Genomic DNA, 144179 nt, shown 5'->3' on the forward strand with positions numbered 1-144179 from the left:
CACACACACACACACACACACACACACATACCAATTTTTAAAGTGATAAGCTGATTGTGATGAAAATTGGGAAGTTTGCATGGAAATACACAATGACCTAATGAATTGTTTGGAACCGAGCCAACTGAGAATACAATATAGTTAGTTAATTTAGTTGCCTGTGCCATATTTTCTGTCATCATTGTGTACTGCATGCAGCAAGCTTCAGAAGATTCTCTTTTTGTGTTCCTTTTAAATAAGAATAACACAATCGAAATTAAAAAAATAAAATCTTTATTACAGTTGTTCAGTAAAGGAACAAGTTTTGGATAAGTAGTGTTTTGGATTTGGCAAATTATATCCTGAAGAATGGTGCTGTCTGAAACAGAGTGAAAATCAACTGCATCTTCTAAGCAACTGATTTTGCAGAGGCTACACCAGGCAGGATGAGGGTCATTTTATTGGGTCACATAAGGAATGGAATATTTGTGTGCAAACAATGTTAAAAGTTGTAAGTTTACAGAGGAAGAAGATAAGCTTGCTATGGCAAAATAAAGAAAATATTATAATACAGAATTGCCTAAATGCACCCCTGATTTACATTACTGTTTGTCTCTCTCTCTCTCGCTATCTCAAGTTGTAGTCAACCTCTAGATTAACCTCACAGCTACTGCTGTCAGCAGCGCTTAGGAGATATAGGGAGAAACAGAAATAGGTTGCCAGGTCTTTCTTTCATTCACACAAACCTATAGAGAATTTTGACTTCCCATTCCATCTTGTCTTCCAAATGTGGGAGGAAATCTGAATACCTGAGGAAATCCATGCAAACACAAGGAAGACATGTACTCTGCACAACAGGTACCCTGGCTGAGAACTGAACTGGAGAACTTCTTGATGCAAAAGGCAATGGGACCCATTGCACCCCTGCACTGAGTGCATACACCCATACTAGTATTAGAGAAACAATCTGGAAGATTAAACTGGAATTCTTGAACATTTTAAGCATGCCATTTCATGGAGCACTAAAGAACTCTATAGAAAAAAAATCTGGAAAGAACATGGAGTCATGCAAATAACTCAGTGGATTATACTGTACTAAGGAAAGAGAAGAGAAAGAGACAAATAAATAAATAAAAGAGTGAAGTTGCTCAGGAAGAAAACTTAATACATTATGCATTCTGAGTTTCTGACCACAGCATCTCTCCCCAGTTGTCTTTGTGGTGCGTATTAAAATCAAACAGAAGTAAAAAGTGTTTCAGCTTGACAGAACTGTATAAGTTTCTATGCTGGAGTGGATGGACCAAAAAATATGATGTTTGAAATTAAATACTCCAGTTACTGTCATAAAATTCATAATTATTTTATTTTTATTTTTATTTATTTTACATTTGTTGACCGGCATAGTCCGAATGGATACATGTCCATTTTCAGCGGAGGCCCAGAGAGAAGAGCTCCAAACACAACATAGAGAAAAAATAATACAGGAAAAATCATAATATCAATACATGTTGCAAACAGTTTACAGACTCTGTTCATTCAAGCAAGTTATACATTCAATCATTATTAAACTTCTATAAGTATCTAAACTAACAATTATGTCACAAATTGCATGTAGTATAAAATACTGTTTGACACAGAATTATAGAAAGGTGCTAGTCAGGATTAGAACAAGGACATAACCAGCGTGTCTTAAAATGTTGTCTCAGACTTTTTTTGAATTGAGTTAGTGAGGATACTAGAGCAAGGTCGGCAGAAAGGGAGTTCCAAGTTTTGCCGACAGAGTTGGCAAACAGGGAGTCCCCAGCTGATCTGATGGGTAGAAGGGAGGATAGTTTTCCCTGCCATAAGATGGCCTGCTGTCTACCACAGAGGTAGGATTGAAACCATTGTTGAGTGTGGTTATCTAAGGAGAAGGACTTCCAAGTATGGATGAGTGTTTGGTGGTTAACCATATCGAAGGCCTTGGAGAGATGAGCAAGAAAGAGGGCTGAGGTTAGTTTGTTATTAAACAGTGTACATCAGGTGTGCAGTACTTTCCTTTTATTCATATTTTTTAGTCTTCTAATTCAATTGTATTTTAAAGAAAGGGACCTGGACTGCCAGTTATACTTTGGAGTTAAGAAAGGACTTTGCCTAACCTCATTAAATGAATTTGTGATCTAGCAAAAACAATAGTGAATGTACATGTACATTTCTTCTTGAGCACTGATGCTCCTCAATACATAAAACACCCAAAACATTTCTGTCCACTTGTAAACATGTGGATATTTCTAATGAAAATGAGCAGCAAGGTTATCCTCTGGTATTGTATACCTTACCTCTTATATGCTACATATTCATTCTGTAAACAGCAAAGATAGTGCAGTCTTGGACAGTCAATGGCTTAAGTGATGATATGAAATAAATAATTACATGTGATATCATCTATTCCAAGATTTATACTATGTATGGAAGCAGCAACATTCTTTAGTCCATTAATGCTGCAGTTTAGATATGCTTCTCCCCCTCTTGTTCCCCCACGTAATGCCCCTTGTGCGAATGACTTTTATTATTTTCTTCACCTTGCCTCTCCTCTTCCAGAACTAACCAACCCCAAAGAGGTCTTCTCACCATCCATGGAAAGTGTTTAAGCAATAGATAGAGCCACATCTTTTTGTAGTGCCCAGTATTAAGAAGAGGACTGTTCCATTTTTCCAACCACATAAGTCCTGATTCATTTCCAGTACTGCATGTGGAGAAGACCTTTCATTAAGTTCAACCAGAATTTTAGAACCAACAACAAAAACAAGCAGGATGCAGACACTGTCATTCTTTATCTTTCCTCATAAAGAGCTCTGTTTAAAGACCGAGCATTCGTAGTATGGAGTTTTGGATTGGAACATACTCCAGTCCTGTAAGAGGCTATAAAGTCTCCCTCATAATTGCTCAAGGATATGGTTCTACTCTTGCATCCTTCTGGCCCTTACCGTGATGGGCTGTTTTAATCCTTTTTTGGACATTAACAACTTTAACTAACATGTGCATTATGTGTAGTTCCAGATGGTCATTCTCTGGGAGGTCAGACCTATGCCAGAAATGCAGGTTGGGATAGTATCTTTTATCATAATGTCAGTATTCTTATCTGATTAACAACTTAATCAAAATATCTTTTGTAATGACTAAAGTATATATTAAGGAGCTGGCAATGGTAGCTGCTGCCCCTTAAGGAAAACCCTCATTTTTTTTTTTTTTTTTTTTTAGTGTGTGTGTGTGTGTTTGTCTTTTTTTAACCTAGACAGCTGCCTCCTGCTAGTCTTGTCATGTATTCCCTCGAAGCTTCCATACAGTCGGCACTCCCATGTATGTATGTCATGGGGGTGTCTGTAAACTGTTAAACATCCTCTATGCCTGATTCACAGATGGCAGCATTCATAAGCATGGATCAGAAACTTTGTTGTGTAAGTTATTCATGTTCTTGGAGAAACAGCTTAAGAGGTTATGGCACTGGCTTCCTGGGAGAAGAACAAGTTCCAGGATCAGATCCTGCAGCATTTTTGGTTTTAATGGCAGTGACAATCATCATTGCATAGAGCAATTTTCTTGCTTATATACACTTATATTTCAATGAACATTAGGAGGGCAATACTGGCAGATTCACTATGAACTTTCAGATTTCTCTGAGTGTGTTCCTTGTTATGAAGCCATGAACCAGTCAATACAGTATTTCCACAAACCTTTTTGTGTTAGTTTATTTCCTGTTGTAAAACATATTATACATTCTGATAACAGATGCTTTATTAGTAGAATGAGGACTCACTTCAGCTCCCACATAGATCAAAAGTTTGGTTTTCCTCTGTATAAAGGCATCAATCCACTGCAGTCATTAGGAGTGATGGTCTTTCATTTTTATCCTAAAGCCCTTGAAGGCAAAGCTGCTTTTAGAAGAAAACCTCATTTGTTCTGGCAAGCAGTTACTCATAAATGCATAAGCAAGCAGTAAGATATGTTTTCATATTCTGTATACCTGGAGGTAATTATCATCTGGCAATGGGCCATAGATAATAACTTTTCTCTCTCTCTCTCTCATTCTCTGCATTTCACATGACTGAAAGGAGTTAACAAGCTGATGAATGTTTTGATCTGCTCCAGCAGTCCATTTCAGAATCTGTGGTTTCAGTAGACATTTGTGGTCTGTGCCCTATAGATACTGGGCACACTGAGGGCAACCTGTTTGTTATATGATGCATTCCTTCCATATTATTTTCAGTCCAGCAGTGCAAAAAAGGGGTGGAGGTAGACATGATTTCCATTCCATTACATCAATACAAAGGATGAAAGACCAAAACTCCTTTTCAACTCATCTCTGTGAATAAAAAGGGAATTGTTTCAGATAATGCTGTCCTTTAAGATAAAAAAAAGATTGCAGATGATAGCAAAAGATGTCTGCCATAGTTAAGACAATTATCTCCATCTCTTGCAATGGCGCCTGTTGTAGACCCATTATTCCCTCCAAAAATGTTGCCTGTCCTTCCCAAGGTAATGATAGGAACCCTACTCCTTATTATACCAGGGTTCTCTACTCTAGTCCATCAGCTTGTAGGTGATCCTGAAAGATGCCATACGCACTTTTTGATTTATCTTCAGTTAGTCCATGGTCAAGATGTTTGAGTAAGTTATCACTGCCATCAAGATCTTGCAGACAAGCATGGTGTCTAGCAGTGGTTTGTATAAAATTTTCCTGTATGGATCTCTCTATTGTCCTTTGTGATATGTAATGCCCACCTAGCATTTGAATTTGCTGCACTGAAATTTGTTTATTGGAAAAACTCTCTTCCTGGTGGTTATGTCCTCAACTCAATGAATTTTGGAGCTTCAAACCCTTTAACCAGATCTTGTCTTTCTCAAATTGTGGATGCCACTGTCTAAAGATGGGTAAGTCATATCTGATTTTCCATTTCATACTAGCCTCTACTTAACTCATTTTAATCCACTTCAGACACATTAATGTCAAGTTTCAGATGGTGTTTTCAATGTGTAATATAAGTTTTTCTCTGACTTCATGTAGAGTTGTTAAAAGTCATTGCAATAAGTGATTCTTTATACTACAAAGTAGGAAACACTTTGGTAATCCATCACTGTAAAGTGTTGCATTGGATATATATATATATATATATATATAAATATATATATATATATATATATATATATATATATATATATATATATATATATATATATATATATATATATACATATATATTTCTGTAAAGCTTCCAAAGCAGTATTGTTTTTTACATATCATGCATATTAAAACAGAGGTATGAATCTCTTTTGAGATGGATTTTTCAGCTTTGTACAACTTATTCTTATTGTCTCTGTTTCTCCTAACTCTCACAAGAGTGTAAGCCCAATCATATTGACAATTGTCACTTTTCTCTTTCCATTCCATGACAACCCAGTCTAATAGCATATCATTCACAAAACTTGCATATTCGCTTTTATATCACGTTATCGAAAGATGAAAATAGAGAACGCTATTTCATTGAACCTAAAATATCTAAACCACATAATATCGAACATTCAGAACAGCTATTCCAAAACACATAGACACAACACAAGCACACCTAAAAAACATCAATACACACACATACACTTATAATCCTACAACTAACCCTACACTAAACTATACATATACTACTATCTATCCATTTACCTTAACCCAAACCCTAACCCTAAGGTCCGTCACTATCGCACACTCACCTAACCCGCGCCCTAACCCTAACTCACTTAACCCACCCTTAAACCTAATTCACCTAACCCGTGCTCTAACCCTAACTCACCTAACCCAAGCCCTAATCCTAACAACCATACAATCGCACACTTACCTGAACCCGACCCATAAATCTCCATCACAGAGCTGAAAATAGTGAAGCCACAGAACCGGCCAACCGAATTCTTTCCCTAGGAAAGAATTCGGTGTTCTGCAGCTTCGCTATTTTTAGTATTTGATTAAAATGGGTCGATATTAGAACATTCGAATTTTTAAAACTTCGATGTTCTGATATAGACCCGCATATTCAGATGCCGTCCAATGTTTAAAACTTGAATACTTCTAAAGTGAACATATTTCCATGGATGTCTACAATTTTGGCTTAAAATGTTGCTCTTTCCATCCTAAACTTGAAGATTTTTAGAGAAATATTTGTGCATTAAAGTAAACAAATACTGATAATTATTTTAATTACAGACTTATTTTACTTCATAAAATGTATAATTCATTATTTTTTATTCTGACATCTTTCTATGTCAATGGCACCAAAATCTGAAAAGTGCGCTACTTTTGGGCCTTTGTCTTTAATTATCATTGCCTTTATTCCTCTTTCTGGAACTAAGACGTTAAAAGCTATGCTGACCTGTATGTTTTCTGCATTAATTCCTAGCTGTCATCAATGTGATATCGTTGTTATCTTTATAAGATAATGTTAATGTTTCCCCTCTATTTATTTTTGATTAACAAGTGATCATAATAGAAAGCAGACAAAACCTCATTCCTATACTACACCATCAGCAGGAACCAGATATCCAGCAATCTACTGATACTAAGAAGTAACCAAGTAGTATCACATGATATGCTAAAATCTTAAGAACTTTGCATTGTATTTACAAAAAACAAAGCCTTGTATGCTCCACAAGATTAGATTTGAAATTGAATTATGATATTTCTAAGCAGTCTTATATAAGGTGGAATTTTGTTACAGAACTCCCGTGCTGAAAATTAGGTTATTTTTCCTTTTCCTACTCATTACAATATGTAATTATAATGACATGCATACTAACATGTCATTTTCTCACATCAGCATCAGCAAGATAAAATATCAGTGATAATTTGTTAATTAGAAAACCTCAATACTTCTACAAGATGTTCGACTTGTCTTGTTTAGTACCATATTTATTTTAATTGAAAACATGAGAAAATATAAAACTCATATTTTGTGCTTTATATTTCTTCATAACATTAAATAAAATTATTAGTAATCTCCTCATAAACTAGTCCTATATTTCATTTATTAGCATTACTAAATGTAACTGCTTTACAGATGAAAAATAAAATGTGTACACTAAATTGACAAGTAAACACTTAAATCTTCATTTAAACTTGTTTGTGAAGACTTTCATTTCATGCTATTCAGATTTACTTTTGCTAAGTAGGTAAACATAATAGAACTGATTATTTCTGATAATTTGAAATTGTGTTAGTAAGGAGATCACCAAATATAAATGATCCTCATTTAAAGACTGTGATGCATGAATATGACTCAAAACAATAAGTACAGATATGCAGACTTCAATTGAGTGATTTTAAAGATGCAGACAAATGCAATCTGTGCTGAAGTATCAAAACAAACAGATCTGTCATGTCACCGTCATCTGATACATTTTAATAGTACATTACTTAGTATCTCCCTTTATATTCAAGTGCAGAATTTCTCCAGATTTGTTTAAAATATATTGCCGCTAGCAATCACAAGGTAGCAAAGAAGATAACAGCTCAGTGCAGTACTGAAAAAATTGCACAGAGCAAAAAGATACAACCAATAAAAATATAATATTAATGACAATAATAATCATAAGAATCATACTAATAATAATGCCCATTTATTAATCTGGCAGGCCCAATGGACAGGCCATCCCTTTTCAGGGACAACCTGGTTGCAATGACTGATTAAGTGACTTGCTCAAGGTTACATAGCAGGCAAATGAGGGCTGAGAGAATCAAACCCTGCACCACAGCTTACAGCCTTAATCCTCTCTACCAACTGCCAGGCTAACCTATGCAGGTAAAGTACAGTTTCTGAAAAGAAAGAGCAATTTAAAAAGTCTAACATGACATGGCATGCTGGAAATTATATATTCATTCATATTACTAATAAATGCTTTATTTTCCTGTATTGTGCTTACTTTATACTTTATACTACTATACAAATAGTCTAATGTGTTCTGGTTGCATTGTGATGCTGTAAAAGTATTCTATCCAAATGTATCTGTATTTGTCGTTGGACGTATTTGTCTCTTTTTGTGGAGCTTTTCTCCTCAGGTCTCTGCTGAAAAAGGAACATTGACATCCCTGGTCAACAAATGTAAAATAAATAAATACATTATATTTAGGTACAAAGTTTCAAAACAGGCAGTCAAAAGGGGGTATTCATAAAGATTCACATGGCCACATTCCATTCCTTGTTCTATTGGAAGAATCAGCTTATCCCACTTGATCCTTGCTGTCTTCCCTTCCCAGATAAAATCCTTCAACTCTTTTTTAATTGTTATCCACAGCTTCTTCTCTGGTGATGTATAATGTTTGCAACTAAAGTGGTATCATTTTGTTTATTTTTTCATTTATATAAATGTAAGATTGCCTATGTCATATGTGATAATTTAATAAAAATGTTTATTAAAAATAAAAAGAAAGAAAATCTAAGGGTATTACTGCTCAGTGCTAGGAGTCTAAACAAAAAACTCCACTCCTAGATGGTCTCTTCACCTTAGAGAATGCTGACATTCATGCGGTCACTGAGACATAGTTTAAAGCTGCGGAGAGCACACCAGTAGGGCAAGGTTATAATGCTTTCCACACATTTAAACCAGCTACTTCACAGGCAGGGACTATACCCAGCTACTTCACAGGCAGGGACTATAGCTGGAGGTATCACTATTTACATAAAAAATAAATATACTTCAAGGCTAGTCAAAAAGCACAATGCACTTGAGCTGTTTTGTGTTGAAATGACCATAGGCAAAATCCAGTATCACTTCCTTCCAAGTTATTGGTACCTCTCAATGTCCCAGGAACCGATACCATGTATTTATACTTATTAGAAACACTAACCATCCAAATCAATACCATATTCATGAGTGACTTTAATTACCCCACCATTATCTGGGAATCCTATATGACACTAAACATACAGGCACAAAATTCCTGGATTTTGTAGAAACAAACTCCCTGGACCAGAGAGTCAATACACCAAGCAGGGGTGCAAACTTAGTGGATACACTAATATGGGAGACTGCTGCACACCCCATACTGTAATGTCTTCCCTGGTAAGTTCAGACCACAAAATGGTCTCCTTTGAAGTAAAAATAAAACCTGGACCCCCAGCTAAACCTGGAATATACTATAACTACTCTATGGCTAATCTCCTGCTATTAAGTGATAACCTGGCAAACTTTCCAGCCCCCACAGACTATGAGAACACTATTGTCAATGCAGAACTATTCACAGAAGCCCTGTACAAGCATGTTAATAGCTGCATAGAAGCAGTTCTAGCCTTCAGGAAGAAATACAGAATTAACTTAAAAAACAAGCCACCCTGGTGGAATCACAACATCAATAGGCTGCATAACAGAAGGAAGAAAATCATTGCAAACATCAGGAGATACAGCACCCAGCAGAATTAAAGCACTCTCATCAAACTAAACAAACAACTCAGAGGACAAATAAAATCTACCACAGCCAAATTTGAGGTTAACTTTGGCCTCCCAGGACAAGGCTAACATTAAAGCATTTTTAGCTATGTCCACAACCTCAAAGGCCATACACAATTGTGTGCAGACCTCATTGTAAATGGAGCCACCTATATTAAGCCAGAAAATATAGCAAACCTCCTGGTTGATAAGTTCACCTCCAACTTTACCCCTGTCTCCCCCTCAACCTTCTGTCAGGAACCCTCAACCTTCCATCAGGAAATACCATCAAATATAACTACCCCTAATATCACTAGGGAATAGGTCCTTAATGCTCTCTCTAAGACCAAGAACACTGCATCAATGGGCCCAGACAATATCCCAGGATGTCTTCTAAATAGTATGAAACATGACCTATAAGAGCCTCTGGAATTGCTATTTAAATGTAGCTCGCAAACAGGCTTCATGCCTCATGAATGGAGAACAGCAACAGTCATCCCTCTGCACAAAGGTGGGCCATCTACAGACCATCTACTGACCCTGGAAACTACAGACTTATAAGTCTCACTAGTTTTATATGTAAAGCCATGGAAAGAATTATCATGGAAATGATCAGTTGAGATACAGTAAACCTCCAGACACTGCACCCAACCCAGTTTGGGAAGATCATGCGTACTCAACCTGGTGAACTTCTTTGAGAAGGTAACCCTAGCATTTGATGAGGGGAAAATGGTTCTCACTGCCCACCTGGACCTGGCCAAGGCATTTGACACAATACCACACTTGGGCATTGTTGACAAACTCAAGAGGTTAGGTACAAACTCATGTGTCACCCTGTGGATAGCCAAATGGCTCACAGACAGGACCCAGGAAGTTAGAACTGGGGAGTCCACCTCTACAAAGAGGCCAGTCACAAGTGAAGTCCCCTCAAACATCAGAACTTGGACTGCTCCTTTTTGGCATTTACGTCTCTGAAGTCAAGACCAATGTCAGATGATTGCAAATAAGGAGCTGTTGTTGAATTCCACACTGACACAAATGTTCTACAGGAGGGGCTGACACAGACAAACAACTGGTGTCAGAGCCATGGACTAAAACTAAATGCCCAGAAATATATAATAGTATCCTTTTTGAAGTCATCCATCCCTGGTAACTATCATATTGACAACACATCCCTTACAGATGACTCAGTAGTCAGGGACTTATGGACACACATAGATAATAATCTAGCCTTTGACCAACATGTGTCTATAGTAGTGAGGAAACATATAAACAAAGGTATGGCATCTAAGGCCAAGGAAGTCATTGTTCCACAGTATTTGGCATTCAGCAGACCTGTCATTGATTACAATTCCCCCTTTGGTATATACCTAACCAGGTATATCCAACATTTGGATCATCCACAGAGGTTCTTCAGTAAAAGAATACAGGGCATCAGTAAAATGTCCTATGCAGACTGCCTCACGGCCCTATCCCTGTATTCTGTCTCCTACAGACTTTTGAGGAGAGATCTATGCCAGGCATAGAGGGCATTGTCAGACCCCAATCTGATGGACCTCATGCATAACCACAAAATAAACAGTATTAGAATCACCCATTCTTAAGACTTAAACCTTGCCTGTGATATAAATAGGACCTGCTAGAGATACAGATATGTATCTCAGAGACTATCCCATCTATGGAAGAGGCTCCCCATCCATGTGAAGCAGAGTTCCTCCCTAACCCAATTCAAGTGTAACTTGGACAATTGGATGGGAAACATGAAATTCATTCCTGGTTTGGCATTTATGTCTCTAATGGACACAGGCAACCTGTGAATGGTTCATCTCCCACTCCCCCGCTTGTAAATGTTTCATCTCCTAAATCCCTGCATATACCAATCAAGGGAATCATAACTAGTCAGAGATTTGGGATGCATGGCTAGGCTTAAAAAGGCCCTTGTGATCATTAGCCTAGTAAACTCCTATGAACCTATGAACTTCTGCATAGAGCTTAACCACTCAGGGGTGTCCACCAGTGGGATTCTCCATTCACTATTTCCACATGAGCCATCAACTGACCTAGCCATGGAACTTTGTTTATTAGTGTTTCTGGTTTCTCGCAGATTCTTGTTTTGGGTTACTCATTTATTTTACTAAAAGCCAGGAGGGTGATAGTCCATACAGATGGAGTTAATTTCCACTTGGACTTGAAAGTGATTTAGTAAGGTGTCAATGAGCTTGCATTGGCAAAAACTGCCAGCCACTGTCAATGAATTACTCTTTATTCTTGGGCAACCTCAATTGTTATTGTCGTGGAGTCCCCAGTGGCATGTTTTTGTTATTATCTTCAAAAATTTTACGTTGGTTCAGCAACATTTGCTGAATACCAACATGGTGTCTTTCACTAATATTCCATGACTCCTGTGGCATGGATTAGTTCCTCCTGCAGCAGATGAATCAACCCAAAATGTTAGCACTCAAAAGAGTAGCTAGGCCTGCCCCTTACCTGGGAGTTTTTTGTGTTTGAAGACTTGTGCTTTGGTGACAAGGACCCCATTTTGTTTTGCTACTATGGAGTCCACCTCTCCACTGTTAGTTTGGACTTTTTTAATTTGAATTTGTAATTGGGATTCATGTATCTATTGAGTATACAATATCAATTTATTTTTTTGATATTGGTAATACAACATTGTTATCTAGGTTACATCTACTTTTGCAATGCAGTGCAAATGGTAAGTCCATGGCCAAGAAAGGCTGGAATAGGCTGTGGACAGCTGGGTCAGCAGGTATGGGATGGACTGCCCCCCTTTGCATCCTTGTATTTTTCTAGGCCACGAGATCAATATTCTTGTTGGTGGGAGAGAGTGGTTTTCATGCTGCTCTTTGGTAATGCAGTGGTACTTAAGGACATTTTTGGGCATACTAGAACACTAGGGGTACTTGTCATATCACTTGGCCATAGAAGTCTTCTATCTGGTAGTTAAACGTTTTCATGTTTTATCAGTTCATTTTACTGCAAATTTTACTGATGTAACAGTAATTTGACTAAAGGCTGTGTGTGGTGTGTGTGTGTGTGTGTGTGTGTGTGTGTGTGTGTGTGTGTGTGTGTGTGTGTGTGTGTGTGTGTGTGTGTGTGTGTGTCTTTGTTTTATGGGTTGCAGACCATAGGGACAAATGTATTTTGCTAAACGCAGCATTTTGTCTCTGTGCCCAAGGGGAAAGCAGGGGACATGGCACCTATTGCTCCTCAGTATTTAGTCTGGGGCTCAATGTTCATTGACTGTCATTTTGGCAGTACACTGATGATCCCTGTCCCACCTTGTCTCATACTAGGTGCCAGGGGATGACTATCTTGTGACTGCCCCTCATACTATGTGTAAATGGGAAGTCATGAAATAGACTTTGCCCACTTTGCATTCCCTCTGCTTTCCTGAGCCACTAGACCAGCATCCCTTTTTGTTGCAGTGAGTGTTTGTTTCCCTGCTCCTTGTTAATGTCATGGTACTGAGGGACAGTACAGTGTACACTAGCTCACTAGATGGGGGTTGGCATGCCATCAGACCATGGCAGTGAATTACCTAGTAGTGCATTTTTGTGTATTAGGCCCACAGCTCTCCCCCTTTTGGACCTCAAACATGAGTATAGAATTTCATATACCTGTCAAGACTATCTAGAACAGTCTCTGGATGGATTTACACACCTGTATCCCAGTGAATATAGAAGGCATGCTGTTCCTTTCCCAAGAATGATCCTGCAGTAAAACTTTCTTAATGCTGTCACCTTGGAATGGGTGAGCTGGCATTAGCAACTCCCTCCAATCCCTCACTACCAAGATCCTGTAGTGTTTTTACCACAAATCAAGCCCAACTCACTGAACCAGAGGTAGAGCTTTATTCTTCAGTATTGTAGCCCTGACTTATAAATTGCTGGTATTGGCATCATATATATAAATTATAAACATGTTGAAGCACAGATGGGGCTCTTAGAGGAAGGTTACCTTGATTAGATGTTCTGGCAATATTGACACAACAGTGCATGGAAAAGAAGATGTAATTTACTCTTAAAGCTTTTGAATTGCAAAATCCTTTGGTTTAAACCAGGAAGACTGAAAAGGCAACACATCTAACTAAAATAACTTCTCTGAAGTTTGCAATTTTAGTATTGATGACGGTGCTGCAGTGTGTGCAGCACCTTTTTTGGGAGCTCTTCATGCTACTTGCAGCTTATTCTGCTAAAGGGAAATAAGCACTATTAGAGTATCATTGCTATTAAAAATGTTGCTTTTTTATACATACAATATTTTGATCTTGAAGGAACAGGCTTTGAAAGAAAAGCAGCAATGGAGTATAATATATCCAATGGTTGGTACGAGTGTGCATGTGAGTGTGTTGTGCAAATGAAATGCCACACCAGGGCTAGCTAAATGGCAGTATAAACCTTGGCTCTAGATGATTGTCACTGCTGAAATGCCACCCCAACCTCATGTGCAAAATGGGATAAAGGGGTTGTGGATGGATGGATGGATGGATGGATGGATGGATGGATGAATGGATGAATGGGGGGACGGTGTCAAACAAGTGCACATTGCCATTTCAGTGCAGCGAAAGCTGTCAGTGTTGTTTATTGCACTAAACAGCTATGTTATACTACACCAAACCAGTTTTCTTTACTGTAGGCTATAATGGTGAGATACTGAATGCCATCATGGCATATTATATCTTTCAAGCAGATATGTTGTGGTTCTGCAATAATATCTGTCTGTACAGCAATGATTTCAGAGCACTGCAATCTTCCAAATGGATTAGCTCAATTGTAATGGAAATCTATTATCCCCTTCATTACTAGCATTAGTCTTGGCATGAATAGATAAATGGCAGTTCTTTACACTGTCCAGAAGTAGCACAGCCATTACAGAAATTACAATGCATTAAGATATTGCTAGTGCACTGTGCATAGTCACCAGACACTATCACTGGTATTAATGTAAATTTGAATGATAGCAGTCTGCTGAATGATACCATCAAGCAGTAGCAATGTTGTCAGATACATTGTCTCCTTTCTATTTCAGAGGTTTCCCTGTACTTGTCAAGAACAGGAGGACACTTCTGTGAATCTTCAGAGGACAGTACATCTATCATACATTATACTTGCACTTTGTCATCACTGAAAGACACTTTTGCATCATTGAAGTTTAACCTTAATGATTGGATGGAAATTCAGAAATTCATTTGGGCCTAACCTGGTTTGCTCTTTTAGAAGTGGGAGGTAAATCATGAGGTTGGATATCAGCAAAAGTGCAAATAGTTTCACACCTTACTTTCCATGTCATGATCCTATGATCATTGGCATTGGGCATATTGACAGTTATGCCTGAATAATACACAAAACCTCTGCAACTACAGCCACCTGTTCTACAATGAGATGTACTAGTTTAAGTCGGAATGGATGCAGAATATTAAAATCTATCATAGTGAAACTGAAGAGATCCTAGACATACACAACTCCACAATTCAGTACTAAGTCATCTTATCTCTCATTTGAGCCCAAAATATGAAACAAGTTTCCAAATGACAGTTCTTCGCAAGAAGCAAAATTCTGAACTATATAGTGTGCACACCACAATAATCTAATAGATACACCTTACTTACTGTCACACATGGGTGCACACACGCACACAGAAGCACACACACACACACACACACACACACACACACACACACACACACACACACACACACACACACACACACACACACAAAGTATACATACACAAAAGCCTGATATGCACACAATCACATGCTACACACACACACGCATAATGCGCTCACAGACAAATCTTGTATAATAGTTACCAACCACTAATGCAACAGATAATTATTTTTAAAATGTTCTTTATTGCATCGTACTTCCCTACTTTGTTCTTCATAATTCTTTTCCCACTGTTGCTGCTTTCCAGCTTTAGTGTGACTTATTATTTGATTTTGGCAAATGTTTGCTTTAAATTTGACTTCTTGTTTTAAGAGTGCAGGACCTCAGCCTTAAGCATGAATTCACAAGTAATTATAATTATTCTAGTATTTTAGTGACCACTATATCTTACAGAGGATTTCAAGGCATTTAAGATGCTATTTCTGTTAATAAAGTTTTTGTAAGCTCCTTCTCTTCTGAAGGAAAATGATATTTCCCTTAAATTGTCTTGTGCATAGTGCACATTTGGTAAATGACAGCTCATTTATGAATACCATTTATGTTTCTTTGAGCTGATGGGTACTTTAATGGAACGGAATAGGGCACCATCTCTCTTTATCACAAATGTACACCTTCACCCAGACTTAATGACATGCATAATAAAAAAAAATAACCAGGTACACTAATGATTATAATGTTCATTTAAGGGCTTTTATGTCTTGCTTGATTAAAGACTCTCTCTGTTATAGAACAATGCTTGTATGTCCTTTTTAGCTGTAAATGTCATCTATTTTGATGTGTTTTATAATTCTCACAGAACCCTGCATAAGTGGCGACAGTTTATCTTGGCTATGTACATTAATGATGTCAGAATAATTTTCCCCTGACCTGATCTCAGCCTCTTATAATAACAGTACTGTGTCTTTTATTTCTTTGCCTGAAGTGGCCCTTTTGAAAGGGAAGCACTAATTGATGTACTTACAGCTCAAAGAATGTGATTTTTCATATTAAAATGAGAACATAATTATATAGCCAGATAACAGACATTGACTTATGCTACCCTTGCCAAAATAAATGCTCAGTCATCACTGACAGCGGGATAATAATTTATCCCACAAATTATGACTTTCTTGTCCACTAAAACTATGAGAAGCTGACTCAGCTTAAGATAATTAGAAATGAAATGAAACCTGTCCTATACAGGGACTGGTGTACATTAATCTAAGATGCAATTTTTGTAAATATTGTCTCAGTTATCTCCACAGAAATGCATTAATAACAGAAAGTCTGAAGGCTGCAAGTCTCTCCTTTCTTCCTATGCAACTATATGTCTGATTTATAACTAAGTGGTCTGGAGAATCAAGTAGCCTCATAAAACTTGATAATTGATGATAATTCAATTATTAATAGAACAAACAGCTGGCAACTTGTCCAAGTCTGTGGAAGGGTGGATTGTCTTTAGACCTGTTAGCATATTTAAGAATTTTGAATTTTCTGGGAATGCTAATAAGATTAAGTAAAGTCTAACAAATCACCCATCTAAGACTATTTTTGTTAAGTATATCATGGGAACACTGAGAGATGGGAAACATGCTATAATATTCAGTGACACCATGAAGCACCTCTGATACCTGGATTCTGGATACTGCCAGCAATAAATACAAACATCCATGATTGCATTTGGCTATGCATTGTACAAACAATAGCATCTTGTCCCTTTGTCTTCTACTTTTGTGCAAACAAAAGAGTGTACTTATCTTTATTGGCATGTAGTGCAACATCAGAGAAGTTTGTATGTGGTATACTTGTCTGAAATGCTTAATGATTACTTCTCAAGATGTAGTGTTAGGATTACTCTAGTAGATGCAAAGATTCTTGGCACATTACATTTTTAATGTGCATTGCAGGATATGTGGCATGGTGGAAAATGTAATACAATCTTTACTGATAGGAAAATGACATTAACTCAAGATTACAGCCTTCTGTGATAAGAAATGATATGCATTCAAAAATCAAGTATAAACTCAGGAGAACTTCTTAATGCAAACTTTATACTGTTCTCTTTCATTTGTGTAACAAGTGTCAAAGAAAAACATGTTTAACTTATGATGGTGAGATTTTTATCCATTAGAGATCACTGCATTAACGTTATCATATTTTTATCTTTAACATTGTCATTTATAATGGACAAGTAATATAGTTCAGGTTCATTTTCCTCCTGTACTTTAAGCCATTCATAATATAGCTAGTGACTCATTCCATGAGCTATCACTATCAGACATTGAGTTTATAAACTGATTCGATGCATATCTAGGGACATAAGATACAATTGAGAGCACCATAGTTTGAAAGAGTCATTATATAAACATAAAAAGGCAGTGTATGAAACAGAACATACAATTTAAGTTACAGCTGTCTTCTCCGCCTCATTTTATTATTCAGGAAAATTTGGTTGTATGCTAGAAATATAGTCAGTAACAACAATAACAATAATAATAATAGCAGTAGTAGAAGTAGTAGTAATAATAATAATAAAGATCTTAGTGCCACACACAGAAATAGAATCATAGGTAAGGCTATGAGCTGCAGTTTCCATGACACAGGGTTTGATTTCCTCAACTCTCATATGCTTACTGAGTGACATTGAGCAGGCCTACTTAACCAGACAGTGCTTGACAACTGGGAATTTGGACTAGGCTCCTCAGTGGTCTAATGAACTGCACGACTAGAAATAAACTATGAAGTCAGCAGAAAAAGTCAAAAAATTAGATCAAGAATCAAATGTTTCCCAGAGCAGGTCCCCAAGAAAGGTATGTGTGCTATAGAAGCTGTTGGTTAAAAAGGACATTAGCTAGTGGAGCTAGTGACAATTTAATGAGACAACAAACAATAAGCTGAGATCTCAAAGGTGGCTGTTCAGCTAATGGTAGAAAGCAGACTGAAAGGAAAGGGTAATTCAAGGCCTTCCATGTATCAGTGTATAAGACATCTCTCTCAGTGATTACAATTCTACTCCCAGGAATGGGATAGTTTGCAGTAATCCTATATAGAGAAGCTTCAGTGCTGCCTGATACAAAGAAGGAATAGAAGTAGTGAAAGAAGAAACACGATTGCGGTTAGAAATCTTCTCTGATGATTCAAAGGATCTTGACAAACACTTCTTTTCACAAGAAAATCTGATGCACCAAGACAAATTCTTAGCTGAGACATGAAGAGACAAGGAAGTGATGAGAAATCAGCATTAATGAAACAAGGTCTTAAACTCGTGCATGCCTGTGCTTCTAAAGCTGGGTAAGACTGCCTTTTCTTACTTCTTTAATTAAGTTTAAATAGTTAAAATGCAGCAGAGACTGTATAGCAGACTTCATTCTTCCAAGGTAGAGTCTCGCAGTGGTTTGGCTGTCAATTTTTCTCACTCTCCACTTGTGAGGCATAAAGACAAGTCCACCTTCCTTCTCCTATTGAACAATAGCTGCAAAATAGGAGGCAAGGGATACATTGTTATCTCATGTATGAATATATGTGCCAGTAGTTTTATTAAACCATAAGGCAGTGAGTCTCTGTCTGGTAAACAGAAGTGAAGAATAAAATGCAGAGATGAGATTTGTATTTTATCATACATAAGCGGTAGCAGATGTGTCTACAAGGAAATAAAAAGATGCAAGAATACAGAGAGCTGCAAATGAAGCAGGTGAAATCCTAATTTGGTGTTGTGCATGATTCCATTTTGAATGATCAAAGAAATATACACCAAATGTAAACTGCCCAATCTAGAAGAATTAAAAGTATACCTCCACAACTCTAAACCAAAAGCACTTTTCCCCCTCCCTCAAAGGAGTCTTCAATTCCCATATACCTCTCCTAAATATACTAAACCCATGGTCACATTGCCACTGGAAAAGGGAAAAACCCTAATGAGATAAACAGTGTTCTGCTATAGACTACAATCACATTGTTCAATATATTGACACAAAACCAACTGAAAAAAACAAAAACTCAGGAAATTAGAGTGTGGAGATAACATGCAACAAAAAGAAGTCAATCAGTTGCAGGGAAATTGTTATGCATATGTATAAAAGACTTTCAAAAAATAAAAGTTTTTGAGAATTGTAGAGACAGCCCAAGCCTCTGACTTAAGGTATTTTAATCATGTTCACATTTTACTGGACATATTGTACCCTCGCATATTATTGTTTTAATATAAATGTTCTCCCATGGCACTTGCAACTAATACTATCCCCTCTAGATTGTGTAGCTAGATAGGGAGGATGTTTGATGCTCAGTGTGGGAAAACTGTGTGTGACAGTGTGTATAATGCTTGGAGCTGTGTCCACTTTCCCTGAGAGAAAACATTTAACTTTACTCACAGCTCTTTTACGCACTTTTGGGCGGTTTGGCATACTGGTTAAGCTATTTACCTCACAGACACAAGAGTTTGATTTTGATCTCGGGTTACTGGCTAATCTTAAAATGCCCTCCAGGGCACACAGCATAGTATTCACCTATGAACATATAAAAATGAGTAATTAAGACAGGTGGGACAGAGAGACGATCCATAAAGGTCTTGTTCAGGCTTCAAAGAGGAAGGATCAGTTGAATGCAAAGCAAGCATTTTTAGGATATAACAAGATCATTTAGATAAGATATCTGAAGGTGAAAAATGCATTCTCTGGTAAATAATTAATATTAGTGCAGGATAAACTGAATTTCTGAGTATTTTAAATAAGGTTCAATCAAATTATATACAGATATAGATATGAATATAGATAGAGATAGAGATACAGATATAGATATAGATATAGATATAGATATAGATATAGATATAGATATAGATGTACATGTGCATGTATGCTTCCCATGCACAAGGTACAATGTTCAATCCTGACTTCTGTCCAATTCCTGCATGGAGTTTTCATGTCTTCGCTGAGTATCTGTAGGGTTCCTTTTACCTCCCCAAAACATTCTGTTTCCACCTCAAACTCAGCCAGGCATGGAGCTATGGGCAGCACAGACTCTAGATGGTGCCCTATAGGGGAAGAGTTGTATAGGCCAACCACTTTGGGCATCAACTGTGGTGAGCAGTATTTCAAGACAGAAGAACATGGATCACAGACACTGTGCCATGTCAGGGCTAGCTGTTCAGTGGAGTAAAAAAATGGCTTTAGGTGATACATTCTAATGCTGCCAAATGGGCATCAGTATTTAATGGTGAGCAACTGACCTATATGGTCTCCAACATGGATCTAGGCTAATGGTTGGAGTGTATGTGTCCCCATTGGCTGGTGTGTGCCTGCCATAAAGTCCAGCAGCCTTGGGTCAATAAGCTGCTGACTAGCCAGTATCTAGTAACACAACTTGAGTCACCTGGACAGCATAGAAGGATCTAATGACTGAGGTATCATAGAAAGGTTGCCAGTGTGAGTGGATGCATCAGTGTTCACCTCTGAGCCCATGGGTGATGAACTACATCAGCAAACATTTTGGACAGAATAGATTAACAAAGTTGCAAGTTGGGTGTGTGATGGATGAGAAAGAAAAATTTTGGAGTGAGTTGGATGAAGTGGAGATGACTGTACCCAAGGGTGAGAGAGTGGTGATCAGAGCAGATCTCAATGGGCATGTTGTTGAAGGGAACAGAGGAGATGAGGAAGTGATGGGTAGGTATGGTGTTAAGGAAAGGAATGCAGAAGGTCAGATGGTAGTGCATTTTGCAAAAAGGATGGACATGGCTGTGGTGAATACATATTTTAACAAGAGGGAGGAGCATAGGGTGACATACAAGAGTGGAGTGAGATGCACACAGGTAGATTATATCCTATGCAGAAAGGCCAGTTTGAAGGAGTTTGGAGACTGTAAAGTGGTGACAGGGGAAAGTGTAGTTAGGCAGTATAGAATGGTGGTCTGTAGAATGACATTGGTGATCAAGAAGAGTAGGAGGAGGAGTGTGAGGGCAGCACCAAGGATCAAATGGTGGACATTGAAAAAGGGTAATTGTGAGGTGGAGTTCAGAAAAGAGTTAAGACAGGCACTGGGTGGCAGTGAAGAGTTACTGAACAGCTGGGTAACTACAGCAGAGCTAGAAAGTTGCTTGGTGTGACATCTGGACAGAGGAAGGAGGACAAGGAGAACTGGTGGTGGAATGAGGAAGTACAGGAGAGTATACAGAGAAAGAGGCTGGCAAAGAAGAAGTGGGATTGTCAGAGAGATGAATAAAGTAGACAGGAGTATAAGGAGATGAGGTGCATGGCAAAGAGAGAGGTGGCAATGGCTAAGGATAAGGTGCATGGAGAGTTACATGAGAGGATAGACACTAAGGAGGGAGAAAAGGACTTGTACCGATTGGCTAGACAGAGGGACCAAGCTAGGAAAGTTGTGCAGCAGGTAAGGGTGATAAAGGATAATGAGGGAACCGTACTCACAAGCGAGGAGAGTCTGTAGAACAGATGGAAAGAATACTTTGAGGGGCTGATGAATGAAGAGAATGAGAGAGAGAGAAGGTTGGATGATGTGGGGATAGTGAATCAAGAAGTGCAATGGATTAGCAAGGAGGAAGTAAGGATAGCTATGAAGTGAATGAAGAATGGCAAGGCTGTTCATCCAGATGACATATCTGTGGAAGCTTGGAGGTGTTTAGGGGAAATGGCAGTCGAATTTTTAACCAGATTGGTTAATGAAATCTTAGAAAGTGAGAGGATGCCTAAGGAGTGGAGAAAAAGTGCCTTGGTACCAACTTTTAAGAATAAGGGTGATGTGCAGAGCTGTAGTAATTACAGAGGGATAAAACTAATTAGTCACAGCATGGAATTATGGGAAAGAGTAGTAGAAGCTAGGTTAAGAAGGGAGGTGATGATTAGTGATCAGCAGTATAGCTTCATATCAGGAAAGAGCACTATAGATGCAATGTTTGCTCTAAGAGTGTTGATGGAGAAGTACAGAGAAGGTCAGAAGGAGTTGCATTGTGTCTTTGCGGACTTAGAGAAAGCATATGACAAGGTGCCTAGAGAGGAGTTGTGGTATTGTATGAGGAAGTCAGAAGTGGCAGAGAGGTATGTAAGAGTGGTACAGGACATGTACAAGGGTAGTGTGACAGCGATGAGATCTGGAGTGGGAGTGACAGATGCATTTAAGGTGGAGGTGGGATTACATCAAGGATCAGCTCTGAACCCTTTCTTATTTGCAGTGGTGATAGACAGGTTGACAGAAGAGATTAGACAAGAGTCCCCGTGATGCTTGCAGATGACATTCTGATATGTAGTGAGAGTAGGAAACAGGTTGAGGAGACCCTGCAGAGGTGGAGATATTCTCTAGAGAGGAGAGGAATGAAGGTCAGCAGGACTAAGACAGAATATATGGGTGTGAATGAGAGGGAGGATAGAAGAATGGTGAGGATGCAGGGAGTAGAGTTGGCGAAGGTGGATGAGTTTAAATACTTGGGATCAACAGTTCAGAGTAATGATGAGTATGGAAGAGAGGTGAAGAAGAGAGTACAGGCAGGGAGGAGTGGGTGGAGAAGAGTGCCAGGAGTGATTTGTGACAGACGAGTACCAGTAAGAGTGAAAGGGAAGGTCTTCAAGAGAGTAGTGAGACTAGCTATGTTATATGGGTTGGAGACAGTGGCATTGACAAAAAGGCAGGAGTCAGAGCTTGATGTGGCAGAGTTAAAGATGTTAAGATTTGCACTGGGTGTGATGAGGGTAGACAGGATTAGGAATAGGTATATTAGAGGGTCAGCCCAATTTGGACAGTTTGGAGCCAAAGTCAGAGAGGCAAGATTGCATTGGTTTGGACATGTGCTGAGGAGGGATGCTGGATATATTGGGAAAAGTATGTTAAGGATGAAGCTGCCAGGTAAGAGGAAAAGAGGAAGGCCTAAGATAAGATTTATGGATGTGGTGAGAGAGGACATGCAGGTGGTTGGTGTGACAGAGCAAGATACAGAGGACAGGAAGAAATGGAAACAGTTGATCCACTGTGGCAACCCCTAATGGGAACAGCCGAAAGAAAAAGAAGATTAACAAAGTTGCTGTATACAGATGATGTGACATTACAGGCAGATTCTGAGCAAGAACTTCAGCAAAGAAATCAGAAAATGGAATGTAAAACTCTATGCAAATGGGATTAAACTGAACACAGATAAGACATTTGCAATGGGAGCAACTGGGGAAATCAGAATAAGCTGAAAATTGAGATAGAAGGAAAAATAGTGGCATAGGTTAACAGCTTCAAGTTTCTGAGAAGGATAGTTGAGGAAAAGTGAAGTCTGAATAAGGATGTCAGTGTTAGAATCAGAGGGAGTGCAGCCAACTGGCACAGAGTAGCAGAGGTATTGTATGACAGAAAAATGCCAAAGAAGCTGAAAAGTAAAGTTTACAAAACAGTGGTGTGATTAGTACCACTGTATGGTACAGAAATCTGGGCAGTAAAGTCAGAGCAGTTGAGGAGGCCAGAGGTGATGGAGATGAAGTGCTTGAAATGTGTGGTAGGATGGGCATTGTGGGACAGGTGAAGATAAGAAATGGGGACATCTGAGAATAAGCCAAAGTAGCTGCAATTGCAGTGAAGGTCTGGGTACATGCACAATAAAGCAAAAGACAATCTGGAGATCACAATTTGGGATAGACAGGAAGAAGACAATCAGGAGCTAGAGCATCCAGCAAAGAGATGGATGGATTGTGTAAGAGAAAACCTGTCAGGCATGACTGTCAAAGCAAGAGTGATACTGAATTGAGAAATATGGAGACAGCTGACATGACACACCAACCCTATGTAGAAAATGGGAAAAAAGGGGATTGATGCTGATGATATATATATAAATATATATATATATATATATATATATATATATATATATATATATATATATATATATATACAGAGAGAGAGAGAGAGAGAGAGTGGTCTGTAGTACCACATAATAATAGAGATAGGATACCTTTAATTTTCATGTAAGAAGCGGTACTGAAGAAATGGGTCTACTTTATATAACCAAAATACCACTTACCCAACTTTCATAATGCTAAGACGTCTTCACAGTCAACCTCATTTTAATGACCATCCCAAACACCAACTGGAAACTCCAGGTAAGTAACCACTTGGTCACACTATGAAATAAATTAAAACCAAAGCAAATTGAACCCAAGCATGTGGGGGGGTATCTCCCTAACTAAATATACCAACTCTTGAGATCGCACTACAACAGAGGTAGGGGGCAAAGTTCAACATGTTAATATAAGCAAGAAGACAAAAAACAAAAAGTAGAACTTGTACTACAGAAAGTATGTGTAGATTCAGGTCAAAGTTAGTGGTATATACACACTGATATGAATGAAAATGTTAGAAAAAATAAGAGTGCAAAAGAGATAAACTGAATGGTAGTCAAACTAATGAAGATGTGGATATTTCAAAAAGACACCAAGAGTTCTGTAAAAAGTTTTATGATGGAATAGGACACTTACAAATGATTACGGTATATGGATGCATACATTCCCATATAGAAGAAAATGGAAGACCATGACAGGCATAGAATAACTGATAAGGTTACCAGTATGGTAAAGGGGATGAAAGCTGGCAGAGTTGGGGATGGATGACTTTACAACTGAATTTTATAGGCTGTGAGGTCAGGACCTAAAAAGACCCTTTGATTGCAGACTGTTTCAGCAAAGGAGGAACTTACATCTTGTGCTTATTTATTAATAGGAAAGTGATATTTATTAGTAGAAAAAGTGATCTTGCCAAAATTAGGGAGTAGAAGCCTATAATGCAAGCAGTTATAATCTAGTCTCATTTATAAACTCTAATGTTCATATTTTAGCTATCATCTTGACAACTACACTGGACCCACTGGACCCATAAACAACAAGTGCAAATAAAACTTAGTAAGGAATACTTTTGAAGACTTAAATTAATCCTGAAAACAGCATTGACATCTAGGAACAAAATCCAAACTATAAACAAATTTGCTCTCTCTCTCTCTCCCTGTCCTAACTTACCGTTTTGGAGTGATTGACTGTTCCCAAAATGTGTTGGTTGTATTATATAGGAAAACAAGAAGGATGCTTCATGTTCACCAAATGATCTATAAAAATCAGTGCATACCAAGATTATATATTTCCCATTCTGAAGGAGGGATGGGCTTCCTTGAAACTGATTATGTGTATAGATCTGCAATCATGGGACTCCACACATATCTGCTGACCTCACAAGACCCAAGCATAGTGAACGTTTTGAAGTATGAGCAGACTAAATCTAAGATGACTTCCCTGCTTACTCTAGCAGAAGCATATTGGTGTCAAGCAGGAACAGAAATCAAACCAGAAGGAGATAAAAATAAGGCAGCAACTGAATGTGCCAAAAAATAAAAGAAAAAAATAAGGTAATAAGGTAAAGGACCAGATGAGAAGGCAAGAAATGTGGAAAATTCATAATTATAGTTGCAAGTACAGAAAACTTCTGGAAGAACCTCTTGCTGATCAGGAACAAATGCAGAAATGGTTAAGGAGAGGAGAATTCAAAATAAGACATGAAAGGTTACTATTGGCGGCCCAATATAGTGAGCTATGTACAAAGTCCATTGAATATGTGGGAAAAACAGACAAAAGTAGGTTTTGTAAAACTGAATGGGGAACAGTTGCTCACCTCATTCTTGGTTGTGACATACTAATAGCAGTTTGAGTGTATGCTGAAAGGCATAATAATGTAGCAGGAATGTTGCATTGGGGATTGTAAAAAACATTATGGCATTGAAGTGGCTGAAAAACACTGGAAACATGAGCCAAAAACTATCATAGAAAATGATGAAGTTTACATCTCATGGGATCACTCATTACCAACAGTTCAAAAGATATTTGTTAGAAAACTGGATATAGTGGTTCATGAAAAGAAGACAAAAGTAGCATTGATTACTGAAATCAACACACCAAGTGACTGCAGTGTCTTATGTACAGAGAGACACAAAGTCATAAAATATCAGGATCTGCAGGCAGAAACAAGAGCAATGTGGAAGAAAGATACCCAGACAGTCCCAATAGTAGTAGGAGCAATGGGTCTTAAAGAATCTATAATCCATTTCATCTTTTTAACATGTGATTTGTGTTGTGTTTATAGCTTTATCCACTAATTGGTTATTAAGTGTTAGCCTATTACTATTTAAACAGGGTTTTTCACATTCTGTGTATTTTCTGATGAAGTCTGGGAGGTACCTGGATGAAAATACATGTTTTGTGGAGCGTTAAGTTGTTTGTACTAGCCAATAAAGAGTGGAGTTTTTCTGTCTTCAAAATCCAGTCTGTTTTGTTTATTAGTTATTTTCTTGACTGGTTCCTCGCTTTTTTTTTTTTTGTTAAAGAATCTACAGTCATATTTAGATATGTTACCAATACATGTAACCCCATACAAATTCCAGAAAGAGTCATTGCTGGGCACATTGCAGGTGATGCAAAGAGCACTTCTGGCTGACATCAAAGACTGAAACAATACTAATTTCATGAACATTAATTGTACTTTGACTTAGAAATGAGGCCCATTCCAATTACAGTATTATTAACACAAAAGATTTGAAGAAATTAAAAAGGGAGAGAACCAAATGGATAGATGATAAAATCAGCAAGCAAATGAGAATAGTATTGCTGGAATTCAATTTAAACTTAAGTCTTGGGGAGTACATTCATGAGATGGACCCTGTTTTTCACAAAATCTCACAAAGGTGACACTGATATATAGACTGTATTTTATATAGCATATATCATGGACAGAAGTAGGTTAAAAATAAAAAAATAACATAGCTGGGTACAGAAGACCCAGAATAAAAAAATGCCCCAGTCCTAGTAGGTGGACAGGTGCCAGGACAATAAAAATTACAGTGTAGAATCCTCATGAAATGCAAGCATTCCTATAATGGAGGTTAGGCCAGGATCACAGGAAGGATGCCCCCCCCCCCATTATTGAAGGCAGTAGAATCCCTCAAAAATCACAAAAACTCATTGGCCAAAAAAGACACATAAAGATTGTGAAAAATTGAAAGGCTGCCAGCCCAGCCAGATATAATATTTTAAATAATTCTATGTAATTTGTAAGTATTAATATAATCCACAGGCTGGTTTTACAAATGTAAAAGAGAACTATATGTTAGGATTAAACTATATGCTGTACTGAGCTTCAAAAATGCAACCACAGTGCACTCTGCTGGAAGAAAGCTGATACATCAAGCATTGTATGACTGTTTGATCTCAAACTCAGAGCTGTGATGTCTGGACCAGCAAATTCTTTTTATTGTTTTGAGACCAGAGTTAATTGCTAGATTTACATGTATTATGTCTTTATTGGTGTGGTTTCCTGACCAGGTGCAAGATAAAAGAACTGTTAAACTTTGAGTTTCTGTTAGCCTGGGAAATTAAACCAGAGAAGTGTCAAGAATGATGTAATCTAAAATAATTCAGCAGTGATGCATTATCAATTTAAGTCTTTCTCAGAGAGAGAGAGAATTAGAGCATTTTTGCATTTGTCTTCAGAATGGACAGCATCACCAGTACTCCGCCTTTGCCCTGTATGTAAGTAGGATCTTAAACATTAGTGTTTCTCTTAGAAATAGATAGAAAATAGTAAGTTTAGTCTATCTGTTTCTATATTTATGTCAGACTATTCTATGGTATTATTTTAAGCACTTTCCTGTGATCTCTGAACTCTTGACTAGCACTGAGTAAAATTGAGGAGATTTGTCTTGTGTTTTTATTATTTATTATTAAATATTTTTAAACCTTTCAACTGTGGCTGTTTTGTGTAGAGATAATTTAAGCTCCAGAGTACATTGCATATATATAGTGATATTGTACAAAGCCACTCCAATAAGCTTTAAAAATTCTGGTCACACTTACTTATTGGATAATAATATTGCGCAGTAAAATTGGACACCCTTTGGGAAGGGCCTGATTTTTACCAGATAAATATGGGTTCTGGTGGCAGTGGATTATTACCTTTTAGCCTGGACAGAAGGGGCACAGCTAGTGAACCTGTGCCAGCCTTCCCCAGGAGTGTCTGTGTGGTTGTATACAAATCATATCTCAAAGTGTGTGTGTGTGTGTGTGTGTGTGTGTGTGTGTGTGTGTGTGTGTGTGTGTGTGTGTGTGTGTGTGTGTCAGCTACTTGGGCAGGGACATGAAGCACTGATTGGACAGAGGGAGTGCTGGTAGGTCTTGACTTGGAAACCTGGCTAAGGACTACACTCTATAGCTGTGCCAGTGGGGAGTCTTATTGGAGATCTGGGGAGAAAGGGAGAAACCAGCCCCAGACTGACTGTGATATCTGTGTGCTCTTAAGGGAAATTGTACTTTACTGTGTGTGTATTTGTTATCGTTCCCAATGTGGACATCCCTCCACTGGTGTTAGTGGTGAGGATTGAGGCACCTTGATTTCTGGGCCAGTGCACGGGCATCACATATTAATTGATTGGCAGTGGTGGGATATACACACCACCATACTGATTGTTTGGCACATAATAAATAGTTTGTAGTGGTGTGGATAGTGAATTCCTGTACCTTGTGTACAGTGATCACTGAAGGTGTTTTTTGTACTCTAAATCAGCCACAGAGTGAATATTCAGAGTACCAATCACAACTGTTTTATTTCTTTTGTTAGCTTAGTTAGTCAGGGAGAGCAGGCAAGCATGTCAGCAGAGGAGTATGGCAAGCTGACAAAGAGACAGTTGCTGAGATGTGCCAGGCTAAGGAATTGGTTCATGGAAACCTGACTAAGGCAGACATGCTTGCAGCTTTGGTCACAGCTGCAACAGAAAACAGCAATCAGGAGGACAATCAGATTGGCCGTAGAGATGAACAATGTACAAAACTCTGAGAATAGACAGCTCAACCTTTCTGCAGAGGACTTAAAAATCCATCTGGAGCTAAAGAGACTTGAGTTGGAGGCAGGCCATTTGAAAACAGAAGCAGCGGAGAGACATCTGCAGGATGGTAGTTTGCTAACCCTGTTGTTTTAGGACAGGTTGAGTAGAGTGAGAAACTGCTATGCCTGGAAGCTGAGGAGAAGGAGAGGCAGAGACAGCATGAAAAGGAAATGCTGACTCTTTGCCAGAGTCATGGCAGTAATGAGAAAGGGAGTAACTGGACCCCAGAAGCACAAAAGGTCAGTAAATTTCTTCCACAGTTTACATAGGGGGATACTTTTGATAGTTTCATTCACATGTTTGAGAGAGCATGTAAATAGTTTGATGTTGACCAAAGGCTCTGGATATGGTTCCTGACCCCCTTATCCATGGTAAAGCTGTAACTGTGCAGTCTAAGTTTTCTGATCATGACTTTTTTGATTATACTGCTGTAAAGAATTGCTTGTTAGAACTTTTTAAGCCAACGCCTGAAACTTAGAGGAAAAGCTTTGTAGACGCAAGGCAGATGAAAGTGTGCATGAATATATTGCTAGACTGAGCACTTATTTTCATAGATGGATGAATGGGTGTCATGTCACCACTTCTGAAGGGCTGGCAGACCTTTTGGTGAGGGAACAAGCTCTTAGCACTTTGTCTGAGAACATGAGGATCTGGTTAGCTGAAAGGCAATGTGCTACTTCAGAGGAATTGGGGAAGAAGGAAGACCTATGCCTAGCAAGCAGGGCATCATTTCACAGGAAAGAGACACACAGTAATGCTCATGGGTTTAAAGAAACCCATGGTGGGCAGCCCAGACTGCCCCAACAGAATCTTCCAGTAGCAGGGGAAGCCACTAGTCTTGGTACACATACAGGACCTAGGGTCAAATGTTTTGAATGCAAGCATATAGCATTGGCATATAGATGTCCATGGAGGCAAGGTGGGGAACAAAAAGTGAGGGAGCCAGTAATTGGGAAAGACAAAATGACAATTGTTGGTTGTCCTCAGACAACAGGGTTAGCAGACTGCCATCCTGCAGATGTCCTGATAGGGAAGGATTTTGATGAGGCAGTACTATGTGTTTATGCAGTTGCACACAGTCAGGCTTTGAGACAAGCATGTGGGTCTGGTAGCCTGGAGGAGACCCAGACAGACTGCATACTTACAGCTAGGACTTGTGAGGTGGTTACTTCAGGGAGGGAGCTACAATGTAGCAGTGAGATTGAAGGTGAGGCATAGCTGCTTGTGGGTACTGATGTTCCCTTGGACAGGGTGACTGCAAAGGTAGAGGTGAGTAGTAGTACCCAGGCTGACAGTGAGGCACCACTGTCAGAGGATGCCAGATTTTCTGGGGAAGGGGAGCTGGGAAGGGTTACAAAGAGAGTGTTAAGACAGGCTCAGCTCTCAGACACTACATTGCAAGGCCTGAGACAGGTAGCTAGTGAGGCACCTGATTGTCAAGGGAAGGGGTAATCTGTATACTGGGACTAAGGGTTATTATATAGACAATATACCCCTGAGGGAGGGCTATAAGGTGAGAGAATACACAAGGTGGTAGTGCCTAAAGCCTACAGTCTGGCATTTCTGGCCATAGCCCATGATACTCTCTTTGCAGGTCATATGGGCATAAAACGTACAAAGAGATGTGTTATGCAGAATGTCTATTGGTCTGGAATTTCCAGAGATACAACAGGGTACTGCAGGACCTGGAGCAGTGTCAAAAGGTAGGCAAGGCAGTAGACAAGGTGAGAGCTCCTTTGATGCCTTTGCCTGTGATTATGAAGCCATTTCAGAGGGTAGCTATGGATATTGTGGGGCCTCTGAGTACCCCAGGTTCCACAAGGAAAAAGCATATTCTAATGGTAGTAGATTATGCAACAAGATACCATGAGGCAGTGGCTTTTTCCTCCATTGAGACAGAAAAGGTAGCAAATGCTTTGTTAGAGAGTTTCATCAGGATATGTCTCCCAAAACAAATTCTGACTGACAGAGGTGCCAGTTTCATGTTAGACCTACTGGCTTGTCTGTGGAAGTACTGTGGGGTGAACCACCCAAGGACCACTCCCTACTATCCCCAAACTAATGGTCTTGTTGAGAGGTTTAACTCTACAATCAAGTCTATGCCATGGTCATTTGCAAACCAGTTAAGAAGGAGTGGGACAAATATTTGCCCCATCTGTATTTTTCCTAGGAATCCACAGGCTTTTCAGTCTTTGAGTTGCTGTATGGGCACAGGGAGAGGGGACCTATAGATTTAATTCAAGATGAGTGGGAAGGTGAGTGTGAATCTCACAAGGAGTCTGTTGTGGCATATATCTTTAACCTCAAGACAAGGCTCAGGGAATTCATGGGCTTGGACCAGGAGAACCTGGCAGAATCCCAACAGCAAATAAAGGAAAATTAGGACAGGCATACTTGAGCTAGAGAGTAGGCTGTAGGGCAGCATGTAAAGGTTCTCATCCCTGTCAGACACAACAAGCTGCAAGCAGCCTGGAAGGAATCCTATAATGTGGTAAGAAATGTGAGTGATATTACCTACATGGTAGAACAGCTAGGCAGGAGACAGGAGCACAAACTGTACCATGTTAACATGATGTAACCTTACCATAATAAGGAGCCCATTGTGCTGAGTATTTGCAGTGGATTGCAGGAGGAGTCAAAGGGAGATCTGGTGACTGATCACCTCAGTGAGGCTCGGACTGACACCTCAGTGGAAGGGGTAGCAATGTCCCAGCAGCTATCTCCTACCCAGATTCAAGAAATCTGAGCAGTGCTACAGGAGCTTGGGGACATATTCACTAGGAAACAAGGGTACACATAGTTGATGCAGCACCAGGTGGATACAGGACCCGAAAGTCCAATTAGGCAGGCCCCTTATAGGGTGCCTGAGAGAGTTAAACAGACTCAGAGGAGGAGATACATGGGATTTTGGAACTTGGGGTAAATCAAGAGTCCAGCCATCCCTGGACCTCCCCAGTGGTGCTGGTGCCAAAGAAAGATGGCAGCACCAGGTTCTGTGTGAACTACAGGAAATTAAATAGTCACACAGAGTCAGATGTTTACCCCATGCCTATGACAGATGAGGCTATAGAGCACTTAGGTGGAGCTAAGTATCTTATAACCACTGATCTTACCAAGGGTTACTGGCAGGTCCCTATGACTCCCAGTGTTAGAGAGAGGTCAGCCTTTGTGACTCCTTTTGGCTTGTATGAGTTCACAAAGATGCCCTTTGGGATGAAAAATGCCCCAGCAACTTTTCAGAGGCTGATAGACCATATCCTAGTATGAGCAGGAGGGTTTTCCCTTGCTTACCTACATGATATTGCCATCTACATCCATTCCTGGCAAGAGCACCTTCAATATGTTAGGGAAGTGCTGGGTAGACTACAGAGGCCAGGGTTGACTTATAAGCCCAGCAAATCTCAGGTGGGTATGGCAGAGGTCTCCAACCTGGGACATAGAGTGGGGAGAGGGAAGGTCAGGCCAGAACCTGTTAAAGTGGAAGCCATTGAGGCATGGCCTGCACCTGTAACCAAAAAGCAGGTGAGGGAATTCTTAGGGGCAGCAGGGTACTACAGAAAGTTCATACCCAGTTATAGTACATGTAAAGAATGAAAGAAAATGTAAGTGCCTTAGGGAAGTTTGAGTATGTGACTAAATGCATGAACCTGAAATGCACTGTACATAGAGACATGACAGTTTGCACATAGTGGAAAATTACTGAGAGAATTGACTGTCTGAAAGTAGTAAACATGTCTATACATGGAAATGCATCTGATTTTCTTTTCTGCCTAGAGATATAATGACATCATGTAACTTTAGGCTACAGGGAATGCCCTTATTGGTTAACCATGCTTCCAGTGTTCTTATTTGTTCAGTATTACTTTTCTAATGAGTCAGCATTTCATAGTCTATATAAGCTACAGTTTTTGTTTGTTCTGGGAGTCACCCTGATATTTTTTCAAAGGCTCCTACATATGTAATAAAGCTACTGAATGAGAGGAAGTCTATTGTCTTTATTCTACAAATTGGTGCCATTTACTGATCTGATCTGACAGTGCTGTGGTCACTTAGGGCTGGTGGATTTGCTGCTTTTGTGTCCATGACAAGATTTTGTCTTTTTTTGCAGTGTCTCCACCATTGTCCTGTCTGAAAGAAAAAAAAATGCAGGGCACTTAGAACATATTTTTATATGTTTTCCTCTCTTTCATTTCACAGGTAAGTGGCATGATTTTGTTTTTGTGTAGTGCCTGATGTATGATTGAGAGATTAATTGAAAAGTTCTGGCAACATAAGTATGCACATGTGAGTGTGGGAAGCAACTGCCTATATTTTGCCCTGACCCCACCACCTCCTACTAGTAACAGCAATCCTTTTGTTTCCGATATGCTACAGCAGGCTAATCCTTTCTCTCAACAGTGGAATTTGTCCTGGAATCCACCTAGCTGGCCTGAAGGCCACAGTCAGCCTCGAGCACAATAGGAATTCCCTGAACAGCTTCCACAGCAATTATTTTCCTTGTTACCAGTCAACCAAACCGGGCCATATGTTACGTTGACACTTAAAAATGGTAGACATAATTTTTTTATAGATACTGGGGCTACCAAATCTGTTAAATTCTTCTGCTGCGGCAGGCATTTCGCTATCAAGCAAGATTACTAAAGGAGTAGGGGTTTCTGGAGTGCCTATTTATTACTCAGAGACAGTACCTGTCCCAGTTACCTTGGGGCATCTGCAAGAAGAACATGCTTTCCTTGTAGGGCTGTCAGCACCACTAAATCCCTTAGTTAGGGACTTACTTTGTAAAATGGGGGCTATTATCTTTTGCACTGCAGATTGGGTCTTTCTACAAGTGCCCCCAGGTACACAAAATGAGGCCCTTGGCCTACTTAGTGACCCAGAGTCTCTACAGATGTTAGTAACTCCTGATCTGTCCGTAACAAATTATTTAGATCTATTGCCTGCATCCCTGTGGACCACAACTGACAATGACGTTGGATTGCTAACATCTGCTACCCCTGTTCGTATTACATTAAAACCTGGTGCCCAGCTACCCTTGATACCCCAATATCTGCTTTCCAAGGAGGCAGAACAGGACATTCAGCCAGTAGTCTCCTCCTTGCATGAGCAGTCTATTATTGTTCCTACAGTAAGCCCTTGCAATACTCCCATCCTCCCAGTTAAGAAACCAGGAAGGCAGGCTTATCATTTTGTGCAAGACCTTACACAAGTCAATAAAGCTATCCTACCGGCATTCCCAGTGGTAACTATTCCTGCCACCATCCTCAGCTGTATTCCTCCAGCTGCTGAATTTTTCACAGTGATAGATATTTCATCTGTATTTTTCTCCATACCAGTCTATAAGGATAGTCAATACCAGTTTGCCTTCACATACGAGAGGCAGCAGTATACTTGGACAAGATTACCACAGGGATATGTCGAGTCCCCCACACTTTTCTCTAGAGAGATGTACCGGCAATTACAGAATCTTAAATTACCAACTACTTCTGTTTTAGTTCAGTATGTTGATGATATCCTAATCGCATCTACAACCAAGCAAGCGTGCTTGGATGACTCGTTACTGGTACTTCGGTTTCTGGCACAGCAAGGATTTAAAGTTAACAAGGCTAAGCTACAATTTTGCAAACCCGAGGATCAGGATTTGGGTCATATCATTGCAGCCAGCTCTCACCATGTTCTTGCCTCATGTATTGAAACTATTCAATGGGCCCCTAGGCCCACCACCCAGCACCAGTTAAGAGGGTTTCTGGGACTAGCAGGGTATTGTAGACAGTGGGTACCTAATTTCTCGGAGCTCTCAGGACCACTCTTACCTTTACTAAAAAAGGATACAACCGACCCTCTACCCTGGTTGGACAATCATGAAGCAGCCATTCAAGTCATTAAAACTGTTCTAATGAATCCACCTGCTCTGGGCCTACCTGATTACACTAAACCATTTGTTCTTTTCTGTTTGGAACTAGACAAGTTCACACTGGGCCACCTGGCTCAACCCTGAGCAGGAGATTATAGACCAGTGGCTTATTACAGTACTCAGTTAGACCCAGTTGCAGCAGGATACCCCCCTGCCTAAGGGCAGTAGCAGCAGCAGCCTTATTGGTAGATATGGCAATTCCTTTGACCCTGGGCCATCAGACTGTACTAGCAGTACCTCACGCAGTACAAGCTCTCCTTCTTAAGACTAAAACTCAATATCTCACACTAGCAAGACTTACTAGGTATGAAATAAACTTGCTCAGTAATCCTGCAATACATGTTGTCCGCTGCCCACCACTAAACCCAGCCTCTTTTATTCCAATGGATGCTGAGGGAGAGCCCCATGACTGTGTGTGTGTTGTTAACTCTGTGCTTCCTCCTAGGACTGATCTTGCTGATACCCCACTTGCTAACCCTGACTACGTATTCTTTGTGGATGGATCCTGTTTACGTGATGAACTTGGCCAACTAACAGCAGCATGGGCAGTATGCTCCCTGCATGAAGTAATTTCTACCAGTAGGCTACCAGCAGGTACCTCAGCTCAAGTGGCAGAACTTGTATCATTAATGCATGCATGCAAACTGGCAGAAGGAAAAACTGTTACAATCTATACAGACTCTCGATATGCCTATGGGGTCGTACATGATTTTGAGACATTATGGAAAGAATGGATTCCTGATGTCCTCTGGAACTGTGATAAAACACGCCTTTTATGTCGATAACTTATTGAAGGCCTTACTCTTGCCTTCGCAAATTGCTGTTGTAAAATGTGCAGCTCACCAATCAGATGACTGTTTTGAAACAAAAGGCAATGCCTTAGCTGATTGGGCTGCCAAACGGGCTGTGCTACATAGTGCTGTTCAAGGAAATAATATGCAGCCTATTCATCAACAATCAATGCAGACATCTTTATTTACACATGATGCTTTAAAGGCTTTTCAATTTGAAGCTTTAAAGCTGAAAGAGAGACTTGGTAAAAGTTTCACTGCTTTAAAAATGCACAATCCATTTGGCAGCATCCAGATGGCAAGTTTGTCTGCCCCAACTCTATGTATCTTTCTATTATAAAAACTTACCATTTACCCTCCCACATTGGTATTCAGGTCCTACTAAAAATGATTCTTCAGGACTGGTTTGCACCCTCCCTCTCAGCTTCTGTATGCCATTTTGTCAATACTTCTTCTGCATGTTTACAGCATAACATTGCAAAAGGGACTAGAGCCCAATCTCAACCTGTGCCAAAACCTCAGGGACTTTTTTGCTCTTTGCAATGGGATTTTATTGAACTACCACCCTGTAATCATTTTAGATATGGACTGACTGTTGTTAATGTTTTCTATGGTAGGTTAGAAGCATATCCATGTACCAAAAATGATGCAATCTCAGTTGCAAAAAAATTATGCTATGATTTTATCCCCAGGTTTGGAGTCCCCTGTACTATATACTCTGACAGGGCTACACAGTTTACTGCTCAATTTATCCAGGCACTATGTTCTATGTTAGCTATTATGCTTAGGTTTCATTGCCCATACAGGACTCAAGCCTCTGGCATTACTGAACAAATGAATCAAACACTAAAGACAAGGTAAGCAAAACTTACCTCAGAAACAGGAATGACATGGGTACAAGCCCTTCTTTTAGCATTACTTTCCATCCACTCTCAGGTTCACCCAACAAAGGGTCTCTCCCCTCATGAAATCATTATGGGATGCCCCATGTGCCTTCCTATGACCCCACCACCACACTTTTCTGCAATTGATACATTTGATGCTAATGTTTTGCTTTACTGTAAATCTCTTGTTTTTGTCTTACAGCAGTACTACAAACAAGTTGCAGCAGCCCAGCAATCCCCAAATCCTTTTCTGGAACCTTCGTTGCTACCTGGGATGTGAGTTTATGTAAAGTAATTTTCTTGAAAAACTGCTTCTATCCTCATTAGAAGGGACCATTTCTGGTACTTCTTACCACTTCTTCAGCAGTTCGACTTCAAGGCTCTCCTGTGTGGATCCACGTTTCACACGTTACGAAAGTTGAACCATCAGATTCCCAGAAACCTCTTCCATTCACTGCTCCTGCTCCTGAATCTGTTGCAGCTCACACCAGAAGCAAGACTGCTACACCGCCAGATGATGACTGATAATAAACAGTTGCTCTGTTCCAAATCTCCAGTCCCACCCCCCCTACTACACCAGTGCAACGTGCCTTTCCTCAACGATACTGGATGGCCATTTTATCACTATTCTTATTGTAATAATTTTTCTACTCTGGTCATTCCTTTTTACAGCAACTACTGTTCACTTTCACAAGAGAGGAGCATGGCACCCACCATTCAACACTTACCAAGCTATAAAAATTGCTTATGCAGCATCTCTCAACATTTCTAACTGTTGGGTCTGTGCTGCAATCCCTGCCATTCATGGGGGATTGTCTATATCTTCTTCTCCACTCATAATAATGGATACCTGGACTTCTTTACTATATGACTCAGAAAACATTACCCTTACTAACACAATGAGGGTAGCCTTGCAACTGTTCAAAAGACAAAATGTCACTCTGTGTTTTCAGAAGCGGGGCAATGTGTCCATAGGATACAGTAATTGTGACACTACAGTAATTCATAACTGTACATCTGATGAAACCACTTGTCAAACTAATTACTCATCCGTGAAAGTTTTCTTAGAAGCCGCGAGCAGTACGACTAATTTCACCCAAGAATTAAAAAACGTTCACAGAAAAAATATTTTGAGGTTTACTGAACAAAGGAGATCATCTGAGCCCTATTAATATCACTGTGATTGTTAGAGACTGTTACTTCATTTGTGGTCAGAAAGCATACAAGTGGCTGCCAAGAAACTGGCCAGGAAGCTGTTTTCTGGGATATCTAATCCCAGCAATATGACATATGACTGTTTCACCACAGGAAAAAATTAGAAATGTCCGAGATACCAAGACTAGTTCCTCCTGGCTCCAACAACATAAACTACTGAAAGATAAACTTAAGGGGTGAGCAACATAGACGTCAGAGATGGAATCATCACTGCATCATTCTTTTTTCCAGCATATGGTGTTCCCAAAACCCTTTGGGAATTAAGAAAACTGTCAAACTTACTTAAAGTTCTTAGTAATACTACTTTCTCTGCTCTGGAACTGGTTACTGAAGAAATGACTGCTATGAGGACTGTGGTCCTCCAAAATCGAATGGCCCTAGATTTTGTACTTGTGGCTAAAGGCAGTACTTGTGCTTTAATCCAAAAGGAGTGCTGTACATTTATTCCTGACAATCAGCACAAAATTGAGAGCCATCTTGAACTTATACAAATGGTTTCTGAACTCTTTGAAGCTGAAAAAGCCGATAGCTCCACTTGGGCTTGGCTAACCAATCTCTTCTCTGGATGGGGAGGAGGACTACTTAAAGTGATTTTAACAATTACAGTATTAATCATTTTCACTTTTCTATTATTGTTTATAATAAAAACTTGTGTATTGAAGCTTATGTAAAGAGCATGGTTATGTTAGAATTTGGAAAATGTATGAGGGAATAAATGGTGATGCTTACGAGCATCAAATGGGGATTGTAAAGAATAAAAAAAAAAAATAAGTGCCTTAGGGAGTTGTTGATGTATGTGACATGAATCTGAAATGCAAGTATTACTTTCTAATGAGTCAGCATTTCATAGTCTATATAAAGCTGGTTTTTGTTTATTCTATTCTAGGAGTCACCCTTTTTTTTTTCCCAACCCATATGTCAATAAAGCTACTGAATGAGGAGGGGCGTCTATTGTATTTCTCATATTCCCCATACCATAGCTGTTCCTCACAGACAAGAAACAAGAATGAGCCAGATAATAAACAGTGGACCAAGCAGCATATAAGCAGGCATTCCCGAAGCTAAGGACCCTGAAAGTTAGGGAGGACCCCTTGAAGTTAATTTTTTATTTTACAGCAAATTTTGTTTTTTTGGGCAGGTGGATTTGATGAATGGGGGGTGTGGTGTAGGGAGCCAGATTTCTTCATTTAGAAGAAGACACCCAGTGGTTTTTCTAGAGTATAGGTTCCAACCCAGGGAGGAAATGCTGTACAACTGTAAAAAGGAATGAATAGCCAGCCTAGTGTGGGAACTGCAGAAACTTTATCTTATCTGTAAATCCCCTAATTAACTGTAGTTACAGATAACAAACAATCCCAGAAGCTAGAAAACATGAGCCAGTAAAATGTTGTTGCTAAGATGGAGCTTTAGCACATATGGATATACAATACCAATGTGGCAGCAGGACCAAGAATGCAGAATGCATGCCAAGATTAGACACTCAAGATAGAGAATGGGGTAAGAAAAATTTAGACAGACCTAACTCAAGGGTCAGCATATTTCTCGCTCAAGGAACACTTAAAACTAATGTGAAAAACTGAAAGGGGAGAAGCCGTAAAATACTTCAAAAATTTTAGCCCAGCCAAATAGAAAATTGTAATATAACCATAAATATTTGTGTAAATATATATTATATATAAACTATATGCTTACATGATAAAAAAGACAACCATATGCATGGATGAAACTATAAAATTGATACCTCAAGCATTGTGAAAGCATTAAAAATCTCTGTGCTCTCTGGGCTCTGTCAAAGCTGGAACTGATAATTCAAGCATTGTATGATGGTTTGCTTTTAAATTTTAGCCATGATGTGTGATTTTTTTTTAATATTTTTCCCTGACCAGGTGCTAGATCAGTTTCATTTACATTTAAGTAGCCCAATTTATTTATTAAGCCAGAGTGAAGAAGGAATAGGAAGAAAAAAAGAATTAGTCAGTAGTATTATATTATCAGAAATTGAAAGAAGAGAAGAGATTAGAGCATTTTTGAGAGAAAATTTCAGAGCGGACAACTTCAATCAGAGAGAGACTTTTCTCAGTATTAGATTAGTATCTTAGACTTTTCTGTTTCTCTTCAGAATAGATGAAATGTAGCCAGTTAGTCTCTTTTGTTTTAGTATTTATGTCAGATGTATCTTAGGTACTTATTTAAGTCTATTCCTGTGATCTCTGAAAGTCTAACTGTTTTCATATTATTCTTTTTTGTCTTGTCTTTTTATTAAATATTATTAAATATTTTAATGTTGGCTTATTTAATCTTAGGATTTTTTTTTATTAAATTTATTTGTTTTATTTAGTGATTTTGTGCAAAACCAAAACAATTTGCCTAAAATAATTTTGTGAGAGACTTAATTAAATAATAATAAGTGGTCACAGTAAAAAATAAACACTTTGGGAAGTGCCCAATAATGGTACAAAATTGATAAAAATACTGGTTCTTAAGGGCCCAATACTTGTGGCTGTGACAGAACACTCACAGCTAGCCTGGATTAGCACCTGATAGCTAGTCTCTGTGGTTGTATATAAATCATATCTTAAACTGTGTGTTTGTGTGTGTGTGTGTGTGTGTGTGTGTGTGTGTGTGTGTGTGTGTGTGTGTGTGTGTGTGTGTGTGTGTGTGTGTGTGTGTGTGTGTGTGTGTGAGAGCTACTTGGACAGGGACACAAAGCACTGGTTGGACAGAGAGAGTGTTGGTAGGACTTGGCTTGGAAACCTGGCTAAGGACTCCACTCTATAGCTGTGCCATTGGGGAGTCTTACTGGGGATCTGGAGAGAAAGGGATATACCAGCCCCAGACTGACTGTGATCTCTGTGTGCTATTAAGAGAAATTGTACTTTACTGTGTGTGTATTTGTTATCATTCTCAATGTGGACATCCCTCACTGGTGTTAGTGGTGAGGATTGAGGCACCTTGATTACTGGGCCAGTGCACAGGCATCACATATTAATTGGTTGGCAGTGGTGGGATATCCACACCACCATACTGATTGGCACATACTAAATGGCTTGTAGTGGTGTGGATAGTGAATTCTTGTACCTTGTGTACAGTGATCACTGAATGTGTTTTTGTACTCTAAATCAGCCATGCAGTGAATATTCAGAGTTCCAATCGCAATTGTTTTATTTCTTTTGTTAGCTTAGCTAGTCAGGGAGAGCAGGCAAGCATGTCAGCAGAGGAGTATGGCAAGCTGAAAGGAGCCAGTTGGCTGAGATGTGCCAGGCTAAGGGACTGGTGCATGGAAACTTGACTAAGGCAGACATGATTGCAGCTTTGGTCACACCTGCTTCCGAAAATTGGCCGTGGAGATGTACAATGCACATCACTCAGAGAATGGACAGCTCAACCTTTATGCAGATGACTTAAAAATCCATCTGGAGCTAAAGAGACTTGAGTTGGAGGCCATCCATTTGGAAACAGAAGCAGCGGAGAGACTGAGACATCTACAGACTGAGTAGAATGAGAAACTGCTACACCTGGAAGCTGAGGAAAAGGAGAAGCAGAGGCAGCATGCAAAGGAAATGCTAACTCTTTTCCAGTGTCATGGCAGTAATGAGAAAGGGAGTAACTGGATCCCAGAAGCACAAAAGGTCAGTAAATTTCTTCTGCAGTTTGCAGAGGGGGGTAATTTTGATAGTTTCATTCATGTTTGAGAGAGTATGTAAACAGTATGGTGTTGACCAAAGGCTATAGATATGGTTCCTGACCACCTTACTCCATGGTAAAGCTGTAACTGTGCTGGCTGAGTTATCTGATCATGAATTTTTCGATTATACTGTTGTAAATAATTGCTTGTTAGAACTTTTTAAGCCAACACCTGAAACTTATAGGAAAACTTTTGTGAGCATAGATGCAAGGCAGATGAAAGTGTGTGTGAATATATTGCTTAACTGATTACTTATTTTCATAGATGAGTGAATGGGTGTTAGGTCACCACTTCTGAAGGGCTGGCAGACCTTTTGGTGAGGGAACAAGCTCTTAGCACTTTGTCTGAGAACATGAGGATCTAGTTATCTGATAGACAATGTGCTACTTCAGAGGAATTGGTGAAGAAGGGAGACCTATGCCTCACAGGCAGGACATCATTGCACAGGAAAGGGACACCCAGTAATGCTCATGGGTATAAATGAACCCCATGGTGGGCAGCCCAGACTGCCCCAACCGAATCTGCCAGTAGCACCAGAAGCCACTAGTCTTGGTACATATCCAGGACCTTGGGTTAAATGTTTTGAATGCAAGCAATGGGGCCATGTGGCATGTAGATGTCCATGGAGGCAAGATGGTGTCAAAAAGTGAGGGAGTCAGTAATCGGGAAAGACAAAATGCCAATAGTAGGTTGTCCTAAGACAACAGGGTTAGCAAACTACCATCCTGCAGATGTCTTGATAGGGAAGTATTTTGATGAGGCAGTACCATGTGCTTATGCAGTTACACACAGTCAGGATTTGAGACAAGCATGTGGGTCTGGTAGCCTGAGGGAGACCTAGACAGACTGCATACTTGCAGCCAGGACAGGTGAGGTGTTTACTTCAGGGAGGAAGCTACAATGTAGCAGTGAGACTGAACGTGAGCCACAGCTGCTTGTGGGTACTGATGTTCCCTAGGACAGAGTGACTGCAAAGGGAGAGGTGAGTAGTAGTACCCAGGCTGGCAGTGAGGCACCGCTGTCAGAAGATGCCAGACTTCCTGTGGAGGGGGATCTGAGAAGGGTTACAAAGAGAGAGTTGAGACAGGCTCAGCTCTCAGATCCTACATTGCAAGGCCTGAGGCAGGTAGCTAGTGAGGCACCTGATTCTCAAGGGAAGGAGTAATCTGTATACTGGGACTAAAGGTTATTGTATAGACATTGGACCCCTGAGGGAGGGCTAGAAGCTAAGAGAATTGAGAAGTTGGTAGTGCCTAGAGCCCTCCTTCTGGTGCTTCTGGCCATAGCCCATGATACTCCATTTGCATGTCATATGAGCATAAAATGTACAATGAGATGTGTTATGAAGAACTTCTATTGGTCTGGAATTTCCAGAAATACAATAGGGTACTGCAGGACCTGTGAGCAGTGCCAAAAGGTAGGCAAGGCAGTAGACAAGGTGAGAGCTACGTTGATGCCTTTGCTGTAATTGAAGAGCCATTTTAGAGGGTAGCTATGGATATTGTGGGGCCTCTGAGTACCCCATGTTCCACAGGAAAAAAGTATATTCTAGTGGTAGTAGATTATGCTACAACATTCTCTGAGGCAGTGGCTTTTTCCTCCATTGAGGCAGAAAAGGTAGCAAATGCTTTGTTAGAGATTTTCAGCAGTGTAGGTTTCCCAAAAGAAATACTGACTGACAGAGGTGCCACTTCCATGTCAGACCTCCTGGCTTGTCTGTGGAAGCACTGTGGAGTGAACTACCTAAGGACCACCCCCTACCATCCCCAGACTAATGCTCTTGTTGAGAGTTCAAACTCTACAGTCAAGTCCATGCTACTGGCATTTGCAAACCAGTTTAAGAGGGAGTGAGACAAATATTTGCCATATCTGTATTTTGATTACAAAGAGGTTTCCCAGGAATACACAGGTTTTTCACTCTTTAAGTTGCTGTATGGGCATAGGGTGAGGGGACCTATAGATTTAATTTGAGATGAGTGGGAAGGTGAGTGTGAATCTCACAAGGAGTCTGTTGTGGCATTATATCCTAAACCTCAGGACAAGGCTCAGGGAATTCATGGGCTTGGCCAAGTAGAACCTGGCAGACTCCCAACAGCAAATAAAGAAGAATTAGGACAGGTATACTTGAGCTAGAGAGTATGCTGTAGGACAGCGATTAATGGTTCTCATTCCTGTCAGACATAACAAGCTGCAAGCAGCCTGGGAGGGACCCTATAAGGTGATAAGAAAGGTGAATGATGTTAACTACATGGAAGAACTGATAGGCAGGAGACAGGAGCACACATTGTATCATGTTAACATGATGTAACCTTACCATGATAAGGAGACCCATGTGCTGAGTATTTTCAGTGGATTTCAGGAGGAGTCAAAGGGAGATCTCGTGACTGATCTCCTCAGTGAGGCTTGGACTAACACCTCAGTGGAAGGGGTAGCAATGTCCCAGCAGCTATATCCTACTCAGATTCGAGAAATATGAGCAGTGTTACAAGAGCTTGGTGACATATTCACTGGGAAACATGGGTGCTCCCACCTGGTGCAGCACCAAGTGGATACAGGACCCCAAATTCCTATTAGGCAGGCCGCTTATAGGGTTCCTGAGAAAGTCAAACATACTCTGAGGGAGGAGATACAGGAAGTGTTGCAACTAGGGGTTATTCAATAGTTCAACAGTCCCTGCATCTCCCTAGTGGTGCTGGTGCCAAAGAAGAATTGCTGCACTAGGTCTTGTGTGGGCTACAAGAAATTAAATAGTCACACAGAGTCAGATGCTTACCCCATGGCTAGGACAGATGAGACATTAGAGCAGCTGGGTGGGGGTGAGAATCAACACCATTGATCTTACCAAGGGTTACTAGCAGGTGCCCTTGACACCCAGTGCTAGAGAAAGGTCAGCTTTTGTGAGTCCTTTTGGCTTGTATGAGTTCACAAAGATGACCTATGGGATGAAAAATGCCTCAGTGACTTTCCAGAGGCTGGTAGATCATACCCTAGCAGGAGCAGGAGGATTTACCCTTGCTTACCTAGATGATATTACCATCTACAGTCATTCCTGGCAATAGCACCTTCAACATGTCAGGGAGATGCTGAGCAGATGACAGAGGTCAGGGTTCACCATTAAGCCAAGCAAATGTCAGGTGGGTATGGCAGAGGTCCCTACCTGGGACATGGAGTGGGGAGTGAGGAGTGGTAAGATTAGGCCAGAACTGCCAAAGTGAAAGCCATTCAGGCATGACATGCACCTGTTACCAAACAGCAGGTGAGGGCATTCTTAGGGACAGCAGGGTACTACAGAAAGTTGGTCCCCAGTTATAGTACCATAGCTGCTCCCCTCACAGATCTGACAATGAAGAACAAGCCAGATAAGGTAGTGTGGACCACAGCATATGAGAAGGCATTTCAGAAGCTTAAAGAAGCTTTGGGAGGATGCCCTGTGTTAGCCAGTCCAGATTACAGCACATAATTTGTTGTGCAGGTGGATGCCTTGAACCATGGGGTGGGGGCTGTAGTTAGCCAGATTTTTTCAGAGGGAGAGGAGCACCCAGTGGTTTAACTCAGTCATAGGCACCAACCCAGGGAGGAATACTATGCAGCTGTAGAAAAGGAATGTCTAGCCATAGTGTGGGCACTGCAGAAACTTCAGCCTTATCTGTATGGAAGAAAATTCACTGTAGTTACAGATCACAATCACATATCATGGTTAAACTCAGCCAGCCAGCAAAATGCTAAGTTGCTAAAATAGAGCCTAGGGTTGCAAACATATGATATGTCAGTGCAGCACCACAGTGGGATTAGCAATGCCAATGCAGATGGACTCTCAAGATAGGGAATGGGGTAAGGTATACTGAGATAGACCTAACCCTCTCAAGCAACGTTTCACAAGGGTCACTTGAAAAACTAGCTTGATTTCTCAGGGAGGGGAAAATGTGAAAAACTGAAAGGCTGCCAGCCCAGCCAGATAGAATCTTGTAAGCAATTCTATGTGATTTGTAAATATTAATATAATCCACAGGCTGTTTTTTGCAAATGTAAAAGGCAATTATATGTTATGATTAAACTATATGTTGTACTGATCCTTAAAAATGTAACCACAGTGCACTCTGCTGGAAGAAAGCTGATAAGTCAAGCAACGTATGACTGTTTGATCTCAAACTCAGAGCCATGATGTCTGGATCAGCAAATTATTTCTATTGTTTTGAGACCAGAGTTAATTGCTAGATTTTACATGTATAATGTCCTTATTGCTGTGGTTTCCAGACCAGGTGGAAGATCAAAGAACTGTTAATCTCTGAGTTTCTGTTAGCCTGGGAAATTAAATCAGGGAATTGTCAAGAATGGTTTAATCTAAAACGAGTCAGCAGTGATGTATTATCAATTTAAGAATTTCTCAGAGAAAGAGAATTTGAGCATTTTTGCATTTGTTTCCAGAACAGACAACATCACCAGTACTCTGCCTTTGCTCTGTATGTATGATCTTAGACTTTAGTGTTTCTCTTAGAAATAGATAGAAAATAGCAGGTTTAGTCTAGTTGTTTTCTATATTTGTGTCAGACTATTCTACAGTATTATTTTAAGCAATTTTCTGCAATCTCTGAACTCTTGACTAGCACTGTGTTGAACTGAGGAGATTTGTGTTTTTATTATTTATTATTAAATATTTTTAAACCTTTCAATGGTGCCAGTTTTGTGTAGGGATAATTTAAGCTCTTGAGTACATTGCATGTATATAGTGATATTGTACAAAGCCACTCCAATAAGCCTTAAATGTTCTGGTCACACTTACTTATTGGATGATAATACTGCACAGTAAAATTGGACACCCTTTGGTAAGGGCCTTGTTGCTAGCTGATAAATAGGGGTTCTGGTGGCAGTGGATTACTACCTTATAACCTGGACAGAAGAGGCACAGCTTGTGAACTTGTGCCAGCCTTCCCCAGGAGTGTATGTGTGGCTGTATATAAATCATATCTCAAAGTGTGTGTGTCAGCTACTTGGGCAGGGACACAAAGCAATGTTTGAACGGAGGGAGTGCTGGGAGGACTTGGCTTGGGACCCTGGCTAAGGATTCTACTCTATAGCTGTGCCAGTGGGGGGTCTTATTGGGAATCTGGAGAGAAAGGGAGAAAACAGACCCAGACTGACTGTGACCTCTGTGTGCTCTTAATGGAAATTGTACTCTACTATCTATGTATTTGTTATCCTTCCCAATGTGGACGCCCCTCACTGGTATTTGTGTTGAGGATTGAGCCTCTTTATTACTAGGCCAGTGCACAGGTGTCACAAAGATGATAGAGTGGACTATTGAGGATGAAAAAGAAATTATGCATTGCTACTATTATGCAAGAAGCCCAGAATTTCCAGAGAGGATATACAAAATGATTAGAGAAATTAGAGGAAAGAAAAATAGTTGCACAAGAAGCTTCAAATAAAAATTATGTTCATTAATACAACAGATTATATAGACCCAGAAACCTTGGGCCACTTGGAAAAATAAGCAACTGAGGAAGTGTGAAAAATATAATGAACAAAAGCTAGAGATTTTTGAAAGGTATAAAAAATAGGCAAGAAAGAGAGACCTGATATGGTGCAATAGTTATGCAATGGAGAAAGCCAAATTAATCAGTACAAAAAAGCAGCCCCAAAGAAATTCAGAGAGAAATGCAGGCAAAGGCACTCAGATATGGAACATTTCACAATACAAAAAAATAAGATCACAAAGGGGGAATGCATAACAGATAATTAGTAAAGTAGAAGTTCAAAAAAATAGAAGCGGAAATTATGGGATACCTGTGAAGTGAAGGATTTAGTGTAGAAAGTCTAACAGAGGTTCTATCACAGCATGATAGATCCATGAGTTCCCCAAGTAAGGAGAAACAGGAGGAGCAAAAGACATCTAAAGAAGAAATATGGACATAGGAAAGAAAAAGAGATTTAATATGGTGCAATATATATGAAAAGGGGAAAGCAAAACTAATCATTACAAAAAGAGCATCATCAAAAATATTTGAAGAGAAATACAGGCAAAGCCATCTTGATATGAAAAATTTAACTATAGAAAAAATAAGAAAGCAAAGAGAGAAAGGAGGAGTAGTAATGGCGAAGGTAAACAAATAGAAACCTAGGTTATGAATTACCTGAAAAGTGAAGGATTTAATGTAAAAAAATCTAACTCTGATATCACCACTGCTGGATAAAATAATGAATTCCCAAATTAAGGAGAAACCAGTGTAGCAGGAAACGTCTGATCAGTTACCATGTAGAGATACTTTTTTTCCTCAAAAGGTTTTTATTTTTCAATTACAGTTGAATAAATTCAATATTATTTGTATATAACATCTTAATAACTATGTAGACTATTTACATCAGCCTGACACTATAACAGAGCTCAATATATACAATTACATTATAGGTATAACAATCCCGTTATTAGAGTGTATCTGTTCAGTTATTGTAAAGTGTCAGTCAATGATAAGACTTTTTTCTATGGACTGTTAATAAATGGCTTAGGATGAATCCTTAATTCTTTCATTTTAATTTCCAACAATGCTGTGGTCTTCAGTAGGCTGTAAAAGTCTTCCAAAGTTGGCATTGTGTTTGTATTCCATCTTCTTGTTATACACTTCCTTGAAATTGCAAGTATTGTCCATAGTAGATACATATTTGACTCATTCAAATGAGGACCTTCGTACACATTTAATAATACTAGAGCTTTAGATAAGTTAAACAATTCATTAAATAAAGTTTGTAAAAAGTTTTTAATGCCATTACAAAATGACTTAATTTTAACACTGTCGAAAAAATGTGATTCCAATCTGCATTGTGTATTTGCTCACACCTCCAACATATTCCCTTTGGTGAAGAATTAATTTTAGTAATTCTATCTATCCCCAGATTCACTATTCTTCCATGCAGGACTAAATTAGTCCTGCACGGAAGCACCTGTTTAGGAGCAGGATGGCAGCACGCCATGAATATTAATGAAGGTACGCTGCCCAAGCTCCTAGGCTTACACAGAGCATGTACGAGTGCAGGCGGCATGTCTGAGAGCAGAGCTCTCAGAAAAAACATGCCCCTGCAATGTAAAACAGCAGAAAGTGGTAAGAAATGAGCGAGATCGCTCATAGGTGTCCGCATATCCCCACCAACAGTTCCCCATGTGTACAAAAGCGACAGTACACAAAAATCAAATGAAAGAACCCCTTTATTTTTCTTTTAAAATCTGAGTACAGCTAACCGTAGGTGAGCGGGTGTGCCCATCACTTAGCTATGGTTAAAGCAGCTTAAAAGGCTGAAGAGGATAACAAAGTAGATATATGCAAATGAAGCAGCACAGCAATAGTCTAGTGGGGGGAGTATTCGCCTAATGAGCAGGCATTCTCGGTTCGAGTCCCACAGCAGCACAGTCTATTTTACATGGTGGAGCACGTTATAACAAATAGTTATGTTGCAAAACACAATAAATAACATTTATTTATTAACTGGAGTACTGCAGGAAATGCACATGTGAAGTGTCAGTGTCATAATGAATAAGGTGCTAGTAAGCAGGTTTAAGCACAAATAAGCAGTAGTAAGCAAATGCAAGCAAAAGTAAGCATGTTTAAGTGCATTTCTGTAGGGGTAAAGAACTGCCTACACAGACTAAGCAATTTAGAAGCTGTGTGTAAGAAACTTTAACCGGAAGTTAGCGGTGCTTAGCTCTGCGCAAACCCACTTACAACTGCTTTAAAGTGCCTTAATCACTCTGTATCCAATGGCCCATGTTCTGCCCAGCAACAAAATCAACAGCCTCTGCAAGGCTCAAACCCAGGACTCTGCACACTACAGTCTCAGTAGTTAACCACTAAGCCATCACAGCAGTAGCTGCAATTGAGGTTTCAACAAACAAATCCTCACCATAGGAAAATCAAACTGAACATGTCAAATGAATCCATGTAGAGTGTGATGTATAACCTGCTACATAACATAAATATGTGAACTGGAGTACTGCAATAAGGCCACATGTGAGGTGTTATTGTAATAAAGTGTTGAACTCCCCAGGACCCCATACTGTGTATGTACACATGAATCACAGATACGAGACACAGATGTAACATGTAACAAATAATAAATCAATGTCAAAAGGAAAATATAATGCTAATTAAATATTAAGCAACTCTAAGCATTGCACAGCTCAGCTTACATGGTGTAAGCAATGTGTAGGCCGGCTAACTCAATCTGCCCAGTGGTATACACCTTTAAACAATGCCAACATTAGGTAAGCAGGTGTGCCTATAGTTTAGCCTTTTCAAAACTGTCCAATCACAGGAAAGTGAGGGAAATAGGGTGTATTTAAACCCCACAGATGCCAATAATTCCCATAACTGGTTGCAGCTCCCTACTGTAGGCAGAATTGCTGGAGTTGGGGAAGGCACTCAATTTTGAGTGCAGCACTGGGGCACCCAGGAGTCCAGATTCATGGTATGGCTCCTGGTAAAACACCATGAGGAAAGACTACTGCAGGGCCAGTACCAGGGCTCTCAGTATAAAGTTGAGACCTGGGACAGTCTCGCCTGTGACCTCACCAGTGCCACTGGTATCCCCCGGACTGGTGAGCAGGTCAGGCATCACCATGCTGACCTTAAGCGGCAGAGGGGTGATCTCTTGGAGCAATGGATCCAAGAATCAAGGCAAATGGCTGATGCCCCAGCACTGAGTAAGTACTCATTCAACTACATAGCGAATGATTGCCAAGCTTGTGCATACTATGGATAGGTAATGGCTAAATATCACTGTATTTCTGTGATAGCTGCAGATGAGCGGGCTGTGGACCAGCAAGCCCATGCTGCTAGGCTGCAAAGGTTGCGTCGCGAGGCACATTTGTAACAATCTTGCATGTACTGTCATAAGAAAAAAATATAACAGTTCTAGAAGGAGTTGTACCAGTATAAAAATATCTTGTGTATGGGATGTACTGAATAAACCAGACAATATGTCAGGAAGACTGTCATATAGGCTGTGTGTAAATAAAGGTGTAATATCTTGTGAATAAAAGTATAACCCCTGGAGTGCTTGTGTACATTCTGGTTTCATATGTTGCTGTAGTGTTGCATTCTATAAATAGTACTGTTGTATTAAGCAGTGTTACCCATACTGTTTAACACAGTTAAGATGTGTAGGAAGTTCAGTATAACAATGTTGGACATTCCAAGAGGTCAGACATATAGAACAACTGAAGGAGACTTAGAAACCATGGGAATGCTTCACACCAGTTCGCTGACAGCACAGTGTACTGTGATGTCACCTGTAATATTTTTACCATACACAGCAGGGGTTTGAATCCCGGGAGTGGTAGTAAATTGTATGCATAATCATAACTCACAAATGTACAGAGTTTGTGAGAATATTCAGATAGAAAACTGTATGCATAATTAGACCCAACTGTACAGACTTTGCTAGAATGTTCAGATAGTACACTGTAAGCATAATCATAGCCATCAACTGTACAGACTGTGGCAGAATGTTCAGGTAGTAAGCTGTATGTATAGTCATACTGCTCAACTGTACTGATCTGTCCAGCATGTCCAGATAAATGGCCCAAATCTGCTGCCCGGTAACCTGTTCCCCTGACAAATCAGTGAGATGATCCAAGAAATGTAGGCAGCTTATATTGACATATAATGGATATTGAGACCTGAACATAAAAAGAGAATGTATATGAAAGCAAACCTGTCATTGTAGCATCTCACACAAAGTGCATGACAGCTATTCCAAAATATGTCACATTAACACCTGCATCCTGTCAAGCCGTGACCAGCATGTTTGCAATAACAGATTGTTAGGTATGTGTATAACATCAACATGGAATCTGGGAGTATGTGTAGTATTCATCAGGTAGATTTAACAAATATTTCTCCACAGTTATAACAGGTAAGAGGTGCAGACTGTAGTTGCAACACAGTTCACTCATATACTTGTCTACAAGCATGGAATCTGGGAGTATGTGTAGAATCTGTCAGGTAGTGTTAACAAAGATTTTCCGCATAGCTATAACAGGTAAGAGGTGTAGACTGTAGGTACAACACAGTTCACTCATAAGCTTATTTACCAGTATGGAACCTGGGAGTATGTGTAGAATCTGTCAAGTAGTGTTACCAAAGATTTTCCCCACAGCTATAACCGATAAGAGGTGTAGACTGTAGGTACAACACAGTTCACTTATATACTTGTCTACAAGCATGGAATCTGGGAGTATGTGTAGAATCTGTCAGGTAGTGTTAACAAAGTTTCCTCCACAGTTATAACAGGTAAGAGGTGTAGATTGTAGTTACAACACAGTTCACTCATATACTTGTCTACAAGCATGAAATCTGGGAGTATGTGTAGAATTTGTCAGGTAGTGTTAAAAATATTTTCTCAACAGCTATAACAGGTAAAAGGTGTAGACTATACGTAAGACACAGTCCACGTATATACTAATCTACAAACATACCATTGTACAAAGTAAGGCCATTGGATAGTGTAATAATATATGTAAGGGACAGATCACTGCAGTGACTAAAAAAGTTGTGAAAACTACAGGGATATATTAATTGTTAATTGACCTCTCCCTCTCACCACCACCATATATGCAACTCCAGTCTTTTGTTGGGACATATGTCCTATTGGTTTATAAATATTCACATTTTGTTCAATGCATGTGCCATGTTAACATACTCCCATATTGGTGGCCTGTTGCCATCAATGAAACCTGCATGCTGTTGTAATGGCCACTATTGTCCCATATATGCATGTGTTCTGCTCACCCTGCAACTGTTGCAAATCTGGTGTCTTTGGTTAATGGGAATACCTATGCATGCTGTTATAACTAATCCTGAATGCTGTTGACTACTACTAACTGATATCTGTCCTAAAATTGCAACACTATAGCTTGTATGGGAAGGCAGGTCCCAGTGGACCAACCTGTCCCACCTCAGCTGGCCATGGCACTGGGTACCAGCATATCTGGGCCACAGCCAGGGACCTCCTCTTCTGTTGGCCCTGCACCACCTTCGGGTGGAACCACCTTAGAGAATGGGGCTCCCCACCCCCTGGGAGTGAGTGCAGAGAGGTACCTGTCACCCATCGTCAGGTCCAGGCCATGGTGCATAGGGAGCTCAACAGGGAGGATCGAGACCAGCTACACCAGCTTGAGGGCTGCATGGCACAATTAGAGGGTGAGCCTGCCCCTCCTACCCAGCCCCCAGCACAGCCACTTTTGGGGTTGTGAAGGTGCAGTGGTGACTGCCCAGGGGTGGGGGCCTCAGTCACACTGTTTACATTTGAGGACTCATGGGCTTGTTACTTCCAAACACCCCTTCCCGCCCAATGTGTTTACCTCCCACATGTGTCATATATCACCCCTGTATGCGTCTTTTTTGTCTTGTCTGTTAACCTACCCAACCTACCTCCCCAAATATACATACTACCCCTCCCCAACATCCCACTCTCCCCTGAAAAAAAAAGGGCAATCTGTTCCCACAAAAAATATTGCCCCATACATAGCTGTCCACTTCACACACATGTCCACTGAACACAAGTAATCCAATCTAATTGGCATCATAATGAATTATTGTTGTCCTCACCACCACCCAGGAGTTTGAGTGCCAAAATCTACCTCCAAGTTCAGTGTATATGCACAGCTGTTGCTCTAGAAGAAATGGGCAGCCATGGACCCTCCCTACACCCTTCCTGCCCATCCCTGGCTAGTTTCCCTACTGTCTTTCCCTCTTTGTGCCCCTTTTTTCACCACTTTACTATCAACACCTTTTTCTTTTCTTTTAAAGAAATTAGCACAGAGGTAAGTGGAAGCAAGCACTTTTAAGAAGCAATAAGTGGGTTTAAGCCTGTTTGCATGGGGGTAAGCACCACCTACACAGGTTAAGCAATTCAGAAGCTAACAGAGTATAAGAAACTGCAACCAGTAGTTAGCAGTGCTTAGCTGCACACAAACCCACGCAAACCCACTTACAACTGCTTTAAAGTGCCTTAATCACTCTGTATCCAATGGCCTGTGTTCTGCCCAGCAACAAAATAAACAGCTTCTGCAAGTCTTGAACGCAGTATCCTGCACACCATAAACAAAGAAATTTACCACTAAGCCATGCCAAACATACATAAAGCTGATGTTTTCAGAAACATATCATCCAGCCCAGTCATGCAACAGTACAGAGAATGTATACCAACATCTAGATGTATGTGTGTGTGAAAATATATTAATATCTAAACAGATACAACATATCTATATATGTTAATATATATATATAAATATATATATCTATATATATATATATATATATATATATATATATATATATATATATATATATATATATATATATTTAGAAATATAAACATATATATAAATATATATGAACATATATACATGCAAATGCCTATATCGACACACATATATGTCTACACCTCTATGTCTATATATACACAGCAAGGTACATATATGTATGCAGATAATATATCTATTTTGGTATATACGGACATAGTCATTTATATGTAAACAGATATATATATATATATATATATATATATATATATATATATATATATATAGGTATATGTGGCCATACATTTGTAGATAGCAATGCACTGTTAATGAGTTTCAGAGGCCCCAAACAATATACGGCTTGTACGAATAGGCATACCCCCACACAGCCAAACACATTTGCCCTGCAATACACTGCCAAGTGTTTTAGATCCCATAACCAGGACCTGACATGACATGGGCACAAGATGTTAAAAGTATTACATCCCACCTGTATGATGTCAGGCTGGTATTGGTAACATATCATGCAGTACAGTCTGGCTCCCATAGGAAATGTAAAATGTGGAAGCCATCAACATCCCCAGGATACAGATACACAGACACATATATGCAGATACAGATATACATATATATATATATATATATATATATATATATATATATATATATATATATACATTTACATATATATAGACATACATGTGACTACACATACACATTCAGATATATGTACAGTAAGATACATATGTAGAAGGTGTACAAAATATGGAACAGCCACTATGGCGACAGTTCACACTTGAACATGTGGACACTGTATGGGCCACCCATACAAATGACAATCATTGCCTGCAACATATACTCACTGAGAGGTCATTGGACAAAAAACACACACAGGTTTGCAGAAATGGTAAACCTTTATTTGTGTACTATTACAGTTCTATATACTATTGCTACTGTCATTGGGATTGTCTTCACAGACATGGTATGTGTGTGAGGTCACATCTGCTTTCCACATGTGTGCCATTGGCTACTGACAGACATCCTAAGGACATCATAGTAAAGTACCACTACTAGCAAGTACTGCCCCTGTCTACTGCAGCAGAGATATTGGCCAATATGTGTGGACATTCTGATACACTCTGTACAGACCAGAGGTATACACAGAACCCCTTAGTGCAAAACATGTGTACCATGCCTGACAACAGCCATGTAGATGGGTATAACACATAACAACTGGTATACATATGACACCATAGATTATGCATTCACACACCCCTGTCTGGCCTGACACATAATAACCACTGGTACAGGGGTGCCATGGCCACATAATACCCACTAGATATAGAGATATATCTGTACAGCATCCCACTGCTCTGTCTGACATACATGATTGTTAAGTGAGGCCCAGCAGCAGTACATCTGGCATGTAGTTGCACATGACATCTCACTGGGTAAGTACACTAAGCTACTAGGCATGTAACAATGCACTCTGCAGGCTACAGGCAGACTAGCTCAACACTGGGCTACATCTCCTATGGGGGAATGTACATGTACCTGCATATATAGCTGGCTGTACAGGCATGTCACAGCGCAGGGCAAGATACACCTGTGTGAAAGTGCATAACCACAATCAATGAGAACACAGCCACAGCCATATATGGCAAGCTAGCATGATATTACAGTATATGGACTATCTGTTCAACACATTCCTCATATGGGCCACTCATACACTAACCCTACATATACTGGCCCACTACATAGTTTGGTCTGATGGCTGACTGTGGTATGGGACATGTGTGTGTATGGCCCTACAAACATGTAAGCCAATACGGTAACATACAGTGGAGCAGCATGTGACATCAGATAGTATGGGACCTAGGGTGATGACAACTACCACAGTCTGTACACAGGCCAAGGTACATATTAACAATACACACACTGTCAACAGTCACTATAAGTACACATACCTCAGTACTGTACAAACAACCACAGTATGTCCAGGTTATGTCATCAAATATAACCCCTACTGTACATAGCATGTGTAGCAGTCTAATATCTCACTGACTTATCAGATATGATGACACTAATTATGGTGTACAGCACATATGCACCTCTTAATGCATGACATATGTACAAAGATTGACTGAGTTGTGGCTGGAAGCACATATACAGGGCCAATATTGACACATTGCTGTGATAACATCATACATTTACTGTTGTAACAGGGTTTGTTGCAACATATGTTCTATGAGGGATATGAAGTCAGTAACTGTCATGGCTTTCACCATCTACAGACTGCAATCCTCACACTTCCTTCTGCAGTTCACAGATACATGTTCTGTGGGCAACACATGACACCAAATGCACCACACACTGCCAAGTCTGAAGATGGCCCTACAAATGGGGAGGCCTCATAAACATACAACTGACATGGCAGGTATTCATACATGTAGGACAGCTATATCCACACATACCCTGTTAAACCAACTCTGAATGCAGTATAGCAGCACTTACAGTCTGTAGTCAGGTCAGGCACATGCCCCTCCTGTGTGTTGGCCTGATTCCAAAGTGTATGTTAAATCCCTACTCCATCTGAGATGCTGTTTGCCAAACAACAGAATGAGTTCCTGCTCACAGTGAATGAAAAGGACCAACACAAACATGATGTTCCTAAATATTGGAGTGTGTTTCCATACAGTTGACTATGGTAATGTTCCCACAGCTGTTCCACATGCAATCAGCTAGGGGAGGGTTGCAATTCATGCAGAAGCCATCAGTTGATCATGAGCATTACCTAAAATATACATGTTGCCTAAGAAAAGCAGGTATAGGTCTCCACATCCACCAGTGAGGGAGTGAGAGAGGCAGACAGAGGCATTGACAAGTCAGGGAGGGGTGGGAGAGTAAAACCTAAGCATATTTGTGTCACACACCTACCAGCACAGGGACTATGTAGTGCTATCACAGTCCTATGAAGTTGCTGGATGCACCACATAGGTTACCTGTTGTAGAGTCTGCAGAAAATATATGTGATGGTGAATGACATCTGCAGCAGGGATATGGTAGCTATACAGTAGGTGATGTACACATGCCTGTCCACATGAACAGGTTCCAGCGTCAACACAGCCACACTTTTACATGGATGAACACACAGTGACACACTTGGCAGGGCCAGAGATTCAGCTCATCCCTAGTGAGATTGCCACAACACATCACTGTGCAGGTATCACATGCACCACATGGATCATACAGAGGTTATATGGGGAAAGGGTATGTGGAGGTGTCAGACATCAGACAGCATGCTTCAGTATGCCACTGGGGGTTGTAGTGAGCATGGATGTGATCATACACATCATACAACATACAAATGAGCACACAGGGTGCCAGTGCTGACATGCATGGGTGCATTTCTGCATGGGTATGTGGTGGTCGACTGTGCCAGATGGCTATACAAGGCTAGGTGATGGGTATACCCTGGCATCGGGCCACATGACAATGGTCTGCATTATGGTTCAGGCCTGTGATTTCTGCATTTGCCCACACAGGTGTGTATTGTGTCCACCATCCAGTCACCTGGGTGGCTATTGTGTGAGGTCAATGCTGTGCATTGCTTGCCATGTATGTGTTCCCTAGTCCATGAAATAATTGGTGTCTGGGATGTACACACCTCCCACATGCATGTACAGTGACATGTGGAACTGTGCCTGGGGTGTCAGGCCCATGTTGTGTACACAGATTATCATCAGATGTGCCAGTCTTGGCCACCTGTAGCAGGAACTAGTAATGGACAGCAGGTTATCCCTGTACCTACATTGATAGCATGCATAACGGCATTCCCTGGCGTCAGTGGCATCTGTCCATACAGGGCATGTTTTCAGGCATGGTATGTCCTCTGTGGGTCACATGTGATGGCACCACAGGTGTTGCAGTTGTCCAGTGGGGAACATGGGGAAGGTGCACTGTCTGCTTGTATGTGCCTATTGGACAGATGGACAGGGTGTCATGCCCTCTGTAGGCCACTACAATCACTCCATAGTTAATATCAGTCACCAATATGCAGTGTACTACACACATATTGGCTGTTGCCTTGGTATGTATGGGTGTGTATGTGACATGGGTTGAGATTGTGCTCTGGGTAATACTGGGGTTGCTAACTGTGATTGTGTGGTCGTGATTTCACATGTATGTGTATGGATTTGCACCCCTGCCTCTCGGCTATTTCACATCTGTTATCCCTGTACAAAGGACAATGTGATATACGGCCGCCATAAAAGATTTTTGCAAAACCTACCACACATTGAGCCAATGTGTCACACATTCACACCCACCTCCACATAGGATACCAGTTACAAATACACACACCTGTCATGTCTGGGAGTTGAACCTCTCCCTAATTAGTTTACTACTGTACAGCACTACGCAGTTATAGTACATGCCACAGAGATTATTGATATACTCTTTCCCCAAAGGTGTATTTCACATTGGATGACATCAGCAGGACTGCCAAAGTTGGCCATTCGACATGTATTCAGTGTGACTAGCCTAAAATGTATTGCTCCCTACGCAGACATTGAAACACAGACAAAGCATTCACAACCAACATGTGTGGGCACAGAACCCCAAACAGAGATCTATCTCACACTACAGCAGTACGCAATTATGGGATGCGCTATAAAGATTACTGGACTACATCCTTCCCAGAGGTGTATTTCTAGGTGGATGACATCAGCAGCCTTGCCAAAGTAGAGCATACAAATTGTATGGAGTGTGACTACCCTAAAAAGCACTGCTCTCTGCACAGACAGGGTCAGACAGACACACATACACACACACACACACACACACACACACACACACACACACACACACACACACACACACACACACACACACACACACGCACACACACACACACATTTGCCATGTTTAGGAGTAGAACAGCTACCTACCTAATTTTTCACACTACAGCAGTGCACACTTACAGGGGACACTATGGAGGTTACGGGGCTACAGCTTCCCAGTGGTGTAGCTCTAGGTGGATGACATTAGCAGTCTTGCCAAAGATGAGCATTTGAATTGTAGCGAGTGTGACTACCATAAAAAGCAATGCTCTTTACACAGACAGACACACACAAACTTGCCATGTCTGGGAGTAAAACAGCTACCTACCTAATTTATCACACTACAGCAGTACGCAGTTGCAGGATGTGCTATGGAGATTACTGGGATATACCTTCCCAAAGGTGTATTTCTAGGTGGATGACATCAGTAGCCTTGCCAAAGATGAGCATTTGAATTGTAGGGAGTGTGACTACCCTAAAAACATAGCCCTCTTACAGACAGACACACACACACAAACTGGCCATGTCTGGGATTAGAACAGCTACTTAACTAATTTCTCACACTATAATGGGGCACAGTTAGAGAATGCGCTATGGAGATTAATGGCCTATAGCTACTCAGAGGTGTATTTCTAGGTGGATGATATCAGCAGCCTTGCCAAAGATGAGCATTTGAATTGTAGGGAGTGTGACTACCCTAAAAAGTATTGCTTGCTACACAGACAAACACACACACAATTGCCATGTCTGGAAATTGAACTACCTAACTATTTTTATTACACTACAGCAGTAGGCAGTTATGGAATGTACCATGGGGATTACTGGGATACAACTCTCCCAAAGGTGCATTTCACAGTAGGTGACCTCAGCAAGCTTGTCATACTGGGGCTATGGGGAGGGCAGTGTGTGTGTGCATGAGCCATAACCCATCCATCTAGGGGTTGATATGCCATATGTGGGCACAACCTGGGTCATATTCCACAGGTATGTGTATACAGCTGCTAGATGGCTACTTCCTTGAACAGTCATGTTGCACAGCTGGCACGTGCACCACATAATCTGTAATGCTGACAGATACCGGTGGTTAGTATCTGCAGTATGTGACATCAGACCCTCATGTGGTTGTGGCCCTTTGGCTGTGTGCTGGGTGGGAGAGGCCTGGATGGCTCCTTGTCACAGTCACCCTCTTCCACACATCTATGTATGTCTACCTTTGGCTTATTTTAGTGTGTTGTCCTTACATATATGCCTGAATTCCTATCCACGGTGTGTGCAAAGCATGTTTGGTACATACTGAGGAGTGTCTGCACTAACATCTGCAGCTGCCAGATATGTCTGTCCACTGGTGTTTGCAGACATGGCCTTAAGTGTGTAGGCATGCCCAGTATGGCCATTTGTATTGAATGTGTGCAAACCCGAGCCACAGAGCTCCAATCTGCTTACAGTATGCCTGACACACAGCCTCATGATGTCACCTAACTCCTAGGCTTGTACCAAGCTATTCCTACTCTTACACTATTGGGACCTGACTCACATGTTGGGGAAAACTGGGATTCACTATCCTTCCCCTCATTTGCATAGGATTGCCTGCTAATGCATAGTTACATGTCTCACACTGAGCCTCCCCCCTTAGCAACCACTACTCACAGGCCAGGTTGCCCTCTACCTGCCATTGACTTGCATGGCAGAATAGTGATTTTAGTTAGACTGCTTATTTTGTGTTTATTTTATTATTTCCCTCCGATCCCATTTGTGCGCTGCTGCCCTACGCTTAAACAGGTGAGATTGGCTAAAAAAAAGTTAATTTTTGTATTTGTTTTTATGTTTGCAATGCCAATGGACTTATACTTGGCCATTGGTATGCTTACTACATGATATACAGCCTTTATTTGGAGTTGTCATAGCTCTGTTTTGGATTTTGCAGAAATCTACTTGGTTACTAACCGAGTACATTTCTGCAGATAGCACTAGTCTTGCACGGACTGTTGCAAGCTTCCTGGATTGCAGTATCACCTCATTTGCATGGATTTTACCTGCAAATTAGATGATTTGCATACCAGGGCTTAGTCCATGCAAGATTAGTGCAGGAGCGCTCGCGCACGCCCCTGCAGGCTGTTCCTGGATCACACAGCAGACATATTGCCTGCTTGAGCTTCTGCACCAATCTTGCACTCTGTGCAAGCTTTTGAGAATCCAGGGGATGGAGTTAAGAATGCTCTGTGCAAACATTTCCAATTAAAAAATTTCCAGTATTGTGTAAAGGATGTATGTTTTATTGATAATAAAATATAGGATTTTATTTCTTTAGTTAGCTGTAATGAGTGTCCTTTTGTTATATAATTCCAATATCAGGATTTGGGTGTTGTTTTATAATTTATCAATATCTTGTAAAATTTCGAAATACTATTTCCCATGTCATAATCATTATATTTAATTCCATACAGGTATTTCGTAAGTTTAGGTATTTCTTTAAATGAAGAATTAATCCCCCAGATTTACTAATCTTCCATGCAGGACCAATCTAGTCCTGCATGGAAGCGGTAGTAGAAGAGGAGCATGCCATGCATATTAACTCCTTAATGCTACATGGAGTGTGGATGAGTGCAGAGGGCATGTCTGATTGCAGATCTCAGAATAAACATGCCCCTGCAAAGTAGAACAGAAGAATGTGTAAATAAATGAGTGAGACTGCTCATAGGTGTCCGTATATCCCCAAAAACAGTCCCCATGTGTACAACAGCAACAGTACAGAAAAATAAAATGAAGAAACCCTTATATTTCTTTTTAAAACCCTGAGTACAGCTAACCATAGGCGCGCAGGTTTGCCCATCGATTAGCTATGGTTAAAGCAGCTGAAAAGGCTGAAGAGGATAACAAGGAATATATTTATGCAAATGACACAACACAGCAATAGTATAGTGGTTAGAGCATCCGCCTAACAAACAGGCATTCTTGGTTCAAATCCCACTGCAGCACATATCATTTTCCATGTGAAATCTGTATATGAACATAGTTTACATCTTTTCACTGTATAACCTACATAATAACATTTAAATGTGAACTGGAGTACTGCATGAAATACACATGTAAACTGTCAGCGTCATAATGAATAAGGCACTAGTAAGCAGGTTTAAGCACACATAAGCAGTAATAAGCATATATAAGCACTAGTAAGCATGTTTAAGTGTGTTTGCATGGGGGTAAGCATTGCCTACACAGATTAAGCAAAGTAGAAGCTAACTGAGTATACATATATCCATATAGATATGTACACATATGGGTCCATCCAACCATAACTGGAGGTTAGCAGAGCTTACCATTGTGCAAACCTGCACAAACCCTCTCACAGCTGCTTTAAAGTGCCTTAATCACTCTGTACCTGATGGCGCATGTACTGCCCAGCAACAAAATAAACATCCTCTGCTAGGCTCGAACCCAGGACTCTCAATACTACAGTCACAGTAGTTAACCACTAAGCCATCATAGTAATTGATAAGAGTGAGGTGTCAACAAACAAATCCACACCATAGGAAAATCAAACTGAACATGTGAAATGTAACTATGTACAGTGTGATGTTGTATAACCTGCCACAGAACAAAAATATGTGAATTGGAGTACTGCTGTAAGGCCAGATGTGAGGTGTTAGTGCAATAAAGTGTTGAAGTTCCCAGGACCCCATACAGCGTATGTACACATGAATCAAGAATACAAGACACATATATAACATGTAATGAAGAAGACATCAATGCCAAAAGGCAAATATCATGAAAATCGAATATTAAGTATGGCTAAGTGTTGCACAGCAATACTTCCTGGCAGGATACTACCAGTGGGCGAAACAGTGTCAACCTGCTAAGTCTAATCTTAAACAAACAGATGTTCATCCCTAGTGGGACAACCCCAGAAATTCTGCCAAAAAGAATCCTCAGAGTAACATACCATGCCTCCCAAGTAAGCAAAGAAGGATACGTATGTTTGCGGCCTGCATGTGTGGAAAGCCTGAAGAACCATGGGGTGAGACTACTTACATGATGGGTCCCGAAAAGTGAAGATTGGGCAATGTGTAGTGATGTGGTGAGATTCGGATGGAAACTGTAGGAAGGATGATTGCTGTGGAGGAGGAAAGGGGTGGAGGGAATGATGGGTAAGACATTATGGGCCAAGGTGTGCCGGGGTTGGATGGACCCATTGAAATGGGACCACCCCGTGGATCTAAGTGAGAAAGGAGGGGGGGGGACAGGAAGAGAAGTGAGACATACCATTTCCCATGGCAAATCACATTATGAGTAATATGTATGTTGCATAACCCATGGAATAATATATATATATATATATATATATATATATATATATATATATATATATATATATGTATATACACATATATGAACTGGAGTACAGCAGGAAATGCACATGTAACGTCTAAGTATCATTATGCATTAGTTAGGTTAAGCCGCAATAAGCAGTAGTAAGTATATGTCAGCACTATTAAGCAAGTTTAAGGTTGCATGCGTGGGTTTGCATGGAGGTAAGTTCTGCTAATTTCCAGTTACAGTGTCCTACACTCAGTAAGCTCCTAAATTGCTTAACTTGTGTAGGCACTGCTTATCCCCGTGCAAACCCGCTTACAACTGCTCAAAAGTACCTTAATCACACTGTATCCAACGGCACTTTTTCTGCCTAGCAACAAATTAAGCAGCCTCTGGTAGTATCAAAACCAGGACCCTGCACAACATAGCCAAAGTGATTCACCACTAAGCCATCTTAGATATACATGCCCTTGATGTATTCACAAACATATCATCCAGCCCAGTCATTCAACAGTACAGAGAATATATTGCATGTAGATGTATGTGTGTGAGTAAATATATTAATGTCGAAACAATTACAACATATTGATATATTGTATATATATATATATATATATATATATATATATATATATATATATATATATATGTATATAAATAACAATATCAATAGGTATGAACATATAAACATGCAAATGCCTACATCCATAGATAAAAATGTCAACATCTATATGTGTAAATATATACGGCAGGTATATATATATATATATATATATATATATATATATATATATATATAGATATATGTATATATATTTATAGGTATACACAGGCATACATCTGTAGATAATGGGGAACTAACAAAACATATATGTCCTCATGCAATGCTAATGGGGTTGAGAGGCCTCACCCAATATAAGCATGACCTCCCTGTAATACAGTGCCAAGTGGTGCAGATCCCATAACCAGGTCCATACACAACATGGCCATCCCTCGAATACATATACACAGACACATATATGCAGATACAGATATATATATATATATATATATATATATATATATATATGTGTGTGTGTGTGACATTGATTCAGAGATTTGTACAGTAATATACATATGTAGTACGTGCACACAATATGGAGCAGCCAGTATTCCTACGGTCACCACCTTACCAACTGGAAACTGTATGAGCCACCCATACAAATGACAGTCATAGCCTGCAACATATACCCACAGAGATATCAAAGGATATAACACCACACACAGGTGTGCATAAATGAATGTGAAAGCTTTATTTGTGTACTATGACAGTTGTATATGCCATGTCATTTAGCTGTTTAGGCACTGACATCCATATGAACAGTGTAATGCAACTGTGAAATAGCTATACTAAGACATTAGTCTGGAAAGGTCGACATATGTTGCTGTCCAGGCCGAGGCCTTCAGGTAGTACATTAGTAATGACAGACTGGACCACAGCATACCAGATAATCAACAGTATGTAATGCAGACGTATAGGTCAGCAGCCTCTATCTACACTCTGTACACAATCTCTGTTGGGTACAGACCCCAGTTGACACATGGGATGCATCTGTTACATAACAAGGCATACCTGACACCATCACAATCACATTGACAAACAGAACATCCCATATGGTAGGAGGCAGTAGGCCTGCATTTACACAAGGTGGCTTGTATGGTAAAATACATCCAGATACCTTAAGGCAGCTTATCCCAGATACCCACACACATTGTAACAGCCTAGGTTAGTCATGGTGCTCCCCCCTACATTCACTAATACTGGGCCATATACCACTGTTACATACACTGGCCACTGGAGTGCATTACAGCACACATGTATTGTGCAGTTGAAGCCCACACATATGAAGCCCCAACCCCCCAGTATGTGAGGGGGGACACAACAGCAGTAGAGTGATGGCAGGAATGACAGCATGGCATAAACACAGCCCACTACACAACAACCCCTGACAGAATGTCATATGTGCAAAGCCTGGTATGTAGGTGGAGGACAGAGGCTGGAACACAGGCACATATGAGTAAAACTGTTGTCATACAGTAAGCAAGATATGTATATGTGTATGTGTACATATCTATATGGATATATGTATACTTATTTATACATATATGCTCACCACATGTCCTGCACATGGAGTGGAGCCCTACCTCAGCCCCAATAGTCCCAACCTCTCAGTGCAAGGGGGTGTCATGTATGTAGTGCAGGTATATTTGTAGATGATTTCTACTGTAATAGGGATTGTCTTCACAGAACTGGTGTGTGTGTGGGAGGCCACATCTGCTGTTAACATGTGCACCATTAGCTACTTACAGACATCCTAAGTTCAGCATAGTACAGTACCACTGCTAGCACAGTAACACCCCTGTGGACTACAGCTGTGATATGGCCAATATATGTGGACAGTCTGACACACTCGGGTCAGTCCAGGGGTATACACAGAACCCCTTCATGCAAGACATGTGGACCAGGCCTGTCAATGTGGATGTTAGCCATGTAGATGGGTATAACATTTACATACTGGTATACATTTTCCCCCATAGGTTATGCATTCATACACCCCTGTCTGTCAGGCACATAATAACTGCTGGTACAGAGGTGCCATGGCCACATACTATCCACTAGTTAGTGACATACATCTGAACAGCATCCCACTGCTTTGTCTAACATACATGACTATCATGGTGGCCAGGCAGCAGTACATCTGGCAAGTATCTGGAAATGACATCTCACTGGATAAGTACAGTAAGCTGCTAGGCATGTAACAAAGCACAGTGCAGGCTACAGGCAGAATGACTCAACACTGGGCTACATCTCCTATGTGGGAATACACATGTACCTGCATAGATAGGAGGCTCTACAGACATGTCACATCACAGAGTAACAGACACCTGTATGAAAGTGCATAACCACAACCAATGTGAACACAGCCACAGCCATATATGATAAGCTAGTGTACTATTACAGTATATGGACTATCTGATGTACACCATCCTCATATGGGCCACTCACACAACAACCCTACATATACTAGGCCACTACACAGTGTGGTCCAATGGCTGTCTGTGGTTTGGGACATGTGTGTGTTCACCCCTACAAACATGTAAGCTGATAGAGTGACATGCAGAGAAGCATCATGTAACATCACATAGAACAGGACCAAGAACAATGACATCTACCACAGTCTCTACACAGGCCAAAGTACATATGCACTATACACACACTGTCGACAATTACCAGACTTACACATACCTCAGTACTGTACACACAACCACAGAATGCTCAGGCTATGTCCTCAAATATAACCCCTACTATACATAACATGTGTAGCAGTCTGATATCTCACTGGCTTATCAGATATGCTGCCAATTAATATGGTGTACAGAACATATGCACCCCCTACTGCATGACATATGTACAAAGGTTGACAGAGTTCTGGCTGGAGGCACAAACACAGGGCCAATATTGACATTTCACTGGGATAACCTCATACATTACCTGTTATAACAGGGTTTCATGCAACATATGTCCTATGAGGGATATGACCTCAGTAACTCTCCCGGCTGTCACCATCTACTGACTGCAATCCTCACACTACCGTCTGCAGTTGAAAGATAGGTCTTCTGTGGGTAACACAAGGAAAACAAGGCACCACACACTGCCCAGTCTGCAGATGACCCTACAGATGGGGATTTCTCATAAACATAGCACTAACATGACAAGTATTAAAACATGTATAACAGCCATATCTACACACACCCTGTTAAACCAATATTACCCCAACTGCAGTATAGCAGTACTTACAGTCTTTATTCAAGACAGGAACATCCCCCTCCTGTGTGTTGGCCTTTTTCCACAGTGTATGTTGTCAGAGGTAAGTCCCCAATCCATCTGTGATGCTGTTTGCCAAACAACAGATCGAGTTCCTGCTCACAGTGAATGAAAAGGCCCAACACCAACATGATGTTCCTAGATATTGGAGTGTGTTTCCATACAATTGGCTATGGGAATGCTACCACAACCGTTCCACATGCAATTAGCTAGAGGAGGGCTGTAATCAGTGCAGAGGCCATCAGCTGATCATGAGAATCACTGACAATACACATGCCGCTGCCTAAGCAAAGCAGGTGTAAGTCTCCACATCCACCAAAGAGGGAGTGAGAGAGGCAGACAGAGGCAAAGATAAGCCAGGGTGGGTTGGGAGAGTAAAAGGTAAGCATGTTTGTGTCACACACCTACCAGTCCAGGGTATCGAACCCCTAACTGACTATGTACTGATATCACAACTGTTATCCTTGCATGGTGGATATTGTGATTTATGCTAGGGGTCCCATGTAAGAAATTATAAAAACCCACTTAACATTGAATCCAGTTGTTGCACACTCACAACTACCTCCACACAAGACACAAATGGCAAACATCGACACATTAAGACACACACCTGTCACATCTGGGATTAGAACTCCTACCTAACCAGCTATTACATTACAGCACTATATAATTATAGAATGCACCAAAGAGATTACTAGAGTACTCTTTCCCCAAAAGGTTTATTTCACAGTGAGTGACATCAGGAGGATTGCCAAAGTAGGGCAAATGAATTGTAGTGAGTGTGACTAGCCAAACATGCATTGCTCTCTACACAGAGCATAGGAACAGACAGAAAAGCATCCACAACTCCCATGTGTGAGACTTGAACCCCTACCAGAGTTGTATATCACACTATAGCAATATGGTGTTATAGCACGCACCACAGAAAATGCTGGAGTGCACTTTCCCCAAAAGTGTACTTCACAGTGATTGACATCAGCAGGCTTGCCAATGCAGGGCATTTGAACTGTATTGAGGGTGACTAACCTAAATTGCCATAATTAGTCTGTATGCATTAACCACTGTTCTGGCCAGACCAAAATAACCTGCCTTTGCAGGTCATGAACCCAAGAACTTGTATATATAAATATATATATATATATATATATATATATATATATATATATATATATATATAGATATATAGATATATATGGAAAACTGAGGTTTCACCAAAGCAATCCCACCATAGGCTAATCATACTGAACATGTGAAAGGAATGTATATACAGTTGTCCATAAAAGAACTCTCCAAAGCCAACTTCATGCTACTCAAGGCAGAAGTGACAATGTTTGTGACACCCATGGAGACAGGAGCTGACAGTTCTACTGATGAATCCTGCACTAAGGCACTGTATGAGCACATCCAATTGTGCATGATTCCTGACATCCCACACAGAACCACGACACTCACCTCCCAAATAAGCAAGCCAGTCTGGTGGTCTCCTGCCATTAACAGCATATACAACAGAAGGTAGACACTGTTAAAGAGAAAAGGATGATCCAAGGATGCAAACAACTCCCTTACTAGACCCAGTAAGATGTTGAGATCCCTCATTGAATCATCCACAGCTGGTTATGTAACTAAAATCACCACAGATTCCACAGACAACCACAACGCATTCTATAATTATGTCCAGAATTTAAATGGCAAGCCTCAGAAGTGATCTGAGCTACAACAGAATGGCATTACATAGACTGCTCCCACGGACTGTCCCAATATCCTGGAAGATCAATTTAGTGCCACAATCATCCCCTCTCACCCCCAAAAGGGCCCATGTCCAAAAGAAAAGAGTTCCATTGCCCAGTAATCACAGCCACACAGGCAGAAATAGCACTATCCACAGCTAAGAATACAGCATCCATGGGACCAGATGACATCCTGGGCTGTGTACTACATGAACTACAAAATGAAATGGCAACTCACCTAACTGTCATTTGTAATCATAGCCTTGCATCAGGTCTGGTGCCTACTGAGTGGCACACAGCTGCAATTATCCCACTCCATAAGGGGGGAACCACCTTGGATCCCTGGGACTACTGTCACATCAGTCTGACGAGCATGATCTGCATGGCCATGGAATGCATTATCAGGGAAGTTTTGAACGCAGACATTGCAACCCTCAAACACTGGACCCCACACAGATTGGGCTCATGGAGGGCCAGTCTTGTCTCCTGAAACTGATTGACTGCTTTGACTCAGTCTGCATAGCTGTTGAAGAGGGTAAGGCAGTCCACAAAGCCTATGTGGACCTTGCCAATTCCTTCAACACCATCCCTCAGTCTGGAAACATAGATTAACATACTAATCCGGCCATACATCCCTATGCCACTTGATGGTTTGTCACATGGCTTACTGACAAAACCCAAACTGTAGGTGTAACTTACTCCAAATCCATCGCCAGACAAGTGGCAAGTGGAGTACCTCAGGGTTTACTCTTATGCACTCTGTCGCTTGGCATCTACATCTGTGAAGTACAGTCCAACAGTACAGGATTCTGGCTAACAAAAGTAAAAGATGACTGCAAAATGGGAGTCATTATAAGCCTGACTGTACTGTATGATATGTTACTGATACTAGCCTGACATCATACAAGTGGAATGGAGTATTGTTAACATTTTGTGCCCTTGTCGTGTAAGGTCCTGGTTATGGGATCTGCAACAGTTGGTAGTGTATTGCAGGGCAAACGTGTTTGGCTGTGGGGGGGGATACTTATTCGTGCATGATGTATGTTGTTTGTGCCTGTCAACCCCATTAACGGTGCATGTGGACATATATGTTTCTGCTATGTTCCAACCTTATTTACAGATGTATGTCCGTATATACCTATATAGATATAAATATCTGCTTACATATATATATATATATATATATATATATATATATATATATATATATCTACATATATCAATATGTTGTATCTGTGTAAACATTAATATATTTTCACACACACATACATCTACATGTTGGAATACATTCCTTGTGCTGTTGAATGACTGGGCTAGATGATATGTTTGTGAATACAAGACATTTATGCATATCTGAGATGGATTACAGGTAAACCACTTTGGCTATGGTGTGCACGGTCCTGGGTTTGAGCCTAGAAGAGGTTGTGTATTTTGTTGCTAGGCAGAACAAGGGCCGATGGATACAGAGTGATTATGGCACTTTGAAGCAGTTGTAAGTGGGTTTGTGCAGAGTTAAGCACTGCTAAAGTCTGGTTACAGTTTCTTATACTCAGTTAGCAGCTGAATTGCTTAACCTGTACAGCCATTGCTTAGCTCTGCCAAACCAGCACAAACCTGCTTACAACTGCTTTAAAGTGCCTAGATCACTGTGTATCTAATGGGCTGTTTTCTGCCCAGCAAAAAAATAAACAGCTCTTGCAAGGCTCAAACCAAGCACCCTGCTCACCATAGAAAAAGAGATTGGCCACTAAGCCATGACAGATAGAAAGATAGTTGGTGTTTTCAGAAACATATCATCCAGTCCAATCATGCAACAGTACAAAGAATGTATACCAACATCTAATTGTATGTGTGTGTAAATATATTAATATCTAAACAGATACAATATATATATATATATATATATATATATATATATATATTGATTTCTAAAACTATATACATATATATATCAATATATATGCACATATATACATGCATATGCCTAAATCAACACATATATTTGTCTACACCTATATGTTTACAAATACACAGCACATTACATATGTGTACACAGATGTATATCTTTGTAGGTATATACGGACATAGTTATATATATATATATGTTAGCAGATACATATATCTATATAGGTATATATGGCCATACATCTGTAGATAGCAATGGCAGTTTAACAAATACACATATGTCCACATGCACTGTTAATGGGGTTGAGAGGACCCACACACTATATGTCTTGTACGAATAGGCATCCCCCCACAGCCAAACACGTGCACCCTGCAATATACCACCTAGTACAGTCTACCTCCCATGGGCAAGCAATATGTGGAAGCCATCAACATCACCAGGATACAGATACAGACACAGATATGCAAATACAGATATACATATACATATGCATATATATATATATATATATATATATATATATATATATATATATATATATATATATATATATATATATATATATATACATATATATATATATATAAATATATATATATATATATATATGTATACATGTGACTACACATACACATGCAGATATATGTACAGTAAGATGCATATGTAGAAGGTGCACACAATATGGAAGAGCCACCTGAACAACTGGACACTGTATGGACCACCCATACGAATGTCAATCATTGCCTGCAACATATACCCATAGAAAGGTCATAGGAAAGACACCAAACACAGATTTGCAGAAATAGGAATCCTTTAATCGTGTACTATAACAGTTCTATATGCCATGTCATATAGCTGTTCAGATATTAACAACCATATAAACAGAGTACTGCAACTCTGGAACAGATACACTAATACAGTAGTCTGGAAAGGTTCACAAATGTTGCTGTCCAGGCCAAGCCCTTAAAATTGTACAATAGTGAAGACAGACTGGGCCACAGGATACCAAACAGTCAACAGTATGTACTGCAAGTGTGTAGTTCAGCAGCATATATCTACAATCTGTACAAACTCAGTAGGAGGTAAAGATGGTTTGTGATCAAATGGGTTGTAACTGGTACATAACAAGGCATAACTGACACCATCACGAGCACACAGACAAACAGAACAGTCTGTATAGCAGGAGGCAGTAGGCTTGCAGTACCGGAATTCATGTAAATAATGTCAATATAGGTGAAGCATATGGTGCTGTACATCCAGATACCTTGTGGCAGCTCACCCCTGATACTCCCACATTTTGTAACGACCTAGGTCATTTATGGTGCTCCCCACCCACACTCAATAATACAGGCCCATATACCACTGTTACATACACTGGCCTCTAGAGTGCATAAGGGCACACATGTATTGTGTAGCTAACGTCCACACATATATGGCCCCAGCCCCACTGTATGTGTGGGGGCTACAATAGCAGTGGAGTAGTGGCAGCAATGGCAGTGTGATATACTCACAGCTGACTACAGAACAACCCCCAACAGCATGATATATGTGCAAAGCTTGGTATGTAGATGGAGGACAGAGGCTGGAACACAGGCACATATGTGGGACACTGTTGCCATACACTAAGCAAGGTGCTGGTGTTACAGGATAGTCTGCAACATACCCTTAGTCAGGGAATTGAGGCTAGACACAGAAATGGATGTAGCGATCTACTGATAGCATGCAACACACACACTGCCAGTGTAATATCTGACACAGGACCTGTGTGGTGGACGGACAACACATGATAGGCATATCTCTGTCCAGCAAGAGGATAGGCCCACAGTAGAGAGCTATGCAGACAGACTGCATTCCAAGATACACTAGTATGTACACGCACACACCCTGTAACACCAGTACTATGCAAAGCATAAAACAACTCTAGTCACAGTCTGTCTGTAGTTCCTGATCCTTCTATGGATATGTGGCCGCACTGAGTGTGCAGGTTCTCCTGTAAGAGGTATTGCCACCTGCTGTTTGTAACACTGATGCCCACAAACAGGAAGGAAGCCCATCACACAGGAAATGTAAAGGGACCACACCACCATGCTATAGGGTTTTATAGTGGGTGGTTGCCATGACAGTGGTAATTGGAAGTAGTACACATGTGTAATTATATATATATGGCTATCTGGATAAGTATATGTATATATATTTCTACCATATGTCCTGGGCTTGGAGTGTAGCCCTACCCCAGCTCCTATAGTTCCAATGTCGTAGTGCAAGGGGATGTCTGGTATGTATAGCAGATATATTACCTGACTATTGCTACTGTCATTGGGATTGTCTTCACAGACAAGGTGTGTGTGGAAGGTGACATCTGCTTATAACATGTGTGCCATTGGCTACTCACAGACATTTTAAGGAAATCATTGCAAAGTACCACTGTTAGCATGTAATTCCCCTGTGGAGTGCAGCAGAGATATTGGCCATTATATGTGGATCTTCGGACATACCCTGTACAGTCCAGAGATTTACACATAATCCCTTAGTGCACAACATGTGTACCAGGCCTGGCAATATGGATGTAGGCAGCCATGTAGATGGGTATAACACATAACAACTGGTATACATTTGCCCCCATCGGTTTGGATTCACACACTCCTGTCTGGCCTGACACATAATGACTGCTGGTACACATACTACCCACTAGATATTGACATAAATCTGTACAGCATCCCACTGCTGTCTGACATACATGCATTTTATGGGAGGCCCGGCAGCAGAACATCTGGCAAGTATCAGCACATGACATCTCACTGGGTAAGTACACTAGGCTGCTAGGCATGTAACAATGCACTGTGCAGGCTACAGGCAGACTAGCTCAACACTGGCCTACATCTCATATGTGGGAATGCACATGTACCTGCATATATAGCAGGCACAACAGCCATATCACAGCACAGTGTGAGATACACCTGTGTGAAAGTGCATAACCACAACCAATGTGGACACAGCCACAGCCACATATGGTAAGCTAGCATGTTCTTACAGTATATGGACTATCTGTTCTGCACCATCCTCATATGAACCACTCACAGAATAACTCTACATATACTGGCTGCTACACAGTTTGGTCTGATGGCTGTCTTTGGTATGGGATGGCATGCACTATGGGGATTGCAGGCCTGCGACCTTCCCAGAGGTGTATTTCTAGGTGGGGGACATCAGCAGCCTTGCCAAAATTGAGTAAATGAATTGTAAGAAGTGTGAGTACCCTAAAAAACACTGCTCTCTACACAGACAAGGTTAGACAGATACACACTAGCCATGTCTGGGATTAGAAAACCTACCTATTTTATCACACTACAGCAGTACACAGTTACATGATGCACTACAGAGTTTACTGGGCTACAGCCTTCCCAGAGGTGTATTTCTAGGTCAGTGACATCAGCAGCCTTGTCAAGGTTGAGTATATGAATTGTAAAGAGTGTGAGTACCCTAAAAAGCATTGCTCTCTATACAGACAGGGTCAGTCACACACACACACACACACACACACACACACACACACACACACACACACACACACACACACACACACACACACACACACACACACACACACATGCCTAGGCAACAGCCAATATGTGGGTAGTACACAGCATTTTGGCCACTGATAGTAACTATGGGTTGATATCTGTGGGCTACAGAGGGCATGGCACCCTGTCCAAAATGCACGTACATACAGACAGTGCAACTTCCCCATGTTCCCCAATGGACACCTGCAACACCTGTGGTGCCATCACATGTGACCCACAAAGGACATACCATGCCTGACAACATGCCCTGTATTGACAGATGCCACTGACACCAGGGAATGCCATTAACATGCTTTCAATGTAGGTGCAAGGTAAACCTGCTGCCCATTACCAGTTTCCACCACAGGTGGGCAGGATTGGCACATCTGATGATAATCTGTGTTCAAAACATGGGCCAGACACCCCAGGTACAGTTCCACATGTCACTGTACATGCATGTGGGAGGTGTGCACATCCCAGACACCACCCATGTCATGGACTATGGAACACATACATGGAAAGCGATGCACAGCATTGGCCACACACAATAGTCACCCAGGTGACTGGATGGGGGATACAATACCCACCTGTGCGGGCAAATGCAGACACTACAGCCTTGAGCCACAATGCAGACCATTGTCATGTGGCTTGATGCCAAGGTATACCCATCACCTTGCCTTGTACAAGTGTCTGGCACAGTAGACCACCACACACCCGTGCAGGCATGCACCCATGCATGTCAGTACTGGTACCCTGTGTGTTTGTGAGCACATTGTATCATGCGTATGTTCACATCCACACTCCCTAAAACCACCATGGGCATACTGAAGGATGCTGTCTGATGTCAGACACCTCACCATACCCTTTGCCCATACAACCCCAGTATGACCCGTGTGGTGCATGTAATACCTGCACAGTGATGTGTTGTGGCAATCCCACTACTGATGAGTTGTAATCCTGGCCCTGCCAAGTGTGTCAATGTGTGTGCATCCTTGTGAGAGTATGGTTGTGTTGATGCTGGTACCTGTTCATGTGGACAGGCACTGTATGTCACCTACCGTATAGCTACTGTATCCCTGGTGCAGATGTCAGTCACCATCACATATATGTTCTGAGGGTTCCACAACAGGCAACCCATGTGGTGCATCCAATAACTGCATAGAACTATGCTAGCACTATATAGTCATCAACAGTTTGTAACCCTGTGCTGGTAGGTGTGTGACAAAAACATGCTTAGGTTTTACTCTCCCACTCCTCCCTGACTTGTCTTTGCCTCTGTCTGCCTCTCCCTGGTGGATGTGGAAACCTACACCTGCTTTGCTTGGCAGCAGCATGTGTATTTTCAGTGATGCTTATGATTTGCTGATGGCTTCTACATGAATTGCAGTTCTCCCCTAGCTGATTGCATGTGGAACAGCTGTGTTAACATTCCCATAGCCATTGCATGGAAACACACTCCAATATCTAGGAACATCATGTTGGCGTTGGCCCTCTTCATTCACTGTGAGCAGGAATTAGATCTGTTGTTTGGCAAACAGCATCCCAGATGGATTGGGGATTTACCTCTAGCAACACACACTGTGGAAACTGGGCAACACACAGGAGGGGGATGTGCCTGACATGACTACAGACTGTAAGTGCTGCTATACTGCATTTGGAGTACTGTTAGTTTAACATTGTGTGTGTGGATATGACTGTCCTACATGTCTCAATACCTGCTATGTCAGTTCCATGTTTATGAGGAATTCCCATCTGCAGGGTCATCTGCAGACAGGGCAGTGTGTTGTGCCTTTGGTTTCATGTGTTACCCATGGAGCATCTATCTGTGGATTGCAGAATGTAGTGTGAGGATTGCAGTCTGTAGATAGTGAAAGCCATGACAGTTAATGGCTTCATATCCCTCGTAGGACATATGTTGCAACAAAGCCTATTACAACAGTAAATGTATGAGGTTATCAAAGCAACATGTCATTACTGGCCCTGTGTATGTGCTTTCAGCCAAACTCTGTCAACCTGTGTGAATATGTTGTGCTTGAAATGGTGCATATGTGTTGTACACCATAATTAGTGCCATCATATCTGATAACAAGCCAGTGAGATATCAGACTGCTACACATGTTATGTACATTAGGGGTTATATTGGATGACATAACCTGGACATTCTGTGGATGTTTGTACAGTACTGAGGTCTGTGTACTTATGGTGAATTTTGACAGTGTGTGTATTGTTAATATGTACTTTAGCCTGTGAACAGACTGTGGTAGATGTCATTTTTCTAGGTCCCGTCCTATCTGATGTTACATGCTGTTCTACTGTATGATACTGCATTGGCGTACATGTTTGTAGGGTCATACAAGCACATGTCCCAGACCACAGACAGCCATCATACCAAACTTTTTAGCAGCCCAGGATATGTAGCGTCAGTCTGTGAGTGGCACATATGAGGATTTTGTCTAACAGATAGTCCATATACTGTAATATTATGCTAGCTGTGTTCACATGGGTTGTGGTTATGCACATTCACTCAGGTGTATATTACCCTTTGCTGTGACATGCCTGTAGAGCCTGCTATATATGCAGATACATGTGCATTCCCCCATAGGAGATGTAGGCCAGTTTTGAGCAAGTCTGCCTGTAGCCTGCACAGTGCATTGGTACATGCCTAACAGCTTAGCGTACTTAACCAGTGAGATGTCATGTGCAGATACATGCCAGATGTACTGCTGCCTGGCCTCTCTTAACAGTCATGTATGTCAGAAAGAGCAGTGGTATGCTGTACAGATGTATGTCAATATCTAGTGGGTAGTATGTGGCCATGTCACCCCTGTACCAGCAGTTATTATGTGTCAGGCCAGAAAGGGGTTTGTGAAAGCATAACCTATGGTGCCAAATGTATTTCAGTTGTTATGTGTTATACCCATCTACATGGCTGTCTGCATCCATATTGTCAGGCACGGCACAGCTGTTTAGCACTAAGGGGTTATGTGTATACATCTGGACTGAACAGAGTGTGTCAGAATTTCCACATATATTGGCCAATATCTCTGCTGCAGCCCACAGGGGCATTCTGTGCTAGCAGCGGTATTTTACTATGATGTGTTTAGGATGTCTGTCAGTAGCCAATGGCATACCTGTTATAAGCAGATGTGCCCTCCAACACACACCATGTCTGTGAACACAATCCCAATGACAGTAGCAATAGTCTACTAATATACTTGCTATACATACCTAGCATCCCCTTGCACTATGAATGTGGGACTATAGAGGTTGGGGTAGGGCTACACTCCATATCCAGGACATATGGTGGAAATATATGCACATATTATTATCCAGATAGCCATATATATATATATATATATATATATATATATATATATATATATATATATATATATGTGTATATATATATATATATATATATGTATATATATATATATATATATATATATATATATATATATATATATATATATATATATATATATATATATATATAGATATATAGATATATAGATATATATATGATTACACATGTGTAGTACTTCTAATTACCACTGTCATGGCAACCACCTACTCTAAACCCCTACACCATGTGGGCATGGTCCCTTTACATTTTCTGTGTGATAGGCATCTGTCCTGTGTGTGGGCATCAGTATTACAGATTACAGGTAGCAATACCTCTTACAAGGGAATCGGCACACTCAGGACAGCTAAATATTTGTAGGAGGTTCAGGAACTACAGACAGAGTGTGAGTAGAGTTGTGTTATGCTTTGTATAGTACTGGTGTTACAGGCTGTGTGTGTACATACTAGTTTACCTTGGAATGCAGTCTGTCTGCATAGCTCTCAACTGTGGGCTTATCCTCTTGGTGGCCAGAGGTGTGCCCATCATGTGTTGTCTATCTACCACACAGGTCCTGTGCCAGATATTTCACTGGCAGTGTGTGTGTTGAGTGCTAAGGGTATGTTGCAGACTATCCTGTAACACCAGCAACTTGCTTAGTGTATGGCAACAGTTTTCCACATTTGTGCCTGTGTTCCAGCCTCTGTGCTCCACCTACATACCAAGCTTTGCACATATACTATGCTGTCAGGTGTTGTTCTGCAGTGGGCTGTGAGTATATCACACTGCCATTGCTGCCATCAGTCCACTGCTGTTGTATCCCCCACACATATGGTGGGGCTGGGGCCACATATGTGTGGGCATCACCTACACAATGCATGTGCTCTTATGCACTCCAGAGACCAGTGTATGTAACAGAGGTATATGGCCCTGTATTATTGAGTCTGGGGGGGAAGTACCCTAAATGACCTAGGCTGTTATAAAATGTGGGGGTATCAGGGGTGAGCTGCCTTAAGGTATCTGGAAATACAGTACTGTATACTTCACCTATATTTACTTTACTTACATAAATTGGGTTAATGCAGGCCTAATGCCTCCTGCCATACAGACTGTTCTGTTTGTCAGTGTGCTTGTGATGGTGGCAGTTATGCAACAGTTACAACCCATTTGGTCACATGACGTCTTTACCACCTAGTGATTTTGTACAGAGTGTAGACTGAGGCTGCTGAACAATACACCTGCATTGCATACTGTTGATTGTTTAGTATCCTGTGGCCCAGTCTGTCCTCACTATTGTACAATTTGAAGGGCTTAGCCTGGACAGCAAGAGTTGTGAACCTTTCCAGACTACAGTATTAGTATAATTGTTTCACAGTTGCATTACTGTGTTTATATGGATGTCAGTGTCTGAAAATCTGTATGGCATGGCATATAGAACTGTAATAGTACACAATTAATGGTTTTCCATTTCTGCAAACCTGTATGTGGTGTTGTTTCCTATGACCTCTCTGTGGGTATACGTTGCAGGCAGCGATTGTCACTTGTAATGGGTGGCCCATACAGTGTCCAGTTGTCCAGGTGTTAACTGCAGGCATAGTGGCTGTTCCATATTGTGTGCACCTTCTACATATGTATCTTACTGTACATATATCTGTGTGTGTATGTGTAGTCACATGTCTCTCTCTCTCTCTCTACATATATATATATATATATATATATATATATATATATATATATATATATATATATATGTGTGTGTATATCTGTATTTGCATATCTGTGTCTGTGTATCCATATCCTGGGGATGTTGATGGCTTCCACATTTTACATTTCCTATGGGAGGCATACTGTACTGCATGATATGCTACCAATACCAGCATGACATCATACAGGTGGGATGTAGTACTGTTAAAATTTTGTGCCCATGTCATATCAGGTCCTGGTTATGGGATCTGCAACACTACCTTTCCGTACAAGACATATAGTGTGTGGGGCCTCTCATCCCCATTAATGGTGCATGTGGACATATGTGCTTTTGTTAATCTGCCATTGCAATATGCAGATATATGGCCATATATATCTATTCATATATATATATATATATATATATATATATATATATATATATATATATATATATATATATATATATATATATATCTATATATATATATATATATACATATATATATTTATATATATATATATATATATATATGGATTCACTTTATAACCTCGAATTACTGAAATGTCGAATTACAGTATCTCGAGACTATAAAACCGAATCCACAAAACACCGAAACAAAAAAAACACGAAAGTCAAAACACTGAAAAAACTGCACACACAATACTACACATACACCACAACATCCACATCACAACAAAAACAAACAAAACTACATACATACACAACTCATACTGCGCCCCCCACACCCCCCTACTTATATATACTAACTCCGAGATCGCACAAACACAAAACAGAAGCCGACTCACACACGCACATTCTCCGACCCCCACACACACATCAAATACATCAGCACACTCTAACTCCCACTCACAACCCTTAGAAAACACTCACCTGACATAACACCTACATACACACAAGGCACCGCACACCATCAAAACACAATCCCGGACATTACGCAGCATAAGGTCATAACCGCAAATTCTACATATATTCAACTTCGTGATTATGAGCTTTCACTATTTTTAACATTGGGCTTTATAGCCTCGAGATACTGAAATTCGACATTTCAGTAATTCCAGGTTATAAAGTGAATCTATATATATATATATATATATATATATATATATATATATATATATATATATATATATATATATATATATATATATATATATATATATATATATATATATATATATATACGTATAAATATGTTGTATCTGTTTATATATTGAAATATTTACACACACATACATCTAGATGTTGGTATACATTCTCTGTACTGTTGCATGACTGGAGCGGATGATATGTTTCTGAAAACATCAAACTTTTTTATATTTGATATGGCTTAATGGTAAATCACTTTGGCTATGGTATGCAGGGTATTGGGTTCAAGCCTTGCAGAGGCTGTTTATTTTGTTGCTGGGCAGAACATGGGCCATTGGATACAGAGTGGTTAAGGCACTTTAAAGCAGTTGTAAGCAGGTTTGCACGGGTTTGTGCAGAGCAATGCAGTACTTCCGGTTACAGTTTCTTACACTCTGTTAGCTTCTACTTTGCTTAATTTGTGTAGGCAATGCATACCCCTGTGCAAATGCACTTAAACATGCTTACTAGTACCTTCATATGCGTACTACTGCTTATTTGTTCTTAAACCTGCTTACTAGTGCCTCATTCATTATGACACTAACACTTCACATGTGCATTTCCTGCAGTAGTCCAGTTCATAAATATATATTTTTTAATGGGTTTTACAACATAAATATTGATTATAACGTGCATTGCCATGTAAAATATATTGTGCTGCAGTGGAACCTCAACTAGGAATGCCTGGTCATTAGGCGAATGCTCTGCCCACTTCACTATTGCTGGGCTGTTTCATTTGCTTATATCTTCCTTGTTATCCTCTTCAGCCTTTTAAGCTGCTATAACTGTAGGTAAGCAATGGGCACACCCGCACACCTACCATTAGCTATACTTGGATTTTAAAAAGTAAATAAAAGGGTTTCTTCTTTTAATTGATATGTACTGTTGCTGTTGTACACATGGGGACTGTTGGTGGGGATATGAGGACACCTATGAGCAATCTCGTTCATTTCTTAACACCTTCTGCTGTTCTATATTGCAGGGGCATGTTTATTCTAAGAGCTCTGCTCTCAGACACTCCCCCTGCACTCATACACGCTCCGTGTAAGCATAGGAGCTCGGGCAGCATGCCTTGTTAATATGCATGGTGCGCTGCCATCCTGCTCCTAAATGGGCCCTTCCGTGCAGGACTAAGCTAGTCCTGCATGGAAGATTAGTGAATCAGGGGGATAATATCTGCCATGGCAAATTGTTTTTATTTGTTATTTGAATTTTTTTTGTAAATCAAATTGATTTATTGATATTACAGTTAGTAATTCTTTCCAATTTGCAGAATAATTTGGACTTATCCAATCTGAGATTGTTTTAGATATTGATGCTTTTATATATGTTTCTATATCAGGAAAGTTTAATCCTTCCTGTTTCCATGGTCTGATATGATGTATTAAAGGTTTTCTGTTTCTTTTGGGAAACCATAAAACATTTATTAGGCATGAGTTTATTTCTTCGAGCATATTCCTTTCTGGTAACAGTTGTATTGCCAAAGCTATATATAGAATATTGGGCAGTAAAACCATTTTTATTAACTGTAATCTATCTTCAAATGTTAATATTATTTTGTTCCACTTTTCCACAGAGATTTTAATTGTATTGATGATATTATTGTAGTTGTTTTAGACTAATTCATTATTATCCTTGCATATCTCAATTCCTAGATATTTTATGGTATATTCTTGTTTCCCCTATAATGTGATTCCCCTTCATCTGCAATTCTTTTTTTTTAATTTAAAAATAAAAATTGTGATTTTGATTTATTGAAATGGAGTCCTGAAGTCTTGTAAAATGTGTCAATTAAAATATCTATTTCTTTTAATGTTTTTTTGCATTGGATAATGTTAATAATATGTCATCAGCAGAGAGCATTACTTTAGAATTGTTTTGTTCATAGACATCTACTCCTTTGATTTTTGTATTGCTACATATTGAATCTGCCAATATTTCAATAGCCAAAGCAAATAGAATCAGTGACATGGGACATATTCTTTAGTAGATGAACAAAGGAAGGAAACAATTCAGATAACACACACATTTTGAATAAATAGTACCAATTTAGGGAATCACAGGCTTTCTCTATGTCTAAGCAAATTATAAGTGTTTCTTTATTTTCTTTATTAACATAGTCTATAAGAGAAATTATCCTTTCAATATTGTCATGTGTGTGTCTATGATATATAAATCCTATTTGATCATTATTTATTGTTTTAAATAGTGGTATTTTCATTCTGTCAGTCAATATTGTCATAAATATATTATAGTCATTATTTAATAATGATATAGGTCTATATGAGGTACAGAGGTATGGGGATTTGTTTTCCATTAGGATTGGTGTGATTAAGGAATATCTCCAAGAGGGTGGTGATAAAGCTTGTGACTGAATTTTTAATAGAGTTTTATGGAAGAGGGATAGTATCTTTGAAGGAAAAAGTTTATATATTTCCATAGTTATGCCATCTATACCTGGAGTTTTATTAGTTTTTCCCTCTTTTATTGTATCTCTAATTTCTTTGTAGGATATGGATGCTTGCAGATCTAGTTTTTATTTTTCTGGTATTTTTTTTTATATTAGAACATTTTTTTATCTAGATTTAAATGACCAATATGTCTATTTTCTTTTTGGAAATGTTCCATATACTGATTTCTATAGGCATCAAGAATATCACCTATATCCGAGACATTTTTACTTTCTTTTCATGGAAGATACTTTTAATGTTATTAGCTTTTGACTGTATTTTGATTCCTGTGGATAAATTATGTAGATATTTGGGAGATGTGGCCAAGGTATTAATTTTTAGTTTTTCTAAAGCTAAACTAGTTTTATGTGTTAGAATTTCATTGTATTTATTTTTAATACTTCTAATTTCTTTTTCATCTCCAAATGATTTTGATTTTTTCAGTTTTTCCTGACAAAAGTTTGGATTATAGATCTAATAATTCAGAATCCCATTCTCTGATTTTTTTATACCAAGTTATGGTTTTACCATATATGTAAGCTTTTAATGAGTCCCATATCATTATTTTCTTTATCTCTGTGGTGTAATTAATATCTAAGAAGAAGTGTAACTCAGATAATAACCAGGGTTTGAACTCTTTAATTTTAGTTATATATGCTGGAATTTTGGAGTTATATCCTAATGGTTTGTACCCATTTTGAAGTTTTAGTATCAGTGAATTGTGGTCTGAAAAGGGGCATGAATTGATTGAGAAATTAATGATTTTAGAGTGTAAGTTATGGGCAGCAAATATTTTATCAATTCTAGTTTGGGTACCAAATCTGTGATCTTGATGGGAAAACAACAAAGATTTATCTTCTTTAAAATTGAAAAGTATCTACAAGATGAAATTATTCTACCCATTTGTTTAAAGCTTTTGATACAGCAGATGTATGCAGCAGTCTTTTATTTGTAGATTCAGAAATATCAACTATACAGTTAAAATCTTCTCCTAATGTTAAGTTGCCTGTCTAATTATTGGAAATGAAATTCAAGTGTTTTTTACATGTTCTTGATCCAATGCCTGGGAACCAGTATAGATTGGCTAGGGTCCATATTCTGTTATTATATTTAACTATTACTAATGCCATAAGGTCTTCTTAATCTTCATACTTATAAATGATTTCTTGGTTAATATTTCAGTAGATTTGATCTCTTGCTAGGACTGTTTACACCATTGGTATTTAAAGATAATAAAGTTAAATCCGTCTTAGGTTATTTAGACTATATATTTTTTTGTTTTATTGTGACTATTAAACATTTTCCTCTGATAACTATAAAGTATATGTTTGAGATTTTAAAGGAAATTATCAATGTTATACTTTGAGTGTTTACCAGTAAAGTAATGTTTTGGTCAGGGATACTAAAAATGTTTTTGGGAAATAACAAATTTAAACTAATAAATGTTAACAAACTAAGATCCGCACTAGCCATGGAATGAAAATCATTCCTAATCTGATGGATAAACCTAAGTCCATCAGATTATCACTCATACCTTGACAATCCAGAACATCTGAGCTCCATAAATTGAATTATCATATGGAGAATATTTGTAATAGGAATAAGCAATATTTATATTATTTTGAACAGATATAGTACTATTGTAGATTAGACAGAAGTCTAATACAATATAAATGTCTACTTTTTTTTTTCTCAAAAAACGTTTTATTAGGTATATAAAACAAGACATTAGGAGTTTTGTACATGAAAAATAGGTTTGAATAAACATATTGCAACTCTAAAAAAACAATCTTTCAGGAAAATTCACATATAATAATGATAACAAAAACATTACGAAATATATTCACTATTTACAAGTTAGGCATCCTGAAAAGAGAAAGGAAAAAAAACCTGAAGTGAAAAGAAAGAGTATTGCGCATTTATAAATACAATAAAGGGAATAATATGAGAAAATGAAAACAGAAGTTAAAAGAAGAGAAGGAGAGAAGAAAAAAAAAAATACCAGCATAAAACAATAGAAGAATTAAAGGCATTAACTATTGATAATATTTAAAACTTTTTCTAACACTAACTTTTTTAATGCCTTTTTTTTAGGACTTCTAACTATGTTCTTTTGAGCATCAATATATGAATAAGCCATTTTCTGAAAAGTAACCCAATTTAGTTTGGTATGATCAAGCCAATTTTGGGTTATGTAAAGTTTTAATAAGGAGCAAATAAAGATGATAACATGAGTATCTAATTTTGAAAGATGAATTAATGGAATATGAAGAATAGCAAATTCCCAGGACAATGTAGACTTATGGTACCCCATTCTCTGTAGTCTGACTTTCAAAGAGGTCCATAATCTATGAGAAAAATGACAATACCACAAAATATGGAGGAGATCTGCTTGGGGGTGATAACAACATGAGCATGATGAGGATTTGTTTGGGTTAAATTTATTTAATTTATACGGGGTATAATAGGCATCATTGTTAATCATTAATTGTGTGTATAATAATTTTTTAAAAGGGATAAATTCCTTTGTATATCTGATGGCCAAGAGTTTTTGATACTCAGACAATCGGGAATTATAATTTAACCAGACATTAGACAAAAGACAATTGTGATCCATCATTAAGCTCTTTATCAACTTATAGGAATTTGAAAGCATTTTATCTGATGAAGATAATATTCTGATAATCGTGTTGAGATTATTCATTTGATGTTCTATAGGATCTATACATAAAAACTTATTTTTAATTATTACTCTTAATTGACGAAGAATTGGCGAATAATTCCAATTAACTTTCAAAATCTTATGCCAATCAGATAGAGATAAGTCAAAATGTTTCAAAATATCTCCAACTTTTAAATTTTTTATTAGAGGATAATTTGTTAAGTTAAAAGGATTGTTATCTATCATTATATTTGGGTTTAGATGAATTGGTTGAATAAAGTGAGATATCTTATCTAGATTGCATAGTTTAAGTAAAGTTTGAAAAGCTTTAATCTTTTATTTAATGAAGATAGACAGATTTTTAGTAGATATGATGTCCAAAGAGATAAAAGGAATAGCTTCTGGGTTTATATTTTTAGATATGATGTAATTATACCACATTTTTATCCATAATGAATGATTTATATGAGAAATATTCTTGAAATTAGATATGGTGAAAAGTTTATTAGATGAAACAATCAAATAATAGAGATATAGGTTAGGAAGACCCAAACCACCTTTATCCTTAGAAATTGATAATCTGGAATAGGAAATTCTAACCGATTTGGGGAACCATAAAAATTTAGCCAAAACTTTATTTACAGACTCAAAGAAAGATTTCGGAATTATCTGGTCAGGCAGAAATGGTAAAGGAATTTAGGCAAAATGTTCATTTTAATTATGGCAGCCTTTGATAAAAGTGAAAGATTTAGATGTTCCCATCTGTTTATATCAGATAATATTGAGTTCCAAACTTTATTTATGTTATTTTGAAAAGAAGATTTATTATTGTGTTCTAAATTGATACCTAAATATTTTATACTAAAAGTAAACTGAAATTGATGATCTGAAAACAGAAATGGTTTATGGACTAAATGATTTAGAGGAAATATATAAGTTTTAGAGGAATTTAAAAGATAGTTTGAAACAGAAGAGAAGTAATCAGTAGAATTTGTTATTTTTTTATAGTCAGATAGTGGAGTTTGAAAGTAAATTACTAGGTCATCAGCAAAGGCTGAGAAATAAATTTTCATGTTAAGAATTCTAGGGACATTATGAAAAGTGTTCTGAATAATATACAGCAACAAAGGTTCTAAATAAATGTTAAAAAGAAAGGGAGACAGTAGACAACCTTGCCTCGTTCCTCTGGTCATCTTTATAGGAGAAGAAAAGTGACCATTAATGTAAAGTCTGGTAAACATATCTTTGTACAATACTTTTAAAAAGTTTATAATGAATAAAGGAATATTAAAACAAAACATAGTTTGAAAGAAAAAGTTCCAACAGACTCTGTCAAAAGCATTTGATGCATCAATAATCAGAGCATATATTGGGTTTGTATCTTTTTTAATAAGATGAATGATAGACTCTAAGGACAGTGTATTATCCCAAGCATGTCTGTGGGACATAAAACTAGATTGATCTTGAGAAATAATTGAGGGTAAAATCTGTTTCAATCTATTAGCCAAAATAGATGATAAAATCTTAATATCTATGTTTATTAAAGAAATGGGTCTATAATTAACTGGGTCTGATTTTTCTTTATTATTTTTCAGAATTAAGATAGTTTTAGATGTATTCCAATGAATATCTGAAATATCATTAGCTCTTATATGATTATATACTTTAAAAAGAAAGGGAAGAATTACCAATTTAAAAGTTTTGAAAAATTCCGGAGTGAAACCATCTGGACCAGGAGATTTACCAGATTTAAGATTATCAATTGAATCCGAAATTTCTTGTAAAGATATAGGAGCAGAAAGCAATCTTTGTTGGTTATCATTTAATTTAGGGAAATGTAGAGAATTTAAAAAGGTTTTTATATAATTATCATTAACAAAATTAGAAGAATTTGAGTATAAATCAGTATAAAGTGAAGTAAAGAGCTGAATAATCTCTTCATCCGTGTTATACAATTTATTCTTATAAGACAAAGATGAGATTTTTGGTCTGTCAAAATTAATTTTAATAATTCTAGCTAGTAGTTTAGAAGGAACCTGGGCCCATTCTGAATATGAAGCAAGTAACTTTTGTTCAGCTAAAGAGAGATTATTTTGATGAAGCAAAATTAAATCTTTCTGGCATTCAAGAATTTGCTTTTCTATATTAGAGTCATGGTTCAGTCTAAGTTGATTTTCCAGAGATAGAATTCTAGATTTTAAGAACTCCTCTTTCTTAAAGTAATGTTTTTTGAGATAGGCCGCTTTACTGATAAACAATCCTCTTAATCTCGCTTTACATGCAGCCCATTGTATGTCATAAGGGATATCTGATGACCCTAGGTTACCTTCCATTTCCTGTAAAATTTCAGAACATTGTTTACAAATTTCTTCATTTAGTAGTAAATTATTGCTTAAAGACCATTTATTTAAATTGATATTGTTTTTAATATTAGTATTTATGTTTAATTTTAATAAGATTCTTGAATGATCTGAAAAAAATCTAGGTTCAATATTAAAATCTAAAATATATTTTGAGATAGAATCAGAGATTAGAAAAAAATCCAATCTGGACCATGAACGATAACACTTAGAGTAATAGGTATAAATATCATTCCTATTTGAGATTTTAACAGTATGTAATGGATCAATTAAACTATACTCCATCATCAAATCATTAAGAGCCAGAGTAGATTGATAGTTATAAGAAGCAGTGGAACGAGAACGATCAATTTCTGGATTTATTACTGCGTTCCAATCACCACCTACTATAATATAGTGGTCTTTATATGATGTGAGAATATTATAGATTTTTAGAATGAACAAATGCTGTAGATTACATGGGCCATATATGTTTAAAACTAAAAGAGGTTTGTCAAGACCATGAATAGAAGTGGTAAACAAACACCATCTACCCTCAATATCAAATTTCTCATCAATAATGTTCCCCATGAATTTTTGTTTAATGATTATGGCTACTCCTCTGGAATTAGATGAGTCCCCTGAAGCTACAATCCTCTTGATCCATTTTTTATTCCTCTCTCTATCCCAATCAAGTCGAGGGATATGGGACTCTTGAATAAAACAAATATTGGCCTGTGACATAAAATCAAATGAAACAATAATGACTTTTTTGCTTTGCTTTGAATACCTCTAACATTCCAAGAATCCAACATTATATCAACTGGCATATTCAAAGCAAACAATCAGTATTGATGCTGTAAAAAAACACAGAGTAAAATCCCAACAACATTTAAACCAGTACCTCTGAGAGGTAAAAAAACGGACTTAATCTGAACAGTGTTTGAATATACAATCAAATCAAAAAATATCCCTTGTAGAAGAAAAATAATATCAAAAATAATATAAAATTTACTTATATCCTTCATCCTAACCCTAGTGCCTACCCACCAATCACCTATTGATAAAGGAAGATCAGATGCGAATAAAGTAGAAGTTGTAATTTTAAATATTAATAGCATCAGATTAACATAAAAAACACTCAATGAAAGCCTAACAAAAATTAAAACCAGTATTATACTACTAAACCTATGTACAAGACTAACTAATTTCAAGATGTCCAACATACTCAATCCCTACTTAATATATTAAACTACAAGCTCCTATTATTAAGTAAAAATATATAAGAATAAAATGAATTTCCTCAAATATTTCAAAAAAAAAAAGAAAAACGATTTATGATTAACAAAAACAACACAGCATAACAAATTTTATGATGAAAACAAACATATGTAAAATAACGTATATAAATATTAAAAGACAAATATAATAACATTACTATATATATAAATAACCCTATGAGAAACTAGTATTAATTGTATCATATATAAAATTGTTTTAATTATATATAAAGAAAATAGCTATAAATATTGCAAAACAAGATAAAACTATGCATTATCAAATAATCGCACAGTAAAACACAGCAAAATTCTCAATAATCAAATAGAGAATAACTGTGACAAAAATATCTAAAATTATAGTATAAGCATGTAAACATGGTCCAAATACAGCAAAGTCTATCCCCCAAGAGACTTAAACTCTATAATCAACCCCATATAAATGAATGTTAACAGTCAAAATAGTTGATGTATAGCAGCAGCTCTCAGTAGTTTACTGTATATTGAATAGACTTTTGCACCATCTAGTGTTAAAAGATGAATACAAAGAAAAAACTACTGGACAATACCTTAATCTACAGTATATTCACAAATTCAAAGATAAAAATTAAAAGGATACTAATGCAGATTTTATGATTTGAGAAAATAATTCTTAAAATGCTTGTATCAATAGCACTGTTAGATGTAAGGTTATCATGCACTTTTAGAGTATAAAGAAGCAGTATAGTAACAGGATGTAAACACACAGTTCTCATACACTCACTCTTTAGAATACCCAAATAGAACAAAACAAGTAAGTTAAATTCCAAAAAAGTCAAACAGCTTAAACATAAACATGTACACTATACCTAATAATATTAAGAGATAACCCTATATAAACTTTACAACAGTTTATCTGTATATTAACTTGCCAAAAGTAACGTACATTATAATCCCCTCATACTGCTTGTAGTACATTGCGTGAAGTTCTTAAAAAACAAGAAAACAGTGTAAGTAAATAAATATTTTGACATTATGTTATAGTTCAAAATATGGTGAAAAACATATCATAAGAAAAATGTATTTTCTTATTTGCCCATTCTTATTATTTAAAATGAATGAGACTAACCAATTCTGTTGAAATAAGAGCAAATTCCGCCTTAGTAGTCAAAGGCAAATACTCACATTAAAGCGAGAAAGTCATGTGAAGAATCGCTGGTGCTACTGTGGAAATATACCGTATTAAATACTGAAAATGACCATCGCTTAGTCTCGGACACACTGTAAATGGAGAAAAAACTATAAAATCACTCCTGAACTCTAATAAGTGCTGAAGAGAAGCGCCACTATGAATGCGAAGCCAGTGGACCTCCTCAGCGAGTGATGACGTCACCATCAGTCTCCGAGAGTCCGTAAGAGGTGTGTGACCAGGTAAAGATGCAGCTGGTGATACAAGCAGAAGATTTTCTCCTTGGATAGTCTCGAGAAGCGAAAAGTCTCCCTCCAAAAACCATACAACTGGCGCAGGGGACTGTAATCTAAAATCTAGAAAATACTAACACACTACATGCGCAGAACGAAAAAAAAAGATAACTACATGACTGTTAAAAATCAGAAAGTAACACTAGAAATCTGGAAAGCATATAATATCACAATAAAATTAAAATTTGCCATAACTAAGGAAAGGATATATTTAACACAACTATTAGAATAAAATAAGATTAGGCAATAACAGACATGTACATCCTAAAGTATAAATATTGACAAAAAAAAACATCACATTTGAAATCCATTAAAAAAGTAACATATTATGATACAGAGTCAGGAAGCTTTTTAAAAGTTTTAAAAAATATATCTTTAGCATCCTTGGGATCAGAGCACACAAACCTTTTGTCATTGACTGTAAAAGATAAGGTATTTGGATAAGACATACGAAATCTTATCCCTCTTTTTATCAAGTCAGCACAATAGGGAGAACGTTTTTGTCTATTTAGTTTTATTTGAGAAGGGAGATCTTGAGAAAATGACAGTTTATGAGACTTCCATATAACTGTTTTTTACTTTTAGCTGCTTACAGGATCTGGAAAGTATCTTGAAAGTTTAATAACTTAGTATAAATAATCCTTGGTGAGGAAGAATCTTGTCTTGCACGTAATGCTCTATGTGCTCTCTCTACAATTATAGATTTTGAGGATGTTTCACAGTTTAACAATGTTTCAAAGATGCTCTTAGTCACAGATAACAATTTTTTATTGTCATAAGATTCTGGCAAACCACAAATAATGATGTCATTTCTATGACTCCTGGCTTCCAAATCCAGCAGTTTAGCTTGTATATCAGAAATAATCTTATCTTTAGATTTAAGGTCACTTTCCAATGAATCAGTTTTTATCTCTAAAGCAGAATTTCTATTTTAAATCATATCCATTCTATCATTTATTTGCTTTAAAGTTTTACTAAAGTCAGCAAATTGTTCTGAGAAATTTTGGATAGCACTTTGGATAGGCTTTAATGCTACTTTTAGTTCGTCTAAATGAAAATTTGACTCATTTAAGTCTTTATTACTTACTTTGGAAGTTTCAGTAGATTGTTTAGATGTCCTTAATCTTTTTGAACTGGAATCTTTTTCAGGAGAGAGCATTGAAGAAAATTTGGCCTTTGTAGGTTGAGTCTCCATGGAGTCAGATTTTGTAGCCATGCCCAGAGATGAAGTGCAACTGACAGGATATCAGGATCCAGGAATAAACTGAAGCAGCAGGTGCCCAAGCAGCTGAGAGAACAAAATTGTTCTGAGGCAAAATAAATCCCAGGATAAGAAGTCCAGAGAAAAAAAATAATCCAAATGCGTAGAAAAATATTTATAAAATCTTTTTGTAAAAAAAAACTGAGGAAAAAGATTGGTACAAAGTTGTAAAAAAAACCAAAAGTTAAATAGCTGTGAGGAGCTCAAAGAGTAGGGGCTAATCTAGTCGGCAGCCATCTTGGAATTGTATCATAAATGTCTACTTATTGTATAAGCAATTAATATTTACATGAAAGACAGATGACAAGCAATTCAATCATAGTAAAGTAGGATATATCATACATAAAACCTCATTAAAAGATTATAGCACACAGTTATTTAACATATTCACCCTTATTGATTAAGTCTTTCAAAACTTATTACTTAATATAAACAGATTGTAATAATATTTATACATAATGTTTATAATACAATGTATTTTACTAGATATATCAGAAGTTATATTTCATTGTTTGCCAGCATTTAAGTAATCACTTTGTTTGCTGCTAACTTACTTAAAGCATCAGGTGTGTTTTATGTAAACATTGGGGAAAGTTAGTGCATTTTAATTATAAGTGTATCCCTCTTTCGTCATTTACTACACATAAGGATTTTTATATCTGTCATTTCTTATTATAAAATGAGTGAAATTATAGGTTCAAAACAACAAATTCACTTATTGTGATTAATGATTACACGTTTCCTTTCCATATTCATAAATTGCCATTTTATAGCTTATACTGAAAATTTTTAGATGTAAATGGCAACATTCTATTTTGTATAATCAGCAAAGGTTAAACTGAGCTATTATTGTCAATTTAAGATTATTTGTTCAGAATGTGATTGTTACATTCTGTGACTTTCCTAGTTCAGGCTTCTATTGTTTCCCTTGAACAACTTTGTCAGTATGATATCATGTATAAAACATTAGTTAACTTGGTAACAGCTTAAGTATTATATATGGTCAAGATGGGTTACAAAAACTACAATTCAAGTTAAACCAATTACATGACTTGTTATGCATATTTACTTATATAAGAAAATCATCATGCTTCTCTTGTTGTTCAATGTAGTCTATGTCATTTATGACAAGTTAAGACAGTAGTGTCATTATACATAAGCCCATGTTATTAAACTGAGTGTCTATTGTCAATTTAATACATTTTTGTTCAGAACATGATTGTTACATTCTGTGACATTTCAAGTTCAGGCTTCTATTGTTTCTCTTGAACAACTTTGTCATTTTGATGCCATGTATAAAAGTTTAGTTACCTTGGTAACTGTTTTAGTATTATATATGGTCAAGATGGGTTACAAAAACTACAATTCAAGTTAAAGCAATCACGACTTGTTATGCATATTTACTTATATAAGAAAATCATCATGCTTCCCCTTGATGTTCAATGTGGTGTATGTCATTTATGACAAGTTAAGACAGTAGTGTTATTATACACAAGCCCATGTTATTAAATCATGTCTTTAATATATAAATTCAGCAGACTGCTTCATCTTATATGATGATTATATATTTTATGTCTAGATTTCATAAAATCATACATTACATGACTATTGTGTGCAATTTTTTTTTTTTTTTTGGCTGTTGCTTAGTTATTTGAGAGACCACACGCTGTAATGTTTATTCTTATTATTAGCTCCTTCCAAACATGTTTATACAGTCCATAGTCTTTAAATTTTGAGACCCTTCTAGTTTCTTATTTGTTATAAGTGTATTTCTATCCTTATATGCACACATATCAGTACATCAAGCACGGGCAGCAATGCCCATCCAGTTTTGCCAGAATACCATTCAATAGTTCATATGCTGTGTTTCTAGGCTGTTCTTAAAATAACTAAACCAATATTTGTCCTGTTCCATTTTACCAGCCTGTTCCATGCAGTTGCCACTGTGCCAGTGAACCACTCAACACACTTTCTATTCCCAAAAATATTTCCATGAAAGAAATCTGATGACTCTCAAGCACTTCCCAGCAATCCCAAACACCCCTTGAATCAGCTATCCCTATATGCCCAACACGTCCGAGCAAGCTGACCTCCAAGACCTCTGCAAAAGATACTGCACAAGACTAAGTCCTCTTAGTCTTTCACAATATCTCAGAGTTCCACTCTTATGTAAGTCCATAATGTGTTTGGACTAAAATAGATTTTAAACATAAAATTGCGCTTATTATTATTTTTTTTTATAAGAATCAACTTAATGAGCTAAATTAAGTGTTGGGAGACCATCAATATGTGTGCACGTGGTTTAAAACAGCCCTTTTATTATATATATTTTTTAAAACCAAAAATGTCATTGCAGAGAATAATCTCATAGCAACCTGGGAGCATCTGTTTCTGTGAGTGTGTCTGTGTACTGCATACCAGAGGCTCACAATGCACCTGAAGCAAAGCTTAACTTCACTGCAAATTCAAGCCTAAATTCCCTCCCTTTCAGGGAAGCAACAGGAAAAAAAGAAAACTTCCCAACAAGCCGCCACAAGAAGAGACAACACACTACTCCAGTTCTCCCATCTCTCACTCAACAGACATACAAACAAACCATTCTCTGCCAAAATATCCCAAATCACAGTTCTAGCCACCCCCTTCCCCTGGATCCAGGCTTCAGTATTCAGGATTGTTCATAGAAATTCATGCAATGTAACATAAGTAAATAGGATATATTACTGTAACAGAATCATTCTTACCACAAAAACACAGGGCAATAAGGGAAAGAAGGGGAGAAATCAAATGCCATCATGGAAATATTTTTTTATTTTTTTAATTTAATTTAACATTTGTTGACAGGGCAAGTCCGACTAGGTTCCACAGATCCTGTTTTCAGTGGAGGCCCGGGGAAAAATGCTCCAGATGCATGTCTTTAGAAATATCGAATACAGAAAATTATAAAGCAATTAAGACAATAAGTGCCACGGTTAGAAGAGTACAAAGAAGAGAACAGGTCAACAAAATACTCAGAAAGAAAAATATGATAAAAGCAAAGTGTAGTATCAGAACAAATAAGGATCTATTATACGCTATTGTACTTTATAAACTAAAGATATCAGCACAAGCAAAAAAACTTAGAAGATATGCAAATAAAAATAAAGAGAGAGTTCAGAATAAACAATTTATTTATGACCCAAAAAAGTTTTAGAGACAATTGGGAAACAAGGCAAAAGGAATTGCAATACCACCAAAAAAGAAGAAATAGATGTGTTGGAGAAGATCCTGTGGAATATAACAAAGATGCTGAATGGATAAAAGAAGCAAAAGAAAGAAAAAAAACTTCAAATATACAGGATATGGAATGAGATGAAGTAATGGCCCAAGAAATTGAAACCAAATTAAGAAAAGCTCCTATCTGGAAAACCCCAAGCTCAGATGCAGTACCTAACTTCTGGCTAAAAATATTAAGATCTTTACATGAAGATTTAGCCATGAGTAAGAACTATTTATATGTACACCCCAAACAGACCTCAACCTGATTAACAACAGGAAAAACAATACACCACCTTAACAGTGACCCTGCAAGCTATCCTAAAATCCATTGGCCAATAACTTGCCTTCTGACGATGTATAAATTATATATTGGAACTGATGCCAATAGATCTTATAATCATTTAGAAGAAAACTCAATCATGGCAATATAACAAAAGTGTAACAAAAGAAAGTCATATGGAACAAAGCATCATTTGCTGTTAAATAAAATCATAATGGACAACTGTAAAAAGGGGGAGAATCTAGGTGGAGCATGGACAGACTACAAAAAAAGTATTCAACAGAATCTTACATTCATGGATTAAAGAGTGCTTACAAATGTATAAGACACACCCTACATTAATGAATTACATGACAGTGACCATGAAACAGTGACAGACCACTTTGCAGTTAAGCCATGATAAATGACAAATTATTATTCCAGGGATAGAAATTCAAAGGAAGATATCCCAGGGTGACTCACCACTGTTCTTCTGTCTCAACCTTAACCAATTACGCTGTCTACTTAATAGATTAGGTCATGGCTACAACTTGGGTCCCAGAAAACAAGAAAGTGCAAAGACTTATCTTCTTTTTGTGGAAGATTTAAAATTATATAGTTCATCAGATGAGGAACTGACAGCACAACTGCAAGTTGTCAAAAATTTCTTAGATGATATAGAATGTCATTTGGTCTTAACAAATGTGCAAAAGCAACCTTTAATGTAGGAAAACTGGAGCACCAAGAAAACATCAGTTTGGGACAAGAATGTGATATAAAGGAACTTGAGTAAGAGAGAGTGTATAAATATTTGGGAAATGATGAAGGATCAACAATAAAATATGAACAAATATGAATAAAACTTTCTAAGGAATATTTTACAAGACTAAAATTAATGCTGTAAATAGCTTTGACATCTAGGAACAAAGTCGAGGCTATAAACCGATTTGCTCTTCCTGCCCTAACTTACAGTTTTGGTGTGATGGACTGGCCCTAAAAGTTATTGGATCAGTTGAACAGGAAAACAAAAAAAATGTTTCATGCTTATCAAATGATTTATAAAAATAAGTGTATACCCAGATTATAAATTACTCATTCTGTAGGAGGTATGGGCCTCCTTGAAATTGATTACATGTATAGATCTGCAATCATCCAGCTGCATACATATCTGCTAACCTCACAAGATCCAAACAAAGTGAAAGTTTTAAAACATGAGGATAATAAGGTAACTTCCCTGCTTAGTTTAGCAGAAGCATATAGGTGTGAAGCAGGAATGGAAATCAAACCAAAAGTAGATAAAAATCAAGCAGCAGCTGAATGTGCCAAAAAAAAAAAAAAACAAACAAAAAACAAAAGAAAGAATATAAGGTTAAGGATCCGATGAAAAGGCAAGAAATGTGGAAATGCATAAATATAGTTGCAAGTACAGAAAAGTCTTGGGAGAACCCCATGTCGATCAGGACTGAATGCAGGGATGGTTAAGGAGAGGTGAATTTAAACCAAAAGATGGAAGGTGAATATTGGCAGCCCAGGATAGTGGACTATGTACATGTTGGTTTACGAAATCCATTGAACATATGAGAAAAACATACAAATGCAGGTTTTGTAAAAACAGAATTGGGAACAGTCACTCATCTTGTTGCTGAGTGAATACACTAATGGCAGAAGGACTATATACTGAAAGGCATAATAATGTGGCAAGACTTTTGCACTGAGGATTGTGCAAACATTATAATACTGAAGTAGGTGAGAAGAATTGGAAACATGAGCCACAAATCATAATAGAAAATGCCGTTTATATCACATGGGATCACCCATTAACAACAGTTTAAAAAAATAGATGCGGGAAATCCAGACATAGTAGTCCATGAAAAGAAGACAAATATAGCATTGATTATTGAAATTGCTGCACTCGGTGAACATAGTGTCTAATGTACAGAGAGACACAGTCATAAAATACCAAGATTTATGGGCAGAAATGAGGGCAATGTGGAAAAAGGATACCCAGACAGTTCCAATGGTAGTAGGAGCAAAGAGTCTTATAAAAAATAATTTACACTTGTACTTAGATATGTTACTGATAGCATAAATCCAGATGAATTGCAGAATGAGCCTGTTCTATGCACATTGCAGGTACTGCAAAGAACACTTCTGGCTGACATCAAAAATTGAAACAATACTGTTCTCATGAACTTTAATCATACTTTGACTTAGGAATGGGATACATTCCCATCATGGTATTAAAAACCAAAAAGACTTGGAGAAATTAAACTTGCAAAGTGCCATTGAGATTCATTTGAAACAGTCAATATAGATTAGTGTTGGGTCATCAGATGGTTGTCAGCTGCTTGATGGTAATGGACTGCTGGAAAACAATAGTAAAGTAAGGGGTGATTTTCTTCAACATAAGCAAAACATTTGCTTAAGAAAATCAGAGGAATTCTTTGCACAGTTAACACTATGTATAGTGAAGTAATCGTGTTATACAAAAACAAAAAAAAAATTGGCATAAGTGAGGTTTCCCCATACAAGATGTACCTAGGCTAAAATACTTGTTGTCATGTGGCTTGTTCATTCTAGCCATTGAAAGCCTTGCTGAAGAAATTGGGAGATAAGTACAAGTAATTGAATAACAACAGAATGCCACAACTTAGTTCACAACATATGTAAGCAAGTAATTATTCTTAGCTCAAAATATAGATAAGATTGTGTGTAAGGGGCCTTAAAATGTTTTATAAATATAGTGAAGTCTCTAGGCTTGGATCTGTCTAAAAGAAAAATACATTTTGCAGATCGGATCATGTTAGTTGAAGTATGGTAAAAAGCAGTTCATGAGTGTAAATGCTGCAAGAATTTAATCCTAGAGTTTGGAGGTATATTACAAATTACAACACAAAATAACATTCAGAAGTTAAATCAGAAGACATGAGCTATACTACAAAGAGACAGATACGCTAATATTCTGCTTGGTATAGTTAATGTAGTGCAACAAGTGATGCTGTGTATGGTATTTCATATCCTTCACACTCTGCAAATCCAATCACAAGAATAGGAGCTATTGAAGCTTCAAAGCAGAGTCAAGAGTTTAGTGAGTGGGTGAAACTTGGGTCTCATAACTGTGAATGAAAGGGTGTGAATCAGAAACAATTTAGGATTATGGAGGCTTCAACACTTTTCTAGTTTTAATTTAGTTTTAACTGTTGATTGATTAACAATAGTTGAATTACACAAAGAAGACTGGAGGGAGAAAGGTGGAAGATGCTAAAATAATGACTAAATCAGCTAAAATCAAGGAGATATGGAGACACGCAGGTAGATAAATTCCTGGGGATCCTCTCCCAGTAGATGAGCAGTCTATAGACCATGATGTGGGGAAAAGTACTGACCTATTTCTAATTTTTGAGCAGGATGCTTTGGTGTACAGAGCACAAATGCACATACAAACCAATGAGCATAAATAAAACATTCACAAGTTTGTTTCAGTAAAAGAAACTCTTACAGATCATAGGCTTATGTGTAACTAAGCATGGAAGGGTTAAAATAGGGGGATAGCTGTGGTATATTTCAAGTGTATCTCCATGTCCAAATAGTACTGATATTTTAAAGTCATAATATATGCAGACATAAAGAAAATAGCTAATGAGATGACAGTGCTGTAATTGTAAATTAAATGGAGAGAGAATAAATAGTACTGAACTACTTATTGAGGGGGTACCAGTTACATTGACAAATGTGCCATGTTATGTGACATCAGCAATGTAGACTCAATCACAGATGGATGCTAACACCAATGTGGCTACTGAGTGAGAGTAGGAAGTAAAACAATGGTCACTCAAGATGTGCAGAGAAGGATGCAGGCATATAATACATGCAGTAGAATTGTCAGAACACTACTAAGTTCCAGGAAAGCAAAAAAGGAAACCTAGGGTAAGCTATTTTGAAAAAATATAGAGGATGCATGAGAATTTTTCATTTGTCGATTCCCATAAAAATGATGTATATAGACAGAAAAGAAAATGAGAAAGTGCATGTAATAGCAAATGTAATGGAAAACAAAATGGAACAGATCTGAAAAGTAACTAATAAATGCGAATAAAGGAGGGGGCAGATAAAAATCATTGAAGTGCGTTTTATCAGTCTTAAATATACTAGGATGTGTTTATTGTAGTTATAAGTGTGTTTCAATATTAATCTAATTTATCCAGAAAGTATTATTAATGCAGTGTTTCTGTAATCAATATAGATTATATTATTTTGTTATAATAGGACCCCATTAAGTTATTACTTACATATTTCACCAGTTAATTATGTCTAATATCTGTGCATAGTCTGAGAAAGTGATTTGATTTCATGTGTGTATATTGTGCAATAATTCATGTTTTCTTAAAAAAAGAAAAACTCCAGATCCAAACATCCTCTATAAAGATCACACGTAAGTAAGGGATACAAAAAGGTTAAGGTGTTTTATGAAAAGGAATAATTGCAATGCAAATCAAACAGATGACATTCGGAGACATTTTAAATGAAGAAGAAAAGGAAATGGGTGGAAAATGTGTTACATCAGAAAGAAGTGCAGGAATGGAATAGACAAAAAACTTTCAGTTTGTAATAGGTTCATAGGTCCATAGGTAAGTACTAGGCTATCACCCCAAGGGCCTATACAAGACTAGCCATAACAATTCCATGGCTATTACTTCCCACAAATATTTACTTTCCTGGACCCCTGTCTAGCAGGGCTACTGATGTGATCCCCAGGATGAATTGCCTATCTCCCATCCAATCGTCAAGGTTCCTTTTGAAGAGGGCCAAAGAAGTGCTCTGCTTGACATGTATGGGCAGTCTATTCCAGAGTCTGGGGAGTATCTGGGTCAGGAACCTATCCCTCACCATATTTTGATGTTGTGATGACAAGGTCTAGATCCCTGGAGAGTGTGGCTCTGAGGGATTGGGATTTCTTTAAATGTAGCATGTCCAACAGCTCTGGGTTTGACATGGCCTTGTATGTTAAGTAGAGATCGCCTCTGAGTAGATGATATGCGACAGAGTATAGCTGGAGTTTTTTTAGATGGTCAGCATGGGGCATCTGCTTTAGGCCTGTGATTCTTTTAGTGAGGTATTTCTGCAGCCTTTCCAGATGTTGCAGATGTCTTGAGAGGTATATACCAAACTGGGCTTTGTATTCTATAATGGGTCTAATGAGGGATGAGTACAGAGGGACAAAAACCTCTTTTTTCTGGATTAAAAGCCCTTAGTGATGAGGTGTGCCACATAGAAGGATTTTCTAACTGTTGTGGCTATGTGGTTATCCAAGGTGAGACCAGTGTCCACCTGTGTCCCTAGGTCTCTTATCACACTTTTGATGTTTAGTGTACTGCCACCTATGTGGTAGTTCACAGGTATGTGTTTTTCCCAAAGGGGACAACTATCCATTTTGTGGCATTTAGCTTGAGCCCATGGCTCTGGCACCAGGCATCAGTTTCAGTAACGCTCTTTTGTAGTATATCCACATCATTTGGGGATTCAATAATGCCTCCCAGCTTGCAGTCATCTGCAAACTTTGCAAGACAGAGTCCCTTAGTGTTGGCCTGTACTACAGAGAAGCAGATGCCAAACAAGAGTGGTCCCAGGACAGAACCCTGTGGCACACCACTTGTCACTTGTCTGGAGCTGGATTTGGAGTCGGCTACTTTTACAGTGTGTGTTCTGTCAGTAAGCCAGTTTGCAACCCATCAAGTGCTGTAGGGATTAATGCCCAGCTTAGTAAGTTTATCTATGATTCCAGAGTGAGGGTTAGTGTTGAAAGCCTTGGCGAGGTCCAAGTAGGCTGTGTGAACCACCTTACCCTCGTCCACGGCTCTGGAGACTGATTCAAAGAAGTCAATCAGGTTCAGGAGGCAAGATCGTCCCTTCATTAACCCAAACTGGGTGGTGTCCAGTGTTTGAAGGTTGACAGTGTCTTTGTTTATAAGTTCCATGATAATACGTTCCATGGCCTTGCAGATCAGGCTCATCAGACTGATGGGACTGTAGTTCCCGGGATCCAAAGTGGATCCCCCCTTTGTGGAGTGGGATGAATGTAGCTGTGCGCCACTTGTGGGGTTGAAGCCTGAGGTGAGGCTATGATTAAACATGACACATAAGTGAGTTGCCAGTTCATTTTGTAGTTCATGCAGTGCACAGCCTGTCATCATAACTGCTTTCAGATGAGTGGTAATGGGGAACCATGGATTTAGGGCTGGATATCAATGTGCCTTATAAATTCTTAGATAAGTGTATGAAAGAAATATGTCTGTTTTCCTTCATTCATTTTGTGTGTTACATACAAGTGAATAATAGCACACAATGTTGCTGATTTCTGTCATCTATAACATTTCTTAGCAAACCCCATGATTTCTTAAATAGAAATGACATTGCTAATACTAACTTCTTTTATAGGAGAATTAATCTAGTCAGCTAGCAGGGCATTTTTCCCATTTAAAGAAGACTGATTGTCTTCATGAAGACAATGGATAGTGAAGAGCAGGAAAACAATTACATTGTAAGATGGTACTTTTGAAACACTTGGAGGACTTTAGGAATAGACATATCAAGATTTTTTGAGATACAAAATAATGTACTAAATGTAGTCAGACATCCTTTGCAATGGTAAACAGACACCGTTTAGAATCTTACTAAACTGTGAGTATAGAGTGTTGTCAATGACTAAAGTTCCACCAAACTCGGAAACAGAAAGGGATCTGTGCAGAAGACAGCATTATTAAAATAAATGGACATAGATGCTTTCTAACAGAGAACATACTTAACAAATTGGATGGCATATGCCTTTTGTATTGGCCAATATTTATTTGAGGCAATTATTACCTTACTCTTTTTTGTCATGTGTGAAAGTGTCAGCAAGATACTGTTACCTAAAGCAAAATGAGTCAGGAAGGGAGACGATAGTAGATGGTGTTCACTAAAGAGTAACAGATAAGGGTTCCTATTACATGAGTGAATGCTAGAAATAGTAAACGCTCATTTGTTGAACCCAAATACACAAAACCACAGAATATCGAAGGAACTGATCAGCAAATTTTTCCCCAAAGGAAAAAAATTGCTGGGCCATTCTCTGGACTTTGCTGTTTTCTATACTGTGCTGCAGTCTCGGAGTTGGTATATTTAAGGTGGGTGTGGGGGTGATGGGGGTGAAGCCCCCCACTTTATGTTGCCTTGTGCATTTTTTTGGGATCAGTGAATTTTTTCCCTGGGAAAAAATTTGCTGATCCATTCCTTCGAAATTTTGTGATTTTGTGCATTTGGGTTAGATAACAGATCGTTCGCTATTTCTAGCGTTCAGTCATATAATATGAACCCACAGAAAACACATCTATTAGTCATATTTCCATGAACTGATGTGTAGCCCACTTCCCAAAAAGCTTGTAAGGTCGACATCCATAAGTGGTTTCAAGAACCTGGGAAAGGATGAAAGGATATTATTAGAATCTCTTATGAGGAAAAAAGAAATTCTGATTATGAAACCAGACAAATGTGGAGGGTGGTCATTTTGACACCAAAGATTATATATAACAAATATTTAACATCTTGTAAAGTGGTAATATCTATATCCCTATATCACAAAATGAAATTAACATTGCCCACAAAGATTTATTTTTAGAAGGTTGTCATTTACAGTGGCTGGTTTTGAATCGTCTCTACAAATTTTTGCTCAATAGATCCCCTTTAATGCTGACAATTATTTGTATCCCAAAGGTTCATAAGAACATTTATACCCCTCCACCCAGCTTGAGACCCATTGTTTCACACAGGGTTCCAGTACCAGTCCTCTGGATGTTTATATTGAAGGGGAGATATACAAACAGATTAAAGGAGTAACCAAAGGATGTCATGCACAACATATTATGCTAATCATGTTATGTGGTCATGGAAATTAAAGTATTTGTTCCCCTCAAATTTCTTTTTGTATTATAAAATTTAACTAAGGGTTTAGGATGATCTTTTTATACTTTTGGCATGGCACTCTTGAAGAATTGTTTCACTTCATAAATTATATTAACAACACAACTTTGTTTTTAAAATTCAGTTATTCTTTTAACAGTGCAGCATTAGTTTTCATGAGATAACAATAGATTTAGGCTTTTAGATCTTCAGTTTTGGTCCATGATCATGTTTTGTGGTGTTTAAGGACTTTCAGAGTGATGATCCAATCAATAGTTTTCATTCTTTGTCCACCGAGTTGGATATGTGTAGTGAATCTTAAAAAAGTAAATATGATTTTATAATGTCTCCAAATGTCTAGATGCAGCAGTGCATTGCACAAACTAGATTGCAGCAGTGACTAGAAATGAGACTGTACATTAAAGAAGTCAAGACTGTGAATACATTCTGAAGGAGTACTGAATGAGAAACACAATACAGTTTTGGATAAAGACTGCTACACACTCACACCCATCAATCTGTGGAAGGTATGATGATCAGACTGTAGGAATCCATTAAACTATTCCTCAGACCTACCAATTTTATACCCATGTCTTCAAAATTCATTTTACTACACAATGCTAGACATAGATCTAGAATCCCAAGGATTAAATCCCTTATGTCTTAATGTAGCAAAGTATACTATAGAGTAATTTCTCAGTTTTAATCTTTCGTTCTAGCCCTTCAAGTACAATGGAACATCAAATTCTTGCAGTCATACAATTCTTTAAATACTTTGCATCTAAAACCTTCTGTACAGGTAAGAGTGTACTATTGCATTTTCTGTAGTTAGTGTTTTCTCTAATGTTTGGCACTCAAACACATAGTTTGATCTTCATCTAAACCATTCAAAAGAGAAATGCACGTAGAGCTTTGTCCAGAAATGTTATATTTAGTAAATTATTTAAATTTTATAGTAAACACATTTAAGTGGCCTGCATCTTAAATAAGGAGAAGAAAACAATTGAAAACTATGGGCGTACTGCATAAAATTCCAGTGTGAATAGTGCAGTCTCCATTATGCAAGATTCTAAAGAATTGCCACCCTCACGAGAAAAGCAGAAGTTTTATGATTTTGTTACATCATTTAAGTCACTTTTATTTAAGTGCTGTCTCCCTTTTTTCATTCCTTTAGATAAGGCTATTCAGCTGAACTGTTAATTTTATCAAGAGACAAATTGCTTAGTCCTGTGCATTTGCTTGAATGCCTGTATCAGGCATAAAATGTGATTTTTATAGTGTTTTATAAGCTAAAATATATATTACTTCTCTCCATTATTACTTTTTATAAATAGTCATAGTGATATTATAACACATCTTCATGAGAATAAATTTGATTTGTTTAGAATAAAAACTTGGCAGCAAAGCTTTCTTTAAGTTTTGTTCTTTGAAGTACAGGAAATGGAGTTCTTTTAGTTCATTAAACTGAAGCAAGTTGTGCTGAGCATTGCTGTAATTAACATTTTATCATTATATTCAGGTCAGCTCTATGTTTAATTTGTGAACACTGTGTTCATTCACTTAAATAATAAATGTGGAAGGTGCGAGAGCCCTCAATGTAATTATGCTTTAAAGAGGATTTATTATGTCTAATTAAGTAAGGTAACATACCTTGTAGTGTGTTGCTGTTTTGAATAAATCCCTTAGCTCAGTCATTCAGAATAGCTATTAAAAATGTAAGTTATCTGCAAATTATTTGCAAATAAGAAAAGTGTCAGAAAAAAAGGGCAGCGAATGTATATGAATTCCTTAAAACTCCAGAAACTATTGAAAGGATATAATAAATCAAGATTAAAAAGACATCATGTCTGTTTACCATTTTTTAAGTTCCACAATAATCAATGCAACCATTCTCTAGAGTAAATTGTCAGTGATGTTAATGCTGGATTCATTTAGTGTATATGGTCTTTGAGCACTGAAGAGAAACATTTTGTTTAATGAAGCATGTCTATTCATAGCATCATGTCAAGTGGACTGCACCTTTAGGCATAGCATACTTATTCTGAGAAACACAAGTAAGCAAAACTTAATTGCTTTTGCATTCTGTAAAATAACTTTCTTTAAATAATCAGTACTGCTTATGATCAGCTAGTTTGTCTGTAAACTGTTCATGCAGCGCATTAGTATAGATATTTTGGTGCCATGAACAAAGTTTAAGAATCGCTATTGTAACAGTTTACTTTTTCCTTATTTGTCTATACATAGCTTCATTTTGAAGGAAAGTAATAATTTTCAACAGAAACATTGTTACATCAGCTTCATATTGTAAGCAGAAGAATGAATATATACAGGAGAGAAACAAAACAATCACAATACGTATGGTTAGAGTTATTGTTTGGAATTTATGCAACAATATGTTGTAGCCGTTATAATTATATATGCTATCAATTATGGCTAAACTAATGTCAAGATATTGTACAGTTCTATAAATCATACTGGCCAATAAAATCAAAATAATACAAGGAGTGTAATGGATAATTACTATACTGGTGATTATTAACATGGAACAATCTAGCTATATAGGATAAACCAGTAAATTAGATACGTATTCAGTAAATGAGAAAAGACCACAATGAGCAAGTTATATGATTACAAAGCCATGTCAGCCAGGCTTAAGAATGCACATTTAAGAAATTATGTGGTTGTAATTGTTATGTTCTTAATGACATAATCTGTCCAGATATCAATTAAGTTAGCATCATGTAGTAGTTTCAGAGTGAAATAAACATGTTATGCAAAGAAGATGTGAATGCCTTTTTAGTTTTCTTTATTCAACAGTTATAGGTAAGCAGAGAACAGATTGTGTATTTTCTGATTTAATAAGGGAGTGTGACAATTATTTATTTGATTTGCCATCCTTACATTATCAGACATCTCCTATGAAATAGGCTCAGTATGTAATCAAGCATTTGTGTGTCGATTTCATTATATCCCATTTAACATTAGTTTAATAGTTATACAAGTAATTTTTGACAAGCAACTTCAGAATATTGATAGCTGTTAATCATATCTTCTGCACTATTAAGTTGATTAGGTTTTACAGTTTTGAGGAGAAAGCTCTACCTCTCAATGACATGTAACTACTGAAAGGCAATCTTATCAGTCCTAGCTTCCTGAATTTGCCATTCCTAGACAGTTTTAGCATAACCTCAGTATTCCATAAGGTCCCAGTCATACAAAACAGTTTTTCACTTTCACAAAAGTGTTTCTATTTTAGCACAGATGTGCAACAATGGAATTAGCATAAATAAATGGGTGGTGAAGGTGCTGAAGAGGCATGCCCCTTGGGTCAAAATGGTGTTAAAAAGTTTCCATTCCCTCCTTGATTTGGTTGGTGCATTGATCATCAAGTCTAACTTATCTAGTATACGGTCTGCGGGTTTTACTTTTACTTCTCATAATGGATCTATGATTACTTACCATGTATTAAATGTATGTGGAAGTATCTTCAGTCACTGACAGTTCTTGTGGAGAACTGTAGAACTTCAAAAACTGACAGGCTGGCTTTATGGGAATGCAGTGCTTAACATCATATCCCTCAACCTGTCAGCATAAGAAATATGGAGAAAGCCAAATATAATGGGGGACAAATGTTATATATGCTCTAATAAACTTATAAACTTGCTAGAATAAACTATGTCATGTTAACATGCATTTTATGATGGATACAAAGTCTGAACCTCAATTGCCTGTCATTATTTAGTGACTACAATCCTCAACGATTTGACAGATGGACACACATTTTATGAAGAAAAGAACAAATATATGAGGCAAAGTTTTGACATTCTGTGAAAATGTGGACACTTGAGTGGTATGTTTGAGGTGCATGTAAGCTAATATGTTCCACTGACTAACTGGCTATAAATGGAATGAAAGCCAATGACATCGATCACCAGTAGGAAAAGTAGGTAAGATGATTTATTTCATAGTAATGATATAGGATGGTTAAGACTGTGTAATCCATGGAATATTTATTACTCTGGGTTGAAGAGAATTTTTGCTAAACATGTCATCTGGGATGTTAGTTATTTCTTTGGATCAGAGCAGTGATTAGTGTTGTAGACCTGCTCTGAACATTGCTGAGTGTTATTTTTTAATTTTTTATGACAGCAAAAGAAAGATGTACAATAACGTTTGCAATCAGTACCTAGTTCATATTTATCTTTGTGCTTCTAAATGGTAACCTTAAGCACTTTGCTAGTTTTTTGTGCATGCTATTAAGGTACTTAGAATAAGAACTCTTAAAAGCGTTATGAACTTTTTCTCTTGTTCTATACTTTATTTGCATTGATGTTCTACTGCAGGGGGGTAATTTTACATTTTTTATTATATTTCATGCAGTGTAGGACTCCATTAACAATGCAACGGTATAAATGTCAGATTGTGCAATGGAGGAGGATTACAGCACAGGTAAGTTAGGTGATCAAGTAATTGAACTTGGTTTGCTCTTGAGAAGTCTCTAAACACAGATGTATTTTTAGAAGTACCACCATTTTAAAGGCAAAGGCTAGTGATTTATGATCTGATTTATTTTATTTTCTTATTTTACATTTGTTAATCGGAGGTGTCTGACTGAGCCGAAAAGGCCCTTTTTCAGCAGAGGCCCGGGGAGAAAAGCTCCAAAAAGAAAAATTACAGATACATTTAGACATGATCAGTATACACACAAATTACAACAGACATGATTTTACAGTGGTATGCAGCAGATCAACAGTTACAGTGGAGAGAACAAACCAAAAAATATTTAAAAATAAAGGTACTTAATAGATTTGTGGTGTACAGCTGAAATTTGGAACAGAGGTAGAAAAAATACATAGTACACAGATACAGTACATACATTGTAGATTAACCAGTGTTTGTGAGAATAGTTTTCAATCTTAACAAGGAAGATGACCCATATGAAGGTTTGCAAGACATGGCATCAAGGATATCTAGGCCACTAGTAGGGTGGTTCAATATTTATACAAGAAACTTTGTATTTATAATGTCAAGGAATAGTTCCTCATCCACACCATTTATACTATGGGTCAGCAAGTTGATTGATAGATAATTGATGTCCCAAGGTGTGAGATTAATGAGAATTTCATCTGAGGCATTAAGACAGATAACCATGGGCAGAAGGGAACATAGAGAATGATCTATAGCTATCAGTAAAATGGTAATTCATTTTGTATTATGATTGGGGCATCTGTGACATCAAAACAGGGATTCTAAGTAGTCATTCTTGAAGTGATAATATCCTTAGCAAATACTGATTCCCCATAATCATCAGTATGCATGAATTCATGATAGATACTAAACTCAGGAAGAGAGGGAGTGTTTTCATTGCCTTGAAATCATGTGTCTGAGACCACACATACATGTTCAAGTTTGGGCATATATTTGTCAACACTACATTTAAGAAATAAATGTATCATGTTTTTTTCCCAGTGTTGAAGGACATATGCTTTTGCTGTGGTATAAATTAACAGCGTAATGATAGGATAAGTTAGTCTTTAATGAACCCATCAAAACATATTGCATGGTATTTGATGTCATGCTCATTCAATGTAGTGTTTAACTTTCACTGCAGTTTCAGGTTAGGGTAATTTTGTGGGTGGTGGCAGAAGTGTGGCTAGGGTGAGGTGAAGGGGGTAGGTGCTACAAGTGCAAGGTGTCTGAGGATTGGTCGGCAGAAACTGATCAGTGAAAGTGCAACACTGTGGTTTCACAATTGCAGGTCAGGCTGAAGAGTCATTGCTTGAGCACTTTATGAACTGTATTCAGAAAAGAATGTAGCAAACCACATGTTACAAGGCTTGCCAGATCTGAGAACTGCACCAGGTGCCCCACGATCCTTCTACAGCTCTTACAACGGTTGTGAATGTTGCTTACAGATATTTAATTCTAGAATTAAAGTTTATGAAATAAGAAAACTGTTAGACTATACAGTGTGGAATTAATGAAGGAAAACTTAGAGAGAATTAAATTGCAATGGAAGAGTATCTATTTAATGTGGTCTTGAACATTTTTTTTTGATTTTCTACAATTTTTGATACTTTGAAAAAGATAAAATATGGCAAGATTTTTAGATTACTACCAAGCATTCTATGGGTGTTTCTTTGGGCCATAGGATTCCTTATCTGTGAGGAAACTCATGAGCAGTAATGTTGCACGCATGTTTACTGACAGGAGAAAGAGAACTGTGACACACATTAGGGTTTCAGTGAAACACAGAAGCAGATCTTCTTAAAAGGAATAAAATGTAGTGGCACCAGTCAACTGTCTGGTTGAGATGCTGAAGTAACAAATGTTATCAGCTACAAAACATAACTTACATTTGTATCATTCTTTTCTCGAGCCTGAAATCAAAGCTATTTTTTGCAGTGGGTAGCTTCTAGTGTGCAAACTGTGTACAAGGTAGCTGAAACATACATAAGGTATTTCCTGACAGTCCAGTAGATTTCAAAGATTTTTAAATTCATGACCAAGAGAATGTGTTATGATATGGAGTTTACAATAAGCACATCATAAGATATGAAAAAGTGATAACAGCTAGACAGCTGCTGTACTTCTCAAAGTAGATAAGAAACAGTTCAGTACCGGATGATTTTCTTGTATTAAGTAAACATATTTTCTGAAATGTTGACCTTTATTTATCTTTTCATTTTATTTCTGGATTGTGGCATTACATTTAGTGATCAAATTTATTTTCTGTGCATCAAGAGAGTATTGGGAAACAGCTTACATACCCGATAGAGCAGAAATTTGCAATAGTGAAAGGCAATGCAGTCAAAACTGGGAAAACTAGTAGCTGTCAGCTAGTTTTCATTTACTTGCATTGATAATGCTAGTCTAATATGTCTTGATGTAAAGAACTTTCATACAAAATATCATATATTTAGGACTCAGCTTTTCAGTGAAGAATGTGATTGGCTATGTCTCTATCACTCCATCATACACATTTCACATACATTTATATTCCCATACAACCATTCATAAAAGCACACAGCAAGCATGTGTTCCTTCATACAGAGGTTGCATATTCAAACATTCTTTCTCACTGATGCATACAAAGTAATTTTCTCATGCATTAAATTCTAGCTAATAATCATTGAGTTCTTGTCCAAGAAACTGGCATTTGCCGTCTATTTTATTAAAAAGATGTGCATCTTACATTCATACATGCAATGCATACAAATTAATTGCATGATCACATTCTCACTTGCACAGCACTCATTCTTTTTCACACGTAAACACAACTATATAAACAAAGTAAACACATTGCACTGCTAGTTGACAATGTACTTACCTTTCTCAAAAGATAGAATAATAAAGCATTTTTGAACAGTACTTTGGAAGAATTCTAAGTAGTTTCACAAATGTATATAAAACTGAGATGTGGACCAAAAAAGAGGAAATTAAACCTGAAATATAGCTATTATGGCAAAGCAGCAAATAGAGCAAATTAAAACTCTAATAATCCTAATACATCTTATCTCCATAATACCAGCATGTTATAGAAAACATATTTTATTAGTGATATTATGCTTTGTGCATGCTCACTATTAAAAAACAGCTTTTGATCAAAAATAGACAGTAGTGAGATTCACATTTTTGACTTGGGGTTTAGATATGGCATAGAATATTTTATATAATTTCTATGTGGTCTAGGTCATAGTCACTATCTCAGGTGCTTGGCCCAGGGTTACTATGTACGTGTGTATGAGTGTGTATGTGTGAGGATTTTGTATAATTTCTACATGGTCTAGGTTGGCATGTGATTACTTTTTAAGTATGCTATACTTACTAGAGGCTTTATGTCTTTCAGCTTCTCCCATTAGGGGTCGACAAAGTGGATCACTGGTCTGCAGATTGATTGGCAATGGGGTTCTTATGGTGCCGAGTTGAGAGCTGAGTGCCCAACCTTCACAGAAGGCACACACACATGGACCTACTGCATATGTTTAAAACTCACTCTGTCGCAGGGAGGACATGCAAACTCTGCACAGAAGGAGCTCTGGATTCTAGATGTGTTATGTGTTGGCCAATAATTAAAAGCCTTTGTCCAGAGTAAATTCTTTTCATTGGTTTTCTTAGTCTAATACTTTATGTGGAAAGTTACATTGCACCAATGATTTTTTTTTCCAGGATGAGAGGCGTGGTTTGAGTTGCAGGCCCATTCGAATTTGTATCTCTTAACCTTAGAATTAGAAAGATAAATTTAGCAGATATAAGGATTTCCTATTTCATGAGTTGGTATGTTTAAGAGTAAAATAAAGGAAGATCACTTGTACAGGTTTGGATGGTCCTGTCTTGGGAGAAATGATTATAGATTCTGTCTTTGGAAGAACTGTTAGCCCAGTCCTGCACATTACCTACGCATTTCCTTTTAGGAGATATTGCATCCCATAGTTGTCTAGCACATGTGACCTAATCATGTCTAGTTGTTTAAATAGCTATAATATCAGATATACACGAAACAGGAGTGTATTTCTGCTGTTTTGCTAGAGATACTGAAACAGATTAAGTGATTAACTTTTGCAAATATAGTTCAAAATCATGGCTGAAAAATGTGTAAGGAGAGAGGATAATCCCCCAGACTTACTAATCTTCTGTGCAGGACTAATCTAGTCCTGCACGGAAGCGGCAGTTTAAAAGGAGGATGGCAGCGCACCATGCATATTAATGAAGACACGCTGCCTGAACTCCTAATGCTACATGGAGCATGGACAAGTGCAGGGGACATGTCTGAGAGCAGAGCTCTCAGAATAAACATGCCCCTGCAAAGCAGAACAGAACAATGTGTAAATAAATGAGCGAGACTGCTCATATGTGTCTGCATATCCCCACCAACAGTCCCAGTACAGTCAAATAAAATGATGAAACCCTTTTATTTATTTTTTTTAAAACCCCGAGTACAGCTAACCATAGGTGCGCAGGTTCACCCATCTCTTAGCTACGGTTAAAGCAGCTGAAAAGGCTGAAGAGGATAACAAGGAATATATATGCGAATAAAACAGCACAGCAATAGTCTAGTGGTTAGAGCATCCACCTAATGAACAGGCATTCCTGGTTTGAGTCCCACTGCAGCCCAAATCATTTTCCATGTGATATCTGTATATGAACATATTTTTACATCTTATTGCTGCATAACATAATAAAATTTAAATGTGAACTGGAGTACTGCATTAAATGCACCTGTGAAGTGTCAGTGTCATAATGAGTAAGGCACTAGTAAGCATGTTTAAGCACAAATAAGCAGCAGTATGCATATATAAACACTACTAAGCATGTTTAAGTGCATTTGCTGGGGGTAAGCATTGCCTACACAGATTAAGCAAAGTAGAAGCTAACTGAGTGTAAGAAACTGTAACCAGAGGTTAGCAGTGCTTACTATTGCACAAACCCACACAAACCCACTTACAACTGCTTTAAAGTGCCTTAATCACTTTGGATCCAATGGCCCATGTTCTGTCCAGCAACAAAATAAACTGCCTCTGCAAGGATCAAACTCAGAACCCTGTACACTATAGTTAACCACCAGGCCATTATAGCAATATATATGAATGAGGTATCAGCAAACTAATCCTCACCACAGGAAAGTCAAACCAAACATGTGAACTGAATCTATGTACACTGTGATGATGGATAACCTGCCACATAACATAAATATGTGAACTAGAGTACTGCAGTAAGCATAAATCTGACGTGTGATTGTAATAAAGTGTAGAATTCCCCAGGTCCCCATACAGTGTATGTACACATGAATCACTGATACCAGACACATATATAACCTGTATGAAGACTAAATCACTGCCAAATGGCAAATATAGTGCTAATTAACTATTAAGCAATGCTAACCGCAGCACAGCTCAAGTTAGTAAGTGTAAGCAATGTGTAGCGGAGCCAATTCAATCTGCGTAGTGGTATACATCTTTAAGCAGTGCCAACCTTATGTAAGCAGGTGTGCCCATAGCTTAGCCTTTTCAAAACTGGCCAGTCATGGGAAAGTGCAGGAAAATGGCTGCATTTAAACCCCACAGGTGGGACTTCTTCTCATAACTGGTTGTAGCTTCCTACTACAGGCAGAATGACTGGTGTGGGTGAAGGAACTTGATTTAGAACGCAGTGCTGGGGCATCCAGGAGTCAAAAATCATGGTATGGTTCCTGGTAAAACATCATGATCAGAGACTACTGCAGGGCCAGTACTAGGGCTCGCAGTATAAAACGGAGGCCTGGGACAGTCTCACCCATGACCTCACCTCACCAGTGCCACAGGTATCCCCCGGACTGGTGAGCAGGTCAGGCACCACCATGCTGACCTGAAAGCAGTGAAGGGGGTTGTACTGGAACAGTGGATCCAGGAGTCTTGGCAGATGCCCAATGCCCCAGGACTGAGTAAGTACTCATTCTACTAAGTAGTAAATAATTGCCTAGCTTGTGTATACTATGGATAGGTATGGCTAAATATCACTGCATTTCTCTGACAGCTGCAGATGAGCAGGCTGCAAACCAGCAAGCCCATGATGCTAGGCTGCAAAGGTTGTGTCATGAGGCAGGTAAGTAATCAGTCTGCATGTACTGTCATAACAAATAAATATAAGAGCCTTAGAAAGTGTTGTACCAGTTGAAATAAATGTGTAACAGTGTGTGAATAAAGGTATAACCCCTGGAGTGCTTCTGTTTACTCTTCTCTCATATGTTGGCGATCTGTTCATACTATAAATAGTACTGTTGTATCTTAAGCAGTGTCACCCACACTGTGGTATGCAGATAAAATGGGCATGAAGTCCTGCATAACAATGTTGGAAGTGCCAGGAGGTCAGTTATATTGTATAAGTTAGGGAGACATAGAAAACAGTCGAACGCTGTACATCAATTCCCTGATAGCACAGTGTACTGTGATGTTAGCTATAATATTTTGTCACACACAGCAGGGAGTTGAATCTTGGGAGTGCTACTAAGTTGTATGCATAATCATAATTCACAACTGTACAGATTTTGATACAATGTTTAGACAGAAAGCTGTATGCATAATTAACCCAACAATTGTACAGAATTTGCTAGACTGTTCACATTGAAAGTTGCATGCATATTCATTCCCCACAACTGTTCCAATCTGTCCAGCATGTCCAGATAAATGGCCCTTATCACCAGCTTGGTACCCTGTGCCCCTGAAAATCCAGTGTGATGTTCCAAGAATTGTAGGCAGCTGTCAATCACATATAACTGATATTCAAACGTGTACATAGTCAGAGATTGTATATGAAAGCAAACCTGTCATTCTAGCACCTCACCCAAAGTGTATGACAGCAATTCTCAACATATGTTGCATTAACACCTGCAACCTGGCACGCCTGTATGTAAGACACAGGTCACATATATAATAATCTATAAACATATCAGTGTACAATATAAGGCCATTGTGTAGTGTAATAATACATGTAAGGGAAAGACCACTGCAGTGACTAATAATGTTGTGAAAACTACAAGAATATATTAGTTGTTAATTGAACTCTCTCTCTCACCCCTACCATATGTGCATAATAACCCAATGACACTCCTCAACTGGTATGTGTACACTCCAACCGTTTGTTGGGACATATGTCCTAATGGTTTATAAATATTCACATTTGTTTCTATGCATGTGCCATGTGAAAATACATCCATATTGCTGGCCTGTTGCCATCAATGAAACCTGCATGCTCCTGTAATGGTCACTGTTGTTCCATATATGCATGTGATCTGCTTGCTCTGCAACTGTGTTAATTCTGGTGTGTTGGGTTAATGGGAATACCTATGCATGCTGTTATAACTAATCCTGAATGCTGTTGACTGTCACTAACCCATATCTGTCATAAACCTGTGACAACACAGCTTGTATGGGAAGGCCGGTCCCAGCAGACCCACCTGCCCTACCTCAGCTGGCCATGGCACCAGGCACCAGCACATCTGGGACCCAGTCTGGGACCTCCTTCTCCATGGGCCCTGCACCAGCCTCGGGTGGAACCACTGTAGGGGATGGGGCTCGCCCCCCCCTTGGAGCGGGCACGGAGAGGAACCTGTTAACAGGAATGGGCTGTGGTGCATAAGGAGCTCGATCTGGAGTATCGAGAGTGGCTACACCAGCTTGAGTGCCAAGTGGCGCTATTAGAGAGGGTGAGCCTGCCCCTCCTACATAGCCCCCAGCACAGCTACCTTCAGGGCAGTGAAGGTGCATGGGTGACTGCCCATGGGTGGGGATCTCTGTCCCACTGTATCCATTTGGGGGCTCATGGGCTTGCTACTTCCAAACACCCCTCCCCATCCAAGGTGTTTTCCCCATATGTGTCATATACCGGCCCTGTATGTGTCTTGTGTGTCTTGTCTGTTAACCTTCCCAACCTACCTCCCTAAATATACCTACTACACCTCCCCAACATCCCACTCTCACCTGAAAAAAAGAAATAAAAGGGAAATCTGTTCCCACAAAAAAATCTCACCCCATATATAGCTGTCCATTTCGCACACATGTCCACTATATACGTAATCTGGTCAAATTGGCATCACAATGAATATATGTTGTCCTCACCCCTCTCCCAGGGATTTGAGGGTCCAAATGTACCTGCAAATATAGTGTATATACACAGCTGTTGCTGTAGAAGAAATGGGCAGCTATGGACCTTTCCTATACTTTTCCTGCACATGCCTAGCTATTTTCTCTACTGTCTTTCCCTCTTTGTGCCCCATTTTTCTCCACTTTCCTATCAACCTCTTTTTCTTTTCTTTTAAAAGAATTAGCATGGGGTAAGCGGCAGTACGCACTTCTTAAGCAGTGATAAGTGGGTTTGCGCAGGTTTGCATGGAGGTAAGCACTGCTAAAGTCTGGTTACAGTTTCTTATACTCTAGCTCTGAATTGCTTAACCTGTGTAGGCATTGCTTAGCTCTGCGCAAACCAGCACAGACCTGCTTACAACTGCTTTAAGTGCCTCAGTCACTCTGTAGCCAATGTCCCTTGTTCTGCTCAGCAGCAACATAAACTGCCTCTCTAAGACTCAAACCCAGGACTCCATACACAAAGTGATTTACACCTAAACCATGGCAGATAGACATAACCTGAAGTTTTCACAAACATATCATGCAACACAATCAATCAACAGTACAGGAAATGCATTATTATCACACCACATAACCTGTTAATGCAAGAAGTTTGGACAAAGTATGCCACACTGTGGGTACAAATAGGGATATATGTCAACTAATGCTCTGATACACTTAAAATGTTGCTAGTTACACAGTTATATGTATTAAAACACATATGTAGAAGGAGATGAAGTCTGAAACACAAAAATGTTGCCACTAGTTACTAACTTCAATGCTGCGATCATCCATGACAATTGCCAAGTGAATGAGGAACAGGCCATAATATGAGCCGAACATGCATGGACATATGGACAGATATATATCTGCATACGTAGACAGATATACAGTTATATGTAGATATATATATATATATATATTAATGTATGACTCACAAATAATCATTCATATAACACAATTGTATACAGATACATATATTTATATGTATGTGTGTATATATATATATATATATATATATATATATATATATATATATATGTGTATATATTTATATATATATATATATATATATATATATATATATATGTGTGTGTGTGTGTGTGTGTGTATATATATATATATATATATATATATATATATAGATACATATATATATATATATATATATATATATATATATATATATAGGTACATACACATATACACACAAAAAAGGTATCAGTAGCCATACATATGCAGAAGTAGTGTGGAAGTACTGGGTGCAAAGTATGTCCCTCAGCCACAAGCCCTTCAACTGGCACCTGTGTAATGTGTAGTGTGGCAACCATTCCCACAAATGAGAATACTGACATTAACATATACCCATCCAGAATTCAAAGGACATGACACGACACACAAGTATGCATACATAGATAACCTTTATTCCTGTACTATACAATAATGTATGCCAGTACTGACACCACATAAGGTTTGAAATATGTAATCAGTCATGAATGCAAGGCCCATACAAAACAGTAGATGCAAGCAATGCATATATATACCATACTATGCTGTCCAGGCCAAGGCTTTCAATTAGTACAACAGTAGGAACAGGATTTGCCTTCAGGATACCTAACAATCAACAATTACAGATGTAGTTCAGCAGCCTCCAATTAGCCCCTGTAGTCAGGCCATAGGGGGAAAAGTAGCACTTGTGTTAATGTAACTGTATCATGTACATAACATTGCTTAACCTACCATCTCACCATCACACTGAATGACCCTCTTCTTAACAGTTATATCACTAAAAAGGTGCCATAGCCTAGGTTAATGGCATAGATCCCCCCCATAAAAGGCTCTAGAAGAGCAAGGAACACTGTGTACCACACACTTACCACAGGAATGTACAAGGGCATATATGTGTTCTCCAGCTGTTGTCCCCATATATATGGACATGGCCTAACAGTTGGTGTGGGAGTCCATGACATGACTGGAATAACAGCAGTAATGTTATTGGTAAATAATGATAGGCCATTACCTAACAACCCTTCCTGTATCACAGCAGGACAAAGACTGGCATATATGTGGAGGACAAAGGCAGGAACATAGGGCCATATTTGAATTACTGCTGTTGCCTACCCTGGAAATTGCTGGTGTTACAGGATTTGTTGCAGCATACCCTTATGCAGGGATACAACATTGAAATACAAATGGATGTAGCCATGTCCTGATAGCACTCAACAGACAGAATGCCACAGATATATTTGGGGCAATACCTGTGTGGTGCACAGGCAAAACCTAACAGGCAATCCCCCTGGTATCATACGGATAGGCCTACAGTTGAAAGCTATGCAGACAGACAACATTCCATGAAAAAGTACCATGTACACAGAAACCCTGTAAGAACAGCAAAATAGATTACACATGACAACTCATGCTGTCTGTAGGTCTGGAATCTTACCCAAATGTGGAATTGGCCTGTGTCTGCAAGTTCTGCTGTAAGAGGTATTGCTACCTGTTGTCTGTAACACTGATGTCCACACACAGGAAGGATGTCATACATACTGTAAAGGTGAAGGGACAACTTCCACAGAAGGCAGCAATTTATAGTTCAGGGTTGCCATGACAGTGGTTATCTGAAGTACTACACAGCAGGCTGCATGCAATTAGCAGCTGGTGGACACTGACTGATGCAGAGGCCACCACCTGATCATGGGCAATACCAACAAAAGCATGCTGCAATCTATTCAAACCAGCTCAATCACTCTACTGGAGAGACTGAGACAGAGAGAGAAAAACCTTCAAGAAAGTTCACAAAGCCCAGGGTTGTGTTACAGCGGAAACAACATGACAGGTATGTGAAACAGATATGCATTTACTGGCATGTAGTATTTGGCATAGAATAATAGGATGTATACTGTGAAAGGATGTAGATGTGCCATCAGTACCTGTTCCTGTAATGATGTTGTGCTCAACAACTGCACTGGACAGTAGTATCAGTCCCTGTGGGTAGTGGGACATACATGTCAAATGTGCAGACCAGCAGTGAATGGCAAAGATGTGACCCATGATATCTGTGTTCTGTAAATTACTGTGACCAATGGCTGTTGGGGTATTAATATCGTCTAGACACATGGGTGAGAGACCACACCACCTGCAGGACAGTCATGTTAAAGTGTAGCATAGTATGTCCAACTGCCATAGCAGTATAATATGCTTATCTAAAGTGTGTCACCATATATACCCCCCCTAATGTTAGTCGGTGTTCACATGTGACACCTGTCTGTGTTGCAGCAAGGCAGAACAGTTCAGCTGTGAATTAAAGAGGGTACATGAGTGTGGTTCAGATGTTCGTATGCACCCACATACTGATATATATATATATATATATATATATATATATATATATATATATATATATATATATGTGTGTGTGTGTGTGTGTGTGTGTGTGTGTGTGTGTGTGTGTGTGATACATATTCACAGCTGTGTATGTGTAAAGAACCTCTGACAGTTATACTTTTTTATAAATATATAAATAACACAGAATGATATCTACACATATATGCACATATGTATATATACATACTATATATATATATATATATATATATATATATATATATATATATATATATATATATATACATATATATATGTGGGTGCATATATATATATATACATATATATATATATATATATATGTGTGTGTGTGTGTGTGTGTGTGTGTGTGTGTGTGTGTGTATATATATATATATATATATATATATATATATATATATATATATATATATATATATATATATACACATGTCAATACATTTTCCCTGCCATGACATGTGTTAGAGAACATCACACATCAATACACAACATATCTACACACCAGTACATGGCTGCAAGATGGAGTGTGGAGTGAGGTGTTTAACCCATGTTGGGAACACATTGCAATTGAATGGGATGGTGGGATATATATGTTGGTGAAGGGTATTAGGCACATATTGGTATGTAGGTCTGGTTGGGTGACAAGACAGCATACCGGGCTAGTTTATGACACGTGCTGGTTAAACACTGTGGACGGGTAGTTAAATTTGGGATATGGAGGCCATTGAGCCCCCACATGGGAACAAAGGGAACATGGTGCCCACCCATGGACAGTCACAACAGCATCTACATGGATATAAAGGTGCCTGGGCATTGCGCTGGGCAGGAGGAACATGCATGTCAAACCTTGTGTATGTGTACTGCATGCCCCCAGGTGATGTAGCACATACCCCATGTCACTGTGGACCTCCCTATGCCCAATTCCAGTGACCTACCTGGGTGACAAACACATGTCTATGTGTGATCCATGGGGGGGACACCATCCCCTGAGGTGGTTCCACATGAAGGTAGTGATGGAACAGTAGATAATGAGGTTCCATGGTAGGTCATGGATTGATGTGGACTGGTAACATGTGCACATTAGGTTGGAGTGGTGTTCCTGCTGGCAAATAACCCCTACCCATACTGGTGTGTAACTGTCATGGAACATATGTGGGCTGTAATAGTCCACACAATCCCAGAACATGTCCAGCAGCATGCCTAGATATCCCCAATACGACAGAATGGCTGATGTGTAGCAATCACATAGCAGGCCTACCACATGCATATGTGGAAACATAGTGGCAGTGACAATGGCATGCAGGTGAAATGCCCTGTAACAGCCCTGCAACTCTAGTGTCCCCACAGGGAGCATGTCTATAACCACATAGCAGAAAGTGTTGTGCAATACAATATATGGCCCAATGGTACACATACCAGACACATACCACTAGTGTAGTGTGAACATTATGTTGGAGCTGATATGGTGGTGGGAGACTGATATGTGTATTGTTTTATGGTAAACTGACATATGAGTTGCTCAGACATATTTCCCTCATTATGTCTTTCAGGGAGTATGGCACACCAGAAAAACCCCACATACAGTGCCGCTGTCAAGGAGATCATCATCACCAGCATCATCCACAACTATCAGCTGCTCTTCTCATGGACAAGCATTGACCAGCAGGAGAGAACAGTCAAGTGGACTGATGTGGTCTGCAGAGTGAATGAGGCGGGGTTGCACAGCCAAACTTATAAGCAGGTCTGCCACCATTGTAGTGACCTGCTCCTGCAAATGCGATATTGTGCCGCTGCCATGTGGGGTGACCACCTTGCAACGGGGGGGGGCATTGCATCCATCCACCCCTCACTAGAGTGGAGGTGCTGCTTATCAACCTGGTAGCACCTGCCCACCCGCAAGAGCTCCAGACCTATACGGTCATGGAGGTGGGTGCTACTCACACACCACACATTTTGCATGCAGGTAAGGTTCCAGGGCATATCAGTAGACTTCTGTAGTGTATGCATCTGTACAGGTAGACCATGCATGTGTGAGATGTGGGGTATGTTGCTGTGTAGTACTGATAAGCAGTAATGCATAAACTGTAGTACTGTGGACTTCAGATATTGTTGTACTGTAATATTGCAGACACACTGTAGCAATGCCACAGCTGTGGCCACTGACATCAACTCTATCCAATGTCAATGTAAGTACCTCTGGGATACCAGCAAGGCAGTGGCCGGATGCCGGTGAGTATGATTTAAGGTTATGCTTGGCAATTTACTGTGCATGTCATAGCTAAGGTGTAGGCCATGTACACATCTAACACACCTACCCATAATGCATGCTGTACATGTGCACTGACACAGCACACACCTTACTAATGGGATTACCAGCCTCAAATACATGCAATACATAGTCCATCTCAGGCAACTGTGACTACACTTCAGTGCACATTGCCCAGGCACAGCTGACATCTGCCCAACATACACAGCTATGTCATACACAGAGCAGTTGAACATGCTACATATAATGACATCCCACTCCCTCTGCTAACACACGCTCCAGGGACCTAAACCTAATCAACACATTACACAGAACATACTGGAGGGATAGGGCCCTGTCCTGGGGAATCACCACACTCTGGAACGGACTAAACATACATGTCAGGCAATGCTACTCATTTGCCATCTTGACAGAAACACTTGGCAATTGGATGGGGAATGGGGAATACACCCTGGGTAGCATGTGTGTGCCACAGCCTGACAGAGGGGCACAGGGGAATACCATTAGTGGGTGGTGTATGGCAGGGAACCCCTGTGGCTAGGCTTATGTAAGCCCCAGGAACAATAGACCACTACTCACCTATGAACCTATGTGTACCACAGGCAACATCAGCCAGAGCACAATCATGGTAATAATGGTCTCTACACTCACCATAGGTACAGTACAATGTCTCTGTGGTTGGTCTAATGGTAATCTATCACTCATACATGCACCACTGATGATGACATATGTGAATACACATCAAGCAGTCACTAAACACTTGTCCACACATGATCCAGGAACACACAGAGGCTGTGAGCAGCCGCAGAAACACACCTGATACACAGGGACACATCCTGCAATGGTGTGTATACCCAGAAGGTATGGTGCACAGTACATGCCAGGGTGCTGAACAGATGCACAGCAATGCTGTGGACATGGGTGCAGTGGGTTCCAGGGGGAGGGCCATCACCTACAAACAGAAGCCATGCATCACAGCCATGTATAATGTTGGTAATGGGGATTGACTACAGTTGGACTGCATGCTGTTCAGCCCCACATCCTGCATGCTGACATGTGTGTAATTACAGGTATGTGTGTGAAACTGTACTGCACCACCGCCTGCTATTGTGTGTGTTATGGGGTTGTGGTTGCTGTCGGTAGGTGCTGTCTGGTGTAGTGTATGGTTTGCCATGTATGTCAACTGCATGTGTGTATGTCTGTGTGTGTGTGGCCATGTCTGCACATGTGTGTGTGTGTGTGTGTGTGTGTGTGTGTGTGTGTGTGTGTGTGTGTGTGTGTGTGTTTAGCAGTGTTGTACAGATCCCTGTTTTCCCCTCACAGGTGGCGAAGTCGGGCTGGGTCCCCCCCCCGCAGAGAATCTGATGTCACTGATACAGACAGTGACCATGAAGATAGGTGTGTTGAGGCACAGGAAGGGTCATCAGGGGCTGCAGCTGGGCCACTAATTAACAGCATACACGTATCCACACCATCCATTCACACAGTCACAGTGCCTGTACACACCTCATCACCATTGGCCCTAGCTGAGGGACAGCCTACATTTGGCATGGACCAGGACAGTATGGTATTTATGGCACGTGTGTCAGGACACAGCAGCCATAGCCAGATGTCTGGTGGGGTACCATATAGGCAGATGTGCAGGGGTGCTCGTAGGAGCACTGCTGGTCATCATGCACCTGGCAGATGTGCAACATCTATTTCAACCACACACATGTTCCAGACTGTCTTGGTGGCACAGGCATGAATGGATTGGAACACCAGGCATGGTCTAAGGGCACAGAAAGCTCACCACACCTCTGTAACTGACAGCATCCATGACCTAGCAGGTGCCATCTGTAATTACATCGAGGTCATGAACAGATGGTGAGGAGAGACGTTGGAACTCATCCAAAATGTCATGTCCATGGGTTAGGACAGGGCACGACGGTTGTGAGGGCCATGTGAATATATGCCAGCAACAACAGCAGCTGGAGGTCACCGTGGATGTCCAAACATTCTCAGCTGCTCCCGTAGTGGCAGTACCTGCCCCAGCACTGTGGGGGGGCTGTCCACAACCCATCATAGCAGACCATGTGCATGTGGCCCTGGCCAGTCCAAGGAGGGACCTGGATCCAGTGGATGTCTGTCAAACTCGGGGGACAGTACTCGGTCTGGCTCTGTACCTGATACTGCCTGTAGCACCCCTGCCAGGCACAGGTCCCATGTCCATTGCTGGAGACAGTGAACTGCAAATCCTGCCAGGTACAGTCTGCAGCTGTCCCACAATTCTCTGTATAGGGCAGCCACATGGAGGACCTGTGTGCATGCAAACACACACACATAAACAATGAACCTAAAGCAACCACATACCTGCACACATGACATCACCAGTGGCCCATAACAATACTCAGCCCCCTCACACGCACATGCATGTTGTCAATTGTATGGCTCAGCCTAGGCCTCTGGCAAACCAGCAACACACCCTGTGCATATGATGATGCCTGTGCAACTCCCTGACATCCATAACATCGATGCAGGGACAGGCTAACATGGTTCTGGTGCACAGGGTTAATGTACAACAGTGTAGCAATAGAATGATGTGTAGCATGTTGTCAGCAGTACAGTGAAATGCTAATGCTAATATCTTGGAAGGTGTAGTTGTGCAGCTATGATGCATCATAGCTATAATTAACAATGTTGTATTGTTGTCACCAGTATCTGTTCAGATTGTGTAGTGTTTGTCCATGTGCCACATGGTTGATGGGTGTAGTGGTGTCAGCAGGCCTTCTACAGTGGACACCAGTAAGTGTAGTGGGGGGTACACATTCCACAGCTGAGTACAACACATAGTCCCTTTGGTTAGGATGCAGTACAGGTACAGGACTGTACACATGGAGGCATGTCCCCATACAGGTAACACATCTGTTGCATATGTAATCCCACCAAGACAGGATAGGAACAACCACACAGTGCAATATATGCAGTCTGCAATGTGGATGACAATGAACATGCTAACAGCAGGGTGTATGTCCCTCTCCCCACTCTACTGCGATTCTCACCTAAGTAACATATGTGTGCCAATGCCAGTGGCATAGCCCTACCCTTAGGAGGGTGTGAGGTCTCAACTACTGTGAATAGTGTAGAAAAAAACTAACAACCTGATTACATAAACTGTACAATATTACAGGCAACTATGTGGGGGGATAGATGCAACAGTAACTGCAATTATGGCAGTCGTGCCCACAACAGCCACACTGAATGAGTTATAGCAACCCCAGTAGTGTTGCACACCTCAACAGTGTGGAGGAGGGCATTGACACATCTATGACCTGTGAAGGACTGTATGCCCACGGGATGGCACTTGTGGTATGTTGGCATATGCCAAGCAGTCCTGCTGGAAACATATCCTGTGAAAAGAGGTAGATCACGTAACAACTACACACATTCCTACAAGTGGGATGGTGTACAAAAGCCTGATATGATCTACGTAGTCATTGTGCACCTCCTAACCCTCATCTCACCTGTCATGATTGGGCTAAGGAAGTATACCAGGTTTGGGTTGTATTCTCTGCCTTTGACAAGTCCAACATTGGCGGGGTCCCATGTGTTGAGATAACCAGTGACATTGGCCATGGATTCATTGTTGGTATGTTCCATGTCCCTGCAGACTACGGTCATCAGGCTACCAGGTAGTAGTTCCCAGCTGACATGGTGGGTTTATGGATGACCTTGCCAACATTGGTGAAACCATTGTCAGGTGTAGGGCTACTGGATTGTATGAGGGATCCCAGCTACTTACTGCACCTGTCCAGGGGGTTCCCCCAAGAATGACATCTCACTTGACTGTACTGCATGATATGTTAGTAATGCCAGCCTTACATCCTACAGGTGGGATGGAGTACTGTTAACATGTACTGCCCTTGTCGTGTAGGGTCCTGCTTATGGTATCTGCTAAGATTGGTATTGTATTGCAGGCCAGATGTATTTGGCTGGGGGGGGAATACCTATCCATGCCAGATGTATGTTGTTTGGGTCTTTCAAACCCATCAATAGTGAATGTGGACATATACGTTGTGGTTACATTCCCAGTTACATCTACAGATGTATGTCCATATATGCCTATATTGATATATATATGTGTTCACCTTTGATAGGCGTACAAGCATTCCTTCGAACTACCCTTTCTGCAAACCAAAAGGACTAACCCGTCATTTCTTACTGCACCACAGTTAAGAGAACTGCAGTTCTAAAGGCACCTTCGCTGACACTCGAACTGAAAGTTGGAATACATATCGTAATGGAGGGGGCATGACTCCCTTTACCCCCCTATGGGGGGCTGAGCCCCCCACAACTCGCCTACTGTGATATACACACTCCTAGTGTGGACTACAGTGGGGATAGGCAATTATTCCCCATCCCCACTATAGTGGCATCCGCAACCAAATTACCTAATCTGCAATGAGCAAATGCACACCGATATTCGCACATTGCACATTCTATGCATGTATTGCAGTATTGTGCAATGTTGAAAACATACTTTAAGCCTACCCACTTCTGGAAACATGGATTTCTCCCTTTGAAAGGTGAGCCATATATATGCTGACATATATGCATTCCTAGTGCTGTCTATATGTGGACATGTGGATATATACATATATATATATATATCGATGGCTGTATGCGTATTTATGTATATATGTATGTATCGGCATATATCTATATATATATATATATATATATATATATATATATTTATATCTATATGTATATGTATATATATATATATATATATATATATATATATATATATATAATTATATATATCTATATATATATAATTATATATATATATATATATATATATATATATATATATATATATATATATATATATATATATATATATATATATATATATATATATATATATATATATATATATATATATATATATATATATATATATATATATATATATATATATATATATATATATATATATACACACACACACACACACACACACACACAAATATATCTACATGGTGGAATACAGTCCTTGTAGTTTTGTATACCTGGGCTGGATGATATGTATGTAGAAACATCATGATTATACATTTCTGCCATGGTAAATCACTTTGTGTATGATGTGCAGTGTCCTGGTTACGAGCCTTGCAGGACCTGTTTATTTTGTTGCTGGGCAGAACACACCAACCTGCTTGCAACTGTTTTACGGTGCCCTAATCACTTTCTATCCAATGGGCCGTGTTCTGGCCAGCAACAAATTAAACAACTCTGGCAAGGCTCAAACCAAGGACCATGCACACCCTAGACAAACTGATGTACCACTAAGCCATGACAGGTACACAGATATTTAATGTTTCAGAAACATATCAGCCAGTCCTGTCATGCAACAGTGCAGAGAATGTATACCAACATCTAGATGTCTGCATGTGTAACTATAGTGCAACCTTAACAGATACAAGATACCCATATATGTATAGATACACATGTATTCAAATATATATCTTGTTTTACTAACTCTATATACATATATATTGCTATCTATGCACATATACCTATATATCTGTTATCAGATAAATATATCTATATAGGTATATATGGCCATACATTTGTAGATAGTAATTGCAGATTAACCAATACACCTATGTCCACATGCACCGTTAATGGGGTTGAGAGGCCCCACACACTATGCATCTTGTACAATAGGCATCCCCCAACAGCCAAGCACCTGCACCCTGAAATACACTACCAAATACAGTCTGCCTCCCACAGGACTTGCAATATGTGGAAGCCGTCAATGTCCCCAGGATACAGATACACATACACATATATGCTGATACAGATATATGTACAGTAAGATACGTATGTAGAAAGTGCATACAATATGGAACAGCCAGTATGCCTACAGTTAACACCTGAACAACTGGGCACTGTATGGGCTAAACATACTAATGTCAATCATTGCCTGCAACATATACCCATAGAAAGATCATAGGAAAGACACCACACCCTTGTTTGCAGAAATGGGACTTCTTTAATTGTGTACCATAACGGTCCTATATGCCATATCATATAGCTGTTCAAATACTGACAACCATATAAATGGCGTACTGCAACTGTGAAACAGTTACACTTATACAGTAGTCTGGAAAGGTTCACAACTGTTGCAGTCCAAGCCAATACCTTCAGAATGTACAATAGTGCTGACAGACTGGGCCACAGGGTACCACACAATCAACAGTATGTACTGCAGGTGTGTAGTTCAGCAGCCTCTATCTACACTCTGTACAAACTCCGTAGGAGGTAAAGATGTTTTCTGATCATATGGGTTGTACACGGAACATAACAAGGCATAACGCACAGAACAGTCTGTATTGCAGGAGGTAGTAGGCTTGCAGTACCCCAAGTCATGTAAGTAATTGCAATATAGGTGGAGTATACGGTACTGTACATCCACGTACCTTGTGGCAGCTCATCCCTGATACCCCCACATTTGTAACAGCCTAAATTATTTATGGTGCTCCCCACCTGGACTCTATGATACAAGAACATATACCACTATTGCATACATTGGCTTCTGCAGTGCATAAGGGCACACGTGTTGTGTAGGTGATGCCCACACATATATGGCCCCAGCCCCAGTGCATGTGTGGGAGATACAACAGCAGTGTACTAATGGCAGCAATGGCAGTGTGATATACTCACAGCCCACTACAGAACATCCCCCAACAGCATGACATATGTGCACAGCTTTGTATGTAGATGGGGGAACAGATGCTGGAACTCAGGCATATATGTGGAATACTGTTGCCATACACTAAGCAAGGTGCTGGTGTTACAGGATAGTCTGCAACATACCCTTAGTCAGGGTCTTGAGGTTGGATATAGACATGGATGTAGCCATGTACTGGTAGCACACAACACACACACTGCCAGTGTCATATCTGACACAGGGCTTGTGTGGTGGGCGGACAACACATGATAGGCATACCTCTGCCCAGCAAGAGGTTAGGCCCTCAGTACTGAGCTATGCAGACAGACTGCATTCCAAGGTACACTAGTATGTACCCTGTTACACCAGTACTATGCAAAGCATTACACAACTCTCCCCACAGTCTGTCTGTAGTTCCTGAACCTGCTACAAATATGTGTCCGCTTTGAGTGCGCAAGTTCTCCTGTAAGAGGTATTGCTACCTGCTGCCTGTATCATTGATGCCCACACACAGGACGGATGTCCATCACACAGGAAATGTAAAGGGACCAAGGCAAGCTGCTGTAGGTATTTATAGTGGGTGGTTGCCATGACAGTGGTAATTCAATGTAGCATATATATACATATGTATATATATATATATATATATATATATATATATATATATATATATATATATATATATATATATAAATGGCTATCTGGATAGGTATATGTACACATATTTCCACCATATGTCATGGACATGGAGTGTAGCCATACCCGAGCCCCTACAGTCCCACAGTAGTAGTGCAAGGGGATGTCAGGTATGTATAGCAGGTATATTACTAGACTGTTGCTACTGTCATTGGGATTGTCTTCACAGACATGGTGTGTGTGGATGCTGAAATTTGCTTATAACATGTGTGCCATTGGCTACTGACATACATCTTAAGGAAATCATTGTAAAGTATTGCTGCTAGCATGTAATGCCCCTGTGGAGTGCAGCAGAGATATTGGCCACTATATATGGAACTTTGGACACACCCTGTACAGTCCAGAGGTATACACATATTCCCTTAGTGCACCACATGTGTACCAGGCCTGACAATATGGATGTAGACAGCATTGTAGATGGCTATAGCACGTAATGACTGGTATACATTTGGCACCATAGTTGTTGGATTCACACACTCCTGTCCAGCCTGACACATAATGACTGCTGGTACAGAGGTGCCATGGACACATACTACCTACTACATATTGACATATATTTGTACAGCTTCCCACTGTTCTGCCTGACATACATGACCTTTAAGGGAGGCCCACCAGCAGTACATCTGGCAAGTATCTGCACATGACATTGCACTGGTTAAGTACACTAAGCTGCTAGGCATGTTACAATGCACTGTGCAGGGTAAGGCAGACTGGCTCAACACTGGCCTACATCTCGTATGGGGAAATGCACATGTACCTTCATATATAGCAGGCTCAACAGCCATATCACAACACAGGGTAAGTTACACCTGTGTGACATTGCATAACCACAATCAATTTGTACACAGCCACTGCCACATATGGTAAGCTAGCATAATATTACAGTATATGGACTATCTGTTCTACACCATCCTCATATGTACCACTCACAGAATGTCCCTACATATACTGGGCTGCTACACAGTTTGGTCTGATGGCTGTCTGTGGTATGGGGCATGTGTGTGTGTATGGCCCTACAAACATGTACGGCAAAATGGTACCATACAGTTGGGCAGCATGTAACATCTGATAGAAGGGGAGCTAGGACAATGGCATCTACCACGGTGTGTACACAGGCTAAAGTACATACTAACAATACACACACTGCGGACATTCACCATCACTACACAGACCTCAGTACTGTACAAACATCCACAGAATGCCCAGCTTATGTCATGAAGTATAACACCTACTGTACATGACATGCGTAGCAATCTGATATATCACTGGCTTGTTATCAGATATGGTGACACTATTTATGGCGTACAGCACATATGCACCACTTCATTTATGCCATATGTACAAATGTTGACAGTGGTGTGGCTGACAGTACATACACAGGGCCAGTATAGACATGTTGCTGTGATAACCTTGTATATTTTCCATTGTAACAGTGTTTGTCGCAACATATGTCTTATGAGGGATATGAAGTCAGTAACTGTCACGGCTTTCAACACCTACAGACTGCAATCCTCACACTACCGTCTGCATTCTACAGAGAGATGCACTGTGGCTAACACGTGAAACCATAGGCACAACACTGCCCAGTCTGCAGATGACCCTATAGATGGGGATTCCTCATATACATGGAACTGACATGGCAGATATTACTACTTTTACAACAGGCATATCCGGACAAACACTGTTAAACCAACATTACTCTACATGCAGTATAGCAGCACTTACAGTCTGTAGTCAGGTCAGGCACATCCCCCTCCTGTTTGTTGCCCTCTTTCCACAGTGTATGTTGTTAGAGGTAAACCCCAATCCATCTAAGATGCTGTTTGCCACACAACAGATCTAGTTCCTGCTCACAGTGACTGAAAAGGCCCAACACCACCATGATGTTTGCAGCTATTGAAGTGTGTTTCCATGCAATTGGCTATGGGATTGTTGCCACAGCTGTTCCACATGCAATCAGCTAGGGGAGGGCTGCAATTCATGCAGAGACCATCAGCTGATCATGAGCATCAAGTAAAATACAAATGCTGCTGCCTAAGCAAGGCATGTGTGGGTCTCCATATCCACCAGAGAGGGAGTGGGGGTGGCAGACAGAGGCAAAGACATGTCAGGGAGGGGAGGGAGTGTAAAACTGAAGCATGTTTGTGTCACACACCTACCAGCACAGAGTTTCAAACTCCCGACAACTATGTAGTGCTATCACAGTTTGATGCATTTATTGGATGCACCACATGGGTTACCTGATGTGGAGCACTCAGAACATATATGTGAGGGTGAGTGACATTTGCAACTTGGATACAGTAGATATACGGTAGGTGTCGTACATGTGCCTGTCTGCATGAACAGGTGCCAGCGTCAACACAGGCATACTCACACAGGGACGCACACACATTGACACACTTGGCAGGGCCAGGAGTGCAACTCATCACTACTGGGATTGCCACAACACATCAATGTGCAGGTATCACATGCACCACATGGGTCATATGGAGGCCATATTGGCAAAGAGTATGAGGAGACATCAGACATCAGACAGCATGCTTCAGTAAGCCCTGGGGGGTTGTAGTGAGTGTGGATGTGGACATACGTACCATACAACACAAACACATGAACACACAGGGTGCCAGTTCTGACATGCATGAGTACATGTCTACATGGGTGTGTGGTGGTCAACTGTGCCAGCAGGCTGTACAAGGGTAGGTGATGGGTATACCTTGGCATCAGGCCACACGACAATGGTCTGCATTGTGGCTCAGGCCTGTAGTTACTGCATTTGCCCAAACAGGTGTGTATTGCATCCCCCATCCAGTCACCTGGGTGACTATTGTGTGTGGCCAATGCTGTACACCACATGCAATGTATGTGTTCCTTAGTCCATGACATGGATGGTGTCTGGGATGTGCACACCTCCCACATGCATGTACAATGACATGTGGAACTGTACCTGGAGTGTCTGGTCCATGTTGTGAACTCAGATTATCATCAGATGTGCCAGTCTTGCCCACCTGTGGCAGGAATTGGTAATGGGCAGCAGGTTTACCCTTCATCTACATTGATGGCATGCCAGCAGCATTCCCTGATGTCAGTGTCATCTGTGCATACAGGACATTTTGTCAGGCATGGTATGTCTCTTGTGAGTCACATGTGAAGGCACCACAGGTGATGTTGGGGAACATGGTAGAGGTGCACTGTCTGCATGTACTTGCATATTGGACAGATGAGCAGGGTGACATGCCCTCTGTAGCCCTCTGCTATCACTGCATAGCTACTATTAGTAGCCAATATGCAGTGTACTACCCACATATTGGCTGCCTAGGCATGTGTGTTCATATGACACATGGGTTGAGTGTGTGCTCTTGGTAATAGTGGGGTCGCTAACTTGGATTGGCTGGCCTTGATGTCACATGTATGGGTATGGCTTTGCACCACAGCCTCCAGCTAATTCACATCTGTTATCCCTGTATGGTTGACATTGTGATATATAGTAGGGCCACCATAAAAGAAATTAGCAAAACCCCCTCCACATTGCCCACACTCACCTTTACACAGTATATGAGTTACAAACACATACACACACACACCTGTCATGTCTGGGAGTAGAATCCCTACCTACTTTATTACACTACAGCACTAAGCAGTTATAGCACAAGTCACAGACATTTCTGGAGTATTATTTCCCCAAAGATGTATTTCACAGTGAATGACATCAGCAGGATTACCAAAGTAGTGCAACTGTACTGCAAGTGACTAGCCTAAAATGCATTGTTCCCTACACAGACAGTGATATTACACACACAAAACATCCCCAAGTGACATGTGTGGGTATAGAACCCTTGACCGTGGTCTATATCATACTACAGCATGGAACTGTTATGGGACACACCACAGGGATTGCTAGAGACATCCTTTCCCAAAGGTGTATTTCACATTTAATGACATCAGCAGGTTTATTAAAGTTGGTCATTCCAACTGTACTGCAAGTGACTAGCCTAAAATGCATTGCTCCCTAAACAGACAGTGAGACACACACAAAACATCCACAAATGACATGTGTGGATATAGAATCTCTGACCGAGGTATATATTACACTACAGCATAGAGCTGTTATAGGCTGCACCACAGGGATTACTCAAGAACTTTCTCCCCAAAGTTTCACTTCAAAATGAATGACATCAGCAGGATTGGCAATGTAGGGCATTTGAAATGTACTGCGAGTGAGTAGCCTATGATGCATTGCTCCATACACAGACATTGCAACACACACAAAACATCCAGAACTGCCATGGGTGGAGATGGAACCCTACCACAGTACTAAATTACACTACAACAGTACGAAGTTGCAGGACGCCCTACAGAGATTACTGGGCTATGACTTTCCCACAGGTGTATTTCTAGGTAAGTGACCTCAGCAGCCTTGCCAAAGTTGAGTATATGAACTCTAAGGAGTGTGAGTAACCTAAAAAGCATTGTTTGTTAGTCAGTCACAGACTGACAGAGGCACACAGATTCACACACACACCTGTCATGTCTGGGAGTAAAACACCTACCTAACTACTTTATCACACTACACCAGTAAGCAGTTACAGAACGTGCTACAGAGATTACTGGGGTATTATTTTCCCAAAGTTGTATTTCCAGCTGAGTGACATCAGCAGCCTTGCCAAAGTCGAGTATGTGTATTGTATGGGTTGTGAGTGGCCTAAAAAGCATTGCTCTCTACTTAGTCAGACACACAGATTCATATAACAACACACACACAGTTGCCAGGTTTGGGGAGAGAACACCTACCTTACCACTTTATCACACTACGCAGTTACAAGACATACTATGGAGATTACTGGGCTATGGCTTCCCCAGAGGTGTATTTCTAGGTGAGTGGCATCAGCAGCCTTGCCAAAGTCGAGTATATGTAATGTACGGGGTGTGAGTGGCCTAAATTGCTCTCTACTCAGTCAGACACACACACAGATTCACACACCCAGTTGCCAGGTCTTGAGTTAGAACACCTACCTCACTACTTTATCACACTACAGCAGTATGCAGTTACAAGACATGCTATGGAAATTACTGGGCTATGATTTTCCCCAGAGGTGTATTTCTAGGTGCGTGACATCTGCAGCCTTGCCAATGTTGTGTATATGAACTGTACTGAGTGTGAGTAGCTGAGAAAGCATTTCTCTCTACACAGGCAGAGACCAAGACATGCACACATTCACACAGTCACACAGTTGCCAAGTCTGGAGTTAGGACTACTACCTAACTAGTTTATCAGTACAGCAGTACACAGGTATGGGGATTACTGAGCTACAGCTCCCCAAAAGGTGTATTTCACATTGGATGACCTCAGCAGGCTTGTCATGATACTGCTATTGGGAGGGCGGTGTGTGCATGGGCCGTAACCCTTTCATGTAGGGGTTAACAGGCCACATGCGGGCACACACGGGGTCATATGCCACAGGTACGTGTATACAGCTACTAGGTGACAACTTCCTTGTACAGTTATGTTGCACAACTGGCACGTGCAACATGCCGTCATGCTGACAGATACTGGTGGCTAGTATCTGCAGTGAGTGACACCTGCACCTCATGTGTTTGGGGCCCTTTGGCTGTGTGCTGGGTGGGACAGGCCCAGATGGCTCCTTGTCATAGTCACCCTCTTAACACATCTATGTCCATCTACTTTTGGCTTATTATAGTGTGTTGTCCTTACATATATATCTGTATTCCTATCCACTGTGTGTGCAAGGCAGGAGTGCTGCATACTGACATGTGTCTGCACTGAGAACTGCAACTGCCAGATATGTCTGGTCCACTGTTGTTTGCTAACATGGCCTTCCTGTGTTTAAGTGTATGAGCATGCCCAGTATGCGCTTTCAGTATGTTGTTGACTGATATTGCCTTCATTCCTTTAAGTGTGTGAGCATGCCCAGTATGGCCATCTATATTGCATGTGTGGATCAAGTCCAGGTGGTTTGTACTGCGGTGCTGACCTTTGTGTTGTACACCGACAGGTAGCATGCTGTGTCTGCAGGGTATACATCAGTCATTTGGCATTGACTGTTGCTACATTTCTGCATAGCGGGGGGGAGACACCAAACTGTTTCCACATTTCTGCACAGGGGTGGGGGGGCACACCTGACTGTTACTATAAGTGTACATAGGATGGTGGAGCACACCTTACACTTTTACACAGTTGTTAGGACTGTACTGGTATGTCAGGTACACCATTTCAGTCTGTAGTTTTACCTATCATGCTGGCTAGAGGCATACCAGTGTACTACAGATTGTAGTTTTCACTACCTACATATTAGTTTCTGTCTTCCTAGCCTTCACAAACTTACATCAGACTGGCTGGCCTGCTGTAGTCTGTCTTTGTAGGGCTGGTGTAGGAGATACCCATGGGGATCATTCATAGGCCATAGTACAGCATTTGTTTGTGTTTGTGTGCACTTATCCTGCTGGCTGTGACTGTTGTTGGGTATGTGCCCCCCTCCCGACTGGCATGTGAAAGTCATTTACCTTGTGAGTGTCCCAGTACTGAGGGTGGTGATGCAGGGCTGCCTATGTCAGATGCATATAGTACACTCCCTATACATGGTTAAGCACAGGTAGTGTTATGTTTGGCATCCCTTCTACTGTATGTGCGTGTTGGAGAGGTGTCATTCCCTGGGTCCTTACTTTGTCAGTGCATGTGCTATGCATTGCCTTTTTACCAAGGCCAGGGCATACTGGGTACACCTCCTTCTGCTTACTGGGGCAGGCTCAGGTTGCTCCTCCTCTGAGTCACTCTGCGCCTGTGCAGGCATTGGCACTTGTGGGGGACTGTGTGGCCCTACCCCATGCTGTTCCTGCTGCAGCTGTTTCCACAGGATCATATTGTGCAGCATGGCACACACAAGGACAATTTGGGTACATGTAATTGGTAAGTACTGCAAGGCTCCACCGGATGTGTCCAGGCACCGGAACAATGACTTCAGCATCCTAAACACATGCTCTATTATGATTTATGTTTGTGCGTGTGCGTCACTATGGAGTTCTTGTTTTGGTATGTGTGCATTTCTGATGGGTGTCATCAGCCATGGCTCAAGTGCATAACCAGCATCCCCCACTAGGTGACCATGTGGGATGTCTCCATTGGCAAATGTCTGGTACAACTGTGTCAGATGTCAGATGCAGGAATCATGGTAGATTCTAGGGCAGCCAACACACCATTCATTATTATGTCCTGGGCATCGCACATGATCTGGCAGTTGATGGAGGGAAAGCCCTTGCGGTTGATGTAGACCATACCCCGCTCACTTGGTGGTGCTTTAATGCATATGTGCGTGCAGTCTATTGCACCCACTATCTCAGGGTATTCTGCTATTTGGTGGAGGAGATGCATATTGCTGGCCAACGCCTCACGGGTGATGGGGAAATATACATGCCCACTGACATGTGCTGACATTGCATCCAGGAACTCGTGGAGAACCCTGGATGCTGTTGCCTGTGAAATCCCCATCATATCCCCAGTTGGCCTTTGGAAGGTATCTGTAGCTAGTATTCTTAGGCCTACACATACCTTGGTATCCACTGGCATGGGTTCCCCTCTGTTAGTTGTGTGTGTGATGCATGGCTGGCGCAGCTCAAAAATTTGCTGTAGGAGGTCCCTGTCCACCCTATAGCGCTCCACTATCTCCAGCTCATGTAGCCCTTGGTAGTTTACCCTGGGTCTGTACACTCTTCTCCATCTCCTCACTGTGGGTTGCTCAGCAGCATTTACATCATCACCACCCTCAGCCTCTTGCACATGCTGGTTTATGATAGCAAAAGCAGCCCGTAACATTTTTTCTCTTGCTTTCATTTTGTAAAATGTCCCCATCTGTATACACCGGTGGTGCAGAGTTTTTGCGAAAAACAAGGGAGAAAGGTGTTTGCATAGTTTATAGTGGTGTGCTGGGCTGGGCTGGTCTGCTGCCTGTGTAATTGGCTGATTCTGATACATTTCACCTGTCAGCTAAGCTAGTTCTTCTTGATTACCTTCCTACTGATGTTTTCCCTTCCCATTGCCTCCCTGTTTAAGCCTGTGTGTGCGCCGCACAAATGGAGTGCTCAAATGTGCACAGAGCTGCTATTTCCTGGTTTAACTTCCTTTTTCTTCCTGTAAAACCCGGTGCGTGGCGCACACACTCATTTACACTTTGTAAGGTGTGCTAGGCAGGTTTAGACACACCCCTAGTTTAGCTGTGCTAACCTAGGAGCAATCCTGAGCCACAGGTCTCCAATCTGCTTACAGTATGCCTGACACACACCCTCATGATGTCACCTATATCCTAGTCTTGCACCCAGCTATTTATACTCTTACACTCTTGGGACCTGCCTCACACCCTGGGAATATCCTGGATTCACTAACCTTTCCCTCATTTGCATATGATTGCCTGCTAATGCATAGTTACATGTCCCACACTGAGCCTCCCCCCTTAGCAACCACTACTCACTGACCAGGTTGTCTTTTGCCTGCCCTTGACTTGCATGGCAGAATACTGATTTTTGTTACAATGCTCATTTTCAGTTTATTTTCTTATTTTCCACCAATCTCATTTGCGCGCCACTGCCCTATGCTTATACAGCCGAGATGGGCAAAAAAATAAATAAAAGTTGTTTTATTTATTTTTTAAACAGTTTGCAATGCCAATGGCCTTCTACTTGACCATTGACATGCTTCCTCAATAATATGCAGCCTTTATCTGTAGCTGTCATGGCTCCGTTTTGGAATTTGCAGAAATGTACTCGGTTACTAACCGAGTACATTTCTGCAGATTGCACTTGTCTTGCATGGACTAGTGCAAGCTTCCTGGATTGCAATATCACCTTATTTGCATGACTTCTCAAGCAAATGAGGTGATTTGCATACCAGGGCTTAGTCCGTGTAAGATTAGTGCTGGAGCTCTCATACACGCCCGTGCTGGCTGTAACTGGATCACATGGCAGAAACATTGCCTGCGTGAGCTACTGCACTCATCTTGCACTCCGTGCAGGCTTTTGAGAATCCAGGGGAATGTGTATCCACAATGGAATATCACTCCATCTTGCTACATCTGAACACTTTTAATAGACTAGGCAAGGTAAAATAAAGGGGATGAGCTAATATAATATGTAAAGTAATAACAGGATTTTTTTGGGGGGGGATGCTTTGCACAGTGTAGATAACATGACATATTAAAAGAGCTGCATTTGAATTGCCTGATTGTCCTACGGTGAAGGCTTGGTGTGTTTAAAATGTATGTACAGATGAAGAGAGGAAATCTGTCTTTTAGTCTAACAGTAAATGTATATGAGAGGAATATTTGAAATTACTGCTATTATATGGTATCATTGTCTGCAGCAGAGTCATGATCACTGGAATCTGTTACTGCTTAGTGTGTATGTTTAAATCTCAGCATGTCACAGGATGTGACAGTAGCATAGTATATTCTAATGAAAACTGTCCTTTACTAAGTGTGAAATGAGGTTTGGGAACAAACCAATTTGTCCAGGGACATTTCAGCATTTAGGTGTTAGGCAGAGAGAAAGGGAGGTGTAGGCAGGGGATGGGGGGGGGGCAAGGATATTAAAGCACGGATGAAAGGGAGCAGTTAGGTTGAGTTTGGGAAATGAAGGGTTAATGTAATAACGGAAAGTCTGGAGGAAGTGAGGTAGGTGCAGGGTGGGGCTTAGAGGTTTTATGTGCGTGTAGTTGTGATAGGGATCAGATTTAGGTTTGATCTTGCTACTGCATGGATTACATCTGCAATGACCAGTATGTACTTTTAGACCTGGTAGACCTCAGGTTAATTTTGGTAGGTATGGTGGGAAGGAGTTAAGTTTTTTTTTTCTCTTTCTCTCCCTTTGTCAACTACTTCAGTTTTGCTGTTAGTTTGCTAAGCTTGGTTGACTGGGTTGGCTGGTGAGTTTGTTTAGGGTGGCTGAAGCGCTTTATGGTTGTATGGCTGGCAGTTGATCTTTCAGTGAGGAGTTTGTGCTTGGCTTGTTTGTTCTAAAGGGAGGTTGGGGCTAGCATTGTTTGGGGGGTATGTTTAGTGTCTCTGGTGTTTTTTGTGGGGTCACCCATTTTTGGGGTCCATGTTTGGTTTGCAATTGATGTTACCCCGGGCACTAGTAAATCGTTGGGTTGGTTAGTCCACCCTCTTTACTCTAGTAGTAGGGTTCTTTCTTGTTTGCAGAATTGTTTCATTCGTGCGGACTTTTACTTTATTTATTTTATTTTAAGCTTGTTTGTGGTAGTGGGTAAGCTTTAGAGCTTTTGGTTTTCACTAGACTGGGAGAGATGTTCCCAGTTGTGAGGCATGAAGGACTGATGGTTGTTCACCGCACATGTGTGGTAAATCCTTAACCATTACTGGAAGGTTTTGGGCTGTTGCTGGGCAGATGCACGGTCTTTGTAGGGCTGGTTCCTTAGCAGAGCTTGTGCTGCTAAGGTACAGTGCATCTTATTCAGTCAATTTGTTCTCTTTTTGGTGAGCTGCTTAACTCAACCTTGCAGTAAATAGGGAGTATTAACTGTATTAATGTCAAATGAAGGTGCTGGGGTTTTAGGATTCAGTACATAGCTTTCAACTCTCTAGATTTTTGCAGAATGTCCAGAATTTTGACTCTCATGTTTGGTCTGCAGGCAAATCACTAGCAAATCTCTGAGTACTACAGTCAGAAAATAATAGCAGACATTTGATTTTCAGGCTTAGTATCCTTCAGAAAAAAATCATGCTAATGCAAAACCTGTTATGCTATCAGCTTTCTATGTTTGCAAGAGCCAGGGGGGTAAAAAGGAAATAATTCTTAACACTAAATGGTTGGCAGACCCATTCACTGGGGAGTTGAGGAACAGGGGCTTTTTCAGACACAAATGAGGAACATTCCCCATAATGTCATATGCTTGAGAGGTATGGTGAGTTGACAGAATATATATACTAATTTTATTTATCAAGGGATGTCTGGATCTTGTGTCAAATGGTTGGTTGGTTTCTCATAACAATTCTGATAGTCTGACATGGCACTGGGATGATCAGAGGGCAGAAGTCTCAAAAGGGTGCAATACATTTGTGGGTTAAGCTTCTTACCCTTCAGAGTTTATGTGGTCTGATTTGTCATGCCTCAAAAAAAAGAAAAAAAAAAGAAAAAGCGTGAGAGGGGAAAGTGGGGGGAGAAAGATAGAGTAAGCAGGTGTTTTTGTTTTTCTCTCCTTGAAAGTTCTTAAGGTTGATTTTCTATTTTGATAGGTCACATCATTTGTCTGAGATGAGTAGTAGGTGCTTCTGGAGCAGATGGTGGAGGTGCAGTTGTTGCGCCAGTGATGGACAGCCATCGTTTTTCATGTGGAAGAGCTGTTCCGAGATTTGCCTAACAGTAAAACACCAGAGCCTGAAGAACAGGGCAACTCCAGTCAGAAGAGGAGAAGGCAAACACCAAAGAGTAAGCAGATGGCCCAAGGAAAGAGAGCATGGCAGTTGGGAGGTCGAGAGACGTTGTCACAGTGGAGGGACTGACCACTGGAGCAGCGCATGGTGCACCTGCATTTAATGACAAGTTGTTGGAAGTTCCATTAGTCATGTCAGACTTAAGGCAATCAGGGAATAATTTTTGTAAAGGTAGTGGTGGGTCACATCAGGAGGCTGGGGAACCTGCAAGTGGCTTGGGGATCTGATATAGGTTTAGCAAGGGGTGCAGGTTCTTGGTGAGGCCTTTATAGCGGAGGGTAATGTAGGTTTGGGAGTAGGGAGTTTGGCATCTTCTGTGGGTGGGATGGATTTGCACCTGCAGGACATGGGTTCAGATTTTGGGTTTCTGCCTGCTGATTGGTTAGTTACACAGGCCCGGGGGCAAAGGAGTGCGGTGGTATTTTGACCTCTCATACACCTTCCTCAGAAAAGATCTGCAAGGAGAGGTATGTTGATATCTTTGATTTAATTGATATGGAAGGGGTTCAGTGTTTGTTGGTGTTGGAAACTGCAAATAGCAAAGATCTTTTGGCCAGTTTAGTGGCCGTGGGGTGAAGGAAAGTGGGTAGATTGCAACTGAGAAGTTTGGAAAATTGGGTGCTGTGCTTTGTACACTATATGGTGGTTTGGTTGGAAAAAGACAGTGCCTTGGTCCTTCCACTCTTGGTGTATTTTCTTAGTGGAATGGGTATGGGCTGATAATGCTTGGTTACGGTATGTTCAGAGGTTTTGTAATTGGAAAGCAGTTGACCAGTCCTTGCACTGGGAGATGAGGCACCCTGACAAATGTTGGCCACTATGATGGATAGCTTTGGTGCTGTTAGCAGAGGGGGTAATGTAGGAAGAGAATGGGTGGGAGACTGTTTGTACTTTAATGCAGGGAGGTGCTCATGGGTGGCATGCAGGTTGCACACTTGTTCAAAGTGTACAGGTATACATCCAGTATTGCATTGTAGACAGTGGGTAGAAAGGTCATGCAGTCAGTCAAACTTTGTTTTCAGCTGATTTAGATAGAGTTATCATCTTTGTTTTAGGATTCCAAAGTATGTGAGGTAGAGGGAATTTTAATGGGCAGATGGGGTGATGTCCTTTTGGAAACAAGAGGAAGACCTAGGGATGCATTCTGCCATTAAGGTGAAGGTATTGCAGCTCATGCTCCAGTAATTTCCTGATATGGCAGTTGTGGAGGAATTAATTGATAGATTTTCACAGGGATTTTCTATTAAATCAAAGGTGGGAGGGGATGGTGTAGTCTGTAAGAATGTATGACGAGTGGTGACGGAAGGAAGATATTTTGGAAGCTTTGGTGAAGAAGGAGTGGTGGGTGGTTAGACTACAGGGCTCTTTTGTTAGCTCCCCTTGACAGTTTTAAAATCTCATCATTGGGGCTGGTTCCTAAGAAGGTGGCTGGGGAATTTCAGATGATTCACTATTTATCTTACCCTGAGGGGAATTCCATTAAAATTTTATTTCATTAGAGGATGTTAAGGTGAGTTATGCATCTTTGGATGACTCAATTTGGGTCATTTTGGGTTTTAAGATCTGTGGTTTGTGAAGGTGGATATTTAATCTGTGTTCTGATGTTTGCTGGTACAGGAGGAAGAGTGGCCAGTATTGGGCATGATGGTTGGAAACAAGTCCTATTTTGACAAGGTCATGCCAGTGGGTTGCTCAGTAGCCTACGCTACATTTGAGAAGTTTAGCACTGCAGTACATTGGATTTGGCAGCAGTGGGTGGGCACTCAAAGAGCGGGTCGTTACCTAAATGATTTTTAATAGTAAGTGAGGAGTATGGGGGAGCATTGGAAGGTATGAGTGAGTTTTTGGGGTTGTGTGAAGGGTCCCATCAGTGAGGCAGAAGTCAGAAGGTCTAGCGAAGACATTAGATTTTTTGGGTTTGCTAGTAGATGCAGAACGTGAATTGTTTTGTGTACCAGGGGAAAAGATAACCTGATTAAAGGAAAAGATTGGATGGGTAAAGTCCAAGGATAAAGTGCACTTAAGGATGTCATGGAGCTTTCAGGGCTTCTGAATTTTTGAAATAGTTTATCTGGGTCAAACTTTGTGTAGGTCAATGACCTTTTTTGAAAGGGAGTAAAGCAAACATCATTAGGTAAGAATTGTTAAGTTGTCATGAGCTGATTCAACGCTTTGGTTGTCTTTTTTGGAGCAGTTTAATAGACTATCCTTTTGGCAATCAGATTGGGTTGGTCAAGTGGATTTACAATTACTTACAGATGCAACGGGGGAATTGGAATGGGGGGGATTTTTTGGGGTGAGTGGTTTGTGGCTCATTGGCTGGCAGAGTGGAAGGAGGATTATAAGAAGGATGCTGCCTTTTTGGAGTTAATTTCAATTTGGGCTATATCCATGGATTTGGCAGGAGTGTCTGAGGGGAAAGAGGGTTATTTTTCATTTGGACAATGGTGCAGTGGTTTGGGTTTTACAGGTAAAGACGACAAAGTTTGAATGGTTATTGTTAGTTTTGCATAAGTCAGTTGTGTAGAGCTTTTCTGGTTAATTTTTTCTTTTACATGCATGCATGTAGTAGGTGCTAGGGATAGGATTGCTGACAGACTGTTTTGCCTTCAGTTTTCCAGGTTTCGGCATGTAGGCCCAAGGGCAGTGGGGGAACTGAAGGTAGTGCCAGATGAAGTGTGGTGAATTGGCTGAAGTGATCAGACAGTTGGCGCAGTAGTCTTAAGCAGCAGCTACCAGGAGGGCATATGGTAGGGCATTACATGATCTTCATAGATTTGTTTTACAGCTGCCTGAGGAGTATGGAGTTTCATTGGAAGAACTATTATTGCAATACTTTGCCCAGGCTTGGGTGCATGGTAAGACGGTACAGTAAAATAAGGTGGGACTGGCTGCAATAAGTACATTTGCTTGTGTGGCCGGGTTACATGATTTCACTAAATCCTGGATGGTTGGGCATATGTTGAAGGGATAGGGTAGAGTGGTTGGCATGAATATGGATACGCGCTGGCTGTTGACAAGACAGGCTTTAAAAGTTTTATTGACGGGTTTAACTTTGGTGGCTGAGGAGTCAGGTGATTATGCTTTGTGGGTGACCTGCCTGGAGCTTATGGATGTATTATGGAGCATTTAGGGTGTTAGAGTTGCTAGGATCATTGGTTTGAGGGGACATCATGATATTTTCTGTGGCAGTGCATATTTGATTGCATAGATTTAATACAGATCAGGTATGAAAAGGCATGCAGATAGTTATTTTATTTATTTATTTATTTATTTACATTTGTTAACCAGCTAGTAGTGTCTGACTGGGTTGAAAAAAAAAAACAGTTTTCAGCAGAGACCTGGGGAGAAAAGCTCCACAACAAAAAGAACATTATTAAGGTACAAGCAGTAAACTTAGTTTAAGTAGTAGATTGCTAACAATATGTAAATAAGCTTAACAAAAATATTATAGCAAAATATAATAACAGAATACAATATAAACATGCATGGTTCAGGCATAAAGGAATAATATTTTATTTACAATATATACGAGATACATAAGTTATGCAGTTTTACAAGGAGAGTCACTTCTGAAAGACCAAAATTAGTCATGTAGTTTTACAAGTTAAGTCATTTGAAGGAACAACGATTAATAAAGATAAGACAGTTCTGATAATGTACATGCATCATTACAACTGTATACATGTTTATATTGCAACAGAGGATACTGGAAGAGAAGAGGTTAATCTCAATCCACTTGACTTTGAGAAATAGTTAGAAAATTAAACTACTGGGCCTAGGCCATAAAGATGTTATCTCACAGTTTTTAATGCAGCCAGAGGCAAAAATCTGTACTAGGAAGCTTCCTGCATTGTTATTGGTGTGAACTAATTGGTATTCTGACAAGGTGGAGGTTTGAAATTTTTTATGACTTCCAGGAGTTGCATCAGATCTTAGCAATGCTGTGTGTGTATGTGTATTATTGACACCTATGTGATAAATCCTGACAGCTTCTAGCAATGGGTGGTTGCATGGGAACCAGAAGTCAGATGA

Source organism: Protopterus annectens, chromosome 4.part0, assembly GCF_019279795.1.
Source record: "Protopterus annectens isolate FY-2018-M chromosome 4.part0, PAN1.0, whole genome shotgun sequence".
Taxonomy (NCBI): domain Eukaryota; kingdom Metazoa; phylum Chordata; order Ceratodontiformes; family Protopteridae; genus Protopterus; species Protopterus annectens.